General features: G+C 38.8%; 5 protein-coding genes across 8 annotated transcripts; 1 reads left to right on the plus strand and 4 right to left on the minus strand.

Annotated features, from left to right (window-relative positions):
• Nucleotides 1-2,893: 2,893 nt before the first annotated feature.
• pvalb4 (parvalbumin 4) lies at nt 2,894-4,717 on the minus strand. The gene is made up of 5 exons (XM_079833520.1): nt 4,557-4,717; nt 4,108-4,174; nt 3,895-4,027; nt 3,710-3,819; nt 2,894-3,584 (listed from the first exon to the last, which is right to left on the minus strand). The coding sequence occupies exons 2-5, from the start codon at nt 4,166-4,168 to the stop codon at nt 3,559-3,561; spliced, it is 330 nt and encodes a 109-aa protein (XP_079689646.1). The 5' UTR covers nt 4,169-4,174; nt 4,557-4,717; the 3' UTR covers nt 2,894-3,558.
• Nucleotides 4,718-5,244: 527 nt separating this feature from the next.
• On the minus strand, nt 5,245-12,044 carry pvalb1 (parvalbumin 1). The gene is made up of 5 exons (XM_079833534.1): nt 11,737-12,044; nt 11,231-11,310; nt 9,039-9,171; nt 8,838-8,947; nt 5,245-6,806 (listed from the first exon to the last, which is right to left on the minus strand). Exons 2-5 carry the CDS (start codon nt 11,289-11,291, stop codon nt 6,781-6,783), a joined length of 330 nt encoding a protein of 109 aa, XP_079689660.1. The 5' UTR covers nt 11,292-11,310; nt 11,737-12,044; the 3' UTR covers nt 5,245-6,780.
• A 2,335-nt stretch (nt 12,045-14,379) lies between these two features.
• Nucleotides 14,380-17,096, minus strand: pvalb5 (parvalbumin 5; the record flags this gene model as incomplete). The annotated part of the gene is made up of 4 exons (XM_079833582.1): nt 14,380-14,402; nt 14,864-14,973; nt 15,081-15,213; nt 17,036-17,096. 4 exons carry the CDS (start codon nt 17,094-17,096, stop codon nt 14,380-14,382), a joined length of 327 nt encoding a protein of 108 aa, XP_079689708.1.
• An 8,168-nt stretch (nt 17,097-25,264) lies between these two features.
• lmtk2 (lemur tyrosine kinase 2) lies at nt 25,265-68,837 on the plus strand. Of its 3 annotated transcripts, none has more exons than XM_079832851.1 (14): nt 25,265-25,789; nt 46,697-46,827; nt 46,943-47,093; nt 47,770-47,846; nt 48,348-48,466; nt 50,582-50,669; nt 57,258-57,388; nt 61,313-61,397; nt 61,474-61,595; nt 62,099-62,248; nt 62,338-65,224; nt 65,331-65,463; nt 66,285-66,539; nt 66,633-68,837. In XM_079832851.1, the coding sequence occupies exons 1-14, from the start codon at nt 25,708-25,710 to the stop codon at nt 66,659-66,661; spliced, it is 4,440 nt and encodes a 1,479-aa protein (XP_079688977.1). In that variant the 5' UTR covers nt 25,265-25,707; the 3' UTR covers nt 66,662-68,837. The 3 variants fall into 3 exon arrangements, with proteins under 3 accessions (XP_079688977.1, XP_079688978.1, XP_079688979.1); XM_079832852.1 differs by having other exon boundaries at nt 46,700-46,827; XM_079832853.1 differs by lacking the exon at nt 25,265-25,789 and having other exon boundaries at nt 46,772-46,827; nt 46,989-47,093.
• Nucleotides 68,838-70,534: 1,697 nt separating this feature from the next.
• tecpr1b (tectonin beta-propeller repeat containing 1b) lies at nt 70,535-107,759 on the minus strand. 2 transcript variants are annotated; one of them, XM_079832925.1, is made up of 26 exons: nt 107,637-107,751; nt 105,470-105,702; nt 103,347-103,532; nt 103,150-103,272; nt 102,873-102,995; nt 96,528-96,702; nt 94,802-94,899; nt 94,258-94,359; nt 91,383-91,513; nt 90,686-91,167; nt 88,905-88,999; nt 88,588-88,743; nt 88,216-88,365; nt 87,499-87,656; nt 85,406-85,533; nt 83,991-84,069; nt 83,814-83,910; nt 83,580-83,659; nt 83,435-83,491; nt 81,018-81,192; nt 80,861-80,911; nt 78,177-78,312; nt 73,683-73,775; nt 73,154-73,260; nt 71,272-71,391; nt 70,535-71,112 (listed from the first exon to the last, which is right to left on the minus strand). In XM_079832925.1, the coding sequence occupies exons 2-26, from the start codon at nt 105,692-105,694 to the stop codon at nt 70,993-70,995; spliced, it is 3,447 nt and encodes a 1,148-aa protein (XP_079689051.1). In that variant the 5' UTR covers nt 105,695-105,702; nt 107,637-107,751; the 3' UTR covers nt 70,535-70,992. The 2 variants fall into 2 exon arrangements, with proteins under 2 accessions (XP_079689051.1, XP_079689052.1); XM_079832926.1 differs by lacking the exon at nt 80,861-80,911 and having other exon boundaries at nt 107,637-107,759.
• Between the last annotated feature and the right edge of the window lie 494 nt (nt 107,760-108,253).

Here is a 108,253-nt window from a genome sequence, read left to right on the forward strand (position 1 = left end):
AATTAATAGCAAAATTACATCAATTTGAATTAAATAATCCTTGCATTTTAATTGAATAATCCATAATTAATTATTCAATTAAAATACATAAGGATTATTCTATTGAATTTGATGGAATTTAGCTATAAATTAAATTGTGTACATAAAAAAAGGTTAAACATTTTTGAGTGTAGGCTACTATATTTATATTTTAATCAATTTAATGCATCCTTGCTGTATAAAAGTATTAATTTCTTTTTCTTTTTTTATCTTACTGACTTGATGAGTTTCATGTCAACTGCCCATCTGTCTTTTAACATATAGCCAATACGCACGCACGCACACATATCATCTATTATTATTCTTATTAGTCCATTTGCCCTCAGCACATGTGCTAGTGTCAGCAGATAGGCATTTACATTGACCGTCATGTTTGATCGCATCACAGAACACTGCGTTAGTTCATGCTAGCTTGCCTATTGAGTTGCAGGGTGCACATGGCCTATTTAAATGCATTAGGACGAGGTGTTTGCTACATGTGACATGCTTTGGGACAGTCCATGCGTGGGATAACCCAGTGTGATGCTGCTTGGAGAAACCCAAGAGCCTGGAGCTGACAAGGACACCGGATACAGAGGTGCTACTTACCCAGAAACACTGATGTCATGGGACATGATAATACCTCTCACCCTATACAGTTACTCAGCAATCATTTATTTATTCATTTACGTTTGCTTATATTCTCTGCGGGCACTACACTGACCTCTACTTAGGTGTCACTTAGCTACACTGTAAAAAAAAAAAAAAAAAGATCAATATGATCAAGCTATGACAACATGTTTTACATTGCTTTAACTCAGCAAAATAAGTTAATAAGTTTTTTTTTATAAGTTATACAAGGTTCAACTGTAATTTAAGTTTAAATTACCTAAACATCCACGTTGTTTGCACTTAAATATTTAAGGCAGCAACTTTTTTTTTACAGCGTTTTAGGTGAACTGGGCCACTAGATGGCGTAACTTTCCAATGAGTGAATGTGTAGGAAAAGCATCTGAAACTCATTTGAAAGCTTTTTGAATACAGTGAATTGCTTATTGTAAGCATTATATAATTGCACACATTTTCACTTATGTAAAAGTGGCTAATTATACATATACTTTTGTTTGTAGACTGACTGTCTGTCAGGAAGAAAACTGCACCTTTTAAGGGACACCACGGTTGCCAGGTCCTTGGCATTCCCGCGGACCTACACACATTTTGCATAAATTATATTTGTCTGAAATGCTTGTATTGAAATATTTTGTATTCTACCAATGATAAAACTCTTCTAGATGTTAAGTTTTGCAAAGGATGGCCTTGAGCTGTGTACATGTGACCCTGGAGCACAAAACCAGTCATGAGTCTCACGGGTATATTTGTGGCATAAGCCAAAATGATCGATTTTTCTTTTATGCACAAAAATCATTAGGATAGTAAGTAAAGATCATGTTCCATTGAGATATTTTGTAAATTCCCTACTGTAAATATATCAAAAACGTATTATTAGTAGTGATATGCATTGCTTTCTCAATATTAGGATTTTTTTGCACCCTCAGATTCCAGATTTTCAAATAGTTGTATCTCGGCCAAATATCGTCCTATCCTAACAAACTATACATCAATGGAAAGCTTATTAAATGATTAGTTCACTTTAAAATGAACATTTCATGATATTTTATTCACCCCCCATCTCGTCCAAGGTGTTTGTGTCTTTCTTTCTTCAGTCGAAAATAAATTACGTTTTTTGAGGAAAACATTCCAGGATTTTTCTCCACATAATGGACTTCAATGGCAACCAACGGTTGAAGGTCCAAATCAATGCAGTTTCAATTGAAGGGCTTCAGAGGCTCTGAACGATCCCAGACACGGAAAAGAGTCTTATCTAGCCTAACCATCGGCAATTTAAAGTATATTTAAATATATACTTTTTAACCTAAATTGCTCATCTTGCACTGCTCTGCGACACACCACGGATTGCGTAATCACGTCAGAAAGGTCACACTAGGCATAGGCGGAAGTACCACCACAAGCAAATGTGCGAGGACTAATACAAACGCCCTTTACCAAAAAACACTTAATTTTCAACTTCAAATTCGTCCGACATCGTTGTTTTACCTTTTTTTGCTAAATGACATTTGTATTAGTCCTCTCATGATCGCTTTGTAAACACGGGGGCAGAACTTTCCGACGTGATTACGTAATCACTGGTGCGCCACAGAGCATGTTTTCCTCAAAAACTTAATTTCTTTTCGACTGAAGAAACATAGACATGAACACTTTGGATGAGATGGGGGTGAATAAATTATCAGGAAATTTTAATTTTGAAGTAAACTAATCCTTTAATATTCAAATTGACCCTTATGACTGGTTTTGTGGTCCAGGGTCACATACGATCACTACGATTTAGTGGTTTTCAAATTGTGTAACAGTGACTTTAAAATGTGTATTTTAGGTATGGGAATGGCATATTTGGAGTTTTGACCTTTGGGATATTTTTGACTGGCCACTGGGCTAGTTTTCTTATGCAGACCTGGTAACCCTTATATGAACTGTAATTAAAAAGTTTGTGGTAACCTAGAGTCTTAGTACTAGTAGTAGTACATTAACTGTATATTACTACTCTAAGTTACTAATATGCAACTTTGAGGGGTAGATATACAGTACAAAGATGGTGTTCCTTGTGCTGCTGCTGTAAAACTGACATGGCATGCTCTTGTATCACAGCTCCCCCTACTGTGTGGATCAGTTTCTTCATTGTTACATTTTGAATTCTGCTTTCATCATTTCCAATGTTTCCAGTTGCATCTTTAGTGATTTTGCAACTGTTTTGTGTTCCAAAGAGGTGGAAAAAGCACACATGAACTTAGCTGGTTTTGCAGCAAAAGATTACATTTATGTTAAATTTGTTAAATACCAATAAATTGCCATTTTTTGAAAATAAGGCATTTCAATAACTGACTAATAACCTTCTCATTGCCATTAAAGTGGAATTACTGAACCTAAACATAGGAACGTGATAAAAAATGCTCATTTAAAAGAAAAGGTTTTTACATCTGAACTCTTCATATTGCTTTAAGTTAAGCAATTTCAACTTTTTTAAGTCAGTTTAATGTAATTTAAGCTGAAAAGACTTCAACATCCAAGTTGATTGTACTTTTTTTTTACAGTGTATTTTCATTTTATTTTATTTCATGGAAATGTAATCTTTATAAACATTCTCCATACAGCTATAGAGTGAAAAGCAGATTTGTGACAAGGAAATGAAAAGAAGCCTAGGCTATATTGAAAAAGAATATTTATTCTTTTCTTATCGTCCGTTCCCGTAAAAGTGCATCAGATTTTACAGTAAGCAAAATTCATATTTAAGACAGGAGACACAACCGCTACATTCACAGTCATCGTTTTGACAGTGTGCTGCATGGGATGAAACTTCTCATAAGCGTCATGAGTATAAAAATTATTTATAGTATAGGATGAAAATGGGAGGTCTTGGGCAAAGTTGTTCCTTCAGAGCTAGAGGTGTTGTTGGTCAGAAGCAATTTATGCCTTAACCAAGGCAGCGAACTCTGTGGGGGAAGAAAGAAACAAGCATGTTACACTATCAATCATGGTTGTCAATCAAACATTCTATGCATTTTGCTATTCTTAGAGCTCATTGAGGGGCATTGGGAAGAAGGGAAAGGTGACTGACCATCAACTCCGATCTTGCCATCACCGTCAGAGTCTCCAGCCTTCAGGAAAATCTTGGTCTCGCCGTCAGTCAGTGCCCTGGCTCCAGCCTTGAAGTTCTGCAGGAACAGTCTGCCGGCACACAATTCAGTTCATGAGTGTTGGTCGTGTTTAAGCAAGTATTTATGAGCTCAAAGCTGCTCTTACTTGAGTTCATCCTCCTCAATGAAGCCACTCTTGTCCTGATCAATGATTGCGAAAGCCTTCTTGACATCGTCGGCGGACTTGGCTGCCAGACCGACCTTGCCGAAGAAAGCCTTGTGGTTGAAGGAGTCAGCGGCTGTGTGGGAAATACGGGAAAGATGTAAACACACGCCTTAATGTGTTGAAAGAGGTGGGTGCGTGCTCACGCCGTCTCACCCTTGCATGCCTCCAGTGCTGCAGTGATGTCAGCGTCGTTCAGGACTCCGGCGAATGCCATCTTTAGCTGAATGGTACATAAAACAGAACATTAAAACCAGAAACGCGTGTTGGACACAGCTGTCCAACAGCTCAGGTTTATTTAGTCCAGTTCGCCTGCTATATTTCGACAGTTTACTTAATATCTGAACATCTACATTTCATGCCATGATTTCAACCCATGCAAATCCCACAAAACCACCGTTAAGGGAAGCGTGCCACATGTGGATGTGAGTTACGAGGATGTTAAATCCCAAAGGGTCCATGAGGTCCTCTTAAAATAAGCCGGCAGGTGAACAATTCCACAGCCGATTGAGACGATGAGAAAATCTAGGATGCAAACTTTCCATTTCTGCTCCGGAACAAGTACCAGTCCTGGTAGATAGACTGGGTCGCCCGTGCAAACTCACCTCTTTTGTCTTTTGGTGCTGAAGGTAGTTTCAGAAGACTCAAGCTGTTTACTGCAGTGATCTCCGGGCCCCTGATCTCCTCCTTATATACCTTCAGCCACTCCAAATATGAATTATAATGTAATAGACACCCGCTGGCCGAGGGGGGCCGCTTGACATGCGCCCAGCAGACACGCTGTACTATATTTATCCTCAAAAATGAAGATGCTTAAAAGGTGCGTTTGAAAAAAAAGTCCATCATATACTTGCATGCTAATAATACACGCTGCTGATAGTGCATGGACATATTCCTATGGACGCTCGCTTGTGGGGTTTGGAAAGACTTGCAGGACGCTTTTTCAGAGGGACATTTCTGGTTGTGGTCAGGGTATGGACTCTCCGGTCGATTGATTCTGCTTGTATTATTGGTTATGTGGTTGTTGGTTTCATGTGAAACGCTTCCATTAGTGATACTTTTGCATGTTGTTGTTTTTTTGTTTGCACATGCAGTGTTGGATTTTGCCACATTAAACATGGTGTCTGAATTTGTCCTGGTTTTCTTCTGTACACAAATAGAATATATAGTTTCACTCAGAAACTGCTTGCAAATTTCACTGCTAGGCTACTGTGCTAGGAACACATTGAAGTGAATGTGAAATTTTGAGGTAGAAAAACATACTCCAATAGGTTAATCTTTGTTTTATTTTTTGGCTCCCCCGTTACACCTATTAAACGGAACAGATTTGCCTGTACTTTTTAGTGTATGTACATAGTACAGTATAAAGTGTGTTTGCATACAGCGTTCGAACAGCAGAGAGCAGCAGAGCTCGTCCTCCTGGCTCATGGCTTTCACAGGTCAGAAACTCTTCTACTTGTTCTACTACACCGTCGAAAGCTGAACTGTTAGGTACTTAACTTGAATTAATTAAGCGTTTAGCTCAAACCATGATCCAACTCGCCTACCAGCAATTTTCTAGTAACTCTGAGGACCTTGTTCAGGTGTGTTTGATTAGGATTGGAACTAAACTCTGCAGGGCATTGCCCCCAAAGGGCCAGATTTAAAGGAACCCTGATTTAAAGACCTAATTTGGCATGACAACGATTTTATCACTATTGTGGTTAGTAGAACATTATTACTCGAGCATCGCCAGTTGCTCTAATGTCATTGTGCCCATTGCAGGGTGTTTAATGGGTTTTGGAAGACTGAGCTTGGCGGGCACTTTGTTTGAGTGTTCGATGAGCTATTCTGAGCATTCGGGAAGCTGCCATGGACTCTTAATTGGGCATGCGAAAACTATCCTCTGCAAATCCCTTCCAGTGCATCTCACCAAATCTCCGGGCCTTCCCTCGCCCAGCCTTGAGCCAAGAGCGTCCTGCAGGACATCCCCGGTTATTGGTGCGTTCAAATCCTCCTGGGAAGTTCGTATTTACGATTTGGGAAGTCGTGTTTAGCCACTTTCGCCGGCGCAAGGGGGTGTAATCTTTATCGTTACATATTATATTGTTGTTTTACAATTAGGGATGCGTGGTATATTGGCCACCATATCGGTATCAGCCGATATTTGTTCATTTTTAATGTTATCGCTATCCGTGGCAATTTGGCCGATAATATTAAAGCCGATAATTAATGTATTATTTCCTTCAGATGTGAAAATATGATTGGAATTAGCGCAAGTCTGTAATATAGGCTACATAAAAATTATTAGATTTATCGGCCAATATATCGGTTATCCGCTTTCAAGTATAAAGAATTATCGGTATCGTCCAAAATGTTCATATCGGTGCTTCCCTAATTACAATCGCTAATTGAGGTGGCGTTCATATGCATTGAACTCGTGAATACCATCTTTCCAACATGACTTTTGAATGCACCATATGAGTGCATTATAATGAAGAGAATGTCCCGGGAGGACATTCGACAACACAAGGGTAGTGGCGATTAGCGGTGAAAATTGTAAAAAAGCTCGCTTCAAGACATGTTACACCAAAACTATATTTATTCCTTGTTTTTCACTCTTCCCCGGAAGTGCATTCAAGATTGTACATTTGCACAAGCCAATGGGCTTGAAATTAAACATCCAACTTACAGAAACAAATACCCTTATCCAGACACATACTCGAAACTGAGTAAACTGTCCAAAGTCAGTCATAAATAAGATCATATAAAAAAGTTCAGCTGAGAAAGGTGTGAGCTGTCGTGAGTTCTGGTTCCTTGAATATGGAAGGGTCTTGGTCAGATGAAAATTTAAGCCTTTACAAGAGCAGCAAACTCTGTGAGATGAGACAAAGATGAGACAGAGATCAGACTACCATTAGTCAATTCTGCAAGTATATCACCAATTTCATTTCCAGTTATCGTCAAGGGTTTGCTATAGTGTTAATGAACTCCACTGCCGCTCGCCATCCTATAGTATAGAGCTTCAGTAGACAGAGCTCGAAAACAAGAATGGCCACTCACATTATTAGGCCTTTCCAAAGGGATTTTTTGTTGTGATATTTGGTTGTGAATTCTTTTTGGCAACTTGTTAGCTGGGTAAAATAATGTAACTGGCTTGCATAGATCTTGTTGAAATTGCGAGAATGAATTGTGAAAATGTTATTGCAAAGAAAAAAATGTGAATGAAAAATGTTATGAAAAAATACATTATGTGCAGATAATGTGATCATATTCTATATCACTTAGTCCTACCCAACACCTAAACTTAACAACTATCTTACTAACTAATTAATAAGCAGTAATTATAAGTTTATTGAGGCAAAGTCGTAGTTAACAGTTAGTTAATAGTGAGAATTGACCCCTAATCTAAAGTTAGATTTACATTTACATAGATCACATTCAAATGTTTCACTTGTACTTTATTCATGTTGAAGCCATGTAATATGAATGTTGGCAGAGCAAGTAGAAATCTGGACTATTTGCCTGACTGACACAATTTAACTGCAATTTGTAAATATTTTACATTTGGCTTAAAGGGATAGTTCACCCAAACTCTCAAGTGTCCCACTGACTTTCATAGTATTTTTTTTCCCATACTATGGAATGGGGCACATCAACTGTTTGGTTTCTGACATTCTTCCAAAAATCTTCTTTTGTGTTCAGCAGAAGAAATTTTTACAGGTTTGGAACAACTTGAGAGTGAGTAAATGATGACAGAATTGTCATTTTTGTGTGAACTGTCCCTTTAATTGGTGGCTAATTGTTACGATCTGTTTAAACCCCTGTGATGTTTAAGTTTAGAGGCGGGGTTAAAAGTGCTCCTTCATAATGAGTTTCTTTAATGTTTTTGTACAATGTTAGTTTTTCAATTTAGCGACTTTTTACACATTTTTCGAGACTTTCTTCTTCTTCTTCAAAAAAGCGACTAACGGCAAATCTAGCGACTTTTTGGATTGCTGGTTGACATGCAATCAGCCACTATATCATGCTCGTTCCGTTGTCTCACAGAAAGTATGTAAATGTGACCCTGGAGCACAAAACCAGTCATGAGTCTCACAGGTATATTTGTGGCAATAGCTAACAATACATTGTATGGGTCAAAATTATCGATTTTATGCCAAAAATCATTAGGATATTAAGTAAAGATCATGTTCCATGAAGATATTTTGTAACTTCCCTACTGTAAATAGATAAAAAATGTATTATAAAGGGTAATATGCATTGCTAAGGACTTCATTTCGACAACTTTATAGGCGATTTTCTCAATACTTAGATTTTTTTTGCACCCTCTGATTCCAGATTTTCAAATATTGTCCTAACCTATAACCATACATCAATGGAAAGCTTATTTATTCAGCTTTCATATGATGTATAAATCTCAATTTAAAAAAATTGGCAAAAAAGACTGGTTTTGTGGTCCAGGGTCAGAGAACATTTACAGCAGGCTTTGGCTGCTTTCCATTGAAAATAATCGGCAACACTGGCCTGACCAAGCAAGCAGGAAACAAAATGTCTGGTTTCATAGACAGGGCTTAGATTAAGCCAGGATTAGGCCTTAGTTCAATTAGGGCATTTAAGTAGCTTTTATAAATGTGCCTTAGAAAAAAGGCAATATTTAGACAATATTATGCAGGAAATTTCGAATTTCAGGCCATTTTCCTTTGATTTCCTGTGATATACTGTATGTTTACCCAATTTTGGGAGCTTGTACCCATGCTTTCTCACCAAAAAGGCAAGCTCCACTATACCGAAGTTTAATGAAAAGCACTCAGGAGCTTAGACTTCCTATCTTGATGTGTGTTCAACTCTTCTAGATCTCATGATGTGTGGTGTAAAATAGGGTCGAAATTGCATTTTTCATTTACCATCAACTCCGATCATGCCATCACCGTCACTGTCAGCAACAGCAAGGAAGGCCTTGGTCTCTTTGTCGGTCAGAGCCCTGGCATTAGCCTTGAAGTTCTGCAGGAACAGCCTACAGAAAGAGAGAGCACAGGCCTGTTATGAAGCCCACAACTGCCTTTGTTGGATATTGTCCCATGTAAATTATGTGTTATGAGTCTTACTTCAGCTCCTCCTCCTCAATGAAGCCACTGTTGTCCTGGTCAATGATGGCGAAAGCCTTCTTGACTTCATCAGAGGACTTGGCTGCAAGACCGACCTTGGCGAAGAAGGTCTTGTAGTTAAAGGAGTCAGCAGCTGTGGAGAGAGGATTTTGTGTCAAAACGTGATGAAGCCATTGAGACCTGGCTGTGTCCAAGCACACACCTAGGGTAACCTAGGCACCCAGCTAACAGGGAACGTTCTCTCAAAGTTACGAACAAACGTTCTACCTGTAACGTTAATAGAACGTTCGTTCAGGGTTATCTGATCTTTAATAATGCTCTTATTAATGAAAACAACGTTCAGAGAACATTCAAAGGTAACATTTACTTAATGTTTAACGTTTGCATAACCAAAAGTCATTCAAACATTCAGAGAATATTCAGAAATAACATTTTCAGAACGAAATGACAGCGTTAGCAAACCGTTTTTGGAAGCTTGGAACAATATATTACTTTTAAAGTTAAACGTTGGCAGTCGTCAAATACATTCTAGAATAAAAATACAGAAATATTATGTAGAAGTTTATGGAACAAAAAGTTCTATAAAAAATGTATGTGTATGCTAGCCACTTGTTTACTGTTTTTCCCCTCAACATCCTGTCCAATTCATTTCCGAAAAATGTATTATATAAAATGAAAATATATATTTTTTATATTTTTGAGAAAGAAATTAAACTTCTCCAAAAAAAAAGAAAAAGAAATTTAAGCATTTAAGCAGAAGTCTTTATATTGGGTTTCTAAATAACCCATTTATTTATTATTTCAAATCTTCAGATTAAATTTGGCCACTTATTGACTGCTTTTCTCCTCAATATCCTGTCCAATTTGTTTCTTAAAAATATATTATATTTATTCAAAATGTAATAGTTGTTAATATTTCTGTTTTGAAAAAGGAATTCAACTTCTACAAAACAAATTTCAAGCATTTAGGCAGAAGTTTTAAATCATGTTTCTATGATATAATATAATATTATATAATATGATATGATAAAATATAATATAATATAATATAATATAATATAATATAATATAATATAATATAATATAATATAATATAATATAATATAATATAATATAATTAATATAATATAATATAATATAATATAATATAATATAATATAATATAATATAATATAATAAAATATAATATAAAATAATTGCTAAATAACTTTCTGTAGTGTTATAGCTGGTTATAGCTCATAAATGTTATATTAATTTGTTTCATTATACTGCTTAAACATTATTTATTTATTTATGAATTCATGAGTCTATATTTATTCATGTATATCAAATCTTCAGATTAAATCAGGCCAGTCCCAAACATATACAATATACACAATATCCTGTCCAATTTGTTTCTTAAACTGTATTATATTTATTAAAGTTTAAATATTTATTAAGATTTTTAGTTTGGATACAAATTTTAACTTTTACAAAACATATTTCAAGCATTTAGATCATGTTTCTAAATGGCCCTAATATAATATAATATAATATAATATAATATAATATAATATAATATAATTAATATAATATAATATAATATAATATAATATAATATAATATAATATAATATAATATAATATAATATAATATAATATAATATAATATAATATAATAAATATAATTTAATATAATATAATATAATATAATAATTGCTATAAATGACTTTCTTTAGTGTTATATTGGATATATATCATATTAATTTGTTTCATTATACCCATTAAACATAATTTATTTATTTGTTTGTTTGTTTTTGGAGTTTATGTGTCTATATTTATTCATGTATATCAAATCTTCAGATTCAATTTCACTTATTGGTAACAGTTAATCTCTTTAAAATCATTAGCAAGCATCACTGCATTCTGTAATGCTTCACAGATCATCAGTTGATGTGCATTCACACAGTCAGAAACCGTTTGCCACGTCTGTTTTTAACGTGCATGAGCTACAGATAAGTGGTTGTTGTGGTCTTAACATTTTATTTTTAAGTACAATCACCTTGGATTTTTAAGTCATTTAAATTTAAATGACATTAAACTGACTTTAAAAATGAGTTGAATCTTGTATAAAAGTATAAAAACATAACTTAATTTTGAGGTTATTATCTAGAATTCGCCCATGCAATCTGAGAGGACCAGATGATGTCTTACCCTGGCAGGCAGCGATAGCAGCATCCACATCAGCTGCGGCGAGCATAGCGGCAACGGCCATTTTTCTGGTTTTGATTAAGCTGCAAAACACGAAACATTGAACATAGTCAGTTCACAAATGAATTCAAACGATTGGAATAGTTTATGCAATGCAATATATAACAAAACTCAATTTTGTGTTCCCCCATGCATCATGAACCGAGTGCCTTCCTCTTCCACACACAAGCTGTTTTGTATAGCAGTAAACACTATTACTGAAACAACCCCTTATTTTCTCTAGTTATCCTCAGAGTTCAAGCCATTGACATTTAGTGTCCAATGCCTGCGGTCTATAGCGGCTGCATCCACAGCCGAAGCGGAGATGCCTCCTGATGCTCTCCGTTACCAATACAGCATATTCCAAAGTCCCTGTCCGTCAGCTGTGATGAAGTTCAGTAAGTTTTTTTCTCTGAGAAGCCTGATCCTAAAGCATCAATAAGTCAGACGAACTCATCCACTGCACTCACCTTGTGCTTGTCTAAGGCGAGTGAAAAACCGAAGGAGTTAGTCGAGGTGTGACTGGCCCTTCTGCGGCTCCCGGCTTATATACCCTCAGCCTCACCATTTACAGGAATTCAATGCTCAGTAACGGATAGTGTCGAAAAAATGTGTCCAGTAGTCAAGTTGGGCTATTTTTAGCCTCACAAACAGTGTTCAGAACCATGTGTGGGACCCTATAGATCATGAGGCCCCTTCCCGGGTCAAGCAGCCGTCCCTTTCCCTGCCTCATCATTTGGGAAGACTTCCATCTGTCTGTTTGCTTTCATTCGTCCTCAGTCGAACATTTACTAAAGGGCTGATAAACACATCAGGATATGCATGTTTGATTGAGGTGGATCGAGTTTCTCTTGCATGTTAGAAACTCTGGACGGAGAGCTGTGGCGCAATCAGCTGCGTCTCAAGGCCATAAATCTTCTCAGTGTGTGATAAGAATAACATCATTCACATCAACATTCATAAGATCATAGACTTGTTATTATCAATTCTGAAACTTTGTGTTCATGTCACATGCAGGCTGGATTTGATATTTGATTGGTTTCAGTGTTCATTTTGAATTATTACACATATTCCTCACAGTTGAAAACACTGATTTTTTTTCTGGTAACGAGTTTACATTTGTTATTTTAATGGTATCATTTTATTTTATTCTATTTGCTTTTGCAATGCTTGAAATGCTTACTTTTTATTTTATTTTATATTATTCTAATGAAATATTATTGTATTTTATTCTTTATTTTATCTTATATCTCATATCTTATATTTTATTTTCATTTGTAATTATATCTTACACTGAAAAAAAAGGTGTGTTGGATTTACATGATTTAATCATGTACATCGGTGCCACGTGAATCAATTAAGTTAAACAAACATAATTTGTTCACTTAATTTCAACATCATGGAATGAAGTCATTTTTAAGTAGTCTCAAATTGATTTTAATATGGCTCCCTAACAACAGTGGTGTGCACGTGCAGGGGGGCTCGAGACCCTGCCTCTTTAATCAAATCACAAAACACAAGTTTATTTTATTTTTGTGTCATTTGACTGATTTATAAGACTGTACTAACTAGCTGCTGTCATTCTATTAGCCAACAATAGCACATTATGAACATGCCAAGCTAAGTATGAAATGCTCTTTAATGACATGTGCTAAATCAGTCCATGCACAGCCTAAGCAATTCTCCTATGGTAACCCAGTTTAAATTAAATGGTTCTAATAATTCCAACATAAATAAACATTAAACACTATTAAACAATATAAAGTCTCCCCCTTTTCTCATTTTGCCAAAACACATCAAATAATAAATAAATAATTTAAGTAGATTGCACATTTTAGAAAATTACATTAATAGAAAGCAAAGAAATCATGTTTAGAAGAGAAACACAATTTTGTTGAGTAGATCCCAAATAATATTATTAAGTAAATTGGACAATATGTGTTTTCCTGTTTTTTTCAGTGTATCTTATTGTATTTTATTTTTATTTTATATTATCTCTTTATTTATATTATCATCTTTTAATTTAATTTATTTTTATTATTTTATATTTTGTCTTATCTTTTATTTTATTTATTTTTATCTTATCATTTTATCTTATAGTACTTTATTTTATTATTTTATATTATATCTTGTCTTATATATATATATATATATAAATAAGATGAGATATATATATATATATATATATATATATATATATATATATATATATATATATATATATATATATATATATATATATATATATATCATCTTATTTTATTGTATTATTTTATCTTATATTTCATCTTATCTTATCATATTTAATTTTTTATGTTATATCTTATCATATTTTAGATTTAATTAAATTTTTTTAATTTTTTTTCTTGTCTTATATCTCATCTTATTGTATTTTATTATTTAATAAAAAATATATTTTATCTTATTGTATTCTATTTTATTATTTTATATTATTTTATTATTTTTTATTCTTGTGTCATCTTATATTTTATTATTTTTTATTTTATATTATCTTATTTTTATATTTCATCTTATCTTGTCATATTTATTGAATTATTTTATCTTATCTATCTTTTTATTTTTATTTAGTCTTTTATCATATTTTTTATTTTATCTTATCTATATTTTTATTTTTATTCAGTCTTTTTTCATTTATATATATTTTATTTTATATTTAATTTTATCTTATCTTATTGTATTTTATCTTATTTTATTTTAAAATAAAATAAAATAGTTTTTTATTGAATATTATATATTATCTTATTTTATCTTATCATATTTGTTTGTTTATTAATTTATTTTATTTTACTGCTGTTGTTATTATGATATTTGTATATTGTTGTTATGAAAGTAAAAGATCACATGAAGCAAAGATGGATAAAAGAATTCCTGTACTTGGAGACTTCACTTTATTGAGCAGTTTCATTTCCTATGATCACTCTAGATACAGAAGCAAGTTTTTATTTCATTCCCAAACATGATTTGCACATTTTAGACTTACTAAACACACTTTTTAATTTTAGCAGCTCACATAAAAACGAATCACAGATAATGCATGCAAATAAATAAGAGCGAATCGTGAAATGAAGTTTAAGTCAGTCCAATCACCACATTCATTTCAGCAAGCTGCAGAATTCTGAGGGGAAAAGAGAAAGAAAAAATAAGTCAAATGTTGTCCATTCAGCTAAATCAGAAAATCTGCATACACCCTGTAAACAATAAGTTATTCCTTCACAGACTGAGCCAAACACCATTCTGGAAAGACACTGCCTTGGGAGAAAGAGAATTCCCAGTCTTTCAAGATAATCAGTACGTTTGTGTGTGTGTGTGTGTGTGTGTGTGTGTGTGTGTGTGTGTGTGTGTGTGTGTGTGTGTGTGTGTGTGTGTGTGTGTGTGTGTGTGTGTGTGTGTGTGTGTGTGTGTGTGTGTGTGTGTGTGTGTGTGTGTGTTTAAAGGCAGCAGAATTGGTCTAATTCTCATTTGTACAGCTGATTAATCCCCCAGGCTAACAGAGGAGCCAGACAGTGAAAGAGGAGCCCTGGTTTCTATGGGAGTACGGCTCCCAAATGGCCTGTTCAACTGCTGATTTGGCTTTACCTTCCATCCCAATTTTGCCGTCTCCATCACTGTCCCCAGCATCCAGGAGGGTGTTGGTCTCTGCCTCCGTGAGCTCTCTGGCCCCTGAGCTGAAGTTCTGGAGGAAGCGTCTGGAGACCCAATCAAAGAACAGCACGCACCAATCAGATGTTATGCCCTCATATAATGTGTCTCAGAATACAATCCCCAAACAAACCAGGTTTAAAGAATGCTTTACTTTAGCTCCTCTTTTTCAATGAATCCACTCTTGTCCTGGTCCAGGGCCTTGAACACCTTCTCCCCATCGGAAGAGCCTTTACCTATCAGCCCCACATGTTCAAAGAACGACTTGTAGTTGAAAGATCCTGGGGCTGGAAGACAAAAATATGACAGGAAGGCCTAAATTTAAGATGTATGTATTTGAATTTCATATAAACTTTCCATCCCGGTGGATTACACAGTTTTAACATTAACAAATAAACTTAATGTGATGCATATTTGTCAGTCATACATAAATTAAATAATCTATTTGCCATCCATAAATTCGGTTTGCTTTAAATTCAAACATTTAAACTAATCGAATCGTGCTTGTTCCACACCTAGCCAAACACTGTAAAAAGTGACAACCCGCAAATGTTATAGCTATTTCTACCTTAATCCATAAAATTAAATTTGTTAGTATAAATTAATCTGTTTAGTTTGATTCAGTGGGCCTTATTTTAAAGATCTGAGCACATGGCCTGAAGCGCATGCCGCAGGTGCACTTAGGGCGTGTCCGAATCCACTTTTGCTAGTTTAATGACGAAAAAAAAAAAAAAAACGGTCGGCACACCAGGCGCATGGTCCAAAAGGGTTGTACCTAGTCTCTTGTACGGAGTCATGGGTGTGTTGTGGGCGTAATGTGCATTAAACCAATCAGTCTCATCTCCCTTTCCCTTTAAAAGCCAGTTCCGCTCACGTCATGGAGGATTCGCTATTTATATGGCGGAGTTTGCGAGAAAAACTGAACGCTTCTTTTGAGAGGAATGCTTTTATTTTTAATATTTAAAAATGTTTGTGTGCTGCTACGCGTCCCTGTGTGTGTAATAGTCAGAGTGTACACGCATTGTGCACCCACCTATAGAAAATAATAACTTGGTCTGAAACTAGCAAAAAAGCACTTGCGTCGTGCCTGGCGTAGCATTGCGCCCTGTGTACGATAGGGCCCCAAGAACGATAACTACAAAGATAACTATAACGATATTATTAGCACCAACACACAATACCTGTGCTTTTGTCATCTGCCTCTTTAAATGCTCAAGCTCTTTAAAGCAGGATGGATTCTGATTGGCTAGAATCCAAAGGTATCGTTTCTCTCTGCCGTTATCGTTATAGTTGTGGTGTGAACTCTGCTATTATTTTATTATTTTACTATATCTTTATCTGCCTTGGTGTTATAGGCCTTATTCACATCAGCGCCATCTTTGATTTTGAATTTGGATTTTTAACACAAAACTCCAGACAGCATGAGCCATGGACAATTAAGTGATCTTGGAGCTTTGTACAGTGAATGTCATTGAAAAAACGGTAAGTCTATCCCTCACAGCCTCGCTTTCATTGAACTGTCATGGTGCTGCTCTAAATAATGTCTATACTGTCGTTAAAACTAGTTAATTTAGATGTAACCATTTTAGGGTACTTTTTTTTAGCATTAACTGCAAATGCAGTTGTATAATTATTTTAAATTAGTTCAACTGCCTCCCTAATTTTTTAAAATATGCGCATGTGATACAAACAAATTAGATATATATCATTGGTTTGGACAACATGCTTTTGTGTGCCATTTTTATGTATAATAAACAGTAAGCTTGATTGTGCTCTGAGATGTGTATGGCTGGTGTGAGTGTGTATGATCTTGGATGCTTGACACAAACACCCTGGTATCCTGATGGCAACTGCTCCCCAGTCTCCGGCTGCCTGGATACCTGGATCTACCCATCCCCAATGCACCGACTTTGTGTGTGTGTGTGTGTGTGTGTGTGTGTGTGTGTGCAGGTTAACTGAAGCAGCTATGTATGTTGTTGTTGATAATTGCAAATAACAAAGCTGTGTAAGTAACGTGTGTTCTTGTGGATGAGTATCAGTTGCATGTGCTGATGAGTGTGTGTGTGTGTGTGTGTGTGTGTGTGTGTGTGTGTGGCAGATGTATCTCACCTTGGCAAGCCTGGATAGCTGCTGCAATGCTGTCTTGTTTCAGGAGTCCTGCGAGTGCCATGATTCTCCACACCAAAGTTCTACAAATACACATTATAATACTTAAAGAACCAGTAAAATGCTAAATCAAGCATCTGCATAGCTAAATTTGCATCATCATACACATAACAGTGGAATTTCTTAGAAGCTTTTTTGTCAAATTTGAATGTATAGAGCAAAGATGCTGCTTAACTAAATCTCTGAATTGACTTTGGGAAATGTAAGGATGCAATGCAATGCAATGAAAAACATAACTGACACCACTAACAACAAGTTCAATTTGGCAGTATAATATATGTGAAGAAGCAGGCACTAACCTTCGGACCGGTTGTAGAAGTGACAATGAATCCTCAGCTGTATCCTTTGGAACAATGAAGACACAAAGAGCCTCGATCTCCTGCAGTTCTGGGACCTAAAGTGCACAGAGACCCTGACACTCGTGCCCTTAAACCCACGGAGGCCTTCCTTACCACAAAACACCTCCCTCCTCATTAGCTGATCCAAGCAGATCGTTTCTGATCGCTATTGGTTTGAAATGTGATTTTTGCATATGCCGGTGAAGGACTCGGAGGTCATTGGCTCTGGGTTACTACTGAGACCTGTAGTGATGCTGGGAAGGTACATGGTTTGCCTTTGTTCTAATTCGTGGAGGATGCTTAGCTGCGAAACCAAGTTACACATCACATATAGAAATAAAACATTGAATCGGCACAGAAAAGTTAATGATGATGAGATGAGGTGGACTTCCTACCTATATATTTGGAAAATAAATAATCAAAATAATCTTGGGAGACAACAATTTCTGTCATTTCTACTCAAAGATTAAACTTGATGAAATAAAGATATAAAGAACTTCTTGCTATAAACTGTAACTGTGGCACGGTTTTGATTGTACTAAAAGCCTTTATAGGCAGCAATTGAAAGTTGAAGCCGGTTGGAGTGTATCAGATTTTCTTATTTCATAGCTTTAACAAAAAAGAGTGTTTTTCCTTTGTGTGCCTTCAGATCTTCAATTATTTCAAGCAAAATAAAATAAAAACAGAAAAGTCGCTTACAACAGGTTTAAAGGCCACTCTTTAGGATATTGTATATATGTACACATATAAAGTGGGACATACCAACCCAGTGTTTGGGTAGTTTTTGTGTTACCCAGATCCTGGGTCAGACGTACCAACCCAGTGTTTGGGTAGTTTTTGTGTTACCCAGATCCTGGGTCAGACGTAACAACCCAGTGTTTGGGTAGTTTTTGTGTTACCCAGCTCCTGGGTCAATTGTAACAACCCAGTGTTTGGGTAGTGTTTGTGTTACCCAGCTCTTGGGTCAGATGTACCAACCCAGTGTTTGGGTAGTTTTTGTGTTACCCAGCTCCTGGGCCAATTGTAACAACCCAATGTTTGGGTAGTTTTTGTGTTACCCAGCTTCTGGGTCAATTGTAACAACCCAGTGTTTGGGTAGTGTTTGTGTTACCCAGCTCTTGGGTCAGATGTAACAACCCAGTGTTTAGGTAGTTTTTGTGTTACCCAGCTCCTGGGTCAGACGTACCAACTCAGTGTTTGGGTAGTTTTTGTGTTACCCAGATCCTGGGTCAGACGTAACAACCCAGGGGTTGAGTTATTTATCGCTGGCTTTTTGAGACCTCTTTAGAAGAGAGCAGTGCAGCTCCGTCAAATTGGTCCATGTGTTCGGTAAAATACAGGTTTGTGTATTTTATTTGATCTATAAATTTGTTATTGCTCTGCATAGCGTTTAATTTCAATACAGTGATGTGATGTCACCTACACAAGTGTTGTCTCTCTTTTCGCATGATGAAAATGCCTGATGCCTCAAAAAGATACAGAATATAAATACTTATGATGTTAAAATGTGTTCTCAGAACTGTACACTGATTATTTATGGACAGGTTATGGAGTCAAACGCAGGGCGGTCTGAAGTTAGATGCTCCCCTGCTGAACATGATACAAGCTCTGGCATGAGATCCAGCGCCACTACAGTGGAAACGGGACAACAGAGACTTGTCGATTACACTTGGATTAATTCTAAATGTTTCATTTTTACTTCTAATATTTGTTAAACAAGCTTAAATGTAGGCAATATATTGAAAATAATATAAAATATGCATATGCTATATAATATAAAATAAAGGAATTATTATGCCAGTGGTTGTGTCGAGTATTTAAAATTTTTTTAGAGGATTTAAGTTAATTCGTAGACATTTATTATTGTATGAAATAAAAAGCTAGTATTATAGTAAAAATGAATGAACTATGCTGGGTTAAATAAACAACCTAATTTGCTGGGTAAAATTAATCCCAACATGTGTTCTGTCCTATATTTACCCAGCCCTTAATTGGGTTGAAATTTAACCACCCAAATTGGGTTGTTTTTAACCCAGTGTTTTTTAGAGTGGTGATGGTTTAGGGTTAACTTTCCACAGATTTAGGAGCTGCTTTTAGCGCTAAAATGCTTTGTGAAATACTTTTAGAGAAACAATTACTTTGACTGGGCCATTGCAACACTTTGATTCTTTTCTTTTTCAGCCGTTCTGTTGTAGATTTGTTGGTGTTCTGTCGATCATTGTCCTGTTGCATGGCCCTACATCGGTCAAGCTTTAGCTGTCGGACAGATGGCCTCACATTTGACTCTAGAATACTTTGGTATACAGACAGACATAGGCGAGGGTGAACTAACTCCAAGTTAAGGAGTGAATATGCAAATTAGCCCCTCCTCCACGTGCTCACGCCAGCCAAAGTCCCTTTAAAAACAAGTCCTATCACTCGGCGGCCATCTTTAAAACGCCTCTGGGGCATGCAAGTGCAGCTCCTATCTCTTTGAATGGGGAAACATCAAATTCTCTAAAACTGTTCGCCAAGCTTATGATCAAATTTCATGTTTGAAATCACCAATGAAATCTGAAAGCAACTGTCTCATAAATTTTTTTTCTAAACGCTCGACTTGTGACAAAACTAATGCGCATGCGCAATCCTAAACGCACTGCCTGTTCTATAGCAACCGGAGCTTCTAATGGCAGCTTCTGTGATGCAATGACTTTACTCATCAACGATTGGCTCTTTCATTTAGAAGGCGGGACTTATTCCACCATATTGGGCATTGCACTTCCTCCCATCGGAGTGCACCATCTTCCTATTTACCTCACCTTTCTGAGGTAAACGCTGCACAATGGTATCGCTCATTGCAACATCAGACACATATCAGTTATTGATATGATTAGCCTTTTGCGTGACTACTTTATCAAACAGCTAATAATGTGTTGCTAATGTTACACAAACCATGTTCCCGTTAGCCATCTCGGACAGCTGCCTTCTGAAAATCAGTATCCCTATAAACGCTTTGAACATCATAGAGTCCCAGTGAAAGGCATAAAGTTCATCATAACATTGTAATATACATCATATACATAATAGAGTGCCGAAGTAATGATGTCACTTTGTAGGCCAACCCGGAAGTTAGCGGCGCATGGGTTCCCTCGATCGAAAAGCCATGCATTTTCCACATAGACTTTTGGAAAATCGCAAAAAATAAGATCTGTGTTCAACAAAGAGTCATGACCCTTACACGTTTTGTCTATCAAGATAATCTTTACAAATTAATCCAAAATGTATACATTTTGAAGCTTAAATAAAGCCGTCAGATATAAAATGCTAACGGTAGGCTATAAACGGACTACAGCACACCATGGTCGCGGATCAACGTCATCATCAACCTTCCTCAAACTTTATTTAAAACACACGCTCGCTCATTATGATCTGCGCTGTGTATGAACACTTATCCACTGTTTCATGAGAAATATTGCCCATTCTTTTTTCCAAAAATGTTAGAAACTAATTTTGTTTATGCGTGCCTCTCTGAGATTTATCTTTTGTTAATGTTTTTTCAGACAATATGATTATCACTGTGATAACATTAAATGACATGAAACACAACCCAGTCTCTTTTTGTTAAATGCAAGTTTATGTATGATCAATAATACAAAACGTATAATAAGCTACACATGAAATAAAGCAAACAATTCAGTCAAACATTCAATGTCAGTGCTAGTCGGCTAACTTACAACGGTAACGTACAGTTATAGCCTAAAAATAAACAAGTAATGAAACTTCACTTTGCCCTCAGCCTAAACGATTTGCCAGGCAAATATGGGCCGTTAAATCTCCACAAGACGAATTATAGCTGGAGACGCCACAGAGACATCAGAGCCAGCGGCAGACGTCAGAAGGACTGGCCGAGGAAAGTCAACTCTCGCCTGGTAAACAAGCGCGGAGCGCCGCGGACCCACTGGAGCTCACAACTCCGATAACACCAGATAAAATGTTAAAATAGGCACTCTTCTTATAAATAAACCACAGATTTGAGCTTTAAACAACTACATTATCGACTGAAAAAGTCTTAAAACTACGTTTTGTCACACATTAACAGTAATTTTAACAAAAAAAGACGTGTAAACACAGCCCATGTCAGCCATTTCTCAACGAGACGAACATGTGAAGAGAGTAAACTCCAAATGTTCAAGCATCCAACTTTACGCGAATAGCGGGATTTATTGAGAGATATGAGAGATTGCCTGTTTGTCACGATGACGTCTAAAGTCCCCGCCAAAGGATGTAGTCCCTTTTAGCAACTTGTTAGCAACCACCATTTTTAAGACACAATAAAGTTTTAAAAAATCACAAGCAGGTTTTAACTAATGTGTTTTATGTCATAGATCAAAACGTGAAAATATTTAGAGGCTTTGTTAACCACAGACCTTATTTCAGGCGATTTAGCAAAAACCCATTCAAAAAACCCATAGACTTTAGGGCGAGGGAACCGGAAGGGGCTAAAATGCTAACTCACTTCCGCTTTTTGGCCTACAAAGTGACGTCATAACTTCGGCACTCTATTCACCCGCTATATTGCTAAATGTACCTAATTTTTCATATCAACAGAAAAACATATCAGGATAACCTGGTTTCTCTTGAGACTCCCCTACTTCATAGAATAGTTAATGATATGCTAAAGCCCGCCCACACGTTGGTTATAAGGTAGTTTGTGATGTAAGAAAAAAACTGTGCCTTTGGTTCACTGCCGTTTTAAAGAGAAAATACTCACCAACGGTGTTGACTTTGCTGTTGAAATTTGCACATGGTTTGTCTCAAAGCAAATTAAAAACACCACATAGAGATCTAAACAACATTAACAACTTGATTTTCATCATGGGGTCTTTAAACACCCCTGATTGGCCATTGCATTCAAGAAATCAACAGATATGTTTGTGATTGGCTACATTGCTCAACGCTGCAAAAACACTTTGTAAATTGAAACATTTTACGCTCTTTAGAGTGCAAACACTTGCATATATCCAATGGATCGTTTGGCCAAATCTTCGCAAATATCCTATTACTGTAAGAGGAATAGAGAAGAAGTGTTTTACATTCATCATTGTGTTTTACATTGAGCACATCAGTGGTTCAACTGGTTCTTAATGTCTATGATGGTTTGTGTGTGTGTGTTCTCAAATACCATTTTGAGAAGAAAAAACATTGTTTTGAATGTAAAGTTTCCTTTTGCAGGAGAATTGAGGGATTTTGCCCATTGTGTGTGTGTTTTTTGATTTGTGTGTAGAGTTCTGAGAGTAGAGGCATGCTTTCAGAAAATGTGTGTAAACAATCAAGAAAAACTATAACCAACAGTTATGGGCAGCTATTCACTCTAAAAGCAATCAGAAGCAGCAGCAGACAGTGGTAAATTCAGTGAGGAAACTCCACGCTAGTCTCAAGTCTGTGGCCAGAGGAAGCGACGCCTTGTCTAGCCTTACACACGCTCCACCAATTTATACAGAGGAGTTCATGGTCGACTCAATGACTGCAAGGTGTCCAGGTCCTGTGGCTGCAAAACAAGCCCAAAATCATCACCCCTCCACCAGTATGATGGACAGTTGGCATGAGGTGTTTGTGCTGATATGGTGTGTTTGCTTTTCTGTGCATTATGGCCAAACATCTCCACTTTGGTCTCGTCTGTCCAAAGCAGAGGTTCCAGAAGTCTTGAGGTTTGTTCAGATGCAACTTTGCAAACTTAAGCCGTGCTGCCATGTTTTTTTTAGAGAGAAGAGGCTTCCTCCTGACAACCCAAATATGCTTGACCCATCTTCTAATTGTACTGTCATGAACTTTAACATTTAACATGTTAACTGAGGCCTGCAGAGTCTGTGATGTTGCTCTTGGGTTTTTGCAGTTTCTCTGAGCATTGCATAGTCTGATCTTGGGGTGAATTTGCTGGGACGTCCACTCATGGGAAGATTGGCAAATGTTTTCCAGTTGTGAATAATCTTCCTCACTGTAGAATGATGGGCTTCAAATTGTTTGGAAATGGCCTTGTAACCCTTCCCAGATTGATGGCAGCAACAACTGCTTTTCTAAGATCGTCGCTGATGTCTTTTCTCCTTGGCATTGTGTTAATACACACCTGAATGCTCCAGACTAGCAATCTTCTGCTTCTATAGAGGTGATCACACTTGCTGATGATCAATTAATCAAAGGTATTTGATTAGCAGCACGTGACCGTTACTTACCCTCTTAATTCCAATGTAAGCAATAAGTGTGTACTTATCACTTAAGACCTCCATTTTGGCTTTATTTTTGTTAAATAAATCATGACACGGTGCAATATGTTATGTGTTCTTGTTCATCTGAGGTTGTATTTACCTAATTTTAAGACCTGCCAAGGACCATTTTAATTATGTCCTGATGCATAAAGCAAGTAAGGCAAAGCAGACGCACTTTTTGAGGTGCAAGTTGAGGGAAAAACTTGAATTAAAGGAGAATGACTGCACACTCTCTTGAGCATAGGCAATTTATTTACCAAGGTTTCGCCTAGTAGCCTTTGTCAAGGTGGATGCATAAAATGATGCATAAAAACCATAGAATTCAAAGCGGGTGTACTTTCTTTTTCACATGACTGTACAAGATCAAGAGTGATAGAGCAGAATGTCACCATATGCATGCACTTTTGATGTAGAAAGTCATAGTTGTATCATTTAAGTACTTAAAACCACCATTCCAATAGAAGAAAAAAAAAAAAAACAGCAACAAGGTGTTTTACCCCAAATACCATTCTTTAAAGGGGTCTTAACACACAGTTTCTGCCAGTCTCATGTCAATCTTGAGTACCTGTAGAGTAGTATTACATCCTTCATATCTCAGAAGAGTCTTTAGTTTTATTATATTTATAAAAGACAGACACACTTTACCGATTCTTTCCGAAAACAGCCAAACTCCTGGAGGAGTGCAGTGGGCGGAGCTAAAGTGTCATGAGCACACACACACGCACACACACAATACATCATGGCATTATCCCTGGATAACTTTCGATTCTCTATACGTTTGTGTTGTTGACATTATATTCACTTACGCGCGGATTGCCAATAAAACACAGACATTTGTTGCAGTTTCACTCACCGCCTGCGGTCTCGACTCATGACCGGGAACAAACAAACACACTTCCAGAACTTTCCTTAATGCTTGGTTATTTGGGAAGCTGAACAAGGTTATCTTTCCCTCACAACCAGAAACACACTTCTTTAGTTACATTGTTGATTTCATGGTCTAAAAACAAAATGACAGCGCTGCAGACGGCTCCCGTAACCCGAACGAAGCTCGTGGATGGGCGGCTCTCGCTCTGCTTGGTGTTCCTGAAAAGCTATTGATTCAATCAACTTATATAATATATAATAATTCCAGAGACTCTTATTACATTCATGCATCTGCATCATTCGCATTTGATCAAAAAATCTGCCTTTTGACATTGCCAGCTATGAAATGTATTGGGGGAAAACAAGTGTTTGAGAAAGTACTTGTTTTTAGGTATTTATTTTTTATTTGTATAACAATAATAGAAAATATGGGATTTATAATACATAAAATAATAATTATTCTCCTATAGGCTATAGGCCTAGCCTAGATATGGATGAATAAGAGGCTTATGTGCTAAAAAAAATCAGTGGGCTAATCCTTCTTGAAATTGTTCAGTAGCCTGCAGCATGACAGTTTCCTCCTAATACAGGTTTTGCATTGCTCATTATAGTCAAACATGTTTTTGTTTACTCTCATTGACAATGACATGGCCTGACTGTGTGTCATCCTGAACGCTGTCAGTTTCTGTCCTCACCACCGCCCTCGCGTGCGGCGCGCGTGACGCGACGCTTGACGTCACGAGACATGGCGGTCGTGCGGAAAAGGGATGCTGGACCACTGTGTTTACTGCGCTTTTGATTTTTCCTCGAACCCGGGAGTCTTACAATGCAGGGAAAAGACACATCCTCGCATTTAATCATCATAGAGAGGTAGTAAACGAACGAGTGGCTTTTAAACGATGAGAAATAATCGTAAATAAGACGCCGGTAGCGGTTAGCATTAGCTTAGCTCGATGAACATCACAGCACTGTCGTGTTAGCTAACGCTCATAACACGACATATGAGTAATATCACACAACATGAGCCTCTGACATGGCGGATATGACAATATAGGCGTACGTAGACATAGATGAGCCAATTCAGGCGTCCTTCGCGTTATTTATTTAGATGTAATAGCTGTTTATAGGTAGTTAAGCTAACGTTAGTGGATTAGCTGCAGTGGTGAGGATGGAGGCTCTTCGTGCAGGTGTGTGTTTACTGGGATTTGCCACACTCACACAATCTGCTCCAGTGTCAAATACCCACGCAGGTAAGATGTCGAGCAATGACATTATAATGTGTGTTTCTTTGCTCATGTTTCACTCATGTTGTCTTTTATGTGTGTGTAGCAACCACGGTACAGACCTTATTTACATGGTACCCCAAAGCAGGGCTTTTCCATCTTTTAGATGCAATGGACCCCCAAATATAATCAGTCTCATGCGAGGGACTCCCATCCTAAAGTTTAAAGGGCAGTTGTATAGTTTCATGTCTAAAGACACTTTGTATAAAATGATAAATATGAATAGAATAACATTTGGGGAATATTTGTGACCCCTGACCACAAAACGAGTTTTTTTTAATTGATATGTATACAGCATCTGAAAGCTGAATAAATAAGCTTTCCATTGATGTATGGTTTGTTAGGATATTATACAATAATTTGAAAGTCCGGAATCAGAGAATGCAGAACATTTTGGGGAGAAAATCGCCTTTAACGTTGTCCAAATGAAGTCCTCCTTAGCAATGCATTATACTACTAATAATACATTTGATATATTTACAAAGGATCTTTACTTAATATCCAAATTATTTTTGGCATAAAAGAAAAATAATTTTGATCCATACAATGTATGGCTATTGCCACAAACCCGTGAGACTTTGAGTGGTTTTGTGGTCACATTTAGTCTATTACTTTGCCTTTTGTTCTACTCACTATGGCATGGTACTTAATAAATCTATGCCAACACAGTAGTATCATGGGGCGTGTCCCAAACCGTGTTAATACCATGTTAGTCTTTTGTTATAGTGTCAGTAGTTGAGTTGACAGCTCGCCTGTCTGTAAACAAACCACCTTTGTGTGTGAGCAAAACTGCCAGCATATAAACACTAATCCAACATGGCCATTGTTTTGTAACTGGAAATGTGTGCATGAATGACTGATCACACCCAGGCATTAAATTATTCCTGCTTTTACACTAATGAGTACTTCAATGAGTCAGTAGTCAGTATTATGTAACAGGTAAATAGTTAACCTTCCCGTCTGTATAGAGTGGTGCAGGTGTGACGTCACTTTGTAGGCCAACCGGCAGTTAGCATCACACTGGTTCCCTCGAGAAAAACCCAATAGGATTTTCCCATACGCTTTTGGATTATCGCTTATAATATTGTGATTATTGGATGGCAGGCACACTACAAATGTTTGGTGAAGTTTTGTTGACGCACTTGGCATGTTTGATTGTTTTAAAATGAACTCTGGTGCAATTGCTCTGTTAGTGCGGTTTAGTGTGAGCGCTGCCGTCTGAACCCTGGTGTGCACCAAACAAGAGGACCCGAGACCCCTCAAGCGTACCTGTTTTTTCTAGTCATAGTCGTGATGTTGCCCATCACAGTTAGCGGTTTCTTTCAGTTCAAAACATTAAACAATGGACCCTTTTCACAGACTGCGATGACGTGTTTCAACGGTCATCAACATCGTAAATCCTGCAAAGTTTCTGTAGAAGGTATATTAATAACACTAATACTTTTGCATCAAATTACTAAACACAAGTTACCGCTGCTGTGAGGGTGTTTCTTATACAGTGTCTATGGTAGTGATGAAAAATGAACATATTTCTCTCTTTTGACTGCCGTTATCAATCCCACTCTATTTTTTCCCTCTTTTTGAAGTTGTGAAATCACTATTGTGGAGTTTTTATTTTGCTATTTGAGCAAATGGGGACACAAAAAATATATTTAATGTACTCTCATTCCCCGTCCTAAAAGTTAACCAAACTATGACGACTTCCGCTCTTGAGAAACCCACAAATGTGAAAAGGGTCTATGTGTAAACAAAAAATATAGGCCGAAAGACAACATTTATCCATGTTGTGTGCATGAGATAGACGCTGAACACAGTCAAAACGTCCCATCTGAGAAGCACTAATTAAATGTCTGTTTTGGTCACCGATTTCAGCCCTCCTAAAACCAATTTGGCCATTTAACCGAAAATAGCTGTTTGGTAGCCAAATTTTAGATGCATCCCTGATACACATGTCACTGTGAGAGGTTTGCAAGCAGATGTGCTGAGTGATATGGTCATCAAAAACTTGATCGGTGCAGATGTGAAAAAAGGGCTTGACATGCTCTACATTTATGCATTTGGCAGACGTCTTTATCCAAAGGAATGTACATTGCATTAAAGGTATATGGGAGTTGGTATATTCCCTGGGAGTTGAACCCATGACACTGGTGTTGTTAGCGGCATGCTCTGCTGATTGAGCTGCAGAAACTCAATTTGTTGTGAGGTTTACACTTAAAGGGTTAGTCCAAAAATGACAATTCTGTCATTAATTGCTCACCCTCTTGTCGTTCTAAACCCGTAACACAAATTAAGATATTTTTTAATGAAATCTGAGAGCTTTATGTCCCTCCATAGAGATCCAACGCAACCACATTCAAGGCCCAGAGTCTCTGATGTTTATGTTGTAAGCAGTGGCTCCTGCGTCACACACATACATGGTGGTGCTCATGTGAACCGCATCAGAGACTGACACGCAAGAGAAAAACAATTTTTTTGTGTGTTTTTTTTTTTTGCTCAGAAAGTATTCTTGTCGCTTCATGACATTTAAGGTTGAACCACTGTAGCCACATGGACCATTTTAATGACATGAGGGTGAGTAATTAGTAACAGAATTAAATTTTTTGGGTGAACTAACCCTTTAAATGTGTTGTTTCACTAGCTGAGGCATCCACCTTGTTTCTACCCCCAATGGTGCTTTGCATGAATTATGGGAGAAACTTCTGTTAAACTTTAAGCAATCAGAGACTACCAAGAAACTCGTTCAAAGGTTCGATCTGTGGCATTTGAGAAAACTGAGTACAGGGACATTATTCTCATTACCTCTTAAAGGGGCACTCCACTTTTTTCGAAAATAGGCTCCTTTTCCAACTCCCCTAGAGTTAAACTGTTGAGTTTTACCTTTTTCGAATCCATTCAGCCGATCGCCGGGTCTGGTGGTAGCACTTTTAGCATAGCTTTGCATTGATCATTGAATCTGATTAGACCGTTAGCATCTCGCTCTAAAGAATGACCAAAGAGTTTTGATATTTTTCCTATTTAAAACTTGACTATTCTGTAGTTACATCGTGTACTAAGACAGACGGAAAATGAAAAGTTACGATTTTCTAGGCCGATATGGCTAGGAACTATACTCTCATTCCGGCGTAATAATCAAGGAACTTTGAGCTGTACCATGGGTACAGTCATTTTTGAGCAAGATGCTAACGGTCTAATCAGATTCAATGATCTATGCTAAGCTATGCTAAAGGTGCTACTGCCAGACCCAGAGATCGGCTGAATGGATTCGTAAATGGTAAAACTCAACTGTTTAACTCTAGGGGAGTTGGAAAATGAGCCTATTTTCAATTTTTTTTTATACAAATTACTTTCAGCAGACCATGAATAATCCCAAATGCTCAAATGAGTCTTTCCGCAGCAATATTACCGACTTGTTAAATATTACCACGATAATATATGTAAATCTATATATAATGCAACATACAAGTGTCCCGTCATTATCTGGAACGTTGATGGATATTTCAGAGTGCTTTTGATCATTCTTTAGAAGCATTCCAGTAAACACTGCTGATAGGGATAGCAGTGAAAAAGGGAAGAAAATTGCATTTTAAAGCACCTACCAGGACAGAGATTCTTAGTTCATTCTCGCAATTTATTCATGCTCATTAAATCAGTCGAGTCGAGCACAATGTCTTTTCCATATTGTTACAGCTGGAACAGAACTAAAAGTCTGAAAAAGCTCTTGTCTCAGTCACAGATATTCTTATCACATTAAAATACCAAGCATTGCATTATCTACCTGATGGGAAAAATTACATCAGCCCACCCATAATTTAAAACACAGTAGACTCGTTTGGAAAAATATTGATAGGATCACTTCCTTATTACAGGTAGTTTGAGCTACAGTAAGCCAAAATAAACCAATGCATGCCACTCTTATCTGTGGTGAATGATTTACTTGACTTGGTCATTACAAGCACTTTGATCACATGAGCCATCGTCATGTGATGGGTTTTATTTTTAAGACCACTTTCAAGGCCATTTGGGCTATTTGTCTCTCAGTAAACAAATGATGCAGTTAATTAGGAAGCACTGGTGGCGAGGATGATGCAGTCACGGCAGTATGATGAAGTCTGTGCTGACTAATAGCGGTGTCCCAGATGGAGTCTTTTCACTGCTTTGGCTTTGTGATTATATTTATATTGATGGTTCAGCAGTCCTTTAAACAGCCAGGCAGGTGCTGGGGTGTAAACGTTTACTCTGACTTGATTCGATTCGATTATGATTCTTTTAAATGATGCAGTGCATCAGGAAATCTGACATTTTGGTCTTATTCAGTTTTATCATTTTTGTATGATTCATAAATATTTCCTTTTAGAGATTAGCTGCAGACACCTGTTTCTGGAGGGACTTTTTTGGAAAAGGCAAAAATATGTACACACAGGGCTCGACATTAAAGGAGGGGGGTCTAATGCTATTTCATGCATTCTGACTTCTTTACACTGTTAAAGAGTTGGATTCTCATGCTAAACATGGCCAAAATATTTTTTAAAACAGAGTATTTCTGTGCCAAATACACCCCTTCAGGATTCAAATACATTTTAGGACGTTTTTTTCAGAGTATAGAGTAGGGCTGTGCAATTAATCGAATTTCGATTTGGATTTCGATTTTGCCTCCCAACGATCACCAAAATAGTACAATCGAGAAAAAACGATTATTTTGCCATGTTCAGTTTTGCAAGAACACTCCTATTTTGTCTTGCGTTCTGAATGAAACGCGCACGCGCTCATCCGCCCCTCCCGAAGCCACAAACTCTCTCTCAGGTCGTGAGACTCGTGTGCATATCATCCGCTGGAATTTAAAAACTCGGCGCGAGTAAAGATGGCAGAAGGAGGGCCAACAAAACCAACTCCGTTGTCTGGGAACAGTTTGGCTTTGAGGAATCAGACGACGAGCAGAAACATGCTACGTGCAAGATTTGCTACATGGTAGTGGCTGCAACGCAAGGGAACACCACGAATTTGTTTAACCACTTGAAAATGAAACACAGAGTGACCTATGACAATCTAATAAAGAAACAAAAACTGACGAGAGCAGGGGTGCCGTGTAAACGTCCTTTTTTTCCCTCATATTTCTCAAATAATTCTCTCTTTGTAAACTTTGTTCAATGCATGCGAGTGCTGCCGTATGTTTGAATATGACCAGTCGTTTTCACCGTCGTCACCCGGGTTTAGTGCCAGAAGACGTGAATGAGAAGCCGCGCGCGCTGTGAGAAAATTTGTCTCTGTGCGATCATCCGAGAGCGCGCACACGTCTCACAGCGCGCAAATATTGAGTTCTCTTTCAAGTCTTGCTCTTGAACGGACAAACTCACACAAAACGTATGTCAACATGTCCATCTTGATGAGTATCCTAGCAGACATAGTCTGTATATGCCTTAAGTGAACTTTATACAGTCGATAAAGACGACGCATATCCGATCCGGATTGAATAGCTTTTGTAAGTTTAATAGGATTCATCTTTAATTTATGCACTCAAATATGCAATGTTATTTTACATTTGATACATTTCTGTACCTGAAAACTAATGTTAGACGTACCTGAAAAGCATATCTAGCCGAACCATATTGTTGATCTTATTTATTTGTGGTTATCATTTTTACGTGAATACTTTTATACTTTGATTTGAATATATGTTATATTATTTATTTTAATAGTTCAAAAAGTACAACAAATGTTACAATTTCAATTGAATTGTTGAAAGGTGTATTTTTAATAAATACAACACATTCCCAAAGTCATGTGAAATAATCGTGTTACATAATCGTGATTTCAATATTGACCAAAATAATCGTGATTATGATTTTTTCCATAATCGAGCAGCCCTAGTATAGAGACAGAGCGACACGCGTCATAATCTGAAGACCACGCCCACAGGGGGGGAAAACAATCAAACCGTCTCCATTGACTTTGCATTGCGTGAAGCGGCCTTTTTGTCATTTCGGACTTATAACAAAAAACTGAACAATGTATAAAAGCTGATATGTGACAAGGTGTACAGCAAACAAGCTAAACAAAACCCAGAGGCAAAAACCCAGACGTTTTTATAAGCTGTTGACCCAAAAAACGAGCGTTTAAGTACAAAAAAGTGGATTCAGGCCATTGAGACAGCGCGCGGGCCATATTACACTGAGAACTACGACGACTAGAGGGGAACGTAATCAGCGACAGGAAATATAATGTATAAAACGGACATTTGGATATTTGACTTAACAGTGACAAAATGTTTACTGCACACATAGACATATTGAGGCATACTGAGTGTCAGGATCCCAAAATTTACCCATTCTTCTGAAGCTTCACTTCGTATTGCCTGTATCCACTTTTATCTTCTTAAACGCTCGTTTTTTTGGGTCGACAGCTTATAAAAACTTATTTCTGGGTTTTGTTTAGCTTGTTTGCTGTACACCTTGTCACATATCAGCTTTTAGACATTGTTCAGTTTTTTTGTTATAAGTCCGAAATGACAATGAGGCAGCCTCACGCAATGCAAAGTCAATGGAGAGCGTTGGATTGTTTTCCCCCCCGGTGTGGGCGTGGCCTAAATACGCTCTGTCTCTATGGCCTTGGATGAGGTCATAAAGGGTGGAATTCCTTGTATGGGCACTTCTCCCGGATGAGCTTGTGCGCACATCAACCAGAGCAAGAGCGAGAGCCGCCCATCAATAAGCTTCGTTCGGGTTACGGGAGCCGTCTGCAGCGCTGTCATTTTGTTTTTAGGCCCCAAAATGTAACTAAAGAAGTGTGTTTCTGGTTGTGAGGGAAAGATAACCTTGTTCAGCTTCCCAAATAACCCAGCGTTAAGGGAACCGTGGATGCAGTTTGTTTTTCCGGAGCAGCAACGGAGTTCTGCAAGTGTGTTTGTTTGTTCCCGGTCATGAGTCGAAAACGCAGGCGTTTTATTGGCAATCGGCGTGTAAGTGCATAATGTCAACAATACGATCATATAGTGAATCAAAAGTTATCCAGGGATAATACCATGGTGTGTGTGTGACTCTTTAGCCCCACCCACTGCACACCTGCACGAGTTTGCCTGTTTTCTGAAAGAATCGGTACAGTGTGTCTGTCTTTTATAAATATGATAAAACTAAAGACTCTTCGGAGATATGAAGGGTACAATACTACTCTATAGGTACTCAAGATTAACATGAGACCATGTGTTTATGATTATGATAATATGAAACCAGTTTGCATTGTCAAGCACCAAACTGTTTTTGTGTAACTAAAATAACTGGAAGTGGCTGACAAAGTTCAAACTAAGATGGATAATTGATTGAAAATTCAATGGATTCATTGAAAAAATGTAATATTGTTCCTTATGCCAAGTCATGGACAGACTGTCTTTGTGTTTAGCTTTGGCATATTAGCCTTTTTCCTTTCGTCATCCGTGTAGAGTGTGAGTGTCTTTCATTTCTCTTCTGATGAGCTAAATGTGGAAGGAAGGAGCGCTATTAGTTGACTTGACTGTGTTTCAACTTGCTCCTCTGACACAAATTCTCAGCAACAGACTTTAAAGCCAAGAAGCCCAAGCCTTTTTTGAAACGCCCTGTTCTCGCACTTTGATAGGTGTTGTCAAAAGAATTATACCTTACACACAAAATGTGACTTTAATTATCATTGTTTATTTTCAGTTGGGAAGTTGCAGTGTCATACTGTCATTATTATTCAATAACACTATGAGCAATCTAGCAGCAGTGCTTAAACCAGTCCGACAGTCATTTTAGCAAATGAAAACACCTGTCCACGGCACTAATCCTTTACACACAGTTGAGTGATTCAAATGGACAGAGACAGACTAACCCAGCATACAAATCTACACATTTTTTAAAATCAACTATTTGGTGGGTTGGAATGAAAAGTTAACTAGTGTGTCTTTTAATTAGGTTGGTTTAGGATAAAGTGAATAAAATGACAGTCAGATGTGTTTCAAAACAATATATGGTGAGAAGTGCAACTTTTATTGGATAAATTGGTACGAGTATACCAACTATTAAGGTCCCAACAAAAAATGTATTATGCATTGTGGAAAGTGGTGAATTTATTACAAAAGTTGTGCTTTGATGGTTTTAGCAGCTGCGTTGTGGCAGAGATTGTTTTTAGAGTCGTAATCTTTATAATCTTGCCAATGTTGTGTTGTACAAGCTCCTTTTAGCATTTGCTGAAGTTCACCCACACAGCACTTTTTATTTTTAGTGTACTGACAGTCAGCCAGTGAAGATCTGTGATGCGATTCCGTCCATTTTCCGCATCACTTGTATACCCTTAGGTATACAAGGCACACTTTGAGATCACATCGCATGTGTAGCTTTAACACTCATCAATTCTGACATAGGCTCAATGGGAAAATGTGTTTTAAAAGTGATTTTAAGATTTTAGCACCACTCATCAGACACTTCATCTACGAAATGCCATGATACATTCAACAACCAAATGTTGCCAGATTCATTTTAATCTGTTTCGGATAAAACTGAACACACTTTGAGGGGGTTTTCAGGCCTTTAGATAATTCTTTTTGCATGCATTTTCAACTACGATCAGACACAGCTGCTTTTTATTTAACACATTTCCTGTTATGAATTATGATACCATTTGGTTCGTTGGTCTGTTGATTCGGATTGCTTTCTCACCTCAACCGAACCAGGTGTGAAAACGCCTAAGTGCCACTCACTGGACATTTCACTTCGAAAGTATCACATGCACGAAGCAATGTAATATAATTTTGCAAAAGGCATGTTTTTTGGGTTGGCTCTAATGCGACCCAGGCTACAGTGATGCTCTGTCTACTTGCCGCCCAATCACCTAACACATGATTGGTCTGGGTTATGTGAAATTACACTTGCTATGAGAAAATGCACCAAAGAGAGAGACATTCTCATTCTAGAGCATTTTGATTGGATGCAAATTTCCATCTCTTTCCAAAGTATTATTTTTTTCCCCGTTTTCCTGGAAGAGAAAGACTGTGAACTTTAGATGCGTATGTTAGCTAAAACTTTAAAGGCACTATGTCATTTTTCGCCGCCAGAGGTCGCTTATTAAAAAAAAAGGTGTAGTTTGATGGCGCCTTGATTTCGCGTTGCTTTTATTATGCAGCAGTATTCTTCCGCTTCTTCCGCTCATGTGTATGTGGGGTAATGCAGCGCTGTTTTATCATATTAGACACATTTAAGTGTGTTGACAACATTGAGGGTACAACATTGTTTTAGTGGTTTTTGGAAATTTTTATATAGAAATCTTACATATTGTGCCTTTAATTTGTCAGCTTACGCTTGATATGAATGACCTCAAAGCTAACAGAAGCCACAGAGATTTGTTTACATGTGGTTTTAAAAGCTAAAATAAGTGCTGGCTGGGTTAAAATTAAACCAATTAGACCTTACTAATCATATAATCGAGAAGTTGTTTATTGGATGATCGTGTCATCCTGTAGCATTCTTAATTGAAACCCTTAAGGCATTAGCGAACACTAAGAGTTTTGTCTTGAAGTATCCGTCTAAAACTCCATCTGAATCTGTCCACACATATGCCAAATCGAAAACAACACCCTGTCCAATTGGGTCATCTCCACTTCTGTGTGAGCGAACATCACTTCATTATGCAAGAGAGCCGAAATAAGAGCTGACAGCTCAGTGTTTATTGGCCTGGGAAGCAGTTGAATAATTTGTGCTGCTTGCCAAGTCATGATATAAATTCATGACTCCGATAAGAAGAACAAACGGGGAGGTGATTGTTCTGCTGCCCACTGCTTGTCACTCATCAGAGGAGCAGCAGTAATGATCAACACATCTCTCAACCCCTCGTAACATTTGTAGTTACTGACTGAGTGGAAACCCTGCAATGTTTTGCTTTCACTTGGTCACTCACAGGTGATGCATTGACTCTTCGGCCTTTGATTGTTTAATTTTCAGAGCACATGATGCAGCATTGTTATTGATTTACTCTCAAACTCAAGAAATAAGTTATGTAGTGCACTTTTGCTCAAGGCTGTCATGTTCTTTATGTCGGAAACGGTCACTCAAATGAGCCACCATTTATTATTAATAATTAAACCTCTGACCTCCTTTCAATTGGGTGTTGTAGCAAACAGTGTGGAAGTTTTAAGTTCACACCCTGCAATCTATGAGCTGTTGTATCCTTGATCAAGAGAATCAACCCCAGTGAATTGACTGTACTTTAACCTCTAAACTCTTTCACTGCCTGCGTTTAAAAAAAAAGTTGCCAGCCACAGTCATTGGATGGCCTCCAGAATATTTTGTCATATAATCTTAACATGCAATACATCAAAAGAAAGAACAGACCCTATTTTATTCTAGCTTCAAGCGTAAATTTTTTACCAACACTTGAATGTGGGCAAGTTTCATGAAAAAAAAGCTACATTTTGAGCAAAAAGTAAATAAAGATAATAACATTTTTGTTAAAGACTACATCCAGATCGGATTCAGAACGATGATCAAAACACTGATGAAGTAGATGGAGTCCATCAACACCCCCAAAGCTTCACAGTTTTTTAAAAGGCAGGCAGTGAAAGAGCTCGTCCTGGGTCGACATTTCATTCAGTAACATCAGGCACTTTTAATTTATATGCTGTTGAATGTTATTTTACATATGCATCAGCTTATTTGCTGTCGTTTGTTTCTGCTTCTTCTTCGCCAGTGTTTTGATCTGACGATTAGGGATGAGCTTTCAAGCTAAAATAATATTCAATGTTTGCTGGGAATTATTTGATAATTATTTGAAAATCCAACTCCGAACCCCCGCATGCACGCATGTATAGGCTACAGCTACACACTTATAAACTGAGAGAGAGACCATTCACGCTCTCAATCTGTATGATAACAAACTGTTTAATTCATTAGGGAATAGGCTATATTAACTCAAGCCATATAATTATTGTAACATGCTGAAACATATGACTGTTATTTGACATCGCCCCAAGTTAACGTAACCGTTATATGCCACAAGTCTAGGGTGTGCGTGTGAGACAATGTGTTGTTCTTCTGTTGTCTCAGGGCGTTTCCGTTTCGAAATGGGGCACAGTTTGCATGAAAAATTGCTAATGTAAAAGCTGTCACACAGAGCTTGGTGCGCACTGAGGTACCGAACCCGAGAACCCACAACCTTAGGTCGGTTGCACTCAAACTGTGGCGCGATTCACGTGAATGTGAAAGCAACACTCGGGTGCGCACTTGTTCAGGAAGAAACGTAACCAGCGCACGCGTTTTAGTCGATTACAATGTCATTAGTTCAATAACATACATGTAAGGGATAATAGTGTTGATGATTTTACTTGGATACAAGCGAGAGTGAGTCTGCAGTGTATTCATGCATAGCGAGTGCAATCAGGGCAGCAAATTAACGGCACTCCACTGTCTCCTCAAAAGAGTCTGTTTGCAAGCAGCAAAATCTGTCTTCAAGCGACACGCATACGGTAAACCAAGTGTAATTTACTCAGCTGTGCATAATAGAAATAAATTCATAAAAATATATATATATATATATATATATATATTGACACGCGTTCTGTTTTCTACCTTGCCCATGCATGTTTGTGATGACGTAAGATGAACGCAAATGCCCGTACCAGCGAATTTATTGGTTTCTCGATATTTAAATTATCATCAATTTGGATGCCTAGATTTCGTACCGATGTTTCACGATATGCTGCCAGTGGGGATGTGTCTAAACAGGCCTTGGTAGAGTAATTTAGCTGACCAAAAACGATGACCTCACTCTTGTTCTCATTTAACATTAAACAAAATTTCGCCATCCAGTTTTTTATGTCGTTTAGGCAGGCAAGGAGAGAATCAAGGGATTTTTTCGGGGGCCTGAGGGGCAAATGTAATTGTGTGTCGTCGGCAAAACAGTGGAAAGATACTCCGTACTTCCTCAAAATGCTACCCAACGGGAGCAAATACAAAGAGAAAAGTGTTGGAGAAAGAATGGACCTTTGCGGCACACCCCCACGGAAGGTGTCTTTTCATAGAGATCGCGTTTCCATAGTTGACCGAAAAATATCTATCGCTTGCGTAGGATTTAAACCATTTGATATTCTTCAATGAGATCAAAATCGAATATTTGAAAATCATGACTTATCCCTCCTGGAGATACTGTACTTGTTCAGGAGATGCGTAATAGCTTATAACAGTGAAAACACGGAAAGCCGTAAAAATTCGTCAATGACAGGGAAATGTGGTCTCATAAATGATGAGAACTCATCAAATCGCAGGGAAAGGGTTAACTGTCGTGGGATGCTTGGCACACTTTTTATTTATCATCTTTTTCACATATTTTAGTAATCATTAGGTATCATTTGAAAGTTTACAAACTCAAAATTCATCCTGGGAAATCTTTTTTGAAATTATTGAAGTAATTGTGATAACCATAGCAATGTTTTAGCATCTCATACTTGTGACCAAGAAAGATAGATGCCAAGAGTTTAACACGTTTGGTGTCAACTGTTTTTCATGAAGGAAATACTAGCAACCTGAGACGTATTAATGTCTAGCCATTTAGACATAGAGATAGACTGGTGTCAAAGCGTCAAGACATCTGTTTGTGGGTCGATGACTTATAAGAGTATTTATGATAAAAGGAACATTTGTAAAAAGGAAAACATTTAAAAATCTCTAGTTTAAAACTTGGCAAGTTCTTAGAAATGTTTCAATTAAAAAATTCAAACCTGATTCAGACTTAAGAATGTTAACTAACAAGAGCGGATTCCACAGGACGTTTCAGAGTTTTTTTTTCTTATTATCATACACATTTTAGATACAATGTTATTCACCATTTAATCATGATATTTGTTGGAAAACTATGGCGATACAAATAGTAATCGATCACAAAGTCATGGTTAATTTTCTTAAGGGCCAGTGAAACAGCTTCTCATTGACATAGCGACAACTAGGGGTGTGCAAAATGTATCGTCTGCGAGAAATATCGTAATTGTTGTTTTAACGATGTGCGATCAGACATTATCGAGTATCCTCACACACACACCCAGAGAATACATGCATACACAACGTGAGTGCAGGGTTTATGCCTTATAAATGTGTTATTATAAGTTAACAATTTGTTTTTCCCAGAACGTTCTGTGTTTACTGGGTAGTCCTGTAGATTAGACTAGTGCGCATTTAGAGTGTACTTTCACTGCATGATTTTAGTCTATATTTATATAATTTAATATAGTTAATAAATATCTCACGAAAAATGCAGTTTTTATCCAGGTATCAGCATAACAAATGTGATATTGATTTTATACAAGTTTACTAAACAAGAAGTTAATATCAAGTGACTTACATTTTAGACACCATATTGCCTATTTTTGATCTATTTCACCAGCGGAAATAGTTCAAAACAAAACCACAGCCCTATAATTGTATCTCTGAGCAACACACGGCGGTGTTTCCTTACTGAATTAATCCGCATTTGAACGATTCGATTTAATCAAAGATTCAAAGACTAAGACAGATATAGAGCCAAATGCTTCATTCCTGAATGAATCAGCCGTTTGAATGAATCGGTTGAATCTCAATGACTCACTCATTAACGGTGACTTGCTGCCACCTACTCACATTTAAAGTATCTTCATCTTTTAAATCATTTTAAATATCAATATTCAACGTTTTATGTTTAAAACATCAAAATATAATGCATTTGTATCTGCAGGTTATTCATTTGTCACCTCTGAGCTGCATTAAACAGTGTGTAAATGCCACTTCAGATACAGCCTCTGTGTTTCCTCTCCTTTGCAAAATTAATTTTGTTGATATTTATTTAATTTGATTGGTAACAGCCCTATTATGTCTTATTATTATAATTTGATTGCATTTATTAAATTGACACAAAAGATGATGCATGCATATAATAAGGTTTAAAAACTACATTTATAAAAATGCCCATAAATGCCCATAAAAGGTTAAAATCAATTGGAACAAAAAATATTTGTCACTGCTGTAAACTGACCACCGCACAGAATATGAAGAATATCCAAAACTTTTGGAGCCAGGTGACCACGGCAGTCCTAAACCTGGTACCAGCACAATAACACACTCAGCAATATATAATTATCGTTATCGATAAAATCTCAGAAAATATTGATATCATTTTTTGTCAATATCGCACACCCCCAGGGTACTTTTTTTTTACGTACTCCATGGGCGGAGATTATTTAAATGAGTAACATTGTGACTTTATAAGGCTCCGTCCACACGAAGTCAGAGCTTTCCCTATCCAATTTCCACCCCCCTCATCTCAAGAAATATCTGCGTACACATGAAACCACTGAAACCGACTCAAAACGGTGTAGTATACATGCCAGACCTGTATGTGGCGCTGTAATTCTGCCACAGAAATACATTAAAAACAGAGGAGAAGAGTTGTGGCTAGAAGGGGTACTGCAATGGTCCAAAGTGAGGCAAAATCTCAGAATAAAAGAGCAATAAATTTGCTAGTTACCAGATTGTTTCATTAAAGGTTTACTTCAGTGATTTAGCATTAAGCTTTGTATTTAAACTGGGTCATTTATGCAGTAGAAATGTGAAATAATTTTTGAAATTGGTGCCTTCTAGACTGATACCCCTTTTCCACCAAGGCAGTGCTAGAGCTAATTCAGAGCCAGAGCTAGTCCCAGTTCATAGTTGGTTTGACTGAGGAGCTTTCTAAGAACCGTTTGCTTTTCCACATGCTGAGAGCCACAACAGAGCCATGTCTTGCGTCACTGTATACGTCTCATATTTCTCAGCAACGCTAGCTAGGCAGCGGCAATATTGCCAAGTCTGTGGTTTTGCCGCGGGCTGTTTTTTCATGTCCGCGGGTTGAAGCGACCCCAATTATGTGATATTTAGCCCCGGGAATGCGAATTTTAGTAGGCAACCATGCCAAAAAACATATTTTACCCCCAAATGTAATTTTTACTGGGGAAGCCCCCCTGAAACGCGATTGGGCTTGTTTTGAGTAGCAATTGGGCGGGTTTTGTTGTGAAAACCTGGCAACCCTGGGCAGCGGGAAACACAAACACACACCAGGCTTGTTCGAGACGCATCGGCGCTGCGCACACCGATCCATGTACGATATATAAAAAAAAAAACGCATGAGTGAATCAAAAGCATAAGGAGTCATATGCTCTCGCTGGATTCGTTATCATACGGCGATCGGTCTCTGCAAAGCACCGCTGCGAACAAGCCTTCCATCAACAAAGCAAACGTTGCGTTACTATTGATTCACATGGCTTTACGATCCTACATCGGCATCAAAACACAACGAAAACACAGCGAATCCAACGCATTCATGCAGTTCGCCGTAATTTGTATAGACGGAGATTACAAACGAGCAGCAGCTGTTAGCTCCATTAGCTGCTATTTCAACAATGGCGGATCTCAAGTTTGTGTTGGTCTTGTTGACCCCGCCCCCAGCGCCTGACGTAATCGGTTCTTACTTCTAGCCCTGTTCTAGCCCAGCAATGTTTTGGTGCTACTTAAGAACCTCTTTTCCTGGCTCGGAGCTGGGGCTTTGGGTGTGGAAACACAAAGAACCGTTTTGAAACTAGGCTCTGGCTCCGATCTAGCTCTGCTTTGGTGGAAAAGGGGTATGAGAAAAGACTCATGTGGATGAAAGTGGATGTATCTCATGTGGATGAAAGACAACAACTCTCAGAATGCACTTGCTTTACTGCCCTACGAGGCCACTCCGTACACCGTCGTTTTGATCTTCATAGTAATACAATCATTTCGTTCAGTTAGAGAATAAACACTACAATTAAAAACTGAACGTGTCTTTTCAATAAGTGTGAGTGAGCCGAACGAAAGTCACGTCACAGATGCAACAGTGTCAGATTTCATTCATCACGAAGAGCTGAGGTAACGTTAAGCGCCAGTCTGGCATGTTTTCAGATCACATATGGAAGCTTAACTATCACAGGAATTCATTGAAAAGTTGAAACACTCACTTTACTCTGCACCGCGCTCCGTTATGATTGTCCGTGCAGCCGTAGTGTCTTGCATTCTGTGCGTGAGATCTCTCCCCTATGGGCGGGTTGATAACACGCGGAACAGCTCCATCTAGTGGCTGTAGTATTTGCCTCTGGCCAAAAAATCTTCCGATGACGCAAAATGACGATATTTGCGTCATCTGAGGATTTTTTCCAGAAATAAAATGCATAATTATCTCGTCTCAGGAGGATATGAGGGGGGAAAGTACCATAATTTGAATATACTACCGGGTTTCTACTGATTCAAAGCCTAAAGCTAAATCACTGAAGTTACCCTTTAACACCTACACCCACCCCAACCCTAAACCTACCCTTACAATAAAGCAAATACAGTAATGAAATGACGCAATATTGATGTGCGCATGCCCAGTGCCCGTAGTTGTGTCCCTTCTAGTCTTTACCGTGTGGGACGTGGTGTGATGACATCACCGTTTCACAAAATATACAGATTGGCTGTACACACGAAAACATAAGGTTGTCGGTTTCAGATTTATCCACTCTGGGACCCGATTAAAAAAAATATAGGTTTCAGGCTCCCAAAATGCCGGATTCATCTGGATGAAACGCCGATGCCATACAAAATTGTTACGTGTACAGCTAAACACGTCTCCGTGTGGATGGGGCCTAAGGTCCAGAAAAAACACGTAGTAGTTTTTGGAAAATGTATTCTGTTAAATAAAATATCTTCCTTTTGTAGTGGACCTTGAGCTTTATAACCTGCAGATCTCTTTTTATGCTCAACCAGCAACATTACACACTAAACTTAAGTTGATAAAGTGTTAGCATGCCTTGCAAAATGACAATTCTGGTAAGTCGCCACTACAAGATTTGCTCAACCAAGATAACTTGATTAGCTTGTTTTTATCCATTTTATTTATCTAAAAACATATACGTTAAAGAGCTGGAAACAACTACATTTGATGCCATGTGTTTTGGTAGGTGGGTGTCCTTTCTACAGAATCAATTTCTGTCACTTTACTGTGTTACTGGGCATTTGTATTATATTGCACTAACTTTGATTTTTTTTCTTGTCTCTCCTGGCTGCCTAGCAACAGGTCTCTCATGTACATCCCAGAGCTCAGTTTAATTGCAGGGTTAGATTATAATGTCATTTGACTCACTGAGGAGTTCAGGTGTACATTACAGTCAAAGGGAAGTGGCTAAATGGTAACTCCCATTCTGCAACAATCTCGTGCATAAGCAATGTGCTGCTGCTGCTCCAGTTAAATGTAGGAACTCGCAATATATAAAAACAATCTATATATATTTTATGTAATTTATATATAATTCAAATAAAACTCATAGTGGTTTATGAAAAGCCATGTCTCTCTTTAAATAAAGTCTGTCTGTATTCCTGCAGCCCACAACAACTTACATGTAGAAAAACTTGTCTCGTGTTTAAGACAACTGCACGTATCCAGCAGCACTTATCCTTAGTTATTTTTCAGATGTGTTTGTGACAAAGTATATCAATATAAACAATATTGTCCCATCCCATCCTTGGGGGAAACAAGGATCACGTTCTGCACTCAAGAGAAGTTCAGCACATGCAGCACATGCAGTGTAAAACAACACTGTATTCATTCGGTACATATGCTTACCGAACATTTTTTTTTCTTTAATCAACAGTTATGTATAAATATATAGGATTCAAAAGTTTGGGATTGGTAACATTTTTATTGTTATTAAAAGTCTTTTATGCTCACAAAGGCTGGCATCAAAATACAGTAAACAATTAAATTCAATTCACATTTATTTGTATAGCGCTTTTTACAATACATATTGTTTCAAAGCAGCTTTACAGAAAATGCATGCGTCTACAATACAGTTTAGAGTGATCAGAGGTGACTGTGTCCAAGTTCTGGATTTCATAAATGTACATAAGTAAATCACACAGTTAGCTAACAATGTATTAATAAACGATGTATTAATTTAAGGCAGAAACAATGAGCTCATTGACGTAAAGAATACATGTTAACATGATTATAATATATAGGAAAAATATAGCATGTTGATTAAGAGCTGCGTCATCTGAAGTCCTCGCTGGAGTTAGAGTCTATTCACACGTGTTGAGGCATCTGAAGTCTTCGTAAACCATTTATATTGTAATATTGAAAGGTATTAGGTCAATGCAGACAGCAGAGAGTAGACAGGACACATGACAGTTGCATACGAGTGACATGTTTAATGTTATTAAATCCTCGTTTGCACATCCTCGTTTGCACCGTGTTTTAATCCGTCTCTTTTGTCCACTTTCAACTACTTCTGTCCTGATTTATTTGAGGGGAGGGTCTATGGGTGGGTAAATGTGTGGGCTTTTTCATATCTTTCGATCTAATGGATGAAATACGCTTATGCAATCTACATATGAATGCAACCTGAGACGGTGGAAAAACACACGGAGAACAACAGCTTCCAATAATGTTTACACATTATGTCAGTAGGTGGAGCGGAGGCGTCTTTTGTGGCTGTTCAAACTCCGTTGACCACATGAGCGTTTACACTATGAAAGCAATCCGGTCTAATGTGTTTTCGACTATCTCTGGAAGTGGTCGAAAGTGGACAAGTACACCTGTATTTAGCGTCGCCCACTTGTGATCTGATCGAACAAAACGCATCTTAAAACCTGATGTAAACAGGGCCTTATACATGTGCGTCAAACAGAGTGGGAGCGTAGTAATTCTAACTAAAATATATTTTTTTGCATCCAAAATTTACTGAACTCTAAAACCGAGGTGCGTACAGAAGCATAATTTTTGTGTACCGTTACACCCTTAAAACACAGTAAAGTATAAAACACAGTAACTTTTCCCAACTCTAATGTTGTTACTGCAGTTTAAATTCTGGCTCTTGTACTCTCAAGTCAGGGAAGAATCAATGGGTATGCATCTTACATGTGAGATTATGACAGAATGACCTGTGTACAGCAAACCACCTTTTATGAGTAGGTGTTCAAAATAGCTCCGTCTTTGCTACTCGTGTTTCATGCGGCTCGGTGTGTGGCCTGTAGGATTACTGAAGCCACATTTATTACTATTATGGGAGATCGTGCCAGCCACTGATGAAAGATTCGTCTTAGCGTATTATCCATACATGCACATCCTTGTCATCTAATTGCGCAAGACAAACTACTGGGTTAGCAACACGCCAAACATGCATAGACACGTGACACTGGTGGCCCAACTCATCTGATCTCAGATCTGTGTTGCTGACCTCTCCTGCCACCAATTATACCGCCTGCTGTTCTAAGACCCAAGAGGGTTGTTTTGTTTTGATGAGAGGAATGGAGAGCAGTGTTAATGGTGTTGTAGTGACAGAACAGGTGCTGAAGCACATCCAGCCTTTCATCAGTTGATATCTGAACTGCTGTTGGAGCACAATGTCCTACAAATGGTTTGCGTGTATGCCGATGAGAGATTGGACTTGTCCCATAATCCCACAAGAATGGAGAAAGCATTTCTATAGACCACTTCACATCTAGTGCAAAACTTCACCCGGCACCTTTTTATTTTCTTATATTTATATATATTATGATTTTAAGTATTGTAGGTCCGCTGAGCTGTTCATATAATCGATCTCTTTTTAAGTATTCAGAAAATATGGAAAATACATTATTGACTGGATGAGCCTTATTTGAAACCACTGCAAAATGTGCGACCACACCATTTAAATTCTGTATTAATGCGGCACATTACGACATTGCTACTAGGGCTGTGAGAGATATCGAATAAATGTTATATTGTGATATGATTTTATAAAATCTTTCATTTTTTTAATCTTAATTGTAAACTAGTACAATAGCATTGCAATATATTTTATTATGTTTAAAGGGTACATAACACAGTTTCTGCCAGTCTCATGTTAATCTTGACTATCTATAGAGTAGTATTTCATCCTTCATATCTCAGAAGAGTCTTTAGTTTTACTATATTTATAAAAGACAGACACACTTTACCGATTCTTCCCGAAAACAGCCAGGGTTGTGGAAGCGTGCAGTGGGCAGAGCTGAAGGCACGCACGCACACACACAATACATCATGGCATTATCCCTGGGTAACGTTCGATTCCCTATACGTTTGTGTTGTTGACATTATATGCACTTACACGCGGATTGCCAATAAAACACAGACATTTGAAGCATTTTCACTCACCGCCTGCGGTTTTCACTCATTACTGGGAACAAACAAACACACTTGCAGAACTTTCCTTAATGCGGAGTTATTTGGGAAGCTGAAGAAGGTTATCTTTCCCTCACAACCAGAAACACACTTCTTTAGTGACATTCTAAAAAATGGTCTAAAAATAAAATTACACCCCTTTAATATTTCTATAATTGCTGCTAGGGCTGTGCAATAAATAAATATATGCAAATAAAATCAATATCGTGATATGGCTTAACCCTTTTTTTTATCCTCGATTTTTCTTTTACTCAAATAATTTTATTTAATAAAATATATATATTGCTAATAGGGCGTTGCAATATATGCAATAACATATATTGCAGAAAAACAATATATATGCCCTAATTGCTATTGTAAACAACCTACAAAGTACATGTGTCTATCGGATGTGTGTGTGGTGTGATGTCAAGTGTCAAAACTAAATTGCTCCCGTTATAATCAGTTCTTGGTGTTAAGAGGCCTTGAGCCTCTTAGGTTTTGCCCTGCTGTGTTGTTACTCTAGAAACCTGGAGCACAGGAATGGTTGACTGAGTGAGTTTGTGTTCTCTCTCTTTTCTTTTCTTGTTTATTATACTGTATACTACAGAAGGAATTGCCTCTTAGAGATTATCGCTCCCTTAGAAATCCATCCGCTGCGTAACGTAGTGAGCTGTAATCATGTGTTTGTGTGTTCAGCAGAGGCTGCTGGATATGTGGATTTCTCTCTGGCCGTCCCACTTCTGCTGTCTCTGGCTGTGTTGGTGGCCCTTGTGGTTTTGCTGCTCAACTGTGCTTCCTGCTGCAAAGAGCAAGAGATCAACTTTAAGGTGAGTGAAATGGTCTCTGTATACTGTTTTGTTGCAATTTCTGTTCAACAGTTCAATATTGTAATTTCTTTATTGTCGCTTATATTCTTTCCAATTGTGATTTGTGATCTGTCAGGAGTTTGAAGACCACTTTGAGGATGAGGTTGATTTCACGCCCCCAGCGGAGGACACGCCCTCTATGCAGTCTCCCGCAGAGGTTTACACACTCGCTGTTCCACCTGTGCCCCTCCCTGGACCCCCCCACCTCCAACTGCCCCGCATGACAGGTCAGAAGCATGTACCTTCTGCAGCGCATCTGCAAATACACCCCATTGCATTGAGTAAAAAGATACACTATTTTAATGTTAAGAAGTCTTTTATGCTCCCGAAGGCTGCATTTATTTGATCTAAAATTCAGTAGAAAATGTATTTATTTATTTATTTATTTATTGAATTTATTTTCAAGGAAGTACCGTGTCTATTAATGTGAAAAGCAGCTAGTCAGCTGGAGATCCTTTCCATCTTATGAGCAGTATGATAATCTTTCGCTTTGACCAGAATATCAGTTCTAAAAAAACTGCAACGTTTGACCATGTTAGACTGGCAATCGTCATATCTTTTGTAGCATCATTATTGTAAAAATATCAGTGTTTCCGATTAGTCAAAGCAGCAGCATAAAATATGGCTCTTGCATATTAAGCCAAAGCACAACCAAAACAATGTTCTTCTGCAAAATGCCATCTATTGTTTTTAGATTAAAATTATAAAAAATTTGATTAACCGCTCTTTTAAAATCCAAACATGCTTCAGAAAGAAACCATATTATGATGAATGAAGGGTCAGCCTTACACAGCCAGTTTAGGAGTAATACATATATTCAGACCAGCTGACTTTTCATATTCCTTTGCATTTGCTGTTTATTTGTTCACATTGATCCATCTCTTCTTATATTTGGTCTTTTAGACGTCTCATCAGGTCCTCACGTGGCACGACACTCTCTCAGTTACATTCAGGAGATCGGGAATGGCTGGTTTGGAAAGGTAAGCCTGTCTTCCTGTATTTACATTGTACACTGAAACTGTGATGGTGTATTGATAGACTTGTGTCTTGCGACACACATTGTGTGAAAGCAAAGCACTGAGTTTTTGTCAAGGACAAATGTACAATTTCTCCTGAGGATTACTCCTAAATAATCGCATCTCCTGATCTTGTTGGTGCTTGCTCTCATCTCTATGCCGGGGGCCCTCAGGGGCTATAGTTTGACGTGTACGAGGGAGCATTATTCGGCACTCAAGCAGTCCTCCTGCAGCCTGTGTGTGAATGTGTTTACCAAGATTAAGACTTAAGGGAAAACCTTGTTTCCTGATGCTTTTTCCTGCCTAGTTGAGCCATGGGAACATCCTCACCTGAGCCACCTGCTCCACTGTGGTCCACCTAACAGGCCTTGTTTTCAGGAAGGACTCGGTTCCTGTCTGAATCAATTGGCAGTCTTGGATTGGTTCTTTATCAGACAAATTTCTCTGTTTGTTGTCTTCTGACAGGTTCTGCTCAGTGAGATCTACGTGGACCCTGCAGTTGCCCGAGCCGTTGTCAAAGAGCTGAAGGCCAATGGCAGCTCCAAAGAGCAGAATGAGTTCCTGCAGCAGGGCGACCCGTACAGGTGAGAGGGCCTTTATCGGTTCTTTTGTGTAAGGTTTGATAAGCTTTTACTTTGGAGTAGAGTTGCAAAAATATTGATATATATGTATCGATACTGAAATATCTGAAATGGTTCCAATACTCCTTTTCTTCAGTATCGATGCACCGATACCAACTGTGCTTTCTCACTCTCTCTTTTCTTCGACAGTGAATTGACAGTTTAACATACGCCTCCTCTCACTCACTCGTCTCATTCGCTCTGGTTGAATAGTGCTTGCATTGCACATAATTTGACGCATTCCCACAGGGTTCACACCGAAAGCGCGCACCACTAATCTATTTAAGTGCACCGCGCACATAAATCCCCCTCAAACAGCTTGTGAGTACCAAATTGGCTACTTTTCCGTGGCATATTGCGTTTAAACAGTCAAATACATAAAAAAAATGTAACAATGCCCGTTTGCAGAGTAATCAACCATTAGACCCATCTGAAAAACGTAGTCGTGTTCATTGCTGTAGTTTGTAATTTGTTCTTATTTTATTACTGACTGTTTACTTTTTTTGTAAATGTAGTTCAGCTATTCAAATAAAGCCTCACTGTGCTGTGTGTAAGCTATTACAACAAAATGACCAAAATTATCAAAAAAATAGGAGATAAAGTATCTGTATGGCGGTGTATATACATGGCAGGTTAGTAGTATCGGAAATAGTATCGAATATCGATATTTTTCAAGGTATCGTATCGAAGTTAGAAATTCCAGTATCGTGACAACACTACTTTGTACAGTATGTTATTTCAGCAGTGTTTTTAACACCATAATGGTGTAATGCTTTATACCATGGGTTTTCAAACTTTATGATGTCAAGGACCCCCAAATATGATGAACCTTTTATGAGGGACCGCCTTCCTAAAATTAATCTATACATATTTTATGTATGGAAAAAACATTTAAACTGTTAGATAAATAGTAAGCCTGACATTATACATGCAACCTATTGTTTCCAAACTAAAATTGTTTAATAATAATAATAATAATAAACGTTATTTTATATAGCGCCTTTAAAAGTTACATCTCAAGGCACTTTACAGAAACATATAAAAAAAATACATTGAAAATTGGAAGTATATACCATAGACTGTAAAAAAATATGAACGTAGTGTCCGTGACGTCACCCATAGAATTCTGATGAGCCGTTCTGAAGCGCAAAGTATGGACGAGATGGCCGTTGCCATCTTGGCAGCGCGACATCGCGCGCGTCACTCCCGAATAACAGAAAATGGGCAAAAAGGTGGGACGTGGGCGGAGCTGAAGTGACGCGATGACTAACAGAAAGCAGATAAATGGCAATTCACCTGTCACTCGAAGTGGCCACGCCCTTAATTATGCAGAACTTTAATGCTTTAAATAATGTAAACGAATTAGTTATAAAATCACCCCCCTCACAGTTGTCATGAAGGGCAAAATTAGCCGTATTGACCAAAACCACAATTTGTGACAGGCTGTAAACATGTTTTAATCTGCTGTAAAGTTGGCCATTTTAACATGGGGCTCAATGAGATTCTGCTCCCTTCTGGAGCCGCTCTAGTGGCCAGTCGATGAATTGCAGTAAATGTCACTTCCGTTTTGGCTTCAAGAGAAACTGCGGGAGGTTGCCGCTTGGTATAAACCTGAAAAAGAACATTTTTAATTCTGTAATTATTTGTATAAGCAACTTTCACAATAAATGTATGTACGCAGTTTATGTACTGCATTAAGAATACCGCCTTACAGCCCCAGTGAGCGAGATAAAGGGGACTATAGTGAGAGACACTCACTTGAAAAAATGTAATCCATTTTTGCTTTGCCTTTTTATTCTCTAAAATTTTCTGGGGACCCCTTGGAACCTTCTGTAGGACCCCTTTGAAAACCCCTGCTTTATACCAGCCAATTATGTACTTGAGTTTATCATGTCAGACTGTGCTTTTATTGCACAGCCTGCACTCGAGTCATATCTACACTCAGAATATCATAGAGATTATAATAATATTTAGATGAATCTATCTAAAGATGAGATAATATAGAGATATTATATATAATAATAATATTATTGTGGTAAGCAGAATGTGTTATATATGACTAGTTTAATGTCTTTACAGGGTTCTTCAGCATCCCAATATACTGCAATGTCTTGGTCAGTGTGTTGAGGCCATTCCTTTCCTGCTCATCTTTGAGTACTGTGAACTGGTAAGTGTAAATGTATATAGTATGTGAGTGTGTGTGTGTGTATATCAGACATAACATTATGACTGGTGACAGGTGACCTCTTCGTCATGGCACCTGTTAGTGGGTGGGATATATTAGGCAGCAAGTGAACATTTTGTCCTCAAAGTTGATTAGAAGCAGGAAAAATGGGCAAGCGTAAAGGCCTGTTCACACCGGGACGATTTTCGCACGCGTTTATCGCCGACGTTTAACGCCTCGGGACTAAACAAAGGGCGCCAATGTGAGTGTGCACACCGACGCGCAAAACTGCTGAAGTGACAGTAAAACACAACTTGGTGGCGCTCAAGCACAAAACGCTCTTGCCGAGCACACATTGATACGACAAAGAAGTAGTAAGTAGACAAAGAAGAAAATGAGCTGATAATGCTGCTTGCCAGTTAGTAAAAAGTGTGTGAATGGTTTTGGCCATAGACATAATATGTCTATGGTTTTGGCAAGCGTGTAAATACTGTCTCTCTTCTTCTTCTGTGTGACAAGCGAGTGTCAGAGGCGTAAAGTGCCGCAGCACCAACTCGTGTACCGGGAGCGCATCGACTGAATGTGCACGATCACTCGGAGCATCGCCAGTGAAAATCGCTTGGGTGTGAACACTCAAGACGCGCCAAAAAACGTCACGAAAAACGCTGGTGGTAAGCGCGCGCGATATTCGTCCCGGTGTGTACAGGCCTTAAGGATTTGAGCGACAAGGGCCAGATTGTGATGGCTAGACGACTGGGTCAGAGCATCTCCAAAACTGCAGCTCTTGTGGGGTGTTCCCGGTCTGCAGTGGTCAGTCTCTATCAAAAGTGCTCCAGGGAAGGAACAGTGGTGAACCAGTGACAGGGTCATGGGTGGTCAAGGCTCATTGATGCACGTGTGGAGCGAAGGCTGGCCCGTGTGGTCCGATCACACAGATGAGCTACTGTAGCTTAAACTGCTCAAGAAGTTTTGGCAGCAAGATGAACAACAACACAACATATTACACTCTCATTATTTATTTAACAAAATTGAAGCAAAAATGCAGAAGCCATGTGTGAGAGAAACTAAGTACACCCTATGATTTAATAGCTTGTAGAACTACCTTTAGTAATCATTTTCTGTATGTCTCTCATAATGAGTTTTAGCCGACTCTTCTTTACAACATTGCTTCAGTTCTTTGAAGTTTATGGGCATCTCTTTATGCACAGCTCTCTGAAGGACCCGCCACAACATTTCAATCGGTTTGAGGTCTGGACTTTGACTGGGCCATTGCAACATTTTGATTCTTTTCTTTTTGCGCCATTCTGTTGTAGATTTTGTGGTAGCAGTAGATTTGACAGGTTTTGTGAGTACAGAAGTAAATTTGAAAAGTTAAAGCCAAAGTGCACTCTTTTTAAAGTGTGCCATCAAAAGTATGTTGTCTATTCTGACTCCTTCAGTGACGTGAGACTGCCGTATAAGAGGAAAGCAGATGAGCAGGTGCCAGTCCTTTGTGCTTAAGATGGAGCACAGTGTAATGCTTGGTTATGGCATCAGTGAAATCTTTAATGCTTTTATTTGTGTTTGATACTCATTATTCATCTCTTATTGTGATCATCGATGTATTAGATACCTGAAAACATCTTTTTTATTAGTTCTTTAGCATCTGTCTAACGCTCCAGATCATCTTGTCTTGCGCTCTTGTAAACAGCTGAATTGGCCGGTGTGGAATCTTGTTTCACAGCCACATACGGCATCTCAGATTCATTTTGGACAAGTCTGATGAAGGCACAGACACTCCAGCATACCTCACAACTTCATTTGTTCCCAGCACTTTAATTAGGCCAGCATTCGTCATAAGTTACACAGCCAATGTCTGTCAGTGGGCTGTTTCTTGCCCTTTGATTTATTTTCTGTTTTTCTTGTTCTATTTCGGGTGTGCTGCTTGTGCCTGAGAAGGATATGCGCCGCATAACTGCATGCAGTAGGTAGCTCTCCGATTCCCTCATATCCCAATAAAGCAACAGGGTTCTTTTACTGACACTGTCACTCGAACATCTTGCTGCGTTGGTGCATTTTATCACCATGCTGCAAAATATACTAGGAGCTAGAATATGATTATTAAAGTGGTTTGATAATCACACTACATATGAACTACATATTGTTGCAGGAAAGTAAAAAACATAAATAAATAAAAAATATTTGTTTATACTTATGTATTATATAAAATGAAATAAATAAAGGCTAATCATTGAGGCTTGCCTCAAAACTATTTGAAAGCAATATTCTTATTTTCAGTATGTCTTTATTTGTATTACATATACTATACTATTACCAATGCTAAAGTGCTGCAATAAAGACACACGCTCTGCAAAGTAAAAAACAACAGATGTCATCATCTCAGGAGTTTCCTGCCATTGCTTTTATGCACAAATTAACCACACTGATGGAGTCTTGTTAATTTCCTAACTGTTAATATGCAATATTATAATAACACTTTATGCCAGTTCACTGCTCGTGTTTGTGCAAGCACACATCATCTGAGAAAGAGACAATATTCTCTAGTTCCTTTCGGTTTCTGCTGCGCTTGACTCTGTAATTAGTTAGCTGTTATTCCCACAGCGGTAGTGGTTAAGAACATCCTACACACCTGACCAGTTGTTAGGAACAATGCCTGTGGTCTGGGATCCTCTGGGCCTGAGCAGGTGGATGGCTTCGAGCCATGCCGCCCGTCTCCAGAGAGAGCATGAGCTCACTGCGGCCCGGCTGTTGCGTAATGCAGTCTGGGCTGTTTCCTTAGCTGGTGTTATGGCTCGGGTTTCGACCCAAGCCGTTCATTCCCAAGTCAAGAGTGTAGCTTCACACGAACCAAGAGGCTGAGACATAGACCAATTTGGGTGTATGGTCCTACAACTTCTCATCTAAGAAGAATAACGGAGAAGCCTGGGCATTTCATTGCACTGCTCTGGCCTTGTTTCCCACCCTAGACCAGTTTGTATGGCGTATTGACATTCATACGGAGAGGTTTGGTTGAGGTCGTCAATGGCTGAGTTGAGAATAACATACTACTTGTATGATTTTTCAGCGTGTACAGTAGTATGTTTACTCTGGACAGTGTGCGGCTTTCTGGATGTGTGACCTGCTATGTTAAAACGTGCAGTATACAACCAGATCACAATTCAGTGCACTTAACTAGATGGACATGTGAACCATCAACCACATCTCATTCTTGACTCATTTTATCGGACTGGCAAAAATAGCATTTTCAAGATATTTGGATTCCAGTCGGATAATTAAACATGCTGATATCACGTGACAACTGTGTTGATTTTAAAATGCTTTTTGGTTGTATAATGTTTACAATTTCACATACACTGTTGCTCAAAGGTTTGGGATCAGTAGGATTTTTTTGAAAGAATGTAATTTTTTTTCTGTGATGCAAAGCATCATTACTCCAGTCTTCAGTGTCACACGATCCTTCAGAAATCATTTTATATGCTGGTTTGATGTTTAAGACACATTTCTGATTATTATTAATAATGCTGTTGTGCTGATATATATATATATAAATATAAAAATTCAGGATTCTTTGATGAACAGAAAGTTCAAAAGAACAGCATTTATTTTAAATGGAAATATTTTCTAACATACATTTCTTCAGTCAATTTTGATCAATTTAATTGTACCTTTCTGAATAAAAGTATTCATTTCTTTAGAAAAATAAAAATCTTAGTGACCCCAAAATGTTTGAACAGTAATGTTCTTTATATTAGACAGCATACATGTATATATTCTCAAGTGTGCAGTAAGAATTCCGATTTTAGGCAAAATTATTTTTTGTTTTTGCTCCATTACAAACAATGAAATATTTAGCCATTTGAAATAAGAGGCAACCACTGATTTTAATCAGGATCCAAAGAAAGATGCTAAGACACATGCAGGATTTTAAAGCAAAAACAGAATGATCTAACTTTAGCTATTATGCTACATAAAACACCTGCACAAAACAAAAAACAGCAGACCGACTGAATGAATGAAAATGCAAATTGACTCTCTGCCAGTAGGTGGCGCTTATGGAACAGCAGCGTTTTTTTAAGCTGCACTTATAAAATACTTTTTTCAGAGGTGAAAGAAAATGCCATCGAAACTTTTCACAGGAAAGTCACTTCCCTTCAGAGACACATTCATATAAAACCTCACCCACCCCCAATTCAATATTTATATTTTTCTTCCAATATTCGAGCATTGCTAACAGTGAGTTATTGAGCTCTTTGCGTCCATCTACAGCGTGTCCCGTCTCTGGCCTGTGTTAACGTCCCTTTTACAGACTTTGCAATCAATTCCCAAAATGCCATTTGTGTGGAAATATTGCAATGTAGATTGTGTACAAGTCTGGAGTAGAGTAGAACCAGTGCATCTCTATTCTGAACATATCAGCACCAGCTCTCGTCAAATGAGAGTCAGCTGATTTTCAGGTTGTAAAGTGCAGCAGAGCAGGAAGTCCTTTTTTTTTAAGACTATGTCCCGTCACTGTGATTTTTAATCTTTTACTTTATATTAAAATGTTTGCTCAACGTTTTGTTCTTCCGAGGTGGAGAGAAGCACATCTGAAAGCTCTTTGGATGGCTGATTTTCTTTGTGTGTCACTGGTAACCACTGGTAACCCTGACACAGTGCATTTTAGAGAGAAATATAGCTGCAGGGTGCAACTGGAGCTGGTTTGCAGAATGCCAGTTGCTCTCTGATTGAGTGACAGTCTCTCCTGGAAAGGCTTTCTTTAGGGAGCTGTACTAAGTGTATGCGTGTTTATGTGTTTAAAGGCAGACCATGCCCCTGGCAAGATTTAGGGAGAGCGTTCGTATATTTCACAATGCTGTGCACTTGAAATTACTTAATTTTTTAAAAAAATAAATAAAAAAAGTTTACATTTCTTGAAATGTGTCAAGAACATGCTTGAGCCGTATATCCCCCAAATAGGTATTAGAAAGAAACTTTAAAAGTACATCATCTGTTGTCATAATATCATATACAAGAAAGCTTAATGGTACCAAAAATAGGCTGCAGTTTCATTTAGCAATGTATCATTTTTCCTCTCCTTGTGATTTTCACAATATTAACATCCAATTGGGTGAATGTTGACTGACTCCCATACTCTTTCATTCATATCATAGACTGGTCATAAATAATGGGCAATCATTTTTAAATATGGATAAGTTAAAGGCAGAATTGAGTCCTGTGTCAGGTGCAAACAAAAGCTCCTTCACCAGATGCTTTACATGTTGGCTGATTTAACAGAAAGTTAATCATACATTACATGGCTGCCAGCTGTAACGCTGTTTCTCCCACAGCATTCCAAAGGGAGTACTTTACCCTGTGTGTCGCTAGGAGTCTGAGATATCAGGATCCTCTCGAGACCAATGTCTACGTACTCCTTGACTTACGTAATAATACTCGGTTGTTGAGCGAGTAGACTTGAAATAGAGGAAACGGTTGAAAGAATCATCTGACTAATTAATATATTTTTTTATTGACAGGCTGAGTGTGCAATTGTATTAGCAAGTGACGTATCAATATATCAAACGCTTTTTTAATGTAATCAAGTGACATCCACCCTTAGAAGGACAAAAAAAGTCTTTCTTCCATTTCCTCCATAAAATTATTCACCAGATATGATTTTTTACTAGTGGGTGCAGGACACTATAGTTCATTTATATAAGTGAGGATAGCAAAATAAAGTAAACTGTGACGACATATACCCAAAAATTCTTCATACAGTGACTACCAGTTTCTCTTTGTGCATTTTTCCATAGAAACGCTTAACCATTTAGCGCATTGCATTCATATTCTGGGCTCATCTGCTTGCCTGTATGCATCATCAATAAGGCTTATACTGAATTTCATCTTTAAATATCACTGTTTTAGTGCTTTAACTCTCTTTAAGTGTTTTTACACAATTGTTTTAGAATGTCCTGCTGTTTTTAGTGATTGAAATACTGCACCAGATGCTGTATATGGATAATAACTTGTGTTTTGCGCACCTATTTTTTGATTTTCTTCTTTTGAGGGATGAAACTTAAAACAAATGGAAAATTGACAGGCCTGTGCTGCAGTTCTATGGATGTTTTGCCCTCTTGGTCTCTGCCAGTCATTTTATTGCAAATCATGAGTTATGTGATTCAATGCAGTCTCTCCCAGGGCTAAACTGGCCTGTAGTCTTTGGGCCCAGAAACCCAGCACAGCTGAATAGCCCTGATCTGCCTGCACCGTCTCACTGCTGCTTTTTTATTTTTAAATTACTGTGACACAGCATATAGTAGTCACTATTAAACTGCCTTTCCCTTATTTGGTCGAGTTACCCAGGCAGCAGTACAGCATTTGAACAGAGAGTGAATACTGCCCCTCTGTGGCCGCCTCCGCAAGTTACCTTTGACACACAAGCTGTTATATGTCCAGGCTGATTTACACTCAATTCAGTCTAAATGCCGTATGTGCTCTTATATCTGCCTCCCAAAATGCTTCAGCAAATTGTTTGGTTTTGTGGTCTTAACTTGATTCTGTGTGGTTGGGGTCGTAAACATCCTGTAACTCTTGTGTTTGTGTTTTGGTGTGTAGGGGGACCTGAAGAGTTACGTCTCTCAGCATGAATGGCTGCACAGGAATGGAGAACTGCTACAGCTGCAGAAAATGGCCTGCGAGATCGCTGCTGGAGTCACCCACATGCACAAACACAACTTCCTGCACAGGTTAACCCTTCAAATATCACCTTCAGCTCACTTTAGATGCGGATACATTATGTTTCCATTCCACTTCTCACTGCTTAACCTTTAGGCGAACATCTTATAAGCATGTTTAATGCAATCTATTCGAATGCATGTGTGCTTTTGTCCAGCCTTTCCTGCTCCGTGCTGGCTGTCCTCTTTTTTTCTTTTCCAAAAAAGGCCATGGTGCTGTGAAAGGCAACGTTGCACTTTCATTCTTCCCCTTCCAGTCTTCTGGAGGAAGGCTGAGTTATCTAGGGTGTCTTGCCATGCTGAGCGCGTCTGTACCCTCCCGCATGCTCAGAATATGCTGAAAGGTGTCCGATTGCACAGCTCCCCTGGATTATGGGGGGGTTTGGCTGTCGTCCGCCGCTGGGATATGATGATTCTGCGGTTTGAGCGTAAGAGGATCCCCTCGTATGGGGCGCGGGGAGTGGGCGGGGTCGTCTGGGCTACAACTCCAAAGGAGGCACGGAGATTCCAGGCTGTTGTTGTGGCCGTCATTGAAAATACTTGGATTTTTGGTTTCAGGGGTGATTTACTGCAAAATGCTGTTTGACACTCCCGCTGTCGGCATCTACATGAGCTCGTTTAGTTGTCTGGAATGGCACGGAGCCCAAAGAGCAGTGGTATCTTGGGAAATTTTGCCATTTCAGCAGCTTTGCGTGTCTAAATGCAACTTTCTTTAGACTGCTTGTGTGTTAACGGCCCACTGAACCCCGTTTACAGTCATTGGTCTAGTTTTCTGGGGTCTGAGAATTACAGGAGCAGAAAAAGGAACCCTTTTAATCCTTATTTTTATTATTATTATTTTTTTTTGTAATGCTCTAAAGCAGGGGTTTCCAATCATGTTCCTGGAGATCTACCTACCTGCAGAGTTTAGTTCCAACCCTGATCAAACACACCTCTCTGTAAATATTTTTATTGGCTGCTTCATTTGGAGCTGATCTTTATAGGAAGATAGATCTCCAGGAACAGGATCGGGCACCCCAGGTGTCAAAACAGAAAAGTGCACAAACTGTTGGTATAATGACCCCAAATCCTGCCCACTACTCAACATTAGGTGATGCTATAGTAAGAAGGTTATAAGCTGTTTCACTATAAAACCCAGAGCTATTAGCTGGAATAGCTCTGAGTTCTGGCAAATGTTTCAGTTATGTTTTAATAATCATTTTATTAGTATATTTTTCTGTTTTCACAGTTACCCTTTTTTAATAATTTAGTTGTGTAATTGCCATATTTATTAGTTTTAATTGTATTTTTATGTAGTATTTATTCATTTGTATTTATTAGTTTTTGTCAACTAAAGGAAAATGACAAATGATGCCTTGGCAACTAGGTGAAATATAATGATTAAAAAATGTACTAATATTTTCTATATTTCAGTTGATGTATATGCTTTTTCCAAGTAGTTTAGTTAACAATAATAACCCTGAACCCTTATGTGAATTTTCCATGTATGGCTAAAAGCACAGCTCTGCTTCCCTGTGACCCGCCAACAGCACTGTATTTGCCCCTTTTGCCAAGGCCAGAGTATAGCGTCTCAAATATCTGTCCATTTATCTTGCGGTGGTTTCAGTGAGCATGACAGTAGCCCTGCGCCGTCTGAGCAAATTGTTAGTGTCAGTGGTTTCCTGAGAGAGGGTGTAAAAGAGACACTACTCAGAAAAGATGGGCTGAACTCAGAGCTGCCGTCTTCACACGCTCAGTTTGAATGAGACCCCATATGTCCTCCCATCCCACTTACTGCCTCAATGGGCATATTGTTCCCCTCTGGGAACATTATTCTGGTGCTGTGCGCCGTGTGGGTCGGGAAAAGCTCCAGCATCACTGTTTTTGTGAGCAGGGCTTAACAAGTATCCTGAAGCTCAGATTTGTTCTTGCCTTGCCATTGTTTTCTCTGACCCCACCACCAAAAAGGCGGGGAAGAATCAAATTAATCAACATGGACACTTCTGCTAGTCTGTTCACAGAAACCTTTGGATCAAACCACAATGCAAATCACACTCGTTAGGAACAAACAAACTCTCTTGCTACTTCATTATCTGTCCCACACTGTCAGCATGCACTTACACTAATTGGACTCAAATTGGATAGAGATGATGACATCTTTGTGATGAGTTTGTAGCTAGTCATTATCTCGAAGCCAATTTAAAAAAATATCATCTTGTAGTTAGGAGTCCTGCTTTAAGCTGGCTGTAAATGAGATTAGAAAATCTGCATCTAAGGCTTCCTTGTAAACATTGAAGCACCATTTGTTGTATCTTGTGGCATTGGGTCCCATTCACTAACTGTACATAAAATTGCACTTACATTTTTCTACTTTTATGCTAAAATTTGGGACATCCGGAGGCCTTAGAAACATGTTAAGTGTTGAGACGAAATGTTTATTTATATATTATTGTTATTATTAGATTATTATTATTATTATGAATTTAATAACTGAGTGACCTTACAGTAGGTCTTATTTCAGATTTCAGAGTAATTGATAAAGTAACGCTTGTATGAAGTTATTAGTGAACGAGATCCAATGTTTAAAGTTGACATGAAATCAAAATTCACACTGTAATTTATATTTTCTAAATGCATGTTTCATTTTTTATGAGATCTTATACATTTTAATAATTTTAAATTAAATGTTCAATTACACAATACAGAAGAGAAGATCTGTCAGATACTTCAAGGGGGGTCTAATGCTATTTCATGCATTCTGACTTATTTACACGGTTAAAGAGTTGAATTCTCATGCTAAACATGGACAAAGTTTCAAAAAATTAGTTGGACATATGACCATATGAGTATTTATGTGCCAAATATGCTCCTTTCGGTTTCTCACAAGATTCCGAAAGTTTTTTCCGAAAGTCATAAAGGGCCTTGCATGTACACTTCTCCTGGAAAAGCGTGGGTACACACCAACTAGAGCAGGAGAGAGAGCATGCCAATCATTTGGGTAACGCAAGTCAAGAAGGATTTTTTTAACAGTGTCACCAAAGAAGTGTGTTTTTGGTTGTGAGGGAATCACCTTGTTCAGTTTCCCAAAAACCCAGCGTTGTTTTTCAAGTGTGTTCCTGGCATTTTCGGTGATGAATGTTTTATAAGCAAGGCCCGTTGGATTTGCAGATGGTTGCAGGCGGCGAGTGAAACTGCATCAAATGTGTGTTTTGTTGGCAATCGGCGCGCAAGTGCATACAGTGTCAACAACACCAACGTATAGTGAAACGAAAGTTATCCATAATGCGATGCAGTGGCATAACTTTGTTTTAAAAAGTGGGTGAAATGGGGGGTTTCATCCTTAACGTTACATCTCCTTACTATAGCATAAAACAATATTGATTGTCCCGAGATTCTTCATATAGATTCTTATGAAATGCTTGTGTGCCTCAGAGGTCCAGTGGTAGAGCTGGTGCCCGGCGAGCGTTTCTGAGGTTCGGTTCTGGGTTCGAATCCACCATCGTATGTATTTTTTTCCCCTCATTAAAACCAAAGGTGTTCATCAGTGATTCTGTATCAAGAGCAGGGACACGTTTGCGTACATTTTATTTTGTGATTTAACCAGAACTAATAGAGTCTATGATGCAATGACGTCTTGTGTGTGTGTGTGTGTGTGTGTGCGCCTGCACACACGACTAGCGCCATTCACGGCACGCCCCCCGGAGTTCAGCTTTTTTCGAAAAGAGTCAGCACAGCTTATCTGTCTTATATAAATCTAATAAAAAGAAAAACTTTTTTGAGATATGAAGGATGCAATACTACTCTGTAGGTACTCAAGATTAACATGAGATTGGCTGAAACTGTTACCCCCCCCCCTTTCAGTTTCATCGCAACTTGAATGTGTTTTTTTTGTGTTAGTTATGTAGGCAGTATAGTCGCTACATCACACTACAAGGTAATTTTTTCTTTCTATCACAGTGATTTGGCTTTGAGGAACTGCTATCTCACAACAGACCTGACTGTCAAAGTAGGAGACTATGGCATTGGCCCTACGAGTTTTAAGGTAAAATTTGAAAAGGCATCATTATTTTTTTGTTTTTATTTATCAATTTTATTACATTTATTTTGTCTCCTTGCAGGAAGATTACATCACCACAGAGGATGACCAATGTGTGGCACTGCGCTGGCTTGCCCCTGAGCTGATTGGTGAGCTGCATGGGGGCGTGATCACATCAGAACAGACTAAACCCAGCAATGTTTGGTAGGTAACTCAAAATGTTAGTTACCTTATGTTTAACGGGATGCACATTTGCAGTCTCATGTCTTTTTGAGATGTGTATAAAAAATACGTAGTAGGAAAAGGTAAACAACGATAGAAATGTGGCCTCGCAGCAGTCGGCAGATCAGAGCCACTACACTCGTCTGAATGCAGGGTCGTAAATTTTAAAGGTCTTTGACTCTTTTAGCATCTGTAAATCACTCAGACTGATGATGGCTTGGATGTCAGCCAGCTTTTGCATGAGCATATTAGGAGGTCTTATTACAGACACCCTTTTTCATGTTTATGTTGAATAAGGATTTTGGATTTCTAGTGTCTTTTTTTTGGACAGTTAATTTGTTACATTAATAAATTACCTGGATTGTAATCAGTTTTATTGTCAATATGCTATAGATATAATGTAGAATTATAGGTAATATCATTGAATAGTAATATTACATTACTTTTGAATACAATGTTAAGGGTAACACTATTTTTGATTACAGGGCACTGGGTGTGACATTATGGGAGCTGTTTGAAAGTGGAAAGCAGCCGTATCCTCACTTGTCAGATAGAGAAGTGCTCCACCATGTGCTCAAGGATCAACAAGTCAGACTTCTCAAGCCACAACTGGACTTGCCATACTCAGAAAGATGGTTAGTCCTTCACAGATGTCTCTTTTTTTTTTAATAATCAAGAGCAGTTTCTCTCCTGAAATGTTGTAACTCTATGCTTTGGTCTACAGGTATGAAGTTCTACAGTTTTGTTGGCTGCCTGCAGACAAGAGGGCCACTGCTGAAGAGGTCCACCGCCTGCTCACTTACCTCCGTATGCAGGGTCAGAAGGATGTGGAGGATGACTTCGAGCAGCGCTGGAGCTCTCTCAAACCCAATCCCACCACTCGTCAAGCCACTGTCAGTCATTCCTCCTTCCCCATCCTGGATCAGTTTGATGACGGCCGAGAACCAGACGAGGTGCTCACGGTCACCGAAACGAGTCGTGGGCTAAGTTTTGAATATGTATGGGAGGCAGCCAAGCATGACCACTATGACAGCCACAATCGTTCTGCCTTGGACACTACTTTGAATTACCACAGTATGTTCTTTCCAGTGCCACGGCAGGATATTCAGGCTCATTTCCCTGACACTGTAGCGCAAGCAGAAGATGGCAGAGTCCCTGAAACCTTGCCGGTTTTTGATGCACATAAAGCATCCTCTGGGAATGAATATTTTATTAAGTTGGAGGAGCTAGACGAGAGTGAAATTGGGATGGGGGAAAGTCAGGGTGCTGAAGGTACCAGTGCTTCAGAGCAGCATCAGTATGTAGTTTTACAGGATGTCCGATTGGATGAATCCAGTACAGATGCTGATTTCTTCCATCAGAGCATCGACTCAAAAGACTCTTTTCTTCAGGACAGCCACATATGGTCCTCAAGTGAACATGAGAGCCCTTACCATACTAACATTTTCAGTGAGGGTGATGCAAAACTGGAAGATTCTCATTCATTCAGGGGAGGTTTCATGGAGCTCCCAGAGATGAATGTACCGCAGAGGGATTCTGATGGTGAAGCTAATGGTAAAGAGGCAAGTAATAGTTTTCCAAAGTCTTTTTTAGGGGTTGGACCTGAAGCCATTCACCTGGAGAACCCTGATCAGGACAGTTCAGATGTAATGAAGCTTCTTAACACTGAGAAACTGGCTGAAAACTTCTTGTTTCTTAAAGATAACAGCCTAATGAAGGACAAATCTGCGTTCTCACAGTCTGACTCAAAAAATATCCAGGAGACCATGAGCTCCATTGTTGAGACCGATGTCTCAGATAGCGTAAACCTTACAGGTGAGTCTTTGAAATCAGCTGTGAATTCTGCGCAGCTTAAGGATGAATTCTTGGACTTAGTCGGCCCGATTTTAGAAGATTTTCTGTCGCCTTTGAAAGGAAAAGAAACAATGGTGCCTTTTGATATATTAGTAACAGGAGAAACCTGTAGCAACCACCTGCCAGACACAAATGGCTCTTTGCATTCCCCGAAATCTGGGAATTACTCCTCTTCCGAGTCTACCTCTGAGAGCGTTGAGGTCATTATTGACAGTCCATCTGATAGTCATCAGTCTCTTGAAAGTGCCACTACAGATACACTACAAATGTGCATAGATGCCAAACCCCCCAGCCTTGAAGAATGCTTTGGAACCACAAAGGAGAATGAGCAGTATAAAGGAATCATCGACACAGCTGTGCTAAGCTTTACTACTTCACCTGTTGGTGAGTGTACAGAAGATGGCCTCACTGAAGGTCTAACAAGTAGTGACTCAATGAGTGATATAATGGAGCTAGACAAGAAGACCGCCAAGGATATTCCACCCTCAGAAGCTATCGATCAAGATCAAGAAACATTATTAGACAACCATGTAACTCAGGATATGTCCTCACTGTTGGTTTCAGACTCCTGTCTTGACCAAATAAGTCAGGACAGCCTTCTTGATGATAGCACCTTATCCACTCTTCCAACCACTGAGAATTCAGCTGAAACGCCAGATTCATTAGATTCTTTGGACATGCATAGGGATGTGGTGCATGGACAGTCATTGGAAAATCCTGTTAATAATAAGCTTCAACCCCCATACAAAGCCGCTGACAGTGGGTATGAAACCGAGAACTTGGAGTCACCCGAGTGGAACTCTCAAACTGGCCTGAGGGATTCCTCTGAAGAGAATGAGATGAGTAGTGCCGTGGAGCCTGCGGTTCTTGTGCCTCCGGAAATTGTTGTGTCTGAGGTGGACAGTGTACCTGATGTTCAGGTAAATGGTGGTAGAGTTGATCACCAACAAGAACTTGGTGACGTTCCCTTTGGAGGAAACTACCGAGACTCAGCTTACTTCTCAGACAATGAGGAGCTAGATAAGAAGAGTGAGGATATCAGTGGAAGCCTCCCAGGAGATGCTTCATTTTGGCTCCAGAGTAATCGAGAAGCTGGCGAAAGTCAAGGAACAGAAGCTGTTGAGGAGCATTCAGTGTCCGAGATATCCCCTGAATCTGCAGGTCCTACTTTAGAATCAACTGATGGTAATGTTCAGGCTACAAGGACTCCTTTACCTGAGTTGGTTCTCACCTCTGAGGAAGATTGGAGCCAGGATAAACCATTGACTGTCGACGACGCAGACCAAACTCTTCCCCACGCAGCCCCAGAACATGCAGCAACATCACCTACCTCAACGCAACCCTCAACAGACGTCAGGGTCCACGCAAAGCTAACAAGGACATATGCTGGGGAAGGAACAAAGAAAAAAGAGCCAGATATGGAGGGGAGGTATTTAGGAAAGCTCGATGGATCCTCGATGGAATATGGCACCGAGGATGGAATGGATGCTGATGAAGAAGATGAGAACAGTGATGAGTCAGATGACGATATGCGTGCCTACCGATTACACAGCTCTAGCTCTGAGTGCAGTGAGGATGAAGTTGTGCACCCGGTACCTGTTATCATCTCGGACAACAGCAGTTCCCTCAACCTCAAAAGCCTGCTGAAACCTAAATCCCTTCAGACTGCTAAAGCAACATCAGAAGAGGGCAGCGATGGAAATAATAGACGTGGTGTGTCGTTCTTTGATGATGTCACTGTCTACCTTTTTGACCAGGTCAGATGTTTTCCTTATCTTTTTAAATACAACGTGATTCTTTTTTTTTTTTTTTTTAAATAATGCCTGATTTCTATGCCTGATTCCCTGTTTTCCAACCAAATAGGAAACCCCAACAAAGGAACTTGGTGAGCATACACTTGACCCCAGTAGTCAATTGTCTGATTTCAGCAGTCCAGTGTCCTCCTCCAGCTACTTCAATAGATTTACCAACTCGGAAAGCTCCACCGATGAAGAAGGTAATGACTAACGTTAATTTTCTTCTTTACGGTCTACGGTCTACATCAGTGTTTCCCAACCATGGTCCTGGACTACCCCCAAAAGTACACTTTTTGGATGTTATTCTCTGACACCCATTTCAAGTCTCATGCTGTCCCCCAATTCTCCCCCTCTTATACTATGCCCTTAAAGTAATGTAAAAAGGTAGTGTACTTTTGAGTGTGTAGCAGAAGGCAAGTCTTATTGTCCACTCTTGTGTAATTGCCTGCATTCTGTCACCATAAAGCACCCTGCCAATCATCGTGTCACAGTTAACATCCTCAAATACACACTCCACATTCGGTTCAATTTACACTACTAAAACAATTCTTCGTACCATATCAGAGAGAAAACAAGCAGCACATTGATATACTAAATTCCACCCTTATGACTGGTTTTGTGGTCCAGGGTCACATAACATCAGTTTTAGGTTAGATATTATTAATAACTCAAACCCTTTTCTGGGCATCTCTACTTAACCGTCATCTCATGCACATCCGCCATGCTTGTTTTTATTTGTTTGTCCTTCTGAACTGAATGTACCTCCAAAACTCAATGGTTTGTGGGCAATATCAACCGTTAGAGTGTGGGCATGGATCCACACTGCACTCCAAGTTTCTTAACTATTTTGGTGTCTCTGTGAATTATATTTCTAAAAAATTACATTTTCAAAAACCAAAATGAAAGCGTTCCCTCAGCATTTGGCCAAAGAAGGCCAGGACTCTATCAACAAAGATCCTTAGGAGACTTGTGAGCCTCAGGTTGAATGCCAAGACTTTAAACCTTTGGATTTGTTTCACAGGTGGTGCATTTGAGTGGGATGATGACTTCCCATCTCCAGAGCCCAATTTTCTTTCAAAAGCAGCCAGTGATCATTCTGCCAGTAGGTCCAGTGGGACCTCGGCAGCTTCTAAGTATTTGTCACCACCCCCAGCGAACCGCACCCTAGAGCAGAGCTGGAACAGTCCCTCCAACTACTCGCGCTTCTCCATCTCCCCAGCCAGCATTGCTAGCTTCTCCCTCACCCACCTCACAGACTCCGACATTGAACAAGGGGGTAAGTTGAACACAAACATCCACACATGAACAAGCAGGAGTGGGACCTCAAGAATCTTAACTTCTGAATCTTGTTTCTCGTATTCTTTCTCAGGAAGTGGTGAAGATGGAGAGAAAGATTAACCAATCTTTCGGACACGTGTAAATGTCGGAGAAGTGTGACGGATATATTTGCTTTGAAGGCTTTGATTGCTTCTCAGGCAGCGTTGGTATTTATTTGAGGTTATGAAGGGGACTGCAGAGACTGAGCTGGTGGCATCCTGTGATGACTTCCCACGTTCTGCAAACGAGATATGATTTGCAATGTTTTTTTTCATCAGTGCAATTTGGAAGACACTTTGCTTCACACATGCTTTAGATACTTTCACGTGCTTCCCAAGTGTCCTGCCTCACTTTTTCTTTCTTTTGCTCGTATGCATTTCTTCTCACTGTCCACATTTTGCTTCAGAAATGTATCAAACAGAGGACTTCCTCTTAAACACTAATGAGCCAATAGACTCGATCTCAGTTGTGCAATTGAAATCGTACAATACCTGCCTTTTTATTTGAACACACTGGATTTTAATTTTTTTTTTTAATGTGAAATCTAGTGTGACATGCTTATTTATATGATTGTGTATGGATTAGATGTCCAATAGAAGCAGTATGGGTCTCCATAGATATTTTTGTACAGTGTATGGACTGTTCATTCATAATAACAAAAGACTTTCACCCAAGCATAGTTTCAGCAACATGTTTTGTATTAAAAGATGTAAAAGTCAGGATATGAGCAGCTAAGCGGTTTCGGACACGAGATGCTATTAAGTCTTAAAGTAGTGAGCAGTCTTTGTCATTGCAGTCTATTCATGAGGAATGCTTAAGGATTGCTGCGTATCAGGGCTTTTTGCGGAAGTTTTGTCGGATTGTATATTGAACGGGCCATCGCAGTGCCTCACAGCCCCTCCTTCTGTCTTCATCCGTTCTGAACTCAGTTCAGGTTTATGTTGTGCAAGTTGTATTCAGTACCAAGGGGATTCTCACCCATCTAGAGCATATCAAGGTCATATTTCACCTCAAAATCAAAAGAAAGAAACAAGAAGCCTATTTTTTGGGATAAGTAAGACTTTTTCATTGACTGTTGAGCATGTTTCCCCCCACAAATTCTCATTACTGTGATGTGAAAATAAGTCATGATATTCAAGTGTTTGTATTATAATGGTAGTTTTTGTTTTACGGTGTTGAAACAAGAATGATATAAATATGGTAATGATATTCATATTGATATTTCGCAAAAGAAATTCTCTAGATTTTGGATTGAAATGTGACCCAGACATTCAACGTGAGATTCACCACCAAGTTGTCATTGTTGGCGGTAGATTGATCTACATGTTCAGCGAGTAACTTCCAAAGCTGCTTGTGGCATCGAGTAGGAATACTGTTTAATGGAAAAACAAAAGAACCTCCTTCAATTTCTGATTCCCGGTGTTAACTTATAAAGAGCAGCTTGTAAACACTCAAGGGATTGGAAATGATTTAGTTTGTCTTCTTTTTGTGCATGTATTACTCATTGGACCTGACATGGGTCATATGAATCGGTTATATTTGCCAATCTTGCTGCTCAGAATGCTTTTTCTTTGGGTTGACAATGACCCCGATCGACTAATGTATATAGTAGAAATCGAATCAAGGTGAAACCACACAATCAGAGGGAAGAACGTTCGGCATCACAGAATATTTTCTTGGTTCAATCTGGAAGAACGTTGATTTTTGGTATGAGCCTGATCATTTGTAAAGGTTATTGCTGGAATAATCGGGTTCATAGCTTCAACACCCCCTTGTAATTCAGTACAGTAATCTCTCTGTTTTAGACCTGTTGAATATCTGTATTACCAGCACTCGATTTCAGTTCGAATTGAAATTTTATGAAAGGAAAATCTTTGGTTTTATTCTACAGTATACTTTGCTTAATCTTGCACATCTTTAAAGTGTAACTTAATGTTGAATTGTTCTCCTGTATATAAATGTTTAATTTTGTCTGTAAATTGGGTATGATGTTAGGAGTAGGTACGAGGACTGATTTTGTAATTTAAAGCTAAAATGTGACACAACGGGTGAGAAGTGAACGAAAAAGACAAATTAATGATGGAATAAATGGGGAAATGCAGGTCATCATGTCCTTGTAACTTGTACATTTTAAAAAATGGTGATATTTTTACTTCGTATTGATGACGATGATCATGCCTACTGTCACTGAAGGAATGGTTTATAATGAATTGCTCTGTTTATTATGGAATTAAATGAAAATGAACTTCTGTCTTGTATTTTTCCTTGTCATGTATGATTCGCAGATGCTTTTATTGACAGGTTCAAGCAATGGTGCAAGTTTGGGGAAAGAGTGTCAGACTAAGAACCGATGGGGTGGGGTTTAGAAAATCTGTTTTTGTGTATTATTATGGGCCAAGCGTAGACGCCTATTGTAATCGTTGGCATTATTCTTCTTCCGTTTCTTCTGCTATTATGAAATTTGAGTTATGAAATTTGCCACACAGATAGAGGACAGTATGAACGGTCACCACAGCAAATTGTCAATAACATTTAAACCATAAGGTCTAGAAACGAAATAAAATTTCTTCTGATTCCTTGGCTCAAGATTCAATTGCACCCAAATTTTCCGGAAAAAAAAAAAATTCCTAGGCCGTTGCGCTGATTTTCACAAAAAAATAACCAGATAACCTTCAAACCATGCCGACAAAAAGTTATGGAATTCAAGTTAACGTCAAACCATTCTCGAATAACGCATAAATGAATATGACAAAGTGCCCGCCAAAATGAATGTGATGATATACCTCTGCAACGCTTTAGCGAATTCTGATCAAACTTGGTGTCTTATCATAGATATACGTAATAAAGGCTAGATGTCTTACGGTGGAGTCTATAACGTCATCACCGGCGGCCATCTTGTCACAGGCAAGCTTTCTGGCAGGCTCTGTGGTACCTGATGTAAGGTGAGTGATCTGCACGAACACAAATACTCTCATCTCGCTGAAATCTTGATGGATTTACAAATGGTTTGGTTTCTTACAAACATTATTAACGTGGCTATAATTCTGGATGCTTGAACAAATTATGAATAATTATTCATAAGTATGCAGTGTCAACTACATCACTAACGTTTATAACAAACAAAATCATTTGAAAATCGGTAGAAAATTGAGCAAGTTATGGTTATTTAAAAAGTACATGCACCATTAAAACACAATGTTACGAGTGAGCGAGCTGACGGTGACGAGACATCTAGCCTTTATTATGTGTATCTATGTGTGTTATGCCAACCATGACCTGAGGATACCTTGACCGGTTCAGCGCAGTGCCACCTAGTGGTCAGGATATATGAAAAATGCTGCAAATCAAAAAACTGGTCTCTTTAGATTCAGTGCAGCATGCAAAGTCCTATATCGACCATTTTGGGCGTCAACCATTTTAAATTTTGTGATAAAATGCTATATTTCACAAACACATTGGCGTATCGTTGCGAAACTTGGTATGTGTCTTCGGCACTATGCGCCGACAGTACTCAAAGGTACTGTTTCATGGCAGTGCCACATTGTGGTCAAGTTATAATGAAATTTCCACAAATGCTAATAACTTTTGATTAAATTAGCCTATTGTAATGAACCTGTCTTAATAGATGCTGTATCTCTGCAATGCTTTGGAATATTGACATATTGACTTTGCATGTCATTGTTACATCACTCTTACCACAGCACATCAATTTGGTCACAGCACCACTTATTGATTGAAAATTGCTAGTGGCTGTATTTATGATTTTTCAGCCATTTTGCCTAAAATCATAAAATGTTTTTAATTGTTGCAGTTGGTCTGATGCACCCAGCCAGGTTGGCATGTTTGTGCTTGGCCCCGATAATTGATGCTTGCAGCTATATTTGTTATATTTGCTGTTCCGTTTGGAACTGATGCCAGTGGTGCAGAATTTAATTCACAAAGCTGGTGCTTTTTAAAAGGTCTTTATTGGGAAAAAAAAGCATGTCCAAAGAAAGATCACAGTAGGGAAGTTGGGTCCACATATACAGCATTGTCTCTGACTATGTAAGTGGACTATTTATATTATCTTCAAATAATATAATCAAACCAATAACATATGATAACAGAAACTTAAATACGGCAACAAGAAAATGTGACATGCTCAAAACAAAGTGACATCAGTGGGTCAGGTGATTCAAATCATACAGAAATCAAAAGAAGTTCAGACACACCTGGAAGTTTCTTTGCACAGAAGTGAAAGTTTGTTATTCAGGCAAGTGGAAACAAAAGAAAAGAAAAAAGTCACATTTGGTTGAAAGGGCACAGGGCACAGAGACAGAAAGGGTGTCAAGAACAGCAAGCTGGGATGTGCACATTGTGCAGTCAAGCATGATGAAGGTGATGATGATGATGGTATCGGGTGAGCAAAATGACTAGCAGCTCACAGCATTCCCATTCACCTGACTCTGAGTCCGGCTGGGCATTGGACTGCGCGGTGCCATGCGCTGAGCCTCTAGAGCGTTCCCTCTCACAGACAGGTGGTCCCAGCCGCCCTGTTCAAGTGCATTAGTTGAAGAAATGACTCTCAGTGGAAAGATGTAACACAGTTTCTTTTTTTTCCCATTGTTTGTCAAATCTATCAAATTTCCTCTTTTCAGAGGAAGGCACAATTCAGCATTAGACCTAAAGTGAACAGTTATGGAAAGACTCACCCCAATACCAAAGTCCCAGCTCAGGCCTTTCGGCTGCATGGGCTTCACTCCCAGTCTGTGGCACACAGTTCCTGAGCTTTCTAATGGATAACCTGCCACTTTATCAGCAATTATCCAAACCTGCACAAATAAAACATCACAACCACTTTCCAGTTTCACAACCATCAAACCAGTAAAACTTTGTTTTTATATCAAGTTAAAATTATTTGTGGTGGATCTGGGCATTATGGGAGCTGGTAAACCTCAGGAGGAGCATTCCAAGGTGTAGATGGAGGAAAGGTTAGTTCTATAACAAGAAACGGTGGCATACAGTAAAAGGAAACAAGAGCTCCCAGCATGTACATGGAGAATAACAAAGGGCCCAAGATAGAGCCTTGTGGAACACCATACCTTTGATAGGTCAGATACCTTTTCATTCACACACCAGGGGCCTCATTTATAAAATGTTACATAGAAACCGTTCTACATTTGATCTTACGATCATTTCTCAAATGCTTTCCACTTAGTCATGTCTCCAGCGTGTTGACTCCGATCTTCAACCAGATGGAACTAGACAAATATTCTGGATGTTCCGAACTGATATGACTTCTGACCTGTAATGTTGCCTGAATCATAATCATACACTGTTCATTCGTTGGCCAGAGGAGTCTGAGCCTGGTTTCTACAAAGGTTATTGTTCTCCATTCTGTCACTTGTGGAGTTTGGGTTCCTTGCCACCATTGCCTTTGGCTTGCTTAGTTGGGGACACTAAATATTCAACTATATTACTGATCTGCCTGCATTGACACCACATGAAAATTTAACTGAGCTGGACAAGGACATCAGTAACCGCATTTCCATTACCAGTTTGCGCAAAACTTTTGCGGTACTTTCTAAATGTCCAAAAATCATGGCAACAGATGTGGTAGGTTTACATTTATCCCAGCCACCATTTTTAATCCAAGGGAGTGGCCACGTATGAGATGTTTCTGGGTATTTCTCCCTCCTTTCTGCTTCAAGGTCTTGATAAATTGTGGCATTTCTTTGTTTAGCATCCAGTGTTCCCGCAAATTATTTTGTCTTTTAATAAAGAACTCGGTCTCATCTTCTGTCCAAACATATGGCATGATCTTTAAAGAATTATCAACTTTTACGTACACCAGGTGACCTGTAAATGCGAAAAAACTTTTTAAAAAATTGCAGTTATGTGAAATATTTATTTTTCTAATTGGCTGAAAAACCACCTCATGCGAGCGTAAAAACGTTTTTGCAATTTATATTAGAGTTTTTGCTAAATTTACATGTTTCCATTATTTTGCGTATTTCCAATTCGCAATTTCAATTTGTGCAATTTGAAGGGTAATGGAAATGCGACTACTGTCATCACAACAGGAAAATAATGCAACAATTTTATTTAGCTTGTTTTGAAACAATCTGTTTTGTAAATTGTGTTGTAAATAGTGGCGTGTTCCTTTAACTCTTTCCCCACCATTGACGGAAATGTCCGTGTTTTCGCTGTTATAATAATAATAATAATAATAAATTTTATTTGTACTGCACTTTACATTTGGAACAAATCTGTGTTATAAGGTAGGGGGTGCTATTACGCATCTTCTGAATGAGGTCAGAATCTACAAATCAAAACACAGGCGAAGAAGAAGCAGAAACAAGCGATATCATATGTAAGCAGATGCATATGTAAAATAATCAGCATTCAACAGCATATAAATCAAAACTGAATGAAATGTCGACCCAGGACGAGCTACAGGACTGAAGTTTTTTCAAAAACGCTGCCGGGGAAAGAGTTAACTTTAAATGTGATATATTAAATAACACTACAGTTACAAGTATTTGTGCTTTAGTATGTTAGTCAACACATCAAAATAAGTCAAAGGTTTCAAACCTGGTCGAGTGGTCCAACGGACACCTTGCACACATTACTGGAGATGAGTTCCCATGCAGAACCCTGAGGATAGCTGGGTGTCAAACCCTGTCTGTACCACAGATTACCTGCACAAACACACGTAAAGATATAGATATGAAAGTATATATATTTCAAATAATAGTGCTACATTGACGTCATCATGTTGCATGTTTAATTCAGAGCTGATTCAGATTAAACAACTGGCCTCTAGCTCCTTGGAAAATAAAGGTTACTTTTAATCCTTCTTTGTGTAAAAATGTCCTTTGCCAGACAAATCAAATCAAGGAAGTTAAGACAAATGGCTGATATTCACATATCACACAGGAAATGGAGCTGAACAAGTGCTCTGTTTGCATGCTTCACATTTTGACAAATGTAGCTGACCATCCAGGTTTTCCAAGCAATGTGCATACTTTGAATTGACACACTTCATAATGAAAGAGTAATTCAGAGCCCATACAGCTTGATTCAACCAAATAACAAAAGTGAGCGGAAACGTCAGTCTCACTGTTTTCATCTACAGCATAAACGGAGGTCCTGCCCACAGACACCTGTTTGAGCGTCTGCCTCGGAGGAGATGGGATGTGGTACCAGCACTCGCCTGAAAAATCAAAGCACATAAATCATAAAGAGTCACTTAACAAAATGGGTGGTGCGCCTGTCCTTTCTAAAGACATAACAGTTTAATGCTGTTAAAGGTTTACAGGCATTTTTATGAAAATAACAAGAATACAGTAACAAAAAAAAAAGAGAGAAAAGTATTAAAGGGGTGGTAAACCACGATTTCACTATTCTAACTTTAGCTAACGTGTAATGTTGCTGCTTGAGCATAAACAACATCTGCAAAGTTACAACGTTCAAAGTTTAAAGCAAAGGGAGATATTTGCTTTTAAAGAAATCAGTTTCTAAGGACTACAGCAAACGGCCGCTAGGGACTACTACACATTCACCCAGGTTTTGCTGACATCACCAGGCCCAATATTTACATAAACCCCTCCTCCGGGGAATATGAAATAAGGGGGGGTGAGGCCATTTTGTATCGCGGCGCTGTTGTGGTATAGTAGGCTGGAGTGTTGTTGCCGCGATGCCAAGGAAACGCTGTTATTTTCATCCGTATTGCAGGTCTGGGGTACTTGCTCTGTTCAGCCTTCATAGGGACGGGGGTGCGTTGCAGAGCGTTTAACATACAACATGTTATATGCACGTGTGTTTGAGTCAGCGGGGAATCAGACACGCGCGGGGCTCCCTGCAGCACATCCACGGAGGAGAACATCCACCGTCTTCGCGATTTCAATGCCAGATTTGCACAACGTCAGCTGCGTGAAAAAAACACTGCCGGTGCGTGGATGCATGACGCGCGCGCTGCACATTTCACGGAGGACAACACAAACTTCCACAAACTTCGCGAGTTCAATACAGGATATGCACAACGGCTTGTCCTGAAAGCTGGATTTACAAACAGAAGCTGTTCACGGGCCACAACCTGTAAGTCTGATTTATTTTTCATCGATGTGTTTTCCTGTAATAGGTTGTAGCAAGGAAGTAAACAGATGACAGCGCTGTTCTGCAAACCAGTCTGTTAAATGCTCATTCATACTTAACGTTATCCGATGAACACCTAACGTTACAAACATTAACGTTAAAATCTCAACAGCGAACCTGACATTAGTGTAAATGATTCTTTGATTAGAGCTTTTATGTATTGTTTATCTACAGGCTTGCTAAACATGGTTCTGTGTGTGATTTGGCTAACTTACTAGTTTAAGCCAGTGCTTAGTGTTTGTTTTGGGTTAGTTCTTGTGACAGATATTTGGCTATAATCGTTCTAAAAATACAAAAGTTAAAGTGCCATTCAGTAGCGATCACTATAGATCCGCAGTCTTTACTCTTGAGGACTGAACAGGTTCTGCTCGATCATCTTCACTCAAATGTTCTGGGTCTGATTCGGGCTCAGATTGGTATGGTTTTATTGACGCCGTTGTTTCTAACACTGACCAAAGCACAGCCTCCGGTAAAGGTAAGGGGCGTGACGTTTCCGACATACGTGCACTAGGCGTTTAGCGAATCACAACACACTGGGCCAGCTAACCAATCTGAGCCCATCGCGTATTTTTGAGGGACTGGCTTCATACAACCCGGAAAGCATCAGACCGTTTTACAAGGAGGGACAGAGCAGTGTAGAATAAAGGTCAAATATATGAAAAATAAGGCAATTTTTTTTAAAACGAAGCATGAACACATGTTACAGTGCACCCCACAAACACAGTCAAGCCTTCAAAAGAATGTGTTTTACCACCCCTTTAAACATTATCAAAGGTTCAGTGTGTAAATTTGAGCGGCATCTAGTGGTGAGGTTGTGAATTTCAACTGCTCACCCCTCCCTTTCAAAGCACAGAGAAGCTATGGTGGCCGACACAGGACAAAGGTGTCGTCTGAGACAGCAGAGAGTAGCTAGCGCTCTGTAGAGCAGTTTGTCCGTTTAGGGCTACTGTAGAAACATGGCGGCGCAAAATGGTGACTTCACTGTAAGGGGACCCGCGGTGTGTGGAGATAGAAAAGCCTCATTCTACGGTAATAAAAACATAACGGTTCATTATGTAAGGTCTTTATACACCACTGTATATTATATTGCATTTCTGTCAATAGATCCTCATAAATATTACACAGTGCACCTTTAAATGGGACCTATTATGCTTTTTGTTTTTGGGCTCTACTAGAACACGTTTTCAAGCTTGAACGTTCAAAAAAACACATTATTTTTTCCCATATTTGTCATTGCTGCAGCACCTATTTTCCCAGTCTGTCAGTAACGCTCTGTTTAGTTCCGGTCTCTATAAAGCCCCTCCTTCTGAAAAGCACAATGTGCTCTGATTGGTCAGCTGGATCAGTGTGTTGTGATTGGTCAACCTCTCGGAAATGTCCTTCCCCTTACCATAAATGTGAGTTTCAAAAAACTACTAACTCAACCAGGCCCCACAACCTTTATTTTGCATATGGCCTGGGCGGGAATTATTTAAATCAGGAATATTGTGGCTTGTTGGTTCCCAGAGGAAAACTGAAGACTACAATGTATTTCAGGGAGTTCAGAAACAGTGACACTGATACAAAGACACACTAAAGACAGTCAAACATGTAAAAACACATAACAGGACCCCTTTAAAAGACTAATACTTGTAACTGTCTCAATTATTCTTTATTTACTATGTCATATGGAATAAGCAGCTGTACTGAATGTCAGCAAGGAGATGAATGACAAGTGTCTATTTTTATAATTTTATCTTGTTGGAAAGAGTGTTCTTACACTGTCAGCTATATTATCATGTTTTTATAAAGTAAACAACTGATTGTTGAAATAGGTATTTGTATAAAAATATCAGAATTAAGTTTTACTTCTAATATGCATCCTGCGGTGTTGTGATCATTAGCACAGGGTTAATAATATATTAACTCTTTCCCTGCCATTGGTGGAATTTTCCGGCTTTTCCCTGTTATACGGTAGGGGGCGCTATTACACATCTTCTGAATGAGTACAGAATCTCCTTATCAAAACACATGCAAAGAAGAAGCAGAAACATGCAATATCATATGTAAGCAGATGCACATGTAAAATAACGCGATCATCAACATTAAACAGCATATAAATCAAAAGTGCCTGATGTTACTGAATCAAATGTTACAGGACTGTGAAGCTTTGGGGGTGTTGATGGACTACTCCATCTGTGTTTTGATCATCGTTCTGAATCCCATTGTAACTTTTAAAAAAGTACTTTTTCAAAATAAAAAAGGGCTAATTTCAAAGCACACTAAATGCACAGTATCACATTTATCAAACTGAAATTGGAAATCCAAAACCAGTAGTATTTCACATATTTTAGGATTAATCATCATCATTCTCTGGTTGAAATGGTCACTCTTTCCATCAGGGTAATATATTATTAATAATAATAATAATAATAAATCTTTATTTTCTATAGCGCCTTTAAATGTACATCTCAAAGCGCTTTACAGAAACAGATAAAACAAAGTACACAAAAGAGAAAAATAAACAATAAGCATAAAAGAAAAATGAATAAAAAGAAAAGAATGTGACATCAAAACAGTTCTAAACTTAAAAAAATTGTTTTAAGGCGAGATTTAAACATTCAGAGATTGAGTTTGCCTTCTCTCAATCGGTAAAGAATTCCATAATTTGAGCTAATGAGGAAAAAGCCCTATCACCCATTAGTCTAAGACGAGTTTTTGGAACAACTAAAAGACCAGTTTCAGATGAACGAAGATTACGCGTCGGAGTAAAGGGAATTAAAAGCTCAGACAAATGTTGCGGTGCCAACCCATGTAAAGCCTTGTAAGTAAGCATCAAGATTTTAAAATCAACCCTAAACTTGACCGGGAGCCAATGCAAAGACTCCAAAACAGGAGTGATATGATCTTTCATCCTAGTTCTAGTAAGGATTCTAGCAGCTGAATTTTGAACTAGCTGCAATTTGTTTAGGGTAGCTTTTGACAACCCAGCCAACAAGGCATTACAATAATCAATGCGGGTAAACACGAAAGTGTTAATCAAAAAGAAAGCATTGGACGTAATCTGACAATATTTCTAAGAAAGAAAAAATATGTTTTAAATGTATATTTAATGTGGCTCAAATGTTAGATTTCCATCAAAGATCACCTCCTAATTCTTCAATTTTGATTCATAATTTAACCATCAACAGCTAGGGTAACCGACCCAGCATTACGTAGTTGGTGGGGTGAACCAATGAGCTCAGTCTTCTCTCAGTTAAGACATAGGACATTTTGAGACATCCATTCGTTTACCTTAGAAATACATTTAGAAAGAAAATCAACAGGCACAATTTAATTAGATTTTAAGTGTATGTAGATCAGAGTGTCGTCTGCATAAAAATGAAATTTTAGACTAAGAGATCCTAAAAGCTGACCAAGTGGAAAAATATAAATGTTAAAAGGCAAATTCACACCAATTGTCATAAATTCTGATTCTCACCAGCTGGATTGTTTGCAGACACAGATCCCCGGTAGAAGACGGCCCCGTCCCTGGCGATGGCCCACACCTGGTGACCTCCTCCTATGCAAATTGACTTGAAGGGCTGGTCTGTCCCCACATGGAGCCAGGAGTTGCCCTGTGCTTTGAAAGAGTCAGAGGTTAAAAGAGGATCAGCACAACTTAACATGAGAACAGACAGAAGAGAGCAGCTGGCCAGAGAGACATATTCATTCCCTGACTACTAATATAATAAAATAGCCCACAAAATCACAATGAGAGTTTTGTGCCTAATTGCTTTAAAGACATACCCTTACGAAATGTATTCAAATGTGCTAGTAGTATACTTTCATTCTACTTTTTATGTACTTCTCAGAAATATACTTCAAATTGCACAAGTAGTCTATACTTGACTTATATTGACAAAAAAAAGTCTAAAGGCCCTATTTAAATTGTCTGAAGCGCATGGCGCAGGTGCACTTAAGGTGTGTCCGAATCCACTTTTGCTAAAGATTAAAAAAGGTCTGTGCGCCAGGCGCATGGTCCAAAAGGGTTGTATCCATAGACTGTAAAAAAAATATGGACGTAGTGTCCGTGACGTCACCCATAGGTTTCCGAAGAGCATTTTTGAAGCCTAAAGTCAGTCGATCCGCATCACTCCTGGATAACAGAAAATGGGCAAAGAGGCAGGATGTGGCTAGAGCTGAGGTGATGTAATGACTAACAGACAGCAGACAAACGGCTAGTGGTGACAGCAGCGGCAACCCACCTAACACCTTAATTATGCAGAACTTTAAGGCTTAATATAATTTAAACGAATAAGTTATAGAAAAAATTCACCCCCCTCACAGTTGTCATGAAGGGCAAAATTAGCCGTATAGACCAAAACCACAATTTGTACCAGGCTGTAAACATGTTTTTTTCTGCAGTAAAGTTGCACGCGTTGTGTACCCGCCTATAGGTGCATATTATAAAACACACTTTAAATAACACAAAAAATACTGCACTATTGACTTTAGACCAGGTTTTTGTTGGTCAATGGCACAGTCGTTTTCAGTTCCTCAAAATAGCAACGCACCAACAATGCGCCTGAACACACCTGGTTTTCACACCAGCACGCCCATGGGCGAACAGACGGGCACAAGTGCATTAGCTATTTAAACAACGTGGCGCTGGACGTGAAAATGAGAACTGCGTCAGGATGAAACTAGCAAAAAACACTTGTGTCGTGCCTGACACCGCAATTGTGCCGGGTGTATGATAGGGCCCAATCGGTGCGTCTCATTCAGCTCCCTAGCTTGTTAATCAGTATATCGTGTGCGCGATTTCAGACACTGGTAATGACAGTAAAGGACGCTGGATCACTACACATTGGGACACTGATGACTCTATTTCCAGCGGTTGTGACAACGTCCTCATTGTACAACATCACTACTGGTATTTATGAACAACAGCAGAGCTGATATCTTTCTGACATTACTTGTAATGTTATTTAAAGTACATTATGATAAATACTTTGCCTGTTACATATAAGTGCAACATTTCAGTCATAAATAAATTATAAATGTTAGCTAGTGTTCATTACCTGTCTAATGATGTATGTTTATCCTGAAATATAATAAAATAATGGTTTAAATTTTTTAAAACATGTAAAGCTTGTCGTTGGCTCACCTGATTTAAGTTTTATGTTTCAGAACATCAGTTAAAGGAACATAGTGAGCGTCGATGCACCCTGGGTTTTGCGGTGTATTGTGGGACTTTTTAGGGAGCGAACATTTCAGTGACCTGGAACGATTCTGCAACTGAGACAGCCCTTAAAATGTCCGACTCCCTGATCAGTGCCCTGACTACTGAACTATATTTATACTCAATCTTTTGATCGAGGTATACTTAAAAGTATAATTAAGTATTATAAGGCCCTGTCCCAAATGACACACTTCATGTGCACTTTCGGTCTTGTGGACAATGGCCGCTGCGTGCGCGTGTCCGTTAAGTCCACAATACTGTAGGGTGCCCCATTCGTAATTTAAGCTTAAAGAAGGGTGCTCGTGAGCGCCCTCTTTGTGGCTGCTATGCGCCCTCGATGCGCACATCTGCTGAGCCCGCAAAACCGTGAGCTACACAGCAGACTTCTCCCCGGCAGTCAAAGCGGCATTACGTCGAGAAAGTGCGGACTCAGAGGAAGGCCGTGAGGGTTTAGGGTGCCATTTGGGACAGGGCCTAAGTATACTTGGTTTGTAGCCAATTTTTTCGCATTGTTTTACATAATGTCTTATAAACTTACATTGCTTGAAAATATTGATTTATAAAAAAAACAGATTTGTTCCTAATTCTGAGTATCTGAATATTTTTGCTGTAGGCGAGTTCACTGATAGTGTACAAAGAAATTTGTTCAAATCTACTTTACTCTTTCCCGCCATTGACTGAATTTTCCGGTTATTCGTGTTTTCGCTGTTATATGGTAGGAGGGGATATTATGCATCTTCTAGTACAGAATCTCCGGATGAAAACACAGGAGAAGCAGCAGCAGCAGAAACAAGCGATAGAAGAATGTTGTGTGATGGTATTAGCTAGTTAAGAGTGTTGTTAACCATTTCAAGAAAACTCATGGTTATTAATAACTTTGTCCGTTATTTGTGATTTAGTTGCAAGGCAAACTGAAACTGACTGATACAACCAGGTTTTACTTTTCTGGGACTTGCACCATTGGGGATTTGTCTGTGGTGATTACTTTGGACCTGAGGTAGGAAAATATGAGATCTTCGGTTGACCATGTCAAGTGAAATGAAATGTTGGTGAACGAATGGCAGTGTATTGTGAGAGTGTGTGGGTTTTATTGCTCACAGCTGGGTTGTCGGCGGTGACTCCAAGACGGCACAGCACATCTCCCTTCTCACTGATGGCCCACACAGGAACCTGCTCCAGGCTGCACTGAGCCAGACATGGCAGGACGGTGACGTCAGCCAGAGGGATCGGAGCAACCTTCTGCCAGGGGCCAGTGAGGTTGATCTTGCACTTCCTGTGAGACAGAAAAACTCTGCAGTAGCTTTTCTACATCATTTCCATTACCAATTCACAAGATTAACGGAATGCATAGCTGATATAAAAAAAATTGGATGACTAGTAATTTCCAGCAACTTTATTCAGAAATAAAGTAAACTCCACAAGTAGTAACCTAGAATACTGTCTAACACTTGATGGCTGCTCTGTCAAGTCCTCGTCGTCAGTGAGGAACCTGGGTGTGCTCTTTGATACCAATCTTTCGTTTGAAAGGCACGTTTCTAGCATCTGTAAAACCGCTTTCTACCTTCTTAAAAATATATCTAAATTACGGCACATGCTCTCAATGCAAAATGCTGAACAGTTAGTTCATGCGTTCATGACCTCAAGGCTAGATTATTGTAATGCTCTACTGGGTGGTTGCCCTGATCGCTTAATAAATAAACTCCAGCTGGTCCAAAACGCAGCAGCTCGAGTTCTTACTAGAACCAGGAAGTATGACCATATTAGCCCAGTTCTGTCAACACTGCACTGGCTGCCTATTAAACATCGCATACACTTTAAAATCTTGCTTATTACTTACAAAGCACTAAATGGTTTAGCTCCCCAGTACTTGAGCGAGCTCTTAACACATTATACTCCATCACGTCTACTGCGGTCTCAAAATTCTGGCCAGTTGATAATACCGAAAATATCGAAATCAACTGCAGGCGGTCGAACCTTTTCCTATTTAGCACCTAAACTCTGTAACAGTCTTCCTAACATTGTTTGGGAAGCAGACACACTCTGTCAGTTTAAATCTAGACTAAAATCTAGACATCTCTTTACTATGGCATACACATGAAACATTTTATATTATTCATATAAACAATAATTTATATTATTCAGTTAAATGATTGTTAGGCTGCATTAACTAGGTCAGCCGGAACCGGGAACACTTCCCATAACACCTGATGTACTTGTTACATCATAAAAAGAATGGCATCTATACTAATGTTAGTCTCTCTGTTAATCCTGAGGTTTACTGCAGTCAGCCGGATCCGGGCCGTATCCAGATCAGATGGTGGACCTGCGCCCACACATGACCAACGCATCCCTGAAGTCAATTAGACTCCCCCTGAAATTGCCTCATCGACACGGCATCCTCAATAAACCCGTCTCCGGCGTGATGACTCTGATCTTTTCGAATATTCCTATCTAATAAAATCACCGTTTTCTCCGGAGTGGCTGTACAGCCGAATCAAATTCTGTTGCATTATTTTCCACACTGTGAAGCTGCTTTGAAACAATCGGCATTATAAAAAGCACTATAAATAAAGTTGACTTGACTTGACTGTCCTACACAGAGCGGCTAAGGAAGCCCATTTCCGCCACATAAGAAAACAAACCATGCCCTGGTAAACCAGAATGAAATTAAAAGTCACATCAATTATGAGATTAAAAAGTCAAAGGAAGTCATTACTAAAGTCAAACTGATCACATACTAAGTAAAAAAATTACATAGAAATGATGAAAAATTATGACATACCAAGTCATGATAATATATATATATATATATATATATATATATATATATATATATATATATATATATATATATATATATATATATATATATATATATATTATAATATATATATATTTCTATGTCATAATTTTGACTTTTTATCTCATGACTTAGTATGTCACAATTTTAGGTTTTTATGTCACTTTTTGTCATAATTAAGTTTTAATTCGACTTAGTATGTCAAAAAAAATTATTTTTATGACAAAATTTCTATTTTTGACTCTATCATAATTTTGACTTTAAAGTTATAATTCCGACCTAGTATGTCATAATGTCATGTCATGATGTCATAATGATGTCATTGACTTTTTATTTCATAATGACATAAGTTTGGATTTTATGTCATAATTTTGACTTTTTAATGTCATAATAATGACTCTTTAAGTTATAATTCGACTTAGTATGTCAGTTTCTGACAATTTTGACTTTTTGTGTCATAATTTTGACTTTTTTTATCTTATGACTTAGTATGTCGTACTAAGTTTTTATGCCATAATTCTGATTTACAAAAGCAGGATTTTTTTTCTTATGTGGTGGAAAAGGACTTCCATAGTGGGAGTGGGAGTTTGTGGTTAAATTTTTTGCCCAACTTTAGAGAGAAACATTGAAGTAAAATGTTATTCCTAAAAATGTTAATGTAAATGCATGTAACAAAGAATCAGTGTGTTCAAAAGCAGCAAAAATGTGAACTAACCGAGCCCACCGTCTGCGCCGCACAAAATCCTTAATTGTCTTATAACCTTGAAAGGTCCTGTATGAACATAAAAAAACATATAATATATTAATTTGAAATAGAAAAGTCTAGCTACTGTTCATTAATATGTCTGAAGTCAACATACACAGGGAAATCTGCAGCATACTGCCAGCCCTCTTTATCTGTCCCTCCCGGGACACTGTAGTCTACGGCCCAATCGGAGACCTGTGAGCGTGAGATGTAGACATCATTCACAGACAATAAATAATCTAAATAATATTCCAAATCAGAAGACTCAACGAGCACTGCACTATAAATACGACAGGACGCAGAACGCAATCTTCTGAGATAAGCAGCAGCTCATAGTGTGGTTTTGTACCCATGTCCACTGCAGGGAGGGAGGGCTGGTGTTGTCTTTAGTGCACTCTCTCAGACCTGAAGCGTCGCTCCACATATAGCGATCTGTCGGAAGACCCCTGAGGAGGAGAGCAGACACAGAGCGTTTGCCCAAGCCCTGTCAAAATACCACACAGCAGTTCCATTACATGACACTCACTTGTCTGTGTATCCTGTCATTGGGTTCCAGCGCTGGTTCTCATAGATGCACACATTCCTCACATCACTTATTTCATGTCCTAAAATTGGACAGATTCAAACATCAGGCAGAAGCAACTGTTCTTTGAAATACAGACTTACTGACATACTGAATGAAAGTACAATTGGGAAAATAAGAAAACACTGGTTTACATTCACCAACTGTGCATACACACGAATTTGAGCATGAAATCTGTGCAAAAATGTTTTCACAAAAAAACAAAAACGATTCATTACTTTTATTCAAATTTATGAAAAATGTAGGTAACTGAAACCATTATATATAGGATATATTATATTTTATATATATAATTAAATACTGTTACATGTTAAATGTAAGTGTAATTTCCTATACATATATATATAAATATACATACATACACGTGTGTGTGTATGTGTATTATTTATACACTATTATAGTATTTATTAATATTTTGAATTAGCTTTTATTTTTATATTTTCAGTTTTAATTTTAGTTTGTGTTGGTCATTTTGTTATGTGCTTTTGTAAATGTAGCTTTAAATTATTTTAGTTTTAACAATGTTAGTAGGCAACCTTTCTAAGTTTAAGTTAAGTTTTAAATTTAATCTGTCCCTTTAAAATTGCCTTTTCATTTTTTTTTATTGCAGCGTTATTGAAAGTACCAAAATAATTTGTGTATTATGTAGATAACTAACCTCGGTCACATGACCGCTCATCTATAAAATTCCAAATTGGTTAACATTAGAAATAAGGTTAAGAACAAATTCTTGTGTGTATGCAAGAGTTGTGAAAGCTTAGACTAGCAAGAACTACATCCTGGTCCAGGCTGGTTTATGCCGGTTCGGTGCTGGTCTGACTGGTGCACCAGCATAGTGAAGCTGTTCGTGGGAACATCAGCACACCAGCATCCAAAACTCAGCATATGTTCACCCAGCTAACAGGGAACGTTCTCTGAATGTTGGCTAACGTTCTGGCAAAGTTATGCAAGTAACGTTTATAGAATGTTTGTTCAAAGCAATCTTGTCTTTAATAATGTTCTCAAAATATTAGCACAAAAACATTATACATCGTTCATGGCATGTTTCTTCCGTTTTAATTGGACGTTCCTCTAACGTTGTTAGATGTGAGAAGTAACATCATTCGTTGGATGTTACTTTTGAATGTTCTCTGAACATTACGAAACATTCCAATAATGTTCGCAAAATGGAATGTTCCCTTTACGTTCCCATAACCAAGAAAAACGTTTAAAAAAAACGTTTTTTTAACCTTTCAGAGAACATTCAAAAAGAACTTTTGGGAAACGCTAGCAAAACATTCTTAGAACATATATTTGTTAGCTGGGCATGTAGGTTAGTGAGAGAGATAGGGTTAGCCGAATGCAGGGTGCATGTTTACCCTGAGCCGATGGTCCCTTGCCGCCCCCTGTGTAGACCCAGGCAGTGTGATCGTGACCGATGCCCCACACCACACCCAGACTGCTAGACTCCACACACAGCAGATGAGCAGGAACCTGACGCCAGAACCTGAGCCCACAGCAGGTACGCGGACAGACACACAGTCACGGACGCTCATGAAGCATGCCAAGCCCAACAACAGACACACATTACAATGACAGACACACATTCACACACAGACACACACACACACACACACAACCAAATCAAACGCATCAAACAGTTGGGTGGCATGCAAGCCTGACTTTATGCAAGCTTAAATTGTGAAACTCCAGCTCAAAACCTAGTGAGCTGCCTATCTGGACAGCATTTAGGCACTTGTAATGCAGAGGGAGTTTCAAAAGGCAGATAGAAATAAAAGGCTTAGTTCACGCAAAAAATGTAAATTCTGTCATTAATGGCTCACCCTCATGTCATTCCAAACCCGTAAGATCTTCATTTGTGTTCTGAAGATGAACAAAGTTCTTACGGTTTTGGAACGACATGAGGGTGAGCCATTAATGACAGAATATTCATTTTTGGGTGAACTACCCCTTTAAAGCTGCTTTATAATCAGTGTTTGGGAGGAACTAACTAAAAGTAGCTGCTTTTCAAATACTGCAACTTTCCAGAATCCTAACAAAAATGGTGCTTCTTTTAAACTAAAATAAGTGAGTATACTTTAAGTTTGTGTATGTACTTATTAGAGATGTGCTTAACAAATTTATACAGACAAATAGGCCTACACTTAATAATAAAACAGTATAATTAAGTATACTTGGCTTTTACTTGTGTTTACTCTTTTAATGAATTAGCTTATTAAATACATATTGCACACATATTTGAAGGCTAGTTCCAGACTAAAATGCCTGTTTGAGCTGTTTTAGCTGAAAGCAGCTTGCATTGACATATCTTAAAATATATCAGTGCCATTGTTTTGTCCCTAGATGCACACCAGTAATGTTTTTTTCTAAGGCATGATAATAAAAGCTACTTAAACCCTAATTGAACTAAGACCTAATCCTGGCTTAATGTAAGCCCTGTCTGTGAAACCGGGCCTATATGTAATATATAAAACATTAGCATAAATCCAATGGTAGTGTATATAGGAGGTGCCGTCAAGTAAAATAGCAGAACACTTAAAGTACACTTAAAATTATACTTTTAAAAACTAAAAGTGGACTTATTTAGTTGGAAGAATTATAAGTATAATTGAAGTAAAAAAGTGGTTTCGCGAGATCAAACCCTAACATGTACTGTACAATGCCGTTTTATTGTCATATTGTATTGCACACACACTTTTAGTCTCTTCACAGAAACCCTTGTGCAATATTTTGTGTCTCTTAATAGAATATTTGTGCTATATTTAATATAGTAAAATAAATGATTCTGTTCATCACTATGTTTTTGACTCAGTTATTTTCTTGTTTTAAGTGTAAATGTATATGATCATATATGAAGTGTAAATGAAGTTCATAGATGTCACCCTAATCCATTTATCCATTTAAAACCCCTCAGAGCCAGAAAAATATTGCTCTGATTAAGTTATAAATTATAAAATCCTTTAGTTTTATGAAAATGTATTCAGCGACTTTTTCTTTGTAACTTGTAGTTTAGTGAACTACTTGTTCAAAGAGTTGCTTGGCTTTTCCCCAAAACTGCTTTTAAGACACCTCTGGCCAAACTATAAAACAAGATTGCATGTAATCCCAGAATGCAGTGCGATGAATGGAGATGGCAGACGGAGTGTATAGAAAAGTCGGCTATTTATATTAATTTTAATTGATTCATTAAAACACAGTTCAATCTACTTTCAAATAAACGATCATGCCTGATATGTGTGTGTGTCTGCTTTCTAGAGTATTGTTAGATTAGCAACATGCTAATGCCAAACTCTGTTGAAATCAATTGTGAGTCGAGTCTCCTGTGAGCTTTGCTTGAGGAGCGCTATTTGTGAAGGTGCTGTCATTGTAGAAGCAGTGAACTAGGTTTAGAACAGAGTTACAGTGAGAGAAAAAGACAGACAGACAGAGAGAGAGATGGGAAGGTTCTCACATGTGATCGCAGGGCAAGTACTGCGCCGGTGCCTCCAGACTGGGTGACGGCTCATGCACCATGACATCACCTTTACATGTCACAGCCCACAGCGCCTGTTTGGACGGATGGTCTCCAAGACCCCTGGACTCACAACACGACTTGTTCAACAGAGAAAGCTGCAAAGATTACACACCAAAAAAATGTCATCCTCCTTCAGTGATGCAAAAAGACAGAATGTATGCCAGAACTGAGAATAATGAAAAACACACCAAAAAATCTTTGTTAGAGTGTGCCTATTATGCTTTTTGGGATGCAACCTTTCATGTAGTGTGCAATATAGCTGCATGTGAATGTAAAAGCTCTACTCTCTCAGCATAATGTCTACTTTGACCCTCAAATACTGTAGTTGTCGCTGAGGAGAAGAGTTTGGCTCATGTTGTTGACCTCTCGAGCAGAGTAAACCAATCACAACCAACTGGGTCTTCTAACCAATCAAAGCAGAGTAGACCAATTACAACAGACTGGGCCATCTGACCAATCAGATAGTGTTTTCTTGACCTTGGATGCGTGTAAACCTATTGTAGGAGACTCTAAAACAGCCTAATAGGGGCACTTTAATGAAGCTTTTGCAAATACATGATCATGGCTGGTAAGATGTATGTATGCATTTTGGACCATGTATGTGTCACATAGAGATCCTTTTTATACAAATGTGTGGTTCATAAGTGTTTTTACCCAAGTACTGAAGTCTTGATACGACGGGGTTGCCAGTAAGATGGGGCTTCTCTGTTTGGTCCTCTCTGCGGTGTAAACCGCCATAGTGTACAGAGAGTCCTTCAACACGGGCACCAGGGCCGTCACCTCCTTCATCCCAGCATACAGATACTGACACACACATCAGGACAATTATGGAATTAAACTACTGACACCGATAGTCAAAAACATATTTTGATCTTGATTCATTCCTTTATTTGTGATATCATTCATTGAAAGTATAATATATGAATGAAATCTCACTTAAAAAGAGTACACATGTGTGACAGTTTCTTAACACACTTAAGTAGTTTGTAATAATTGGACAGGGGCACTCCGCTCACGGTGTGTTACCTTCTTCTCCAGGTGGTGAGTGTAGTAGAGGTAAAGTATGTCTCCTGTCTGAGCTCCGGCACCGGTGACCTGCTCCAGCGTCACGCTGACATCCTCCCACTGATGTGGCGGCCAGTCCCTCCACCAACACATACGACCTTTCGTCACACGCACAGACTGACACACACACACACACACACACACACACACACACACACACACACACACACACACACACACACACACACACACACACACACACACACTGCCGTGTTTTACATCATGCTTTGAGATCTCCCACTGACTATTCCTCTCATGTGCGCTCACAGTGCAGGTACCTTCTCTGTGGCGGCGTCTCGCTCTCGTTCTGTGCGAGTGTCTGCGTCTCGAGCATGGAGGGCAGGTGTGATGGGTGGAGAGAGCAGCCCGGTACCTGAGAGAACGGAAGACAGAAGAGACTTGCTTTTAAATCACCAACCTCCATGTCCATTTCCTTTCATTTTTTGATATAATTGAGGGAGTGACATCATTCACCCTATTTACACTTACATTAACGTACATAAGATTACTTCATATTTTTACAGGAGTCTCTTCTGCTCAACAAAAATGCACTTATTTGATCAATAATACAGTAAAAACAATAATACTGTGAAAAATTATTACAATTTAAAATACGTGTTTTCTATTTTAATGTATTTTAAAATGTAATGTATTCTTGTGATCAAAGCTGAATTTTCAGCATCATTAGCGCAAGTCAACTCGCGTACCGCTGACTGCTGGAAGTTAGTTATTTTAGTCTATAAAGTTTTAAATATGGATATTTTTCTTACACAAATGCATGGCTTCGCTTCAGAAGGCCTTTATTAAGCCCCAGAGTTGTGTGGAGCAGTTTTATGATGGATAGATGCGCTTTTATGGACTTCAAAACAGAAACAGCCATTCACTGCCATTATAAAGCTTGGAAGAGCCAGGACATTTATTAATATAACTCTGATTGTATTCGTCTGAAAGAAGAATGCCATATACACCTAGGATGACTTGAGGGTGAGTAAATCATGGGACAATTTTCATTTTTGGGTGAACTATCCCTTTAAGGCCTTAAGGCCCATTCAAACCAAGAAGGATAACTATATTACCTAATACCTGTGCTGTACGGCATCATTACTGTGACACGTTTTGATGTGCCATTCCTGATTATATACCATTGTGAAATTGAATATAGTGTTTGTGTTGAATAGACACTTTTAAGGTGTCGTTTGTCTTGACAGCCCCGGTCATTTGCACATTATGACAAACCGGTTACACTTTACTTAAAGCCTTTATATATAATGCATTATTAAAGTATTTTAATGCATTAATTATGCCTGGTAATGCACCTTATAATGCATCTTATGAATAGATACATTTATAACACACAGCCCGGCCAAAAATGTTTTCTCTGTTTGGATTTAAATGGGCAAATGCTTAAGAGTCTATGATTGGAGGATTTTCAGTGAATATTATGTTTCTAGCATGTTTTATGTTTGGCAACAGTTCTTCTAATGGAGTGTGTAGCTTTTCATTTCTTAAACAACCATGTAGGAAGACACATCATGGCTATATTCCATTCATTCATACAAGATCTTGACCCAAATTTGATGCTCCTCTTTATGGAAATAAATGTTTTTTCCATCCAAGAGGCGCATCAATTTTTGGTCCAGATCTTGTATTGATAATGCAAGAGTCCAGCCCTCTGTAAAGTCTTCTCCAGCACATCCCAAAGACTTTCAATGAATTCAAGGTCTGGACTCAAAGGAGCCAATTCATGTGTGAAAATCATTCTTCATGAATCTTGACATTGTCATTCTGGAATATGGCCATGATGTGTGAAATGAAATGAAAAGCTACACACTCCATCAATTGCATTATAATACTTATGTATTCATTGTTACACCTTTAGAAAATAGAATGCATTAAAACAACCAAATGCAAAAAATAAAATGCATTTTAGTTATTTATGAAAAGATATAACGCATTACATGAATACCTATAATGCATTATACATAAAGGCGTCAAGGAAAGTGTTCGGAATGACATGAGGGTGAGTAAATGATGAACTATCCCTTTAACTGGGTTGCACCTGAGGTGTTAAACCAGTCGACATGTGAGCTGGAATCGATGTCACATCCTCCACCGGTTACCCAGGCCCAGGGCGGCGTTTCCTCCTGCTCTACCGTGTTCTGCTGTAGCTCGATGGGGTACGTGGCCACTGAGCTCCGAGCGCTGTTGGGAACAGAGGCCTTCAGCTCCTCCAGGTCTACATTGCTCCATGGTGTGTCACCACCGTCAGACGGGCTGCTCGGAAGTGTCGGGGTCAGGACAGAGGAATCGGACTCTTGGCTGGTCACCTGGTCTCCCTCAGGTACATTAGGGGGCACTACAGAGGACGGGTCGAGTACTGGAGCCGAGCGATCGGACACCAGCGCCGAGATAAAGCTGTCACTCGTGATCTTGGGGACACGTGGCTTCGGGATGTCCGTGTCATCACAGCCCAGAACGGAACCCTGGGAAGGAGCGGTGACCTCACCACCGAACACACTGGCATCACTGTGCACACGGATACTGGGAAAGACACAGAGCCATTCAGAACACTGACAGGCACGGCGCCATCTGCTGGATGGACGTGAAATATAAGGATCCTTCTGTACTAGAGTTACCCAACAGCCCCATCAATAAAGCTCATGTGCCCCATCATCAACACCAAAACAGAAATGCCCTCCTTATATTTAAGTAGGCCATGTCGGGAATCACTGTTCTGTACAGTGTTTTTCCACTACCTGGAATGATTTGTGCTTTCACTGCCATCAAGCTGGGCTGACACTGCCACCCATGACCTTCCGGTGACCTCTGTGCCTGTCACGCCATGACGAAAATACACAGTCCGGTCATCGCTGCCAACCCCCCATACCTGTGTCACAGAAAAACACACATAAAATTTAGATTTTATACTGTATGTATACATAACATCAACCGCAGTCTCTTTTCTATGTTTGTATAAACCTTATTCAAGCTGAGTTTATTCAAGCTGAAAATGATGCTTTAAAATGAAAGCTTTTGAATGGTTGTGTACTGTATGTACATTGGAAGTTCGGAGAGGGTCTGACTGGATATTATATGATCACAGAATGCTTGATTGACTTTAATCTCAATAATATACAATGTAATCAAATCACTAATATCAATTGCACCATAATGAAGTTGGCATCAGAAAATCATCATGTTATGAGACGATCTTCTAATATGTTCTTTTTATGTGCTGACATGGTTCTAATAGACAGGATTTTATTTCAGATTAAGCCAAATTGAGGAACAGGATTTAAATATAAGCGTCACAGCTGAGCTGAACACACGCTCCAGGCGGTTAGTAATAAAATGCAAAGTATGGAATTGTGGAGTGCGGCCAAACTCAAATTAGACACTCCCATATGGGTGAAAGAATTGGAGGTGTATATATATGGCTGGCCTGAGCTGCGGCAGGCAGTGGGCAACAGGAAGAGTCAAAGGGTCAAGTTACAGAGAGAGAGAGAGAGATGCAGAGAGAAGGTTTGCAACGCTTGCAAACTCCACACTGAGACTCAGTGGCTCTAGTAATCAACACCCACCGACACCCAACTCCACCAGACCTTACATGCCGGTCCTGGCGGGAAGGAGGAACAGGGTGAGCTGGAGAAGGTGATTGGACGATGGGTGTTTGTGCGTATAAACATGGACAGTGAATACAGTTGGCCTGCCGTGCAGGGTGCACATATTGGTCTGAGGATCTAATGATGGTTAATCCTCAAAGCTTCATGTGAGAACAGAAGTGTAATCAGAACTGTCTGCCCCCAGCCCACAGCAGATGGGTGTCCCCCAAGGGCAAGTACTGGGACCCCTAGAGTTGTCCACACAGGACAAAATTATTATTACAATATCACCAGATGAAATATGATATCAGCAACAGCGATTAAAGCACGGTGTGAGTGCGATGAACTTTATCCAGATTGATTGATCACTTGTTAGTGAAGTTTGCTAAGGTATCGTATTATCGCTCGTGTTTAGGGTAAATGATTTGAACAAACCCAGAACCCTAAGTATTAAACTTATCTCGCTCTGCACTTTTTGCACTACAGACAAGATAGACTTCCCACAACCCTACATTAAAAGTCCTGAACCACATCTAGAGACCAAAATATCAAATTTGGCATACTTTCAAAAGCATATTTAAAAAAAAAACTGTCAAATCAATAGTTTTACTTTAAAGTATATTTTAAATTATTATGATTTAATAGTCTTTAGTGTAAAAAAGTACACTTATTTTGACACAGCGTGTGGTTGCAGAAGAGATGAAAGAGGGAGCAGGATCTATGTGCAGCAGTCTATTATTATTTCAAAGACAATAGAAGTAATTATGAGATTACATATAAAGATGTAAGTCCCACTTAAAGGGTTAGTTCACCCAAAAATGAAAATGATCCTATGATTTCATATTTCAGATGAACACAATCAGAGTTGTATTAATAAATATCCCGGCACTTCCAAGCTTTATAATGGGATTAAATGGTAACTGATATTTTGAAGCCCCAAAAAAGCGCATCCATCCATCATAAAAGTAATCCATATGGTTCCAGGGTGTTAATAAATCACTGGCTTCTGGTTACAGCCGTACTGTAGTCTAGTTCCAGTGGAAGAGTGACCTCTGACCCGACACATGATGTATTGACGAACGCGGAAGTGCAGAGGATTGAACAAAACAAGTCTAAAACAAGAATTTTTAAAGAGAAATGTCGGGGAGCTCGAGTTTGTTGGCCAGCTCTATTTGTTTGAACCGCGAGAGGAATCACCTGAGCTTACGCTACTCCTACGTCCTACATCGGGTCAGAGGTCACTCTTCCGCCAGAACTAGACTCATGTACGGCCGTTACCAGAAGCCAGTGATTATAGTTTATAAAGTTATAAATATGGATATTATTTTTACAAAAACACATTGCTTTGCTTCAGAAGGCCTTTATTAACCCCCTGGAGCCGTTTTGATTACTTTTATAATGGATGGGTGCACTTTTTTGGGCTTCAAAATCTCAACCCCCATTCACTCCCATTATAAAGCTTGAAAGATCCAGGATATTTTTTAATATAACTCCTCTGAATCGATATTTTAATATAACTCGTATTCGTCTGAAAAAAGAAAGTCATATACACCTAGGATGACCTGAGGCTAAGTAAATTATGGGATCATTTTTATTTTGGGGTGAACTAACCCTTTGAATGGGTCAGAAAAGCTCTTAATATAAATTTAAACTATAATACATGTTCATTTAATTGCAGTTAAAATGCAATTCATTAAATGTCTAAAAAATATTCAGTTCAAATGATTTCTGTAATAAATAAAATTTTTAAAGGTGGCTGTTGTGTGCATCTTTTTCACCATGTTCTTCAGATTATATATATATATATATATGTGTGTGTGTGTGTGTGTGTGTGTGTGTGTGTGTGTGTGTGTGTGTGTGTGTGTGTGTGTGTCAAAGACCAAATTTGAAGGTCCCCCTTCTGCATGATGTCAGTTTAGATGTTTACATGTTACAGTGTACGGACCAACTGGCCGTAATCCGCTCAACAGTGAGTGTGTTTATTGTTAGAGTGGCAGTATAATCTGATACTCCACTCCACTGATCTCACCTGGTCATTGGGCCCCACGCTGAGCATCAACATCTCTCCGCCAATACTGATCCAGCCTGAGCCAGTGGGATTGTGGGAATTTACACCCCTCCTAAACCAGACCTAGCACACACATGCACACACACAAACACATGGTGGCATTTTCCACTCTATGCACCGAGTACTGAGTACAGTGAAACTGAACTCTATATGCAACAATAAACATTTCAGTAATATGCTACACTGTCACATGACGAGGCATCCAGTTATCATCTGGGTCATTTTTACTCCCTTCAAAAACAGCCCTTAATATTACTTTAGGTTCATTCAGCACACTAGAGTAAAATGGGCAGGGATTGTTGCACAATTACAGTGACGACAAGAACATTATTATTACAGAATATTACAGAATACAGAATTTATGCATGATTAATTGTGTTTGATTCATATAACATTTCTTTAAATGAATTGCACTAAATGACCCATAGTGCAAAACCCATAGCAGTAATATTAATGTCAAGCCGAAGCAGTGTACAGAGCATTAATAGAGTAAATATCGTCTTACTTTGTTGTCCTTAGTAACGGCCCAAACGACACCGATGCCCACTGCAACATGAACAGCTCCTTTCTGATTTGGAGACTCAACTAGATCCCACGATGAGCCTGAAAACATCCAAACCTCTCCCAGTTAAAGATTCAACACTGATGCTTGACAAAAGTACACTTTAGCATACTTTTAAAAAGAATACTTTAAAATAAAAATATATTTTTTTTGAATGTACTGAAGTGTGAACTGAATGTAATGTTTTAAGTAATGTTGTAAAAAAAACTTTCAATAAACATAAAATGCAATTAGCTGAACTCAAGAGTGCTTTTTTTACTCACTTAAGCAGGACTTAAGTACATATTTATATGAAATATCATAATTACTTCTATTGTCTTTGAAATTTGGTTAAAGTGTACTGCTGAATGTCCTGACAAGCATTTACGGTAAACTAAAATATACTTTAATGGCTTTTCTATTAGAACTTGTACATGTTATGTATTTAAATATATTTGTAATTATGTAATGAAGTTGCAATTTAGTACTCTTAAATTATATTAGTGGTGCAACGGATCACAAAACACACAGTTCAGATCATATTACTTTACAGTTGTTGTGTCACGGATCGGATAATTTTTCAGATTAGATTAAAAAAAAAGGGGGGGGGGGGGGTGTTAATGTAACTTTGCTTGTCATTTATTACTTAAAGCTCACTTTAAGTACACACTTTAAATACTACAAGCATAGATAAATATAACAAAGTTACAAATAAAGTAAGGTCTAACAGTAGACACAGTTCAACACGTAAACCAGATGTGGGCCGGATCTGGACCGACATTATGTTGCTGTCTGGGCAATTCTGTGATTATTTGATCTGAAACACACCTCTGTGTGTGGCTTTACACTCAGATAACAGCGTGTGAGCGAGTTCTCTTTCACCTTTTCTTGGAATTGAATGGTTTAAAATCGCTTTAATGTGTACATTGTCAATAGAAAAAACATGTGCAATTGATAAACTTTCACTCTATGATGGTTAAACTTACAATTAGCAATTATTCCATGAATCACATGCGTGCCAAACCGTGAGGCCTGGTCCGTACTGATCATCAACTACGAGTCTCAACTAATGAGCTGATGAGTTGAATCAGGTGTGTTAGATGAGGGAGACATACAAAATGTGCAGTGGTGAGGGTTCCCCAGAACAGGTTTGAGGAACACACCCAAACGAATCTGGACTATTAAGCTACACTAAAAAAGGTCTAAAAGTTACTGTATTAGGTTAGGTTTGAAATGATAAAACAAAATATACACTACAAAATGAAGACAAAAAGTACGGTGACACTTTGCGGTTGTCAAGCATGTTAATAGTTAATGTGAATCTCTACGCCTCAGTAGAACTGACTTCATACTTCCACTAAAAATCACCTGCCGATTCAAAGACAACGAGCAAAAATGATGAAGACAAGTCAAGTTAGTGTAGAGAAACGATCCCGCGGCATCTGAGCGCAGATTCACACATTTGTATACAATGACATTCAAACATTTTTAAGTGTGGCGCAAGAGTCCCCATGCTCTTCAGGGCCTCTGTGTGTTCATACCTCCGTCATGCTATTGACATGACCGTGACCATGATCGCAGTTTGACCATGAATAGAAGTGATGTGTATGTCATTCAAAACATGTACAGTATGTCCTGTATTCTATACGTGTGAATTCAAAGGACAGGAATAAATCTGTCAATGTCAGACCTTTGGGGCAGTCTTTACTGATGCCAGTCCTGGCCAGCAGTTGTCCATCCCAGAGAACGGCCCAAAGCAGGTCTTTTGGCCCGGCGCTGACCTGTGTCACCTCTCTGGGCACCTGGACGGGCTCCCAGCGCGTCCCCTCCGGGTTCTGCTGCCTGATGCCAGTGCGGGACCAGAGCTGTGTAGAGATACACACACCTTAGATCTGCGTGGTGGCGTGAATAGCTTTTTTAACACATAATAAACATGACAAAACATTCAGTGAGTGTTTAAATTAACCACTAGGCCGGGAAATTGTTCACATTCTTGTGAGCAAGTGCTTAATCCATAAGGAGGTGTTGGCTGAGCTCAAAATATAAAGAGCACGTCACAGAACAGCAGTGAGCTCTAGTGGCCACCAATCTGCCGTGCAACTGCAGATGAGGAGGCAACGTCCTCACTGTTTGTTTAAGGTTAAAAGAAAGAGAAGTTCGAGTTTTTAAGCTGTTTTACGTGTATTCCAAAATAATAACTAAAGGCAGTAACACTTTATGCAACATATTTTATTAGTGAACTGATGTTCAGCTGTTCTTTTAAATAGTCAACTTATTTTGGGACCATCAGTCATCAAGCTCGGTAAACATTGGTCACAGTGTTGAAGGTCGCCTTCAATTTCCCCAAGTTGATTGCTCACAAAAAAATCCCTAGATATCATGTTTTCAAGTTTAATTTTGACATGACAAGCGGTGATATCTAAGTGGCTGATTAGTCTTCCCATTAACGGCATAAAGTTGTTCACTCAGACTAATTCGATAATGTGCACGAAAACAAGAGGCTTTAAGGGTTTTATCGCACAAACCAATCATAACCGATTATATTCAATCATAGCGCGATGGAGGCATTGCCTCCTCACACGTGACTTCCCCTCATTCATTCTCAATTACCCCCCATCAAACCCACCGCTCGCTTTATGCCCTGTATACATTGTACGATTTTGGGCTGTCCCGGACGAAAGATGACCAATCGTGGAGATTTCTGTAGTCATGGCTCCTACACGGTGGTCCCTGGTTGTTACGGTCTTGCGCCCAAAGTTAGCCTACGATAATTTTCTGACACTTTCAGATATTTCACATGATCATCTCACAGTGTGTTTGCTGCTACGATCTGAGTCTCCTGACTAGCCAATAAAAATGCAACATGAAATGGTGTATTGATCAACGCGACGTCGTTCCCTAGCCATAACCTTCTCATAAGCCATATTCTTCTCTTTGGACATAAAAACCCCAATTGGCAAAGTGTGATTCATCTCGCTCTATTTGTTTAGCACTAGCACATGCTGATGACGTTTTATTCTTCTATCATCGTACCGTTTACATGCATGGCATACCCAAGTTTATTAGATCCATGTTGTACAGTGTGATTTGTAATGATCTTATAGGATTGCCGAAATCACACAGTCTGTAGCAGGCATTAGGGGGTCAGTTAAAAGTCAAAGGGCTCAGGGGAGGCAAGAGAGACGTGGAATTTTACCTGCTGGTGTTACCATTGGACAGTGTCATTTTAGAGAAAAAAAATGTCACATTTTGTAATTGCACCATTTTATTTGTGTAATAAGGTTTACTTTTTCATCCAATTATTTAAGAAGGAAGCATTGCCTCTTTCCTCCTCGGAGGAAACTGCAACTAGGTTAATTAAAACTAAAATGAATAAAAACAGTTAATTGGAATAAAGCTGAGATAAAACAATATACAAATATTAGATGAAAAGCCAAAAATAAATAAATGAAAGAAATTTTGCTTTGGCAACTAACTGAAATAATGTTTACGTTTCAGTACTAAAATTATTCTAACAAAAACTGAAAAAGATAAAACATTTTAAAATTATATATAGGCCAAGTCAACACCTCACAGTCGTTGTGCTCCTCAGAACATTCCTGATCCATTTTTTGCTTTGTGGCAGGTGTATTATCCTGCTGAAAGAGGTCACAGCCACCAGGGAATACCGTTTCCATGAAAGGGTGTACATGTGTCTGAAACAATGCTTAGGTAGGTGGTACGTGTCAAAGTAACAGGACCCAAGGTTTCCCAGCAGAACATTGCCCAAAGCATCACACTCTCTCCACCGGCTTGCCTTCTTCCCATAGTGCATCCTGGTGCCATGTGTTCCCCAGGTAAGCGACGCACCCGCACCCGGCCATCCACGTGATGTAAAAGAAAACGTGATTCATCAGACCAGGCCACCTTCCATTGCACCTATACACCTTCCATTGCTCCATGGTCCAGTTCTGATGCTCACGTGCCCCCTGTTGGTGCTTTCGGCAGTGGACAGGGGTCAGCATGGGCACCCTGACTGGTCTGCGGCTATGCAGCCCCATACGCAACAAACTGAGATGCACCGTGTATTGTGATGTCTGTTTGATCGGACCACACAGGCCAGCCTTTGCTCCTTTGTCGCCGGTTCACCACTGTTCCTTCCTCTGACCACTTTTGATAGATACTGACCACTGCAGATCGGGAACAGCCCACAAGAGCTGCAGTTTTGGAGATGCTCTGACCCAGTTGTCTAGCCATCACAATTTGGCCCTTGTCAAACTCGCTCAAATCCTTACTCTTGCCTATTTTTCCTGCTTCTAACACATCAGCTTTGAGGACAAAATGTTCACTTGCTTCCTAATATATCCCACCCACTAACAGGAGCCGTGATGAAGAGATAATCAGTGTTATTCACTTCACCTCATAATGTCATAATGTTATGCCTATTCGGTGTATATAAAATATACTAATGTGGTTTATTATTGAATAAATTAAAGCTAAAAATAAATAATAAAAAACTAATAAAAATCACAAAAAGCATATAAAAACTAAAACTTAGAGCAGACAAACACTAGTAAAGCAGCAGGACTGGAACACATCACATCGCAGAACAGAACAGCAGTGGCCTCTAGTGGTCAGAAATCTGCAATGCAGCCACAATGTTTAGTCTAGGGTCCAATTCTGACTATTAACTAGTTGATTATTAACAGAACAATGTCTTATTCTGCATGACCATATTCTACATCCCGTAATCCTACCCAATACCTAAACTTAACTACTACCTTTCTAACTATTAATAAGCAGCCAATAGGAGTTTATTAAGGCAAAAGTTGTAGTTAATAGTTGGTTAATAATAGTGAGACCTAATCTAAAGTGTGACCTTTTTTTTTTTTTTTTTATCCCTCACATTCCTGATTTTTGCGTTTGCTTATGAATTTAATTTGTTTATATACACTCAGGTTTACAAAATTCTGTGAACTTTCCATGGGAATTAACAGAAAGTAATGGGAATAAACTGGGAATTTGCTAAATTGCAGGTTAGCCTATAACAGGGAACTCAAATGTAGTAAAAAAAAATATTGCAGCATAATCTTGGTTAAAACAATCAGATTCAATTGAATGATTTTCTCCCCTGCGCCTTCCTCAATCACATGCTCACAGCAACACTACTTACTGCAGGGCTACTGAGGCCACGCCCCCTGCATGCACTGGGCATTCCTCTATAACACGCACATTTGATCAAAAATACAGAAAAAAAACTGTAATATTATTAAATATATTTTTTAAAATTAAAATTAACGGTTTTCTATTTGAATATATTTTAAAATGTAATGTATTCCTGTGATCAAAGCTGTATTTTCAGCATCATTACTCCAGTCTTTAGAGTCACGTGATCCTTCAGAAATCATTCTCATATGATTTATTATCAATGTTGGAAACAGTTGCATTCCTTAATATTTTTTATAACCTGTGATGCTTTTTTTCAGGATTCTTTGATGGATAAAACGTTTTTAAAATAGAAATATTTTGTAACTTTACACACTACTTGTCACCATTCTGTTTAGTTTTGTTCCTGAACTTTCATTTTGTTTTCATATGTCTCATGTTCCTTTGTCTTAGTTTTCCTGCCACTTTTCCTTGGTTACCTTGTTAGTTTGTTTAGTTCAGCTGTGTCCAGTTAAATATCTCGTTTCTGTTTGCTATTTAAGTTCTTCCCTTTTCACCCTTGTCTTTGTCCAGTCACTGTTATGTTAAGTTGTGTCGTTGTCGTCGTCCGTCGTCGTCTGTTTTGAGATGATTTGTAATTAAACTACGTTTTGAACTTGATTCATCTGTATTCGTGTTGACTTGACCTCCAAAATGGATTATGCTGTTGCGGCTCAGGAGAGCCATGATTTCATCACTTTTTTTCCGTCTTGCCATCACTAGCCACCACAACAATAAGACCCTGAAGTCACTGTTCTGGATTGGGGCAAATTACCATCACCCAGTTGACCTCCCAGACACTACTGGACTGAACTAGAATGAAGCCCTCATCCGGGGGGACTGGCTGATAGATTTTGATGGAGACTTGTCAATTCCTACCCTATCCCACCTGGTATCTGAATCATCTTTACTGTCCAAAGAGAACTGTGACTCATCAGTCTGTTCAGTATTACCACTGTGTTTGATTGCTTCACCCCCACCACAGAGCTCAGCCAGTCCTCCAGCCCCAGCGCCACTGGATGAGTGCAGCCTTTGGGAAGCCCTGCCAGGACGTTGAGCCGCAGCTCAGCCTCCAGCAATGGATCTCTGCGGTCCATCTCGGCCCATCGACCTGTCGGCTCTGTCTTGGCTCCTCCCACCTTCAGCTCCGCCAGAGAACTTCCGGGTTCCCTCGTCCCACCGGCTCCCCCTTGGTCAGTCATCACTTCCGCCATGGACTTGCGGGCCATCCGCTGCGCTCCATCCCTTCATCCCTCCACCCCTTCGGCTGCAGTTGGTTCCTCCTTCCTGTCGGCATCGGCCCAGTCCTGGGATTCTCTGGCTCCACCTATGGTACTCGTCGCCGCAACATCGCCTGGGTCTCCTGCACTAGTGATGTCGCCCAGCTCCCTCAACCCTCGGTCTGTGCCCACGGATCCACCGGCTCTGTCTCCGTCGGTCATCCCCCAGATGTCGTCAGCCAAGCCAGGAACTTCTCGGCTACTCCCTCCTTCGTCTCTGCCATGAGCTGACAGCACTAGGAAGCTCTGGGTCTGTGCCATTGGCCAGCCATCATCGCCGTCAGGGGATCGTTGCCACAACATCCCAATCCCTTAGTTTCGTCGTCCTGCCATCACCCTCCCTTCGCCACATCCTGTCACCATCCCTTCTCTTCTGCCTCCCTGCATCGTTTCACCATCTCCTCGTCCCCCTCCAGAACCCCCTCCATCCCTCCCTCTGTGTCACCATGTTACGGCACGTGTATGCCTGCAGCCCTGCACACACCTGTGACACTACTGTTCAAAAGTTTGGGGTCAGTCATTTTTTTATTTTTTATTAATACTTTATTTATTCATTTATTTATTTATTCATTCATTATTCATATTTTATTCATAAGTGATTAGTAAAGACTTATATTGTTAGAAAATATTTCTATTTTGAATAAATACTCTTCTTTTTAACTTTTTATTAATCAATGAATCCTGAAAAAAGTATCACCTGTTCCAAAAAAATATTAAGCAGCACAACCGTTTCCAACATTGATAATAACGGAGTATCAAATTCGCAAATTATTATGTGACACTGAAATAACACATGCATTACAGTTGCTGCAATAAAAATATATTTATTTTACATATTTACTAAATTAGAGATAATTAACTGGAAATATATCAATGCAAAAAAATAATAATAACACCGCTTATGACCAAACCAAATGTTTATATTTATGTTTAATATGATACAGTTTATATACGTTTTCCCAAATTTCCAATAAATTCTCATCAATGCCCGTAATTCCTGTTAAATTTCCAACTTGGAATATTTCCAAAATTCCCCGGATTAAGTTCCAATGGAAAGTTTATGGAAATTTTTGCCCCTTTTCAAATGTTGTGGTTTGTAAACCAAGACTGCGTTTGATCAAATATCATCACCCTTTCTAGGTTAATATATATTGTAAAATGTAATTTATTCCTGTGATGGTAAAGCTGAATTTTCAGCTTCATTCCTCCAGTCTTCAGTGTCACATGATCCTTCAGAAATTATTCTGATATGATGATTTAATGCTCAAGAAACTTTTATGATTATTATCAATGTTGAAAACAGTTGTGCTGCTTCATATTATGTGATACATTTTTTCAGATTTCTTTGATGAATAGAAAGTAAAAAAAAAACAGCATTTACTTTAAACAAATGTGTTGTAACATTATAAATGTCAAATGAATGTGTCCGTGCTGAATAAAAGTATTAATTTTTTTTTTTTTTTAAACTTGAACGGTAGTGTATGTAGTTTATTTACGTACATAATATTCTGTGGTAATAAACACCATTGCACATAACTTGTGTTAAACCAGGAATGCTCCTTTGCACATACCTTCCCTTGTTGGGACACGGCCCACAGGTAAATGTGCTTCTCCGTGCTGTCGCTCATGTCCCAGCCTCCACAGCTGATGTCAATGAAGGGCTCTGGCGGAGGTCTGCCCCGGTCCAAAGGCACCTGCACCAAAAACACACGGCATATGTTGACAATAGCTAATAGGTGTCAAATACAAAGCATTAGATAACACAATTATGGATTGGTTGTAGTAAGGTTGATCTGTGGTTGTTTTACATTGAAATAACTACAATCTGGCGTCTACTGGTGATTATACCTTGGCCCATGATCCCAGCGCTTTATACCTCCTGTAGCGAAGCCATCGCCTGCGACGGACACACGAATTCCACTTCTTGTCTTTGCTGAAGGTGGCAGGGAAGTCCACTGCATACTCCCACCCCTGACAGCACAGGATAAGGTAAGTGCTGGGTTTATAGGTTAAGTGTAGAGTAGGTCTGAGATTGTGTCACTCACCCCGGTCTCAGTGGACTCTCTCCCACAGCTTTCATCATCCACGTACCAGTCGCCCTCCCACTCCCAGTTAGCAGACGGCAACTCAAAGCTGTGAAGAGGCTGTGGGTTCGAGCCGGACTCATCCGTCCACTGCCAGCGGTCTGTCGGGAGGAGAGTGTCTGTGTAACCGTCAACTGGGTTCCACCTCTGGAAAACAGACAGACAGAGAGAAAATCATACTTAGCAGGTCAGTGGATATACCATAATCTGTCATAACATTATGACCACCTTCCTAATATTGTGTTGGTCCCCCTTTTGTTGCCAAAACCGCCCTGACCCGTCGAGGCATGGACTCCACTAGACCCCTGTGGTATCTGGCATCAAGATGTTAGCAGCAGATCCTTTAAGTCCTGTAAGCTGTGAGGTGGAGCCTCCATGAATCAGACTTTTTGATTCAGCACATCCCACAGTTGCTCGACTGGATTGAGATCTGGGGAATTTTGAGGCCAAGTCAACACCTCAAACTCATTGTGCTCCTCAAACCATTCCTGAACCATTTTTGTTTTGTGGCAGGACACATTATCCTGCTGAAAGAGCCACAGCCACCAGGGAATACCGTTTCCATGAAAGCAACAAACTGAGATGCACTGTGTATTCTGACACCTTTCTATCAGAACCAGCATTAACTTCTTCAGCAATTTGAGCTAAAGTAGCTTGTCTGTTTGATCGGACCACACGGGCCAGTCTTCCCTCCCCACGTGCATCAATGAGCCTTGGCCGCCCATGACCCTGTCGCCGGTTCAACACTTCCTTCCTTGGAGCACTTTTAGATACTGACCACTGCAGACCGGGAACACCCCACAAGAGCTGCAGTTTTGGAGAAGCTCTGACCCAATCCTCTAGCCATCGCAATTTGGCTCACAACTAGTCCTCAGACGCCCATGGACCGTTGGCTGAACGTCTGATGCATATGGCACACTAATCTGGAAACGCTTCAGGAGTTTAGAAGTCGTCATCTGATTGGTTGATTTCTACAGGATGCCTGCGAGACGAGTGTTGCGTTCTTTAACGGTCCGCCTGGAAACAAATGCCGTGACACCAAACTCCCACGAACATGACACAACGCTCATGTTGTGTTTACAACTGACAATGAGCACTTACCAGGATCGATTAAACGCTGGATTTTATGTATTAAAATCAACAGCATTTTAAAGTATTTGTGGATTTTATGGATTCAAAAGTATGTGAAGTTCATGCCTCCATTGTTACAGTAAACTTGTTTCTTGAATTAATAATTTATTGACGCACGCTGGTCTGTTATCGCAGGGACATCGACTTTTTCACGCCACTAAACGACACGGAACAAAACGAACTGTGATTGGTTGCGTTACATGTCAGTCAAACGTCCTCTTGGGCGGTCCTTGACCAATGAAAGCTGAGATAAAGTCCAGCCCTTCTGCCGTCAGTCTGAAGGTCTGGCTACACGTGACTATGTGTCGGCCAGCCTTAGCTTCTCTATGTGCTTCGAAAGGGAGGGGTGAGCGGTGGGCAGTTGCAATTCACAACCTCACCACTAGATGCCGATAAAATGTACACACTGCACCTTTAAACTAATGTTCAAGACCCTAGATAAAATGGACAATTCTTGCTTTTTATAGATTACTGCTGTTTTATTTATAAATGATAGCACCACTTTATTTTACAATGTCTGTTATAGTAATAACAGTAAATTATGCATCATAACCCTATTCCTAACACTATAGCAAGTACATGTAGTTAATTAATATTACTCATTACTTAAATCTATAATTACAGTAACAAGGACACCTTAAAATAAAGTGTAACCTAAATGATTTATTGGTGCACATCATTATTATTATTTTTAAATTCATGTGCCACATAATCTGTCATCAAAATAACTTTCCCTCCCTCTTGCTGGTGTTCATTGGCGTGAGGGCGTGGCAACCTTTCACTCACATGAGATCCACCAATAGCAAACCACAACCATCAAATAATTTCCCCATGGGCTAAATCAAGCCCCGCCCCACATTTATTCTTGTTCTCACTCATATTATGTAGTATTTAATCATGCCAAATCACAATTGAATTGAAAATTTGATTAAGAAAAAAACAAGTGAACATACCTGGTTTTCATAGGTCTCTTCCTGGTGCCGTATAGGCACATGACTGGGATACACATTGAGATAAACGTGATGGTCGCACCCGACACCCCAGCAGCACTGTTGAGAGCCTGTCACGCGCTTCAGCTCCAGCACCACATCGGCAGCGCGCCTCCAGCGGCCTCTAGCGGCCGAGAGACTGAACACACGCCCGTACACATCCACAGCCCACAGCAGCGACCCGGCCATCGTCGGCCCTGTTATCAACAACAGCATATTTTTATTTAATATACACTTACATGAGGGAAAAAATGTATATTCAAAAGTTTGTGGTCAGTAAGATTTTGTTCTTTAAGTTTGTGGTCAGTAAGATCTCTTTAAGAAGAGACTGCTCAACAAAGTTGAATTTATTTATTAAATCAAACTACAGTAAAAACAGTAATATTGTAAAATATTATTGCAATTAAAAATAACTTTTCTATTGTAATATATTGTAAAATGTAATTTATTCCTGTGATGGTAAAGCTGTATTTTCAGCATCATTACTCCAGTCTTCTCTTCAGTGTCACATGATCCTTCAGAAATTATTCTATCATGATGAGTTGATGATTAAGAAACATTTATGATTATTATCAATGTTGAAAACAGCTGTGCTGCTTCATAGCGTTGTGGAAACCGTGTTCCCTCCCCCCCCAGGATTCTTTGAACAGAAAGTTCAAAAGAACATTTATTTGAAACAAATCTTTTGTGTTATTATAAACAGTGTTGGGGGTAACGCATTACAAGTAACTTGAGTTACGTAATAATATTACTTTTTCCAAGTAACTAGTAAAGTAACACATTACTTTTCAAATTTACAACAAAATATCTTTAACAAAATAAGTTACTTTTTCACATTAATTTGACGGACAGCTCTCCTGCCCCCATGTTGAGAGTTAGTGCAGAGGCGTGTGTGTGAACATGATGGTTATTGTAGTTCTAGACTAAATGTGAGCATTTATTCATCTCACTTGCACAATAAAGATTCTGTACTCCTCAAAATGATTAAAATCAGTCAAATGCAAAATCAGAGTGTATGCAAACATCCAATAATTAAATGTTAAATAAAACAACTAGCCTATTTGTATGCATAATCTACCTTTATATTTAATTGACCAATGTCTTGCTGCTGACCTTTGATGATGAAAATTACTAGATTTTTTGTTTTTATTGGTAAAACTTTTTTCTCCTGCATCCTATTCTACCATTATCCAGAATGACAGCAGAGCTGCGCCCTCTACTGTTCATGCGTGAATCTGCATTTTTACCTCAGCCTGGGGCTTATTTCAATTTTGGAATGAAGAGGTCTTTACCTTTGCACAAAAATATAACTTTTTTGTTATAAAAAAAACAAAAACAAGCCCAGCCCAGGTGAGAAAAAGTAACGCAAAAGTAACGTAACGCATTACTTTTCCTAAAAAGTAACTAAGTAACTCAATTAGTTACTTTTTAACGGCGTAACCCAATATTGTAATGCATTACTTTTCAAAATAACTTTCCCCAACACTGATTATAAATGTCTTTATTGTCACTTTTTAAAATCAATTTATGAAGTCTTTGCTGAATAAAAGTCTTAATTTCTTTTTAAATCTTACTGAACATTAAATTATATATAGACAATATTTTATTTAATATAAAATCGTGTATATATATATACACACATATATATACATATATATATATATATATATATATATATATATATATATATATATATATATATATATATATATATATATATATATATATATATATATATATATACATACACACAATTTGTGTAATTTTTACATTAAATATTTGATCAGTTTTCTTATTTAATTTGATTCATATAGATCAAGCACGGTGACTTTCAATAGCCTAATACATTTATATAATAACTGATAATACTCAATACACACATTAATAAAGTCTTGTTAAGTAAGAGATGGAGAGGTAACCGTTACTGGACACCAGTTGTTCATCCTGCACCTGCCTCTCTGGATCCCTTAGTACAGCCGTATTATTCTCTCTGCTTAACTTAATTGGATGTAAAACATTTATGCACTTGCTTTTGATGTCCTTATGATTTATGATGTTTAATGATATAGCGATACGACGAATATAAATTCCGACACACCACGGCTTTACATTCCGCTCATTATAAACTTACCCTGTCTGTAGTCTAATGCTTGTGCAGTGACTCTTCATCTATTCCGTGCATTACAAACATCAGCCATCCGTTTATTATTATTCCTAGCATTATTCTAAGGGCTCAGACCCAAAGCAGGAAGTCAGGGGTATTTTCGCTGTGATTGGGCAGCGCTCACGGAAATGTCGAAATCTACGCTTCTGATTGGACAGCCTGTGTGCGCACGTACGTTTTTCCGTCGGGCAGAGCTCTCATATGCGCAGGTTTAGTTGATCAATTATTCACTCTTTACCCTCTCAATTATTAAAACTCAAGGGTGATACACGAGTACTAACTTATACTTCACCTGTTATTTCAAACTGATGTAATGAATAGATAGACAGACGACGTGTCAGATGAATTTGCAAATGACTTAAGATGAAAAGGTTTAGCAGCTACAGTATAATCTTACTGAAAACGTCTTTAAAACACTGCTGTTTTTCCTCTGTTTTGACCTCATGTGTTCTGAAGTGTATTCCTTAGGCTATTTGTGTTGAGAATAAAATTCAAACACATTTGGGAACATTTTTTTTAATTAAAATGAAGTAACCCTGAGAAATCACATCACAGGTTATATGGTGAAACATAGTGAAATGTTA

This window comes from Gobio gobio (assembly GCF_949357685.1).
Source record: "Gobio gobio genome assembly, chromosome: 1".
In the NCBI taxonomy this organism is placed as follows: Eukaryota; Metazoa; Chordata; class Actinopteri; order Cypriniformes; family Gobionidae; genus Gobio; species Gobio gobio.

What these genes read in the sequence shown, in the direction of transcription:
- tecpr1b (XM_079832925.1), bottom strand. Translation starts at nt 105,694, where the DNA reads ATGGCCGGGTCGCTGCTGTGGGCTGTGGATGTGTACGGGCGTGTGTTC. An exon ending in CAGTAAAGACTGCCCCAAAG is followed by an intron (nt 94,900 to 96,527) that starts GTCTGACATTGA and finishes GGATGTTTTCAG; the next exon opens with GCTCATCGTGGGATCTAGTT. An exon ending in TCACCGCCGACAACCCAGCT is followed by an intron (nt 80,912 to 81,017) that starts GTGAGCAATAAA and finishes TTCCTACCTCAG; the next exon opens with GTCCAAAGTAATCACCACAG.
- lmtk2 (XM_079832851.1), top strand. Translation starts at nt 25,708, where the DNA reads ATGGAGGCTCTTCGTGCAGGTGTGTGTTTACTGGGATTTGCCACACTC. An exon ending in CAGCAGGGCGACCCGTACAG is followed by an intron (nt 48,467 to 50,581) that starts GTGAGAGGGCCT and finishes ATGTCTTTACAG; the next exon opens with GGTTCTTCAGCATCCCAATA. An exon ending in TCTTTGAGTACTGTGAACTG is followed by an intron (nt 50,670 to 57,257) that starts GTAAGTGTAAAT and finishes TTTGGTGTGTAG; the next exon opens with GGGGACCTGAAGAGTTACGT.
- pvalb1 (XM_079833534.1), bottom strand. Translation starts at nt 11,291, where the DNA reads ATGGCCGTTGCCGCTATGCTCGCCGCAGCTGATGTGGATGCTGCTATC. An exon ending in ATTGAGGAGGAGGAGCTGAA is followed by an intron (nt 8,948 to 9,038) that starts GTAAGACTCATA and finishes CTCTTTCTGTAG; the next exon opens with GCTGTTCCTGCAGAACTTCA. An exon ending in TGGCATGATCGGAGTTGATG is followed by an intron (nt 6,807 to 8,837) that starts GTAAATGAAAAA and finishes CTCATCTCACAG; the next exon opens with AGTTTGCTGCTCTTGTAAAG.
- pvalb4 (XM_079833520.1), bottom strand. Translation starts at nt 4,168, where the DNA reads ATGGCATTCGCCGGAGTCCTGAACGACGCTGACATCACTGCAGCACTG. An exon ending in ATTGAGGAGGATGAACTCAA is followed by an intron (nt 3,820 to 3,894) that starts GTAAGAGCAGCT and finishes GTGTGCCGGCAG; the next exon opens with ACTGTTCCTGCAGAACTTCA. An exon ending in TGGCAAGATCGGAGTTGATG is followed by an intron (nt 3,585 to 3,709) that starts GTCAGTCACCTT and finishes CTTCCCCCACAG; the next exon opens with AGTTCGCTGCCTTGGTTAAG.